The 144,179-nt window shown below is 36.4% G+C and overlaps 1 long non-coding RNA gene across 1 annotated transcript; it reads right to left on the reverse strand.

The window, feature by feature from the left end:
• Nucleotides 1-122,762: 122,762 nt before the first annotated feature.
• LOC119867627 lies at nt 122,763-124,965 on the reverse strand. Its single transcript, XR_005384184.1, has 2 exons — nt 124,614-124,965; nt 122,763-123,562 (listed from the first exon to the last, which is right to left on the reverse strand). It is a non-coding gene; the product is annotated as an uncharacterized LOC119867627 (long non-coding RNA).
• Between the last annotated feature and the right edge of the window lie 19,214 nt (nt 124,966-144,179).

Here is a 144,179-nt window from a genome sequence, read left to right on the forward strand (position 1 = left end):
GCCAGACCCCAGCAAGCTGGGGTCTCCAGAAGCTGGTTTATGGGGAACAACTGCCTCTTCTTATCAGCCTTAAGCTGTTGTTCCCTCCAGGGCGAGAACCCTATAGCAATCACTGACACCAGAGAGTGTGAGTCCATAGATCTGGAGCTCTGCTGGCCTGCAATCTCATCCCTTATTTCTCCCCAGAAACTGAGAGGCCGGCTTCATTTTACCTCAGCCTCATGGCCCTGGAAAATTAGCTTTGTCCAGGCTCATTTTAATAACTAGCACATGACCACGTCCAGCCATGTGTGTGCATTTAGGTCTGCGTGAGTTGGGACTCCTTATACATTAAAATACCAGGATTGTTTAGTAAATCTGGGAAGTCAGGAATGGAAAATAGTTCTAGAAGCCAAAACTGTGTAGTTAAGTGCTTACTGCCCAAATTTTTATTGACTAAGAACCTTATGCCTTATAGATCTACGATTATACTCAAATCTTCTCTTGGACCAAAAATTCTCTATCTATCTGGTTTTGTATCTCTTGCTACAAAAAAAAAAAAAAAAAAAAAGAAAGAAAACAGACAAAATACATATTTCCTCCTGAAGCCTTATAGAAAAATAAATCACGTAATCTTCCAACTTTTTCTAACATAAATAATAACATTCTTAATGTTCTTACTTACCTCATTTATGCACCATTTCCCTAGAAACGTTCCTCTATATTTTAAGTCTTACATATATTATACCCTTAACATTAATTGGAGACATTCTTACTGATCTTGGATCTTGCAAATCCCTAAACTAATTAATAACTTAATTGCAAATAATTTCTAATATAAATGCAGTAAAACAAGATTTTCATATTTTTAGGGGATAATTCTGTATTTGAGGAAAATTAACACCTCAGTGTAAGGAGATTATGTAACCCTACATTGGACATGCATTCAGAGAGTAACCCCCGTCCCCAGCCTGGGCTGAAATGATGCCAGAAGAGAGCTTTCTTGAAGGGTAAAGTCTCTGCACTTTTCAAGGATTAATGCCCAAGAGTCAGGCACCTACAATGGCCCAAACATAGAAAGTCCCTCTGACATAGCAATAGCAGATGGATGTAAGGTCACAGCAATTCAGGTGAATACGATTTCCCCACATACTTTAGTACCCAGACTCTTGTGCCTATTAGTAAAATGTTTTTCATCTTCAGTTTTTTTGAAGTTGAGAAAAGAGGAGCAAACACTTCCCAGTGTTCTGATTTTATTCATATACAATTTAACAACAACCTCTCCCTTCTTTTGATAATTGAATGTCAATCATTTCTGCTCAATCTTACTAACTGAGCCAGAAAGAAAAATCACAGAGCAACTGTGCCCTGAGACAGAATCATACAACCTGCAACTCTTGGACCTTCTCAGCAATCTTGCAGAGTATCTAAATTACAGGAGTGAGAGGAAGCTAGGGAAGACGCCACGTGTCAGACACCAAGGCAGGAAGGAACTCTCAGAAAATTAGATCCAGAAAAACAAGGTGTTTCAAAGTTAGATTGATCAGGAGAGACCTTGACGCAACGCCGTCATTATCAGTGAAGACACCAAAATGCAGAGAAAGACTCAGTCATGATGATAAAGCTTAGTTAGAAATAAAACTATAACCAAGTCGACTAGTTGGCATTCCTTCTCTCCTTCAACTGCAACATGAATTCTCAGATATGAGTAACAAGAGAAAATTCAGGGAGTTTTGAGTATTTTATTGGGTAAGAAATAAATTGGGAACAGAGGACTTCAAAACCAGCTCAGGAAGGTAAAGGTGGGTCTGAAGCTGAGAAGAGGAAGTTTCTAAAACTTAATTCTCATTGGCTAAGAGAGTACGTCAACCTAGACCACCCCTGGTTGGCTACAGTGTGTGGAGTCATATTAGGAAGGAAGGAAGACTCAAATGTCCTCTATAGTTTAAGTGGGTATTTCAGGGAAATAGGTGCTTGTGAGTTTTGCTGAGCTGGGTCTGGGCTCTTTGGCTCAGAGGCAAAAGGTGGCCCCAGGCTCCATTTTGATTTTTATTTGAGATGAGTGTGCACAAACATCATCAAGGGAAAGAAAATGAGTACAAGGCAGACACAGGCTCATACAAAATGCTCCCACCCAGCAATCTGTATTTTCACAGGACATGGATGGCCTGAGCATGCTACTTTAGGAAAAGCCTCATTCCTCCATGGAGTAGCTTGCCATTTATTTTTAGAGAAAGACTTCTGGAATCAAAACTGATTACTCAAGTGTCTAGCCAAGGAGTCACCAATGTTAACCAGCTGATACCAGTTATCCTCTTCCTGTTTCTCCACACTTAAGAGTATTCAGGCTGATTTCTCGGGAAGAGAGAATTTTGAGTATCCTCCACCATCAAAAAAAAAAAGCCTAAATGTCAACTCTGTTCAATTCTGACCTCTATATTATCCCACAGCCCCTTCCCAGTAAGAAGAGATATGGTCCAAACCTTCCTTTTCTTACTGGTCTCTCTCAAACCTTAAATGCTTCAAGAACAATGACAAGTACTCTCTTTCTACAAGGAGTTCTCATTTCTAAATTATTCCAAGCAGTTTGGTCAATATTTTTAGCAGAGAAAAATTCAAAGTTCCTCTTATCGGAGTCATAAAAGAGAACTGATATGAGCAGCGCCTGGGTAGTGCAGTTGGTTGAGCGTTCAATTTTGATTTCTGCTCAGGTCTTGATCTCAAGGTTATAAAATTGAACCCCACATGGGGCTCTTTGCTCAGCAAGGACTCTGCTTGAGATTCCCTCTCTGCCTCTCCCTTCATCCCTCCCACTTGTGTTCTTTCTCTCTCTCTCTCTCTCTCTCTAAAATAAATAAACAAATCTTAAAAAAAAAAAAAGATGTGGAAACATATAAATTGGATTCAGTTACAGGAATGGACTATAGGGAGTCATGATTCAAGATTTTGTTGATTCCACAGCTCTCCCCACCCCCGCAAGTTTTCTACAACATCATTATCTCCCACTTAAAGTACCAGAGATGGATGAACTAATTCTGATCATTAGCCGTTGGTGGACCTTCTCCCCCTAGAATCAAAATCCCACACATCAGGCGATAAACCTGCTTCTCTAGGTCCTTCTTCCACCTCTGGAGCTGCAGACCCCCAGGCAAGAGGAGTGAAAGTGAAATGGATGCATTTCTTTTTTCCTTCTGTCTCCCACTGGGAGCCCCAGGCTGCCAGCTTCTCTGATAACAGTTGGAGAAAAGGTATACCCATCCTACTTGCTTAGGACCGTCCCTATCACACGGTAGCCACAATTAGTCTCTGCCAGGCTTATTCAGGCCTTGGATTCTTTTCAGGAGTGAAAAAAAGGGAACACTTGAGGTCTATTGAATTGGAGCGTGGCATCTGCCGCACACCGAGGGGACAGGTCGGGGGTCAGTGCTTGATTTTGATAAAGCGTGCCAGATTAATTGTCTTCGGTAATCCTGTTTGTCATGGTAGATATGCAGAGGAGCCTTTGTGGCAAGGGCTGACATATGGGCCAGCCTGCTGCTTGCCGATTCAGCCCCCCCAGCACATGCCCTCCACAGTTGGATGGGTTCCCAGGGCCACGTTTGCCAGGGGAGCAGGGCCTCCAGCTCCTATTCAGCGGTACCCTCTTTCTACACACAGGCCTCCTCATCTTCAAGCCTGCTGGGGCTGCTGAAAGGAGCTGCATTATTCAGAAGGCCTGAAGAGAGAAGGGGGGATGGGGAGGAGAGCCAGGAAGGGATGGAGGGGGAAGGGGGAATTCAGGCACCAGGGACTGCAGTGAAAGACTCTGTAGACTGGGGAGGGGGTTGGGGGCAGAGAAATATAATTACAAAAAATAGCAGCCGTGTACTTCAGGCAGAGCACTTCAGGAGGCTGATTATAGGTCCTCTCCAAATCTGAATCTATCACCAAATTATACCCTGCCTCTTTTGTAAAATAAATGTTAATAAGAGGTAATTTGGGCCCTGCTGATTGTTAAGCTCAATGGAGATAGACAATTTTTTTCCTGCCTCTGTGTGTGTGTGTGTGTGTGTGTGTGTGTTTATTGTAATATCTGGAGGGCTTCCCCCCTCTTCCAACCAGAACTGATATTCAACCACAAAAGAAGAAACAAATGTTCAATGGCCTGACCCAAGTGCCAGAAAATCGAGAGCAGTTCGAGTTTTATGATAAAAGGTGAAGGTGAAGATTGGCAGCTGGTCCTCAGTGCACTGGGGGTGTACTTGGTGTGCGCTGGGGAGAATGTCCCCTAAGATTTAGCAGTGAGTGGGGCTCAGGGAGGAGGAGACAGCACTGTCTGCCTGGTGGAAAGAGGAGGGTCCTTGCTCTAAATAGCTTTGCCTTTCTTTGGTTTAAAAGCGGGACTTTTTTTTTTTTTTCATTTACATAATCATTATTTTGAGTTGCTGACAATTCTTTTGGGGGCTTTTATATTTAAAAGCACAAAAAAAATAGAGACAATCCTGTGACAGATCTTTTGAAAATGTTCTTATGATGTGTATTTATGAACAGATCCAGAAATGGAGCAATTAGAAACAATGAATAATAATGTTCTGATCAGACAAAAGCATAGAGATATTAAAATACAAATCCTTGATCGCCATCGCCCTGAAGCATCCTCTCCTGTCTCCTCTCTGCTCTGTCCCTTCACATCCACAGGGCGGAGATGGCCTTGGTCAACCAGCAGCGTAGCTGGCCTCAGACTGCTTCATCTCCAGTTGTGGTTTCTCACTTCAGAGCTTTGAAAACTGTGTATGTACCTTTGTGTGCGAGATAACTTAACAATGTCATTATTGATTTCAAGGGAAAAATAGATTTTTCAAAATTTAAGAAACTGAAGAAGACATCATTAAACTGTTTTTTTTTTTTTTTTTATTCTAGATATTCAAAGGAAAAGGTTTTGTGTGGGTTTTGTTTTTCTACCCTACCCAGATAGTTGACTGCTAGATGCTTATTTCTGTTTGGGGTATACATTTCAATATTTATTTGTTTTACTTTTTATAATAAAGCAGGTTAGGGACTCAAGAACTCAGCTTTGGCTAGGTAAGGCACAGAAACAAGGCTTCTGCATGCACAGAGCTTATGGGATGAGCGGATTTACTGGTGCTTCACCACTGCACAGCACCAGGCCAGGCCCAGCCAATGAACTCACTGAATTTTATTGATTAAAGAAATATTGAATACATAGCCAAAACAAAACAAAACAAAACAAAACAAAAAAACAAACAAAACATAAAAAAACAAAAACCACATTGACATTTCCAAGGGGGAAAACTTGCTTTAACTTATCTATTATATTATAAAGAAGGAGGGGGCATCTGGTGGCTTTGTTGGTTAAGCATCCAACTCTTGGTTTCAGCTCAGGTCATGATCTCAAGGTCGTGGGATTGGACCCCGTGTCAGGCTCTGTGCTTAGCATGGAGTCTGCTTGGGATTTTCTCTCTTCTTCCTCTGCCTATCCCCCTGCTCAAATTCTCTCATTCTTTCTCAAATAAATAAATAAATAAATAAATAAATAAATAAATAAATAGAATATTTTTTAGAGAATGATAAAGAATAGTAAGAGGAGAAGAAAACATAGTCTATGCTGGTATAAACATTATCCCATATAATCCCTAACAGAACCTATGCAATAGAAGGGCTTATACTCGCCTAGGGCACCAGGGTGCCTCCATACTAGTTAGATGATTAAAATCACCCAGTAACCCTGTAAGATGGGTTGTGGTTGATGCCCAAACATTATTGATAAGGATCTTTCCTGCTGAGGCACAGGCATTAGTATTTTGTAATGCTTCCCAGATGATTCTGACGAAAATGCAAGATTGAGAATCATTGATTTTAAGTCCTGTTTTTCAAACGTTGATGTGCATGGCAACTACCAGGGGGACTTGCTAAAATGAGGTTTTACACCAGGTTGATTTGTGGTGGGGCCTGACATCTTACAGCTCTAACAAGCCATCCAGTGATGCTTGTCTCTAGACCTTCTTTTGGGAAGCAAGTCTTTTTGAAGATTAAGCAGTTCGTATAATGGCTACACCATACTTCAAACCCCAGGTTTTCCACCTGAAGAACCTGAGTTCTTGAGCCCTGTCATATTCTACCTCCTATCAAATTAAATCCAGCATTTATGGCAGCATGGTGGGATGGGAAGAACACTCATCTACAAGTTTGGAGATCTGGGGCTTTGTTACAGGTTTTCCTCTGCATTTGGCTTTGGGTTTTGACTCCTTGGTCTTAGTTTTCTTCTCTGTAATTTGTAGGGATTCAAATGGGTTATAGTTGCTGTCCTTGGCTTCTCGACATCTCATCTGTTTAAAAGCCATCCATGAGATTAGACTTTCCTTGTAGGGCAAATGTCACTTTAGGAAGAGCTAAGGCCTTTCTTTTTCTTTCTTTCTTTCTTTCTTTCTTTCTTTCTTTCTTTCTTTCTTTCTTTCTTTCTTTCTTCTTTCTTTCTTTCTTCTTTCTTTCTTTCTTTCTTTCTTTCTTTCTTTCTTTCTTTTTCTTTCTCTTTCTTTCTTTCTTTCTTTTTCTTTCTTTCTTTCTTTCTCTTCTTTCTCTTTTTCTTTTTCTTCCCTCCTTCTCATTCTCTCATTCTTTCTCTCTCTCTCTTTCTTTTTAATGGCTATATGTGTTTCATTATTTGCTTTCTAGGATGAAAAGGAGACAAAGGAGTATTGGTATTATTAAGAGGGGCCACTGTGTCTGCAACATTCCCAGAACAACCCTACAAGATGTCCCATGTTTTTACCTCTCCCATTTTGTATACCACTACTTGGTCATTTGTTCAGTAAAAAGAAAAAAAAATTAAAATGGAAATCTGTGAGGAGATATTAATTATTTGTCTTAGCATGAGATGGTGCTTGCAGAATGCCCCAAGGAACTTGGATGCAGGCTGAAGAAAAAGAGCAGACCTGGTTGATGGACAAATGAGGACATCATGAAACAGAACTATGACACCTCTATGAGCCTTGCTGGCTGAGGCATAGATATAAAACAGATTCAGAAAGGGATAAATACCATACCTAACTTTTTTTTTTTTTTTTTGGCTGGATATCTGGAGAAATCTGTCTCAGGGTCTTCCAGCTTTGGCACTGGCAGATCCCCCTGAAGAGAATGGAAATTGACTAACACTTAACTAGCACCTCCCTCCCTCACGTTAGCATGATCTGAGCCAAACACTTTTGAACTTGCATGATTAGGCTCAGCGGGAGCCAATTGCCTTCGTCTGGAATGGAGGCAAACACTGCCCATCTTCCTCTCATGGTCTCTGTGCAATTATAACACAAATGTGTACCTCTGAATCCCTAAGGTCAGCTTCTATAGGTCTTGTGTCTGGGAGACCCAGGCCAGAGAATGAAGTGGAAACCAAGACTAACCACAGACTTTTGGGAAGGTCTACTGCATGAGCAGCACCACCATCTTCATTTTACTTCTTCACAATTTACTTTTATTCAACTTATTCTCATCGTAATTCCCCTACCGAGGTTGAGCCAGAAAGCTTCTTTGTAGATTTTCAAGTGAGTTTGACAAGTCAGCCCCGCAAAATGCTTGAGAAACAGTTGGGGAAAAGCAGCAGCCTTCCATCCTAAGAATGCCTGTCAAACAGACCATCTCTTAGAACCAGCTTTCACATATCACTTTATTTCTACTCCACAACAAGCCAGAGCCTTGCTCACAATGCTTTTGCCAAATTTTACAAGGTCAAGAATCCTGTGATGAGGGAAAAACAGCTCGAGGGAAACAGAGGGAGTAAAATCATGTTTTATTCAGAGAGTGGCTTTCTCTGAGTAAAGCATTATTTCTTTCAGGGCTGTCTCTTAATGTTGAAGTTTAAGGAGTCTTGAAGCTTAGAGTGAAAACTTTGCTCATCTGTTTAGCTCTCCCCAGTGGGTTAAGACTCTTATGCTGGTTTTAATGCTTCTTGCCAATTCAATAATACTCAGACTCCTAATGGCCACTCATGCTGCAGGTTGTCAGCTGGAACAGGTCAGGGTGACAGAGAACTATGTGATTCAGTCAGGTTACTTATATAAGATCCATCTCACTGGATTTCATTTCCTGAGATAATATTGATGAATAATTTTTGCCTCTATCAAACAATAGCACAAATAGAGACATTGCCTATTTTTGTTTGTTCATTTTTTAGTTTAGTTTTCTTTTTCTCCCATGATCTAAAACCAGGTTAGGGAAAGAAGTGCTTCTTCAATCTGTGCTCTGTATGCCTCTCTCAGGGAAGGAAAATGAATCATTTCTAACTCTTTTAAAATCTTCCAGTTGTTGGCCTGCCTATCCACTTCTCTAATGTGCTCTCACTGTGGTGTGACATCTTGGAAATGAAAGAACTCTGGAAACACTCAAAGGGATGGTTTGCTTCAGTCTGTTGCTAGAATTACTTGTTCAGGTCTGGAGGTTCAAGTATTCCTAAGTTATTTAATGCCAATATCAACTCTTTTTCTCTCATTTGTCTTCATTCATCACCCTTTTATCCCAAGTTTTCTTACATATTTACCATTAATAACAATAATAATAAGTGGTAGTAGTAACATTATGAGCCATTATTATCAGCTCAGTTGACTATTTTCTTGCATACTGACTCCCAAGTGTCTGTAACTTGCCCAAGGTCCCACAAGCTACCATATGGTTGTCAGACTCCAAGTCTATCCTTGGCCACAGAACAGCAGGGATACAAAGAATCAAATAAGCAACCACTTAGGGGATACTTGCAACATATAATGCAACATGTTAAATTGAAAAAATAAAAAAAATAAAAAAAGAAAAGAAAAAATATATATTTTCTATAATATAATATAATATAATATAATATAATATAATATATAATATATAATATATATAATATGTATAATTCCTATAATATATCCTATTCTCAAAATTCTGGCAGAGCCATTAGGCATTTTCCAAAACCTCACTTCTTTTTTTGTAGATATAAAAGAAAATATGTAGTCCTTGCCTGGAAAATGTTAGACTCGAGATAGAGTGATATACAAAATAAACCTCTACAATAATTAATTTTAAAATTGGAGAGGAGAAGAAAGATATCCCCCTCCCCCCCGCCTAAATACATGGTAGTTATGATGAAATGCCAATGGATAATATATCTAATATGCATGTTACCAATTAAGGAAAGTCACATAGCTTCTAAGAACAGAGGTAATAGGAGCAGTGGGGTTCCATTTTGTTGGGTTAAAGGGTTCACATTACTCTCGCTATTTTTTCTTATAAATATTTAAATATATTATGTCCTCTTTGAATTGATATGGGTATATGGATCTTCCTAAAACACCAGGAACTACGCTGCTAAAAGGACATTTTGCTAATTGAGTTTCCAATGATGTAGACATCTTGTAGTCTTGAGTAGTGACTGAGTGAAGAGCTGGGTTTGCAGTTTGTTTGTAGAAGCCTGAGACTTCTACAACTTTGGAACTGATAGTGAAAGATAGCTAACACTTAAGATTATGAAAAAGTAGTCATAAACAATGTAAAAAGTGATTCGTATTTATTGTGTGCAGGGCATAATTCTAAGGGTTTCATGTTTAAATTTATTTAAAATCTCAAGAATTCTGGAGATATAGAATTATGGCAGAGCTACTAGACATTTACCAAAACCTTGTTTCTTTCCTTGACTATTTTCATATGTTGCAGTGACCTATGGATTTATAATTGACTTCAGACCAGTGGAATGTGGACAGCTCAGACCTTTTCTCTTTCCGGTCTGGAACTATATATCCTTCCATGCACAGTGTTTCATGATCTTTTCTATTTCCAGTTCACTGGAACAGAAATGTGCCCATCCCCTTCTACACACACATATGGTAGTGTCTTTGGGATCTTCATACTAAAGACAATGAAACCACCAAATAAAAGGAACCCACTTGTGAAAGAACCATCCAACCTGGGACATAGAGTGTACTATACTCAAACAAGACATATAGTTTTAATTGGTTAAGCCATTACCATTTTTTCATCTTTAAACAACAGGAAAAAAATTTTTTTTCAGAGTTCTGGAGGCTGGAAATCCAAGATCAAGATGTCAGCAGGGTTGACTCCTGCAGGCCATGAAGGAAGGACATATTCTAGGCCTTTCTCCTTAACATATAGATGGTCATCTTCTTTCTTTCTCTTAACATCATCTTCCCCTTGTCCAAGTCTGTGTCCAAGTATCTTCTTCTTAAAGACACCAGTCATATTAAATTAGGGTCCATCTTAATGACTTCAATTTAATTACATCTTTAAAGATCTTATCATTAAATACAGTTCCATCTGAGGTAGTGGTGGTTAGGATTTCAACATATGATTTTGGCTGAGAGTCAGAGTGGTTACACAATTCAGCCAATGCATCCCAGTGCATATGAAAGTTATATTTACACTACTAAGTGTGCAATAGCATTATGTCTAAAACAACAACAACAAAAAGAAAAACCCCACATGTACATAATTTAATTAAAATTCTTAATGTGGAGGCAGTATGGTAGGAGCTGGCAGCTCTGGCAGTAATCATGGCATATGATGGCCTCACAATGCCTCTTATCATGATGAGTGTGTTCTGGAGCTTCGTAGGCTTCTTGGGTCCCTGGTTCATTCCTAAGAGTCCCAACCAGGAAGTTATCAGCACCATGTTGATGACATATACAGTTGCTTACTTCTATCTCTTTTGGTTGATTGTGATTCAAAGCAACTGACATTTTGATATTTACCCGTTATGGAATCAAGCCTTCCTTAAGATATACATTACTATTCTTCCCATTTCACAGATGAAAAACCAAGGCTCAGTTAGGTTAAGTAACTTGCCTAGGATGTCTGAGGGAACCAAGATTATAGATCAAGAGATCTGATTCCAGAGCCCCAAAAGGTGTCCACTATGCTAAGCTGGAACTTAACTCATTACTTTCCTCTTAGATGTGATGTTGGTTATACCTCTGGCTACAACTCAGTTAGCGTTGACACTGCAAATTATTCATTGTTATATTCTTGAACATAAACAAGCTCCTTGACCCAAGTAAAATTTCAAGCAGTAGGAAGCAGTGTTAAAAGGATGTTAATTTTCATCTGTCTCCCTTTGTCCATGGAAAGCATTGTGCTCAATGTTTTCTGTTTTATGATTGGGAGTTATTCCTAACATTCAATCTTCCCAACTAAAGATTGGATCTTCGGGTAAGAAAAGGTAAATGCAAAGATAATGTTCCCCAGAAAGAATCAAATCTGCTGTTGACAAGGCTGTCTACATTTTGTGAGTTAACAACAAAGAACCAACAACCCACCATCCAACAAAGAAGAGAAACAACAAGTATTTTTCAATGTAGCACTTATCCTTGCTGCAATGTTAGTATTCTTGATAGGAATACTATCCTATAAAAATAAATGTGTTAGATTAGGCTTCTAAATTTCTGTAATAAAATTAATGTAGATGGGATTGTGAGTCAAGAGTAGAGGGCCAGAGAGTGTGCTTGGGTTGAGATACTAAACTAGACATAATTTCAAACTTCCTGGTATTGACTGGGGCAGGTTATTTTGCATCAAACTCTCCATAAGCATAATGACATTCCCTTATACCTCCCCCTCATCTAGGCTACTTCTCAATCTCTGCTGTTTTATTTTTCCTACAATCGTATTTCCCTACTATATTCTTCAAGTTCCTTGAACACTGGGGAGACTGCTTTTATGCACATTTTACCCTTCATATTGTCTAGTGTAGTATTTGCTCAGAATAAGCTGTTTAGTAAACATCTCCTAAATCAATGAATACCTTAATGGTATCTAATGTGAAATGGTATTTAATTCAGTGCTTGAGTCCCTCACCATATATAGAACAGAGAGTTATAATATCTTAGGAATCTATTTTGGTAAGATAAATATTAGTCATTGCTTTCCAAATAGCTGATTCTATGTCTACATGTTCATTTTAAATCCATAAAGCATACTGATTATTCATGACATGGAACTGAAAACATAATTTTTAGCCATTAGGATTTCAAATTAGTACAGAGTAAAAGGAAAGGTTGGTGCACCATCTCTGAAAGTAAAAATTAACGTAAAAGAGATATCCACAGTTTGAGTGCAGGCAAAAACAGGGAGAATCTGAGTAACAGCTGGAGTCTGGTTAATTGTGCTGTGCCAGTCAATTTCCTGAGTTGATAATGCACGTTAGTTATGCATGTCACCATTGGGGCACCATTGTGCCTAGTGATGGGCACAAGGGACTTTTCTGAAAAATTTTTGCAACTTCTTGTGAGTCTATAACCATTTCAAAAAAAATGTTTTAAAAAGTAGTGCAAAACTATTTAGTGATCTTGTGGTAGAAAAGATAAAAGAAAATATGTGTACCCTTTTTACTCGTGATATTCGTGTTGTGGTTAATACAAGGATATTTAGGAAATTTTTGCCTTGGGAACCAATACTAAAGCCCCATATATTTCTGGCTAATTTAGCCTAATTGAGCCCTTCTGTCAAATGCAAGTATAGAGAGGCAGAAATTATAAGAAAATATATTTTGGTAATAACTATTTTTTTGTTTCTGGCTGCTGAGCATGGTATCTATGCAAGAATAACTCATATGCTCAGATTTTATGTAAACTACCTTAATTTTATAGCCTTCAAACACTTGATATTGAGTCATATGGTATTTCTCTTATTGTGCTGAGGGCAGATTTTACTGTTTTTTGTTTTAAATATGCCCTCACTGTTTAAACACTAGAGATTTCTCCCATCGCAATACTAATGTTATAATTTTATCTTTGCCATACTATTCATTGAAATTATATTTATTATACAAAAAGGCTAAATTGGCCATGTAAAATCCATCACACACACACACACACACACACACAGATACACACAAACACAATATTCCACGAACTTAGATGCATCCAATTAAGGAAAGCAATTTCTATTTAGGTCCAGAATTCTCAAATAAACTATTCCTTCATATTATATAATTCATTTTCCTTAGACTTACTTTTGCCATATTCTTTTAAAAACTTCAATGACATTCTCAGGACTATATTTAATAGAAAGGCCTTCAATAACTAGATTTTTAAGATGGAAGGGACTTCATAAATAATAAAACCTAACTGGTTCATTTTATAGACTAAGAACTGGAGGGTCAGCCATGCCACATGGTTTAGTGCCCAAGCCTACGTTAGAAAACAGTCTTCTGATTTTCAGAACACTGTTCATTTCACAGTCTGATGTTGCCTTGTGAGCCAGAATGTAGAAAATTTAAAACCATGGGTATTAAAAGTTCCATTTCAGACAATTTCTTCACATTACTTCCAGATATAGAAGTGGCCCAGTGCTGAAGATATTTATTAACCCTAAATATACATGAGTCCTTCTTCCCTCACTCTGATTAATCAGAATACAGGGGGAAAAAGGAAGGAGACTACCTAAGAATTACTTAGTTGGGAAGTGTAGTGAGAGGCAAAAAGGGTCTCAGAATTATGTCAAGTTCTTTCCCCTAGCACCATCGTTCTGTGGTGATGGGAAGCAACATGCTGCCAAAAAGAACCTCTATTTCCTTGTTAGGTCTGAAAAACTGCAGCAGGTATGTATTGGTAGTCTGTGATCAGGGAGCTACACAACAGTTTTGATGCTTCAAAGTTATTTGCCATCTTGTTTAATTACCTAATTAATCACCCTCTACTCCCCCTGCCCCCCCCCCCCGCCACTGTCTGGGTGCCATTTCATTAACTGGAGTCACTTTTGAAAAAGCAGAATTATCACCCTTTTAGTCTTAGTCTATAAGAATTTTCCATGTTATACTCATCTTTGCTCTATGAGATGTATACTGAGCTTCTGGTAGGAAAAGAGAGGAAGATGGATATATGGATTGGAGAAGATGGATACATCTAATGGAACTTAAAACCCTTTTCTTAGGGGTATCTGGGTGGTGTAGTTGGTTAAGTGTTTAACTCTTGGTTTCGGCTCAGATCCTGATGTCAGGGTCATGAGATTGAGCCCCACCTCAGGCTCTGCACTCATGAGGAGTCTGCTTAAGATTCTCTCTCTCTCTCTCTCTCTCCCCCATTTAAAATAAATAAATACCTCTTTTAAAAAATAAAACTTTTCCCTATCCTAACTTCTTCACCCATCCCACTGACACCGATGATATTCCCAATTTCATCTTTCCCCTTTTTACCTTTTCCTTACTCCTGTCTCCACGGATGTCCATCATGATCTTATGTAACCAATATGGACACCGTAAGGAGATGAGTAGCCATCCAGGACATCAGAAAAAAATTGTAAAAAATCTGAAATGTTTCTGGCTATCTTCAATAGAAAACTCTGTGTTGTGTACCTTTCATTGTCTTAAGCTATTTTCCAGATCTCTAAATAAATCACAGATAACCAACAACAATACAAATAATTATTTTTCACTTGCAAATGAATTCTGTTCAGTGCAGGGATAATTGACTTCCATTCTTATGGAAAAAGTTTTTCATTTCTTTGTAAAATTCACTTCAGCATTCCCGATAGATCTATATACGAGTCGTTCTTTGAATTCACTTTCAAAATGGTCGTAACATTTGACTTGTTGTCTCATTACTTAAATAATTAAATCCAAAACATTAGGCATACTGTATCCCTTTATGTGTACTCTCCTAGAAGTAGAGACTGTTGTTACACAAAAGGAGACTGTCTGCCTATTCAAGGTGTATGTTCTGTTGTGATTTATTATAATTTAAAATCACTACTATAATTACTGGTGGGATAGTTGGCAGGGTTGGGAGCAAGAGAAAGAGACTGAGAGGGATAGAGAAAGACAGATACAAAGACACAGACACACACAGATACACACAAACACACACACACAGAAAGAGAGAAAAAGAATTGGTTTCACATTAACTTTATAGGCTACCTGGTAGGGTCAATGCAAGTATAGGGCTTGGTCTCCAGTTTTATGAACTTGAGTACTTTATCGTCCCAATTTAAAATAAGGATTTTGGAAATAAGTTCATGTTTAATCACATTAATTCTAGATTGGATCAGGTAAACCATATTTTTTTAAATCTATCTTATCCTGGGAGCTAACTATGATAGAATAATCAATTCTGGTTATTTGAAGAACCCAAAATGTGCTATATAGTAAGCATAAAATTTGAGTGCTTTTAAGAAACTGTATGGATGAAGCTAATATTATTTGACAAATTATTGTCTTCAACTATATTTCAATCTAAATAAGGAATACACATCATTAGAACTAAAATAGCATTTCTGGACAGTTTTGAAAAGATGCTGAAAAGTTATGTGTACACAATCCTCTTTTTCTATCCTCCTTATCAGATGTAATTATCATCAATCGTAAAAATGTCCTGGTTTTGTACAACTTCCTATTTGTAGTTTTGTATAAACTATATTTTATATTGAAATGATCCATTCAAAGAGGCACCCTTGGCTCTTGCCAAGATTTAGGAAGCATGCCTTATCTACAATATATTTTCAAAACATCTATTACCTAATTGTGACTTGATAGCATTTACATCCATAGTTAATCTATTTTTATATGATGATGTTTTTGGACTGATTTTTGTTAGGGTAATTGTATCTATTCTTCTTCTTATATAGAGAAATTACATTTAATTTGAGTGCTTTGTACTTGCTAGCATTAGTCAAAGAAGGAATACTGTTTTTAATGAACTAAATTGGAAAAGGCGGGTTCAGTGGCTACTTTATCTTCTAGACACAAAGCTCCAGGCCAGAATTTCACAGAGATGATTTCCAAGTGAAAACTAAAGAGTCTATCTATGGGGCACACAATAAATCTATCATTGTGAGACCACACACCGCCAATAATAGTTTGATGAGTGTTATGGTCTCCTCCTTAATCCTGTCTATGGCAAATTCGTCATCTCTGCTACTTTTCATTCTCTAGTAGGAATACCTGAGCTTTTTCTCTATGCTTTCTTATAGGAGTTCTATGGTTTCAGGTCTTACACTTAAGTTAACTTTTAGTTAATCACTTTTAGTTAATTTTTATGATATAAGATAGATCCGATTTCATTTCATTTTTCTGCATGTGATTACCCAGTTTTCCCAGCACCATTTTTAAAAGAGATTATCCTTTTTTCACTGCACATTCTTGGCTCCTTTGTCAAATGTGTATGTGGGAGGTTATTTCTGGGCTCCCATTTGTGCTCCATTGTTCTTTGTGCCTATTTTTATGCCAATATCATACTGTTTTGATTCCTATAGCTTTGTAGTAGAGTTTGAAATCAGCAAATGTGATGCCTTTAGCTCTGTTCTTTCTCAAGATTTCTTTGTCTCTTTGCAATCTTTTGTGCTCTCATACAAATTGGAGGATTGCATTTTCTATTTCTGCAAAAAATGCCATTGGAGTCTTGATAGTAATGGCATTCGATCTATAGATATCTCTGGGTAGTATGGATATTTTAACAATATTTATTCTTCTGAACTACAAACATGATACATCCTTCCATTTGTTTGTGCCTTCAATTTCTTTCATCAGAGTCCCACAGTTTTCAGTGTGTGAATCTTTCACCTGCTTACTTAAATGTATTCCTATTTTATCGTTTTGATACTAATGTGAATTGATCTTTTATCTCTATTTCCTTTATAGATGTTTCATTTTTAGTGTGTAGAAGCACAACCGATTTCTGGATATTGATTTTTATATTCTGCAATTTTACCGAATTGAGTGGTTAGTTGTAACCATTTTATGATTTAATCTTAAGGGTTTTCTCTACATAATACCACATCATCTGCAAGTAAAGATTATTTTACCCCTTCCTTTTTTTATTTGAATGATTTTTATTTCTTTATCTTGCCTTATTGTTTCAGCTAAGACATCCAATACTACATTGAGTAAGAGTGAGCACCATTTTCTTGTTCCTGATCTTAAAGAAAAAGCTTTCACATTACCTGTCCCTGAGTATGATGTTAGCTGTGGGCTTCTCATCTATGATCTTTACTGTGTTGAGCCAATGTTCCTTTTATACCAAATCTACTGAGAGTTTTTATGAGGAAAGAATGTTGTATTTTTTTGAAAGCTTTTCCTGTCTTTATTGAGATAATCATATAATTTTTATCTTTCATTCTATTAATATGATGTATCACATTTATTGATCTGTGTATTGAATTACATTCCAGGGATAAATCTCATGTGAGCATGGTGTAACATCCTTTTAACATGCTGTTGAATTTAGTTTGCTAAGATTGTGTTGGGAATTTTGCATCTATATTCATGAGGGATATTGGTCTAGGTCTTGGTAACAGTTTTTAACATATGACACCAAAAACAACAAAGGCGCACATAAATATGTGGAACTGAATTAAACTAATACTTATGCACAGCAAAAGAAACAATCAACTCATTCAGAAAAAAAAAACTAAGGAATGGGAGAAAATATCTGAAAAAGAGTTAATATCTAAAATATAAAAAGAATTCATACATATTAATAATTTAGAAAAATGGTGTGATTTAAAAATGGGCTGAGGAACTGAATAGATGTTTTTCCAAAGAAAAGATGCAAATGACCAACAACTACATGAAAACATTGCTCATCATTACAGAAATGCAAATCAAAACCACAATGCAATATCACCTCAAACACTAGAATGGCTATCATTTAAAAGACAAGAGATGACAATTTCTGGCAAGGAAGTAGAGAAAAGGAAACCCTTATTCATTGTTGGTGGGAATGTAAACTAGATCAGCAATTCTGTTTTATAAAAACAGTATGGAAGGTTGTCAGAAAACTAAAAATATAACTACCATATAGTCCAGAAATTTCACTACTGGGTATATATTCAAAGGAAATTATAAAAAAGATACCAAAGAGATATCTGCATTCCTATGTTTATTGCAGCATTATTCACAATAGCCAAAATATGGAAACAATCTACATGTTAATGAATGCATGGTTAAAGAAGATGTGATATGTATACAGAAAATGGAATAGAATATTATTCAGCCATGAGAAAGAATAAAATCCTGCCATTTGCAACAACATGGATGCACATTTAGGGCATTATGCTAAGTGAAATTAGTCAGATAAAGACAAATACTATATGATAGCACTTATATGTAGAATTTGCAAAAATCTGAACTCACAGAAGCAAATAGTAGAAGAGTGCTTACCAGGGTGTGGAGGGTGAGAGAAGTGGTAATATGTTGGTCAAATAGAACAAATTTCTGGTTAGAAAATGACTAAGTTCTAGGTATCTAATGCACAAAATTGTGATGATAGATAACAATGCTGTACTGTACCCTTGAAAGTTGCTAAAAGAGTAGATCTTAAATACTCACCACAAAAAATAAAGGGTAGCCATATGGCATGATGGTGGTGTTAGCTTATACAACAGTGACAATCACATTGCAATACGTATATGTATCAAATCAACACACTGTACACCTTAAAGTCACACAATATTAAATGTCAATTATATCTCAATAAAGTTGAAAAAAATTTTAATAATTTTTTAGGAGTACTAGGTGACTCAGTCAGTAGGCCTCACTCTGATTTCAGCTCAGGTCATGATCTCAGAGTTGCGGGATCAGCCCCAAGTTAAGCGCCATGCTCAGTGGGGAGTCTGCTCTTCTTCCTCTCCTTCTCCCTCTACACAACCCCCCCTGCATGCAAATAAATAAATCTTTTTAAAATATATGTATATTAAAAAAAAACAGCTGATAATTTTTTTTCTTTCTCATACAAGTCATCACTTCATTTCTAGAATTCCCTTAGGTTTGTGTGGGTCTTGTTCTCTCTGATGGATTTTAAAGCCATGCTTATGTAACCTATTTGGCTTGTTTTAATCATAAGAATGGGAACAATGGTCTTTTGAGATATCAGCATGTGAATCAGAAGCACCTATAATTATTTTTAAGTCTTTTTAGCAACCTCTAGCTCCTAATATGCAATGTTGTAAAATTGGCACTCAATATATGTTTGCTGAATAAATATGAATAAGAAAGCAAATTTATTCTACATTGCATTAGAGTGCAGCAGAACTAGGAGCAAGGAATGAAGTTATAGGAAGATAAATTTGGGGTCAATATAAAAATGTACTGTTTAGGAAATACAGCTAACTAAAAGTCAAGCAGACTTACTTGTGAAGTAATAAATCCCAAGTTATTGAAAATGTTTATTTTTTAAGTAAAGAACTTAAGGTATAAATAAGGTTACATATACTGCCTGAATGCTTATTTTTATTTTATTTTATTTTATTTTATTTTGAATGCTTATTTTTAAATGGTTAGATAGGTCTTTATAACTTAATCATAGTATGTTACTGCAGGAGAGCAAGTTTTATATTTGTAAACTATGTAAAAGGGCTAAACATTTGCACAATGTTTTTGTACATTCGTATGAAAAAAATGTAGCTTCCAAATTTTTTCACCTTTTTGGCGGGGGGGTGGTATTTTACCCAGCTCCCATGCTTTAGAGTAGCTGAGACAAAAACAAGCAGTAAAATTGTTAATATCCTATCAATATTATCTTATGCCCAGAGGATTTAATAGTCTCTTGATTGACTTTCTCTCTCTTGTACAAGTGCTCTGACATCCAGACCCCCAAATGCCTGATCTTCTCCAAGAAATCTGGATGAGAGCATTCAGGTAGGTCTTTGTAACATCTCTCTCTGGTTCTTGTACCTGGGTCTCACCTGGAGTGATATGATTGGTTTTCTGTGGCATTTGGCCCTGAGATCAAGTGTCACATGCTCTACCAACTAAGCCAGCCAGGTGTCCCATATATTTATTATTTTAAAACATCCCTATTAATTTTATCATATTCATTTCTATTGTCAGAAACAAATAAATGATTAATTAATTAATTCAATTAATATTTATCATGAGTCTGACACTATACTTGAGCATGTAAAACGCAAGTGAACTAGACTGTTTTTTAACTCTTGTTTGTGACCTTTAAATAGTGCCAGTACTTACACAAATGTTTCTCAGTTACATAGATGATCCACTGAATTGAACTAATAACCTTAAACTTTCTAAATATCACAATCTGCTCTTAAAGGCATATTAGACATGATCTTGGTCTCAAGGAGCTTAAAAATATCATAGTTACTCTCATTCATCTATCCTGAAGAATATAATCAGACATTGCATAAATTATGCTTCATAAAAAAATCCTTATTTGAATTCTGAGTGGATTCTTAGGTTAGGCAGCATTGGTTGGGTAGGGATCTGGGATATCTATGTAAAGGAGAAAATTCCTAGATTTTTTAAATATACAAAATCTTAGCACAATGCATATCATACACTCATAAGTATATACTATAGATATAGATAGTCACCTTCTTAACTAACAAGTTCTCTTTTTTTCATTGTATGTGCAACTTTTGGGAAAAAGAGGCTGTGCCTAAGAAGTCAAATAATTTATGTGCAGTAAAATAAAATTTTAAAAAATGGCAAAAGAAAAGAAAGGAGGAAGGAAAGAGAGAAAACACATATCTGAGAACATGTGAAAACACATATCCTAGCCAGCTGGAATGCATGAAATACCATTTCCCACCATAGGAGAATTCTGATTACTTCATCAAGATGTAAGATTTCCATTACCTGCCACACGAGCAAATTTGGACAAATTCTGAGCCACTATTTCTAGGCTATAATGTTGACTCTCCTGCTTCTGGCTTTACTTGCTATCAGTCTTTTTCACATTAACCTATTTCATAAAACAAACAAACAAAACCCCCCACAATTGTCCACTTATAGGTTATTTCCATGAAGTAAAACCCCTTAATGATATATATTGTGTTATCTTAATATTTTCAAATAAGGAGTTTCAAACCACAACATTCTTCTTGCAGCCACATAGTTATCTTTTATAACCTTCATCAATACATCATTATTGGATGAAAACAGACCAATTGAATACTGTCTCTTTTTCACCATCCAATCTTTGGATCTTTTGGTTTTCTCAGCTTTCTCCTCAGTTCCCTGAAATTCTAAGTGCTTAAGGAGGTCTGTCATGCTTGCAACAGAAGATTTTATTGTGTGTTGGTGTGGATTTTTGTAGTGCTGCTACATTTACACAGCTATGGCATTAGAAGTCCATTCTGTGGCTTATTCTTGTTTAATGACCTTTAAACAGTGCCAGTACTTATACAGATGTTCTGTAGTTATGTCGACGATCCACTGACTTGAATTGAGGCCTTAAACTTTGCTAAATATCACAACCTGCTCTTAAAGGGGTAAAAGTAATAACCAAGTAACTCACAGACAGCTGTTGGGTTTGCATGAGAGTGGCCCATGTTGATGGGTAGAAAAGATAACTTGGCCTGACAAATTAGACACACTCAGAGCATATCAGTTCACCTCTAAAATGATAACTGTACACTTTCCCTAATAGTTTCTGGCTCGGCAGGCTTGCAAACCAACAGAGTTTGGAAGACAAAGTAATTTAGAAACCACGAAAAAATTCAGTGGCTGACCAGTTAAACCTAAGTTGAGTTTTAGGCAATTCTGCTTTCCCTGAGATAATATGTGGAAAGAATGCGGCATTCAATATTTATGCTCACTTTTGAAAATTACTGTGAAATGATATACAGTGCTACAGTAATCCCAAAGTAAGACGGGGAGCAATGGGACACAAAGTCTCCGTGCATGTAAATCCTATTTTAAGCTGGGGTACTGGGATTGCTTATATATGCCAATAAAATCTCCACATGTAAGCTGAAGAAGCTCTTGGCTGTTATAAAATGTAAATCCTCTCTTAAGAAAACAACTGACTTGAAGCGTATTTCTATCTGTGGATCATGCTGTCAGGATTTTAGTGTTCTAATAACCCAATTCTAATGAGTTCTTATGATTTATTCAGTAAGGACTAAAGGTCTTTTATATAATTGTTACCTTGATGGCTAATACAGTAGGATAAGTATCGCAGTGAGTTATATAATTCTACATAGGGATATTATTTAGTTCACATCTTTGAATAATCAAGAAAATTTTAATCATAATTTCTTATGAAATAAATCACCATTGTCAAAATTACTTTTATTTCTTAGTCTGGAAGTCGCTGCTTAAAATTTGCCAGAAAAAAAATCTGTGATGCATAATCTCTTTTTAGGTAGATAAAAGCCATTTTAATTAAAAAGGATGGTCAGGGGGATGAAGTAATAGTTATGGGTTCCATTTTGTCCAGGGAATTATATAAATGGATGAAGATAGGGAATTCAACAGTAAATCATTCAATATTAGTATCACCCCTTTTATTTTTTTTTCTGATTTTATTTTATTTTTATGTTTTTTTTAATTGTCAAAAGCAATTAAGTGGCCTGCTCTTTTTTTCTTAGCTCATTTTGTACATATCTATGAGAATAAATAAAAAATATTCATATTTCCAATTGGTTTCTCTGAAATGAGATGGTCACACACATCTATGTAGTCAGTGTAAGGCGGAACATTAGGCTAAGGGGATATTGAACTTAAAATTCATGTAACCGGGAGTGTAGGTACCTCCTTAAGAAGTTAAACTACTTGTGAAATTTTTGTGATTTAGAATAATGTATGTTGTACTGTTATCATTTTCTTCTACATTCTCCCCTTCCCAGGATCACACTCCTAGTACAGTACCTGAACTTTCTAAAATTTATTTACTCAGCCAGCATCTACATTATTTCACCATATCAATCGTTGAAGTTAGCATAAGAGATACAGGTGAGTATGTGAACTAGACTTACCGTGATGATCACTTCACAACATATACAAATATGGACTCATGATGCTGTATCCCTGAAACTGGTATGTTGCATGTCAATATACCACAATAAATAAAGCTCTGTAGAGATGTTTAGACATTAATAGGTGCTTGAAAGATTAGTAACTTCAGTAGCTTATAAGATATTGAAGCATTTTTGTTTGTTGATAATCAGTGGAAGAAAAGCTGTTTAGAGTTATGCTTAAGTATTTGGACACCCTGACATATGAAGGAAAGAAAGGGTCAGTCACGTGATTTTCTCTGGCTTTTGTGCTGTCTTAGGCTGTATATACCTCTACTGTTTTCTTAGGTGTTGTTTAAAATAGTTTTATTATTTGTTATATAGTTCACACAGAAAAGTGTGTATAGAATATATATAAGCTATGAAGCATATCAATAGTATCTATAATACCTTTAAATATACATAAAAATTTGCCACTGGATTTAAATTAGAATATTCACCATATAGAGAGCTGTTCCTAATACTACATTTTATTTCAGATTCCATGCAACCAATGTTTTATTATATAACATCCAAGTATTTAAAAATTCCTATTAAAAAAAAAAATAAAAATAAAAATAAAAATTCCTATTATTTCTTCTTTGATGAAACAGTTGAATTTTATGGTATGTAAGTTGTATCTTAATAAACTTTTTAAGAAAAAGGCATGAGAAACAAAGTTAAATCCAATGTCATTAATAATTTTGTTGAATTTTCCATATATTCATCAAGTTTTTATATGCAAGACCTGTGAATAACTGACAGAATAGTTTTGAAGCCTTCAACTATAATCTTTGGTTGTTTAACTTATCCCTATGTTCTATATTCTTGCTTTACATATTTTGAAGACATTTTCAGGTGCATATATTTTTCTGGTGTGTGGAATATTTTATCATATGGTGACAACATTCTCCACTGTAAAAACTATTTTGCTTTAAAGTCTATCTTTTCTGATACAAATACAGTTCTCCTGATTTTCTTTTGGCTGGAATTGTCCATCCATATTTTTTCCATGTTTTTCAATCATATAGTGGCATTATATTTTAAATGTGTTCCTTATAACTAACATAGAGCAGAGTTATTTTTTAATTTACTCTCTGTCCTGAAATATATATATTTATTATCAGTTTAAATATATTTAACATATTTGAATATTTAAGTATATTATACAAATATATAATTAATATATATTATTAATATATCAGATATTAAATATAAGCATACTCATATAACATATTTATAATATTGTATACTATTAAAATATTATATATTAATATTACTAGATATATACATCAGTAAATACTAAATATGATCAGATTAATCAGAAAATACTAAATATGATCAGATTAATCAATTTTCTTTATTTTCCTTCTATTCTGTTTTTTCTTTTTTTCTTTCCTCTTTCTTCTTTTGTTTAGATTCCCTTAATCTCTTACCTAGTTTGATTCCTTTTCCTCCTTCTACCCCACTAATATATCAGATAAACCATCTACTTCTAGTCATTTACTATTTATCTTGAAAATTTACTATACTTCTTTAGCTATACATACTTATCAGAGCCTATCATTAACCTCATCTTAAACCACCTCACTCCACCACTCCCACCATGAAAAAAAAATAGATTTTTGGTACTGAAGATCATCATCTGTCAATTCAAATTCCACTTTCATCTATTTAATTCTCTCATTCGTGGGAGGGAACCCACTGAACATTATGCTATCAGCAGTTCTTGTTTAATTTAACATACATTTCTACTATGTAGAAAAAGTATCCTCCCTTGTATTTTATTCTTCCTATCCGAGGTTAAGGTACTTTTTATTCCTCTTAAAGTGCTTCCTTTGAAATCAAGTTTTATAAAGGCATTTGGTAGTAACCTGTTCATTTCTGTTTCATCTTAAAATGGCCTTATTTTGTTATGTTGCTTGTGAGACAATCACAAAGTATTCCTATTTGTCAGCCTAAAGTCAATATTGAGTTTTTTCATCTGTTTTCCATTAATGAAATAGCTGTCGGATTTTGTTTTCACTATCTCCTCTGCCAGCTGCTTCTAACTTTGTATGGTAAACTTGTGTCCATTTTACATATTGGTGATTTCATAAAATTATTCCCCTGCTACAAAATACCTAATTTCAAGCACAAGGAGGTAATTTTGGAGATAAATTCTTATTTTTAAATATAATGAGTATTTTGACTAATAGGAATGTGTAGATAAAATGTCTTCTATCCTGGATTTCTGATATTATAATATTTATTATTTTATCATCTTATCAAAAGAAAATTAACTGACCAAATGATGTCCAACACAAGGGATGTAGCTCTTATAAAAAAAAAATTGGTACTAATTGTAGTCTTAACTATAAAACCATGAGATGGTTCCTCATCTTACACATACTTTCATTTATTTCATTTTCCATAGTATGCACAAAAGCTTTTTTTTTTTCACAAAAGCTTTTATAGTTCATTACAAAGCACATAAGGATTATTTTGAGACTGAAAGAGATAATCAATTACAAATGATAGAAGTGGGTATCTGCTAAGTGATCAGTGTGATAATTCTTCTTTTCTTGAGTTCAGAACCAATTTTTTTCTTCACAGAATATGTTTTTTATTATCAAGATTATTATTGGTAAATGAAATTTAAAAATTTCCCTATAGCTTTGTAGTCAAGATAATTTTTAAAAGTCTCCTTTCCAAGCTCAAAACCCCAGTCAGTCAAAACCAGGAAAATGTTGAGTTAAATAAGTAATCTCTGCCTTTTATGTTTTTTTCTGTGATAAAAATAATGGCCCATCATCCTACCACTTATTGTACAAGGTGTAAGGCTGGAAGGAATGTTAGAAATTATGCAGTCTAAACCCTTCATTCTTTGGGAAGGAGTAGCCCAGAATTAGTGATGCAAATGAGTGAGACAGGTAACAAAGTCCATAACTTGTGGTGGGTCATGAAGAGAACCCACTTTTTTTCTTGACACAAGCTTGCTTCTTTTCTTTCAGCAGCCACAAAACAACCAACAGTCTTAGCTTATTAACGGATGAAAAATAACTAATATTTACCATGTCACTGAATTCTCAGAATACTCCTATGAGATGTTTCCTATTGCCATCCTGGTTCAATAGGTAAGCACACTGAGGCGCAGAAGTGTTAATTAAGTAACTCACCCATAGCCACTCATCTGGTGGGTGGCAAGCCTGCAAACCCATTAGTCAGACTCAGGAAACAGCTCTCAACCAACACCCAATACTATTACTTTCTATATCATTTCGTCAAATGAAAAGCAAATTTTGAAGAAAAATTATTGGTTTTATATCAGGTAATATTTGCTTTGTGTTGAATTTTTCTTCTCCTGGTTGTTAATGAATGAGCATGAGTGATTTTTAAAAGTTACATGGACTGCTGAATTTGTATCAAAGAATGTGTTAAAGAATTTTGGTGATCCTGAGAGGTGATGAATCTTAAATCGATTTTAGCTGTAATTTGCTAAAGGCATACAGTAAAATGCACTACATTTTAATAAAGTACTCAAGAAAAAAGCACTGAATTGGGGGTAAAAACTAGTGAATTCTACCATTATTTCTGCCCACAAACACCACGGTAAGCAAATTATAGGAAAATACTCAAGGTATTTGGCTGGAGGAGTGGTCTCAAACTAGGGACCAAATCAAATCCACCCACAAGGGTGTTTAATTGGGGCAGCAACAGCTTTTGAAACATTAAGTGTGACTAGTCCTCAGGCAGACCTGGCATTTCAGTAGACTATGGGCACCAGCACTCCCAACTGGTTTGGACTTTCCGCCACATTCAGCCCCTGACGAGATGTGGATTTTCTGCCTCCTGTTTCATGTGAGATCTGTTCAAAAAGGACAATGATAAGGGTGCTGAAGCTCTGTGAAATTGCAGAAGAAATCCACTCTGAATCAAACACAACCACTATGATTAATGAGGTAGCTGAAATCATTGGCTCCAGGTCTCCTTCCCTCCCAGTAATTGTGCCCCTCTGCTGGGAAGTGTCTTGGTGACATCCTCTGTGAGTAGACACATGTCTCTGCCTCCTGTGTTTAAGTGTGGGCATAAGACTGGTCTTCCCAGATAGAGACAGTCATGAAGGTAAGCTAACTCTAAGCCTCAGCCTCACGAAGCCTTGTGGATTTTTGCTTACTCTCTTGTACCTGTATCATTACAGTGATAGCAATATGACTGGGCTAATCACTAGTCTTGGCAGGAGGTAGCACCCAAGTGAATATATATTATGAATGTGCATATCAAAAGTATTCACATGTTCAAATTCACTAGAAATCATCAAACAGTGCAAATTAAATCCCTGAAAGATCCCCTCATGTTGCATATCAAATTAGGAATTAAAGAATACTGTATACCCAGTATGCTTAGTTGTGGGAATGGCACCGTAAAGATACAGTGATCATATATGCTTTTGTAAGGTTGTAGATTACCTTTCCATTGTCTGGAAAACAATTTGGAATTCAGTATCAAAAGCATTAAAAATATTCATAAGATTTTTCTACTTAGTAATTCTACAGGGATTCCTATAATTCTTCAATTTTCCTAAAATAGAATTGTACAGACCCAAGTATAGAGATCTCCATCATGGTTTTGTTTATAATAGCAAATATTAAAATGTCAGTAAATGATTGACTTTATTTTTTTTAAGATTTTATTTATTTATTCATGAGACACAGAGAGAGAGAGAGAGAGAGAGAGAGAGAGGCAGAGACACAGGCAGAGGGAGAAGCAGGCTCCATGCAGGGAGCCGGACGTGGGACTCGATTCTGGGTCTCCAGGATCACACCCTGGGCTGAAGGCAACACTAAACCGCTGAGCCACCTGGGCTGCCCCAATGATTGAATTTAAATGATAAACATAATTGTTTTTTAAATTAAAAAAATATTTTATTTATTTTTCATGAGAGACACACAGAGAGAGAGGCAGAGACACAGGGCAGAAGGAGAAGTAGGCCCTCTGCGGGGAGTCCAATACAGGACTCAATCCCAGGACCCTGGGATCACGACCTGATCAGAAAGCAGATGCTCAACTGCTGAGCTACCCAGGCATCCCTAGAACATAATTGAATTCTATAAAGCCATTAGGAATATTGTGATAGGGGTACATATACTGACTTAAGAAGAAGTAGAGAAAGAATTAGTTAAATTGCAAGGGAAAGAATGTTACAGACCAATATCTAGAATATTATCTCTTTTGTGCAAAACTATTCAAATACATTTTATATAAAAGTTAAAAGTATATACCCACAAATGTGAAACAAGTAATATAAATCTTATCATTTAGGTCTATCTGTACTTTGTAGTTTTTTGTAAGTATGTATTAATTGTGTAATTAAAAATTAAATAACAAAGGCACAGCACCCCTTAATACAGCTGATTCGATGTTTTGGAGTATCTAAAGAACAGAACAAACCTCTGCGGCTATAAACTAAATCTTGAATTTTATTTCTACCTTCCTTCTTGTGGCCAGTCTCTCCTCCTTTGTGGCTGTTTCTACTCCTGGTCCTTGACAGGAGGATCAAGGGGCCATTAGGTTTTGGTTTTCTCTCCTGCTTCTACTCCTAAAATACAAAAAGGCGAAAAAGGTAATGTGGATTTTTAAAATTCACCATTATAATTACAAGTTTTCATTTCTTATTTTCTTTTTTTTCCAAAAAATTGTATTCCAACTTTTTCTACGTTATCTGCATCACCCTTATAATAATTTCATTGTCTACAAAGGAGAGCCTTAGAAAGATCACAAATTCAGCAATAAATATTTGGTAGTTTTAATCACCTTAGTACTACTCACACTTCAAAAAAAATGGCTATGTTGGTAGCTCCTAACATGGCAAAAATCTGCAAAATTAGGGGAAAAAAATGAATGTCGAACATTTAATGAGTATTTAACTCTCTTAATGACTTGTTAACATTAAGAAATGAAGGTATGTAGTCTGACTTTGCTAATGATCTTGAAAATATGGAAACTAATTTCACAGTTGTATTTGGATTTCTAAGAAGCGGCATTGAGACAAAGTTTTTAGCATCATGTAGCCCAACTGCTGGAAAGAATCTGAAGTTAGAAGACACAGGCAGATCTAACCTGAAGTCACAACTGTTGTGAAATGTAATCAATGTCTAATCTTCTGTAATAACTATAACGGTGTGCCAATTTCCTTAGTGCTTTACTAAATATAGAATTTCACTGATTTTGATTTGGGTTTTTTTTTTTTTTTTGGTAATAATCTTTATCAGTTTTACTTTTTTCTTTGAAAGTATTCATACTTACTTCCATTGTCCCATTGACAAAAGGATTTCTTTAAACAGAAATCCTTAGTCACTGAGTTCAAAAACAGTTTCTATTTTCATGAATCAAAGTACACATTGAATCTAGCATTTTTCTGATGGTTTGAGTTTGGTTTTATTTTTCTGTAGTTCTCAGGAGAAAATAAACTTTAAATGTTTAACTTAATAGAATAATTATAAAGAAATTAGAGCATAGTGATTTCTGAGTCTCTTTAAGAATATATCATTATTTCCAGGGCACCTGAGTGGCTCAGTTAGTTGAGAGCATCACAACTCCTGGTTTCAGCTTAAGTCATGATCTCAGAGTCTTGAGATCAAGCCCTACATCGACCTCTGCACAGAGTCAGCTTGAGATCCTTTCCCCCTCTGCTCAACCTCTCTCTCTCAAATAAATAAATAAATAAATAAATCTTTTTTTTTTTTTTAAAGAATATCGTTTCCCTTTTTTAAACCATCAAAATAAATAAATACATAGGAAAATATACATAGGAATAAAAACCATTTCAAGGAGCCAGACAGGTTTTTCTCTAATAGTAGTAATGGAGATGTAAGGATTTATCCTAAGGAATTCAAACTTCATTATTTCTTTATGGAAATCTAAGTTTAAGCTAAGAGTATACAAGTATTTAATATTTTTCCAAGAAGGTCTTGGGAAATATGAACCAGATAGTTTAAGAAAGCATCAGATTTAACTAGACTTTAATGCATTTTTCCACAGAAAGGGACTTCTTTCCCCTCTCAAAGTTGAATTGATATTATAAAATGAATTTTTGGGGATCCCTGGGTGGCTCAGCAGTTTAGTGCCTGCCATTGGCTCAGGGCGTGATCCTGGAGTCCTGGGATTGAGTCCTGCATTGGGCTCCCTGCATGGAGCCTGCTTCTTCCTCTGCCTGTGTCTCTGCTCCTCTCTCTCTCTCTCTCTCTCTCTGTCTCTCATGAATAAATAAATAAATAAATAAATAAATAAAATCTTTTTTTTTTATTGGTGTTCAATTTACTAACATACAGAATAACCCCCAGTGCCCGTCACCCATTCACTCCCACCCCCCGCCCTCCTCCCCTTCCAACACCCCTAGTTCGTTTCCCAGAGTTAGCAGTCTTTACGTTCTGTCTCCCTTTCTGATATTTCCCACACATTTCTTCCCCCTTCCCTTATATTCCCTTTCACTATTATTTATATTCCCCAAATGAATGAGAACATATAATGTTTGTCCTTCTCCGACTGGCTTACTTCACTCAGCATAATACCCTCCAGTTCCATCCACGTTGAAGCAAATGGTGGGTATTTGTCATTTCTAATGGCTGAGGAATATTCCATTGTATACATAAACCACATCTTCTTTATCCATTCATCTTTCGTTGGACACCGAGGTTCCTTCCACAGTTTGGCTATTGTGGACATTGCTGCTATAAACATCGGGGTGCAGGTGTCCCGGCGTTTCACTGCATCTGTATCTTTGGGGTAAATCTTTTAAAAAATTTAAAAAATAAATTGAATTTTTTTATTTTGCCATTGAAAAGTAATTATATACTCATTCTAGTTATAGGATGATCACCATTTAAATAGTTGTATGACTTTTTAGTCATTAACATCTGCAATTCCTCATGTCCAATCCATGAAAGGGGTTTAAATATAAGCTCAAATATTCTTTCACTCAGATATTCATTTATTCTGCCCTCATTCAACAGTCATTTTAGAGTGTGTGTTCATGACAGACCCTGGAGAGACAACAATAAACAGCAAAGGCATTGTGTCTTTCTCCTCAAGACTGACCTACTGATAGGAAAATCCAACCCTGAGGACAACTGCCAAAGGGTATAAATGGTAGAGGTAAAATATGGTGCTGCGGGAGCACTGAGGAGGAGTAACTGGCTCACTTTCCAAGGGTCCCAGAAATACCCGGGTTAAGGAGTAGTTATAACTAGTGCCAAAAAGGAGTAGTAGCTCTTATGAACTCTTCTGAAATAATCAGTCTTGTATGGACAAGCACAATCTAAGTGAAGAGGATCACATAGGATAACATCATGAACATCTGCACAGAATGGGTAACATCCATCTGAAGAGATCATAGGGGATGGGTGATATTTTTAAGATAAATCAGTTCCACCTTTTCTCCCCTTCAATCTGTATATGTTGGACTACTCTTGATTCTGGAAGTTCACATCTGAACTATTGGCAGTCTTCTAAAAGGCAAATTGTTGATATTCAAGTTGTTTACATATCTGATCCAGTATGTCCATTCTAGGAATTAATCCTCAACAAGCGCTTATACATATAAACAGAAATTTATGTTCGGTAACAGCAAATGTTGGGAGAAAACTCAACAGGGGGAGGAATAAAAATAAAGTATCAAGATATACAAAATTAAAAATGCTATGCTCAGAAAATTAGTGGGAGTTTTGCAAAAACAATTCAAAGTGGAATAAGACAAATCTTTTCTACAATGATTATGTATTATTTAAATAGTAAGAAAAATAATATAATTTGGGATTTTTCATTTTTTAGATGTCATTTGTAACAGATCATTCTGTATGTTTGGGAGCTACCTCCACCTCCCTAATATCCTAATTTATCAAAATACTTTAATATATACCATCTCATTGAGTCCACTTCACAAGCTTGAGGAAAAAATTGCTACACTGATAGCTCTTAAAATGGTAGAAACTGTAGAAATAGGGAAAAAGGGGAATGTTGAAGATGTACTCAGTAACTCAATCTCTGGAATATACAAAGCTCAGCAATCTACATCTATTATGTTGTTTAATCCCTTGCAACAATGGTGCCATGAACAAGGTGATATTTATCCTCTTTTTATATTGGACAGGCTGAGGTTCAGAGACTGACTCTCCCCTAAGGCAGCATGTCTGTGATGGGGCTGGCCTCTGACACCAGGATGCTCGAATCTGCAGCCTGAGCTATTACAAAGTATGCACAATGATGATACTCATCTTGATAATGCAGGAAGAGAGGTTCTCAATCATGAGGAAACAGAGTTACTGCATCCAACATGGAATGTCATACATCTATTAAAGCTGTTGCTGATTTGCAAACTCATGTGTTCTGACACTAAATCTCACATTTTTTGCCCACTAGGCTACAGCTATATGCTTGAGATACAAAGTCTTTTCAGTTGCCAGCAACAAATAGATTTTCAAAAATAAAGTGCAAAGGAAAGCCTGAGGGTAATAGTGTTCGTGGTGAATTCCCTATCAGCTTTCCTAATTCCGTAACTTTAACAAATAAACATGGCCTGTGGTTGGTTTGGCCTGAAGCTCTGAAAGCTCTATTTCATCCATTGAGACTTAGTGGGAGTCCTTGCCTGATTTCTTCTTGATACCCTTCTTCTGTGTCATCTCCAAGGCTACAAGGTGGTCCCATTATGGGCTCTGGGTCTTCCTCGCCTCCAGATTCTTGGGTCAAATGTCAGCAATTTAAAATACATATCTAGTCTGGTTTGATAACAAAAAAGTCAAAATATACTTTAAACAAATAAAAACTCAAATGGTATTCTGTGTAGTTAATTAGAAAGGAAGCAACAACAGACATTATCTGCCACTTTCTCAATTGTCTTCTTATTCACTGTATGTGGACAATAAAGCTTTCAGTAGGAAGGTAACAATAACATACTGTACCTGATAAATAAAAATAATGAGCTTCCTCTGCTTGTCGAAAGTGGGCCATCCGCAACTATATCATCACTGAGGTGGAAACCAATCATCACTCAGCCTACATTAATGTCATGATATTATAATTGTGATTCACTCAATGGTCTTCTGCAGACAGCAATTCGTATAAATAAGCCCCCTCATTCAGAATGCCACAGAATGTGCGTAGATGACTGGCAGGGGCAACATAAATATTGATCATCATCATAATTGTAATTTATATTGACATAATGTCCTCCTCACGAAGCATTTAAATGGCTAGGAATATTTTCCTCAAATTTGTCCTAATTCAAATACATATGTGACTGGTGTTTATCTCTGCCATGATAGGAAAAATAAATTAAAACTACAGTCACGACCTGTGTTTGTGGAGGAAGATGATTTCTAGCTTATTTAGAAAGCAAACTGATTTTAAAAAAGAAAAAAAAAATGATTTACAGGATTTTATAAAACCAGTTAGCAGGTGTTTATAATGTTGCAGTATGCATTGTACTAGTAACAAAGTATTTTCATTTCTTCATTCAAGTCCCCTTGGTTATTATTCTTTTGGAGTAACATTCTATTAGTCTAAGATTTAAACCTTAGTATTATTTATTTATAAATATTGTACAAATTAAAATTTTTCTTTCTGATACTCTTCCTTTTACTCATTGCAAATTTCAAAATAGTTAAACTTCAAAATAGTTTTTATTGACCTTACTTTATGTGTTTTAAAGAGCTTATTCTGTATTAACTTGTATACTGTCTTCTAAATGGAGTTTATTTTGTAACATATCACGATTTCTATATCTAGGCTCTGCTATGGGATCTGCTCATCTACTCACTAATTCCCCTTTTTCTGTTAGATCACATTCTCTATCACACCCACATGCTCCAGCATTTCCCATCGTAAATAAAACAAACCTTGACTCCAGAGTCCTCTTCCCAAGTGCCCATTCCTTATTCACAGAGAAATTCAGAATTCACTTCCTTACTTTCCACCTTCTCTTGCATTCTTACCACTCACTCGTCTTCCTCACTCTGCCAATGTTCTTCTCATAGCTGTCAAAGACCACTATGGTTAGAATTAAAGTATATATATTCATTATCCACGTTGGACACGGGCTCCCAACAGCCTCTGCCCAATGGGCTCATTCCTGTCTTAATACACTCTTCCTTGCTTTCTGTGAACTCTTTCCCAATTTCCCTCCATCCTCTCCAGCAGTCCCTTATCCATTTCCTTGGCTAACATCTTCTGTCAAAATATGTATTAAATACTTATATCTGTTTCATTAAGGCTTTTTTTCTGAGGTTTTATCTTATTCTTTCATTTGGAACATACTGCTCTGTGTCTTCATTTCCCTTTGACTGCTGTGGTTTCTCTGTATTAGATAAAACAGCCCTAGCCCCCAGTCTTGAAATAGTGGTTCTGTAGGGGAAAAAAATTATCATTCAACCTTGTCCTAGATCTTGGTTGTCTCTCAATCCTCTGTGGTTGTCCACACAGATTTCTTTTTTTCCTTTTTTAAAAAAATATTCTATTTATTTATTCATGAGAGACACTGAGAGGGGCAGAGACACAGGCAGAGGGAGAAGTAGGCTCCCTGCAGGAAGCCCAATGTGGGACTCGATCCCAGGACCCTGGGATCATGACCTGAGAAAAAGGCAGACACTCAACCATTGAGCCACCCAGGGGGCCTCCACACAGTTTCCTACTTATGTTCTTTCAGCTTATCTCTCAACTCAGGCAAAAGACCCTCTGATGGGAAACCAAATTACCCCTCTAAGCAATAAGGACCACCTTGAGCCCAAGATCCTGCCCATTACAGCGATCAACTAGACCTCCACTGTCTACCTGCATGTACCCCTGATCTTTGCCCCATATTTTCCTTATATAAATCAGGAAGTATTTTTGGCACTTTGGAGACAGTCTTTAGACATAATCCATCATTTTCTGTTGTTGGCCTCCCAAATAAATTCCTTCCTCATTTTACCACTGCCTGTTTCTCTGCCTTTGGATTTTGTCAGCAGGAAGTGGCTGAACCTTGTCTGTTTGGAAGCCCCCAGCCAGGTGCTGGTGCATCCCTGTGCCCTGGCTACAGTAGCCTTTTATGAGCTCTTAACTCTGTTTAGGTCCTGAGGAACCCATAAAAGTAAGGCCCATTAGCCACCAGAGCTGGACAACATGGGAGTGTGTGTGTGTGTGTGTGTGTGTGTGTGTGTGTGTGTGTGTGTATTGGCAATCTCAATCATTCAGGCTCCAGGGAGGTGTACAAGCTCTTTTCTGAGAGGTGGCTTTGAGCTGGAGGGAAGGTGTCAAGTTCAGGACCACCATGTTCCCAGAGATCATCTCCTAGATCCAGAGCTGTGCAGCAAACTAGAACCACCAGGCTCCAGAACAAGCCAACAGGCCTTCTTCCCAGAGAGCCTAGGGTGGGGGGTGAGCAGGAGGGCGGGGGTGGGGTGGGGTGGTAGAGTTTCCATCTGCAGTGTGTGCACTGCAGGATGCTAGTCTGCCCAGAACTGTCTCTCTGTCTCTCTCTGCCCAGAACTATCTCTCTGCCCTGGCCTCCAGAGCTCGGTGATCCAGGATGTCCCTGGTGACAGCCACAAAACTGAAATAGGAGATGCAGGTATAAGTTCACCTCAGGAGGGATCTGGCTCTGGGGGAGGTGGGGGGCAGGACAAGGTGGCAGAAGGGTTGAGATGGCTCCGGAGGGGAGGAAACAAAGAAAGAGATGGAGGTGAGGGCTAGAGCAAGAAGGAGGGAAATGCAGATGAGGGCTCCCCCCAAGCCAGCAGGCCACAGGTGGGTGCTAATGCAGATGCCTGCCTCTCAGGGTGATGTGTTCAGATTAGCAAAGAAGCCTCAATCGTAAAAAGTGGGGCACCTCTGAGCTGAGCCTTCGCAGGTCAGGACTCCCTCCCGAGCCCTTTTCCAGCCACCTCTCAGCTCCTTATAACCCCTTGGGTCTGGTAGAGGCCATGCCCCGTGGGTTTTCAAAGTTAGATGCTCAGGGGCTCTTCTCTCAGGTGCAGGTTTTAAAAGCCGCATGTGGGGTTCAAACCCTTGGCTCCTCAGGGAACAGCTTCAGGTTTGGAGTTCCCTCCTGACTTGGGTGGTGGACAGCACAGGGGACCAATTCATGTCGAGCTTGTGTCAGACTGAGCCTTTGTTACCTGCCTCCTTGTGGTTGTCCCCTCGTTTGCCTGATGTGTGGTGGGTGCTTGGCCAGTATTTATGTCTTTCTTTTCTTTTCTTTTTTCTTTTTTTTTTTTTTTTCAGAGGAAACTGTTCCATTTGTGGCATAGACTTGGTGTGTCCATGGGAAGAGGCGAGCCCAGGATCCTACAGTAGCATCATCTTGAACTGGAAGCCCTCACATATTCCTTAGTTGTTATGCCAGGGCTCTGGCATAGATCCCCTGTTTGTCTTCTATATTCCCTCCCACCTCATGGCCTTAAATACCATGTAAAGAGGTTTCTTACCCCTTAATCTGTGTTTTCACCTCTGACCTCTTTGAGGTTAAGACATAATTCCTCAATGGCTCTTGTGAAAATTCTACTTAGATGTCCAGTAAACATCACAGACCTGCTTCTTGTTTGTTTACAAGTGGAACTCTTGCATCTACAACCTCCCTAAATATTTTCTGCCTCATTTCAGTAAAGAACACCACTTATGGATTTTCTCAAGCCAAAATAATTCCCATGAATCTCTTTAGAAAGAGTGGAATTACTTTCCAAAATAAGTCCCAAAGTCTCAGGTTTTTCCACTCTTTCTGTTCCATTGCTACCACTTTGGTCCAAGTCAGACCACCCCTCCCCTAAGCTTTTACAAGTCTTGCAATTGGCCATCCATATCCAGTGATGACCTTCCGCCTAGCTGATTACTCATAACAACAACCACGTGAGCTTTTTAATTACAAAATTCAGAACCTCCTACTTTCTAACTTAAAACCCTTTGATGGTTTCCCATATTTTTAGAATAAAGTACAAAGTTTTGGCAAAGGCATGTCAAAATCTGCCTTTTCCCCTGCATTTACTGCTTCACTCACCATTTTTCCTACTATCTATTCACACAAACTTCCTTGTAAGTAACAGCAATACTTAAAATATCCTACCTGGAAATCTCCCCCATTCCTAATTATTCTCTATCACATCACCATGTTTATTTCCTTGCTATCACTCATCTACTGTGCTTCGTGATTACCTGGTGTGTGTTTAACTTACTTAAGGATCTTCTATTAGAAGGGGGCATTCATATTATGAATTTCACCAGGCCAGGGACTTTATCATCTTCTAACTGCTTTTTTCTCACCAACTAGAAAAGTATCTGTTATATTGTAAGTATCCACAAATATTCATTGAATAAACAATAAGACTGTCCTCATCAGGGAGCCTGGGTGGCTCAGCTGTTGAGCATCTGCCTTTGGCTCAGGTAGTGATCCCTGGGTCCTGGGATCCAGTCCTGCATCTGGCTCCCCACAAGGAGCCTGTTCCTGCCTCTGCCTATGTCTGCCTCTCTATGTGTGTGTTTCTCACGAATAAATAAATAAAATCTTTGAGGATCCCTGGATGGCTCAGTGGTTTAGTGCCTGCCTTCAGCCCAGCATGATCCTGGAGTCCTAGGATTCATTCCCGCATCAGGCTCCCTGCATGGAGCCTGCTTCTCCCTCTGCCTATGTCTCTGCCTCTCTCTCTCTCTCTCTCTCTCACTCACTCTCTCTCTCTTTCTCTCTCACAAATAAATATATAAAATCTTAAAAAAAAAAAAAGACTGTCCTCATCACATTTCATTTAACCTTAAATTTATCCATTCGTGAGCACTAAATGAAGACATCTATGCAATGTTTGGTGAGAAACTAGTTATTAGTCAGCTTCTAGAACAGAGGTCAGCATACTAGAGCCTGGAGGCCGAACTGTGCCTACTGTTCATCATTGTAAATAAAGTGTTTTTTGGAATGCAGCCATATCTATTCAGCTACCTATTCATTGTCTGTGGCTACTTTGTGCTAGAGGGTTGAGTAGTTGTAGCAGAGACTGTCTCTTGGCTTGGGGAGACTAAAACATTTCCCCCTGGTCCTTCATGGGAAAATTTTATTGACCTCTGCTCCAAAGAAGATCTCAAAGTGATAATTACCGCAGCAGAAAATCTTCTTTAGTTGGGTTTTCAAAACTAACCATCAAGCAAAGAATTTTAAAGACAGCCCAATGCATCCTGTACAAGATCAAGATCAGTGTTTATTCTCCTTCTTGATCTCCCCGTATTTATAGTCTTGAGTCTTTATTCAGAAGACTGGGCTTTAGCCGAGACGTATCCATGAATACTTGACAGTCATCCAGCCCTGAATGTTTTCCAGGTTGTCTCATCAACTGTGAGATGAGAAGAATGACATTTGCTTTGACTACCTGAATGCTTTTAAGGAGAGGGTGAAGTATCACACCCCCGTGGCTGAATTTTGGTCTTGACTTTATCTTTCTGATGACTCCTTAATAGTGCTCTCTTACATGGTCTCTGGTCTCTCCTTCACTTCTGGCAAAAGCTGTTTTGATTACAGATTATGATCATGAGTTGTGCAATTAGGCTGTCTGGATTTAAATTCCAACTCTCAAATCTAAGAGTGTAAAAAATTATTTTTATTAAGATAAAATTCACATATAACACTGGATAAGTTTCAGGTGTTGATTTCATACATTTATGTTGTGATATGATGGCCATTGTAGCATTAGCTGGTACTTCTTTCACATCACATAGTTATCATTTCTTTCAGTGGCAAGAATAATTAGGATCTCATCTCTTAGCAAGTTTAACATTTATAATACAATTTTATGGTCTATAATCATTGTACCATGTGCAAACCTCCTGAACTTATTTATTTACAAGTCACAGACTTCGGTAAGTTAGCTAACTTTTTCGGAGCACCTGGTTGGCTCAGTTGGTTAAGCTTCTGGCTTGAGCTCAGGTCATGATCTCAAGGTTCTGGGATAGAGCCCTGTGCCAGGCTCCCTGCTCAGCAGGGAGTCTGCTTCTCCCTCGCTCTCTACCTCCCCTCACTCCCGATCATGCTCTCTCTCTCTCTCTCAAATAAATAAATAAAATCTTAAAAAAAAAAAATGTTAACTGACTTTTTTCAAGTCTCAGATCTTCACTAAGAAAATGAAAAAATAAGAGGTAGTTCATATCGAGGTAACTGTGGGTCAGGTAGTGCTTTAAGACATTCAGGTATATTAATTTAATAATCTTAGCAACACAGTGAAATCAGAGTTATTATTATTGGTGTCCCATTTAATAGTTAATAAAATTAAGGCACCAAGGAATTAAGTTACTTGTCTAAGATTACTGACCTGGTAAATAGAAGAGCAGAGGTTTGAACCTGGTGCCTGGGTTTATCTTTTTTTTTTTTTTTTTTTTTTCAGATTTACTTATTTATTTGACAGAGAGAGCACAAGCAGGTAGAGGGAGAAGCAGGCTCCCCACTGAGCAGGGAGCTCCATGCATTGGCTCTTGATCCCAGGACCCCAGGGGATTATGACCTAAGCCTACAACAGATGCTAAGCTGGTTGAGCCACCCAGGTGCCCCTGGGTTTAGCTTCCTATCTTATCATAAAATTCTGACTGGGATTAAACAAAGGAAATGAAGAAAACTTGTTGACAGTTCCTGCATTAGAAAGCATGTCATAAATAGGAGTTATCATTTTATCCCATCTTCTGTAAGACACATATTCTGAGTAAAAAAATGTCCTGCTCTATTCTTCCAGAATGATACTAATTATTTCCGTATAAATTAAGTTGTAATTGAAATTTAGTTTATCCATTTGCATGACATCACCTAAATAGCAGCAAAACTCACTTTTAATTTTGTGTGTGTCTGATGCATGTGCTCTAGTAAAAGACCCTCACATCCAGGTAAGCTGAATTTTTTTTGTAGCCCCTCTCTTTTCAGACTGGATAACCAAGACAAAGTAAAAATTTCCTTCTAATTTTAACCTTAAGGCTTTTTGTCCCTGAGATGTCTACAACACATAATAAACCAGGAATTAAAATCTGGGAAGAATAAAGTGAGTATTCTAAAATTTGAATTTTTCAACTCAGTATTTATTTATTTTTAAGATTTTATTTATTTATTCATGAGAGACAGAGAGAGGCAGAAATACAGGCAGAGGGAGAAACGGGCTGCCTGTGGGGAGCCCAATGTGGGACTCGATCCCAGAACCCCAGGATCACAACCTGAGCCAAAGGAGATGCTCAACCACTGAGCCACAGGTGCCCTCAGTATTTTTTTAAAATGAGTAAATTTGTTTCCCAGTAACAAATGTACCATTATGGCAAGTCATGCCAGGTCTTCTTCCCCAAATCCCCGAGGAAGCCCCATGATACTTTGGGAACCAAAACATGAAAGTACCTAGCTTATGTAATGGTTCCTTGTTCCCCAAAATGGTACCTACTGAAAAATCGAAGATGCTGTCTTGTATGGTTTGTAGCACTCACATTTCCAAGGAGAATGCTTCTGCTCCTGAATTTCTCTGAAGAGAGCAGGTGACAACCCATATTATGGGATGGTAGTGAAAAAACTTTAAGTTGAAAGATACAGTATGAAATAGATGGTGAGAATATTGTACAGGCTCGGGGACACAGACCAGTATGAGCAATGTGTGCCCAAAAGAATTTGAGATTTGCTTCCAAAGGAAGAGGCTTAATGCCCAGGAATAGTGGCACATACTGTTGGATGAATAGATTGGGGCCCCAAAGCACAGAGCTTTGAATAGAGATCTAAGAATTTTGGCATTAAATGGGAACTGTTAAGTATCTTTCTCATAATATATTCTTATGGCAAAGATTGCAGCATTTTAAGACATTTGTCAGCACAATGTGTTATTCATTTTGTTCAAAGTTGTAGTTGCAACCTAAGAGAATAATGGATTTTTGCTTTTTCTTTGAGCCTATAGGGGACTCCAGTATCACCGTTTTATTAACTAAACCAATGGTGGTCACAATTTCAGTTTTGAGATTTTTTTAATACTTACCTTGGTTGGCTCAGGATTTCATAGGGAAATATCTGGGACTGAGTGGTTTCAACAACAACTTTTTATTTTTTTTCCCCCTGCACACTTCTGGAGACAGGAAGTTTGTGATCAGGGTACCGGCATGGTCAGGTGCTGGTGAGGGTTTTCTTTCCAGTTTGTAGATGGTTGTCTTGTCCTGGTATCCTTAGATAGCCTCTCCTTGTTCTGTGTATGTGTGTAGAGAGAGACGATAAACCTCTTCTTCTTATAAGGCCTTAATTACCTCCTAAAAACCTTTTCACCAAATACAATCACTTTGGGTCTCAGGCTCTACTATATGAATTTGGGGGCAACACAATTTAGTATATGGTGGTACTCTTCAATTATTGAGGATTCCAAAGAGCTCTTGTTTATTGGGTTATATTCATTGATATTTAGTATGTTAGAAATTTAAACTGAGAAATTTTTAAAACAGAATATATAATGCACATTAGCTATCTAAAAAACGATATACTTATGGGAAAATAGAATGGCAAAGGCAAATGGCTCTTTAATATTATTGTGAAAATAGATTTGCCCTCACAGACACTCTGAAAGGATCTTGAGGATTCACAAGGGTCCCAAACAAACTTTCGAGATTCACTCACATAGAAGAAAATTGAGCTGCCTACCTATTTTGTAAATATGCAATTCTTCCAAAAAGAAGCCATTATAGATAGATAGATGATAGATGATAGATAGATAGATAGATAGATAGATAGATAGATGATAGATAATGTATGTATGTATGTATGTATCTTCTATCTGTCCATCTATTATCTATCTATATTGCATGCATTGGCAATTATCTCAGAGTCTAAGGATCTCCTTTTTTGTTCCAAAGTTAGAATAACACAGAAATTTCCAAAGTTGGGCTAACACACAGAAATTACAAGGGTGTTTACACCCCTTTCCTCCTTCCTACCACCACCATTTTAATACCCAAACCCAAAGAAAGTTATATGCTTTCCTTCTTGTCTGTATGACAGCATACTCTTCTTTTAGAGCAAATCAACCTCAGGACTGTGCTCGGGGGCCAGACAAAAAGATAGGCAGATAGTGATTTTACCAGGAATGACAAACTGTTTATTTATGTCCTCATTTTCTTATTTTATATCAAACTCTTGTCATTCTTAAAGCACTCTGCACAGACACACACACACACAACACACACATGATTTTGATCTTCAAATGTAGCAAAGCATTCATTGAAACTATTTTAATAGGAAAAGACCACTGCAGCGTTGAATTCCAAATTCTTAAAAACACTGGTTTCTGTAATAGCTCATTTTATTTCTCACACTGTGATTTTTTTCTTATTAAATGTCATTGAGTATTTTGCCACCAAAGATTTGGCCTTTGCTCTTACAAATTTATATTGTCTCTGTATTTTTCCCAACATCACCAGTTGAAATGCATGGGACAGAACTTCATTCTAGAATCTTGTTCTCAGACATCGATGTTTTAAATAATTATAAAAACCACTGCAAAGTTAGTACCAAGCCAGTAAAAAACGTCTGTCAGCAATCTGACATGTGGGAAGGATATATATATATATATATATATATATATATATATAATCTCCATATATCCTCCTTTTACACATCAGAATTTCAATATTATGTTGACTTTCAAAGACCTAATAAAACATAAAGTTCACATTTTGACAATCTGAGTTACAGTTAATCCAAACAAAATGCCTGAAGTGAAGGTGATCTCCTAAGTAAATAGCAGGACCTGGGGTGGGGAAGATACTAATTCTCATATAAAAGAACCTCAAATATGTGATCATTAATATTTCTATTCTCCTTATTAAGCAGATGTTAAGATAAATGGTCTGGGTCCCCCGGTCTATTTTATGATCATGTCTTTAAGCTATAATTACTTTCATGCACTCAATATTTGAATAGCATCAAGAAGAATTTGCCACCTTCAGAACGGCATTGCAAATGGAAACTACAGATATTCCATACCAAGAAGACAAACCATTTCACTGAAGCTAGATTTTCCTACATATGTGGTATGTGCGTTTTATTTAAGAAGATAGGAGACATAGCTGCTGTAATCAAAGTAGCAGAGTTAGTAATTGTATAATCAAAATCACATATTTTTAAAGTTTGGACTACAGTTAATAGTATACGTGTTGATTTAAGTTATGCTTTGAAAAAGAGAAACACATGAAGAAAATGGGTAGCTTCACTGCAGTCTTTGTGGTTAGAGAATGTAAAATTAAGAATATAATTGGTATCAGATTTCTTTATTTCTTTCAGTCCAATTTTGCTTTTTTCTTCTGCTTAATTACCCTAGAAAGTATATCTAATTTTTATTTCTTCTAATGTCTACTCTGCCTGGCAGAGAATATAAAGACAGAAGAGTGAATGAATAGCTCGCTGGTTCTTCTGGCTCACTTTAGAATATTTAGAAAATTATTGAATCCTAAAAATCTAAATCACCCGATTCCTTCCACCTTAAGAGACCAATTAATTTATTGTGTCCTGTTATGTTCTATTGGGCAATGTTCTATACTCCTTCATGTCATTCTAAAGCATTATTTTTAATGACAGAATGAGGAAAATAAATAAACACAAAGTCATTTGCCCCTTGATTGCAAAAGGATATTGAGTTCAAAGAGATCTGATGTATCAATAGAAGAAGGCAGTTCTGAATGCTAAATCAAATTACACCTTTTCCTGTTGGGATTTTAACATCTGCCTCCGTGTAGATTGATTAGAATAAAGCAGCCGTCAGAGGCCCTTTGTCTGTGTTTGACTGGGCGAAACAACTGACGAGTGGCCATCAGATTACCCACAGAGGGGCAGCTGTGAGATGAGGTTTGACAGCTGACTTCATTATAATTCCTGCGCTGCAGACTGCAATGGATTTGTCCTTTAATTGAGCTGGGCCAGCAGACTGCCCAGAGAGGAAATGGGAGGGAAATGGTTGGGTACTGATAACACAACAGCAAAGGTAGCAGGTGAATCCCACTCTAGGACAGAACAGACAGTGTCAGGACAACCATGGAAAGAAATGCTTGGTATGCAGAACATTCCAATCACTTGAATTGAAATTGCCTTAACTTGGCTATTGGAACATCTTCTAAAGTTCTTTCAGTCATCAGGGAACTCTTTTTTTCTGCCTTAGCAGGTAGTTTCCAAATATTTGCCTATCATTTTCTTTGCCATATGCTTGTGAATACTGTATACCAAGAGAACTTTCTTCAAAAGCATATGAACAATCATGTATTAAAAAAAAGCAAAGATGGTTTGCTATGGTTATAGCACCATTCTGGAGGGGTTTCTTGCAATTTTTCTTTCTTTTGCAGATTGTCAAATTATATGATTTACCACGATTCAGTATGTATGGATATATTCAGGAACATACAAGAGTATATTCCTAAATGAAATCCTGCAATCTTAAAATATCAAAGGCCATTGGATTTAATGAAACAAAGAGGTCAAAATAATCCACTATTTCATATTAAAACAAAGACAATATAAGACTGCATACATGGTGAAAATGTTATAGATTTTCGCTTTGGGAAAATAGCTTGGTAATAGTCTTTGGCATTAAAATATATGTGTTTCTGTAATTTGTCTTCATTTGCTTCTGGTAGGTTTTTCTATGTTCACAATAAGGAGTCAGTGTGAAATGATTACTAAAAAATTCACACTGGCCGTAAATAAAATAATGCATATTGTTTAATGTCACTGTCAGGAATTATCTTTGTGAATATTTCCATTTACATTATTATCATTTTACTTTATATATTGAAACTTTTATTATTTGCAATTATAGAATTAATTGAATAAATCATCCAATATGATGTTACCTCCATATTTTTATTACTATGTTCAGCTCCCTTCCTGCAATATTTGTGTGAGTTCATTGCAAGAAAACTCTTTACACTTATTATCATGGTTCCATCTTCCTGCCTATGAATACAAAATCAGAATTACTGAATAAGCAATCAAAAGAAAATCTGGATAAGTGATACATTGACAATTGCTTTTACAATCATAGAATTTTAGGCACTCAAATATTTAATGATCATTTACTCAAATAACTCATTTCTTTCTGGTGGTAAAAATCAATGTGGAGATGAGGCAACTCCTCCCATGACTCACAACCTATTAACAGAGATTTTCTGAACAGAAGAATTTGAGGTCTGGTTTATTGAGACTACTAGTTGAATGTTACTGTCAGGCTCTTCACAGAATGTCAATACTTAGCTCAGGAAGGACATTTCCTCAATATATATAATGGTTAAGAATATAGGTTCTGAACTAAGCTGCCTAGGAGCAAATTTCAAATGTACTATCTAATTCCTCTTCATGTATTCTTGGGCAAGTCACTTTAAAAAAAAAATCTCTTGGTGCTTCAGTTTCCTCGTGTGTAAAGTTGGGAGGCTAATATATTACCTACCTTTTAATATTACAGATTTTCTGCATGTGTGTGATGATGAATACATGTAAAAATATTAGAAATACAAAGTGAGTCTAACATTAAAGGAAATGTTAACAATAACGCACCACTTTCTCCCTCAAGTAGCCTCATTTTATTTTTTGCATACTAGTGTATTAGAATACAGGTAAATGAATAATAAATAAATACTCTTTTATGAAAATAGCATCCAGTGATAAAACTTAACAAACTTATCAACATGTATTACTTGGGCAAATAATCATTCCAGAAATGAGCATTCCAAGTCATAAGAATAGTTTGTTTTTTTTTTTTTTAAGTTTTATTACTTTCTGAGAGAGAGAGAGAGAGAGCAAGTGAGCGCTCAGGAAGAGGAGCAGATTGAGAGGGAGAGAGAATCTTTTTTTTTAAGATTTATTTATTTATTTTGGGGAGCGAGAGCACTAGCAGGAGGGGCAGAAGGAGAGGGAGAGGGAATTCTGAGCGGGCTCCACACTGAGTGCTGAGCTCCACACAAGGCTTGATCCTACAACCCTGAGATCAGGACTTGAACCAAAATCAAGAGTCAGATGCCTAACCGGCTATGCCACCTGGTGCCCCAAATATCAGTTCTAAAAGTAACTTCTGATTTATTCTTCATAAGATTTTGCTTCATTGGTACACTCCCTCCTTGCAATGATTTCCACAGTGGCTGAGACATTGACCTCCAGAAGGACAAAGAAAGGAAAAATCAGTCAAGCTGATAAAGTTATATCTCCCATGTGACCATGGAACCCTATTGCCAGCAAAGAAGGTCTTGGATCTACTTTACACCCCCATTTGAATTTTGTCCATAGTGTTCAGATGCTATCTTGTTTTCTGCCACCTGAATGTGGCATTCCTAGATTTCTTTAATCAAATACTGACAACTTTTGGGACGCCTGGGTGGCTCAGCAGTTGAGCGTCTATCTTCAGCTCAGGGCATGATCTGGAGTCCCGGGATCACGTCCCACATGGGGCTCTCTGCAGAAAGCCTTCCTCTCCCTCTGCCTATGTCTCTCTGTCTCTCTCTCCTCTCTCTCTCTCTCTCTCTCTGTTTCTCTCATGAATAAATATATAAAATCTTAAAAAAAAATACCAAGGACTCTTAAACAATCCTTTTATTTTCTTTTTAACATTCTCACGATTCCTACACTAAGTACAAATTGGCAGTATGAGAGACAAAGGATGGACATCACTCTATAAAATAGTGATGAATAATAATTTTAATCCCAAGAAAGAATTCTCTAAATCTTTTTCTCTCTTTCCCTGACATGCACAGAGCAGTAATCTCCTAATAAAAGACCTCCCATAATAGGTAACGGAATAATAATATCTTATGTTCTCAACATCATTATTTACATGCAATAAAATTTAGCACATGCATAATAAGTTTAGATATGTTTTTCCATAAACTGTAAAGCAACAATAGGCATTTTTAGAAAGTAAATGTGTCCATTACACAATGGGTACTAAATTTGGGTATGCATATGCCATGTACTGTAATTCCTGAAATAATGTAAAGAGATAGCATTTATTGACCACCACTACTGCATTGTCTCAATTGTGCAGACAAATCTCTTATGGATAGAGAGTGCCACTTTAGATACTACATTATTTGTGTTTATATGGAGGAAAAGTAGAAATTAAAATCAGGATATGCCTGGGTGGCTCAGCGGTTGAGCATCTGCCTTCGGCGCAGGGGGTAATCCCTGTCCTGGGGATGGAGTCCCACAGTGGGCTCCCTGCGAGGAGCCTACTTCTCCCTCTGCCTATGTCTGCCCCTCTCTCTATTTTAAATAAATAAAATCTTTAAATAAAATAAAGATTTTCTATATTCTGGGCACCAACTCTGTCATCATTGTCTAAAATTCGCATTACTAAATAAAGTCAACTAATTATAAATGTCTTAAAACTTACAATGTAGAAAAACGCAGGTCTTAAATTTTTCATCTCTACGGGTTTGTCTACTTGGAACTCATGCTTCCTTTGTTAGGCCAAGGCTGGTTCTCCCAAGTGAGACATACACACTAGATACGAGAACCATACAGGTTCTCTTTCCCATCCTGAATCCAGGCATTCAAGTGAGCAGCTTACAATGTTATCTTCGGGAAACAATACTGAAGTGGTGCTTCAGTTTTAACTTCATTCAAAGGACATCTGTAAATCAGATACTCATGTTCACATTTGTTCGTTAAGGTGAGGTTTTGGCTTTGGAAAGTGATGAATACTTTGAAAGGAATGAAAGGATGAAAGGAATAGCATACCTTAGTCCTTCAAAGCAGTTACATTTTAATCTTCAGAAAAATCTATGGGACTGATACATCAACAGTACTGGTGAAGATACTAGAACAGGAAGACCACTGAATCTGATTGAGGATTAATTCAGTCTCCTTCATTTAGGAACCAACAGTGAAGGATCTGAGATCAGGAGACGAAGGAAGAAAAATAAAGAAATGAAAGAAGCAGGTACACTCAATCCAAAGTTATAATTAACTACATATGAAGACTTTCTTGGGTTGAGAGGAAAGAGACATTGAAAGTCTAAAAAGTCCAAATTTATAAAACTATCCTTTTTCCAAAAACATTGGGTAACCTGTTTTAGCCTTAGGGGATTTAAAATTTATCTCATTCTGTTGGATTTCTCCTTTATCTCTGATACAGAGTGGTCATTATTTCATCTCTAGTAGAAGTATTTAAGGCAGTAATTTCCCTCAGCACTGATTAATCTGTATCTGACAAATTTTGATATGTTGAATCATTATTAATATTCAGTTTGAAATACTGTTTAATTTCATTTGTGATTTCTCTTTGACCCTTGGGTTTTTAAAAAGTGTCTCGTTTAATTTGAAAATATTTGTGGTTCTCCTAGATATCTTACGGTTTTTGATATATAATTACCTCCCCCTTGCAACCAGAGAACAGACTCTGCATGATATAATTATTTTACATTTATTTATTTATTTATTTTTTTTTTTTAATTTTTTTTTTTATTTATTTACGATAGTCACACAGAGAGAGAGAGAGGCAGAGACACAGGCAGAGGGAGGAGCAGGCTCCATGCACCGGGGCTTGCTATATAGCTCCACAGAATGTCTGTCTTGCTAAACGTAACATATGCTCCTGAAAAGAATATGTTTTCTCCAGTTGTTGGGTACAGTATCTTAAAATATCAACGGGTCAAAGTGGTTGACATTGTTATTGAAACAATATGTCTATTGATTCTTTTTGTTTAGATGTTCTGTTAACTGCTGAGAAAGTGGTGCTCAATCTCCAACTATAAGTGTGAAATCATTTCTTTTTAATTCTGTCAAATTTTGCTTGATATATTTTAAGGTTATTAGTTGTATGTACATGTATAATTATGTATTCCTTAAAAATTGAACATTTTATATTTGTGAAATATCCCTGTTTCCCTCTGGAAGTTCTTTTCTCGTAATGACTGGTTTGCCTTATATTAACATAGCCATTCTGGTCTTCTTAGATGTACTGTAAGTATGGTATATCTTTTTCCCATCCATTTGCTTTCAATTTATTTATGTCTTATGTTTAAAGGGAAACTCTTTTAGAAACTGTCAGATAGTGATTTTTTAATCCATTCTAATAATCACTAACTTTTAATGGAATGCTTCATCCATTAATATTTAATGCAGTTGTTGGCATAGTTATGATTTAGGTCTATTATTTTGCTATCTGTTTTGTTTGTTACTTCTGTTTTTTTTTTAATTGTTTTTTTTTTGTATTCTTTTGGATTATTTAAGTATCATTAGAATTCCATTTTAATGTATCTACTGGCTTTTTTTAGCTTGCCCTTTTGTGGTTGCTCTAAGGATTGCATAATGCATACTTTATTTTTCAATCTACTTAGTATTGATACACCATTTCACATAAAATGTAGGAAATTTGAGCCATCTTTTATGCTTTAACTGTCATATGTATTACATATACACAAAACTACAAGCCCCACAGAGCAACTAAGGTTTGCTTTAAACCACTCTAAAGAATTTCCTTTAACATTTTTTATAGTGCTGGTCTGCTGGAAATTAATTATCTAAGTTTTTCTTCTATATTGGAAAATGATTTTATTTCACATTTATTCTTAAAGGATAACTTTTCTGAATTTAGCATTCAGTTTTTTTTTCTTTAATTGCTTCAAGATGTTGGTTCACAGCTTTCTCATCTATAGATTTTCTGATGAGAAATCCATGTTAATTCAATTGCTGTTTCTCTGTGTAATGTGCTGGTTTCCTCTGTCTGTGTTTGAGATTTTTTTCTTCTTTAGCATTCAGTGTTTTGACTATGATGTGCCGTAGGATTGGTTTTCTTCATATTTATCATACTTGATGTTTGCAAAACTTCATGGATCTTTACATTTACATATTTCATTACGGAAGGATGTTGGACACTATTTCTTCAAATAAATTGTCTGCCTGATTTTCTCTTTTTCTGTGACTCCTATTACATGTATGTTAAATTCTTTTATGTGCTTCCACAAATTCTTGAGCTTTCTTCTTTTTTTTTTGTTTTTTTCTCTCTGTTCAAGTTCATTGACTTTCACTTGTATTATGTAGAAATTTTTTAAAGTCCAGATTTTGTGTATCCTGTTCGCTTCTTTTCAAAATTTTTATTTATTTTCAATTTCCTATCTATTCATTATGAGCATACTTTCCCTCATATCCTTAAATAGTGTTATAATTCCTATTAAGAATACTTGTCTGCTAATTGTAACATGTGAGTTTTCTTAGGATTGTCTTTTCTATTCAAAATGGGTCAAATCTTTCAGGTTCTTCATGTGTATAATTTTGGATTGTATTTTGAATGTTCTTCGACTGTGGAAGCTGAGAACTCTGTTTTATTCATTTGAAAACATTTAAAATTTTGTTTTTATTTTGGTTTGTTTTTATAGGCATTAACTTGTAAAAATTAAATTCCTAATTCTGTGCCCCAAATTCCAGTGTAGCTTAGTCTATTTATCTTTTGCTGATGGCTATTGGGAGCCTGTGTGGTTCAGCAGAAAAACCGATTTGGGCAGAATTTATACACAAAATTCTGGGATTTCTTTCTCTAGTTCTCACCTTCACTGGATACTCAGTCTTAAACAGTTATTAGTTACCTCAAAATCTGTTCACTAATTCTTCAAGACACAAAGATCTTAGGTTTTCTATAAAAAATTTAGCTGCCATATATACAGATAATTTAGACTGAAAGACCTGGAAATAGAAAATCATCCAAAAGTATCTTTTCTATTCTATAATTTATCCATTTGTGAGTTGTTGGACATTTGGGCTCTTTCCATAATTTGACTATTGCTGATAATGCTGCTATAAACATCAGGGTGCATGTATCACTTTGAATTAGTATTTTTGTATTCTTTGGGTAAATACCTAGTAGTGTAGTTATTGGATTGTAGGATAGTTCTATTTTTAACTTTTTGAGGAACCCTCCTTTCTGTTTTCCAGAATGGCTGCATCCGTTTGCATTCCCATTAACAGTGTGAGAGGGGTCTCTTTTCTATGCATCCTCGCCAACACTTGGTGTTTTTGTGTTACTGATTTTAGCCATTCTGACTGCTGTGAGGTGGTATCTCACTGTAGTTTTGATTTGTGTTTCCCTGATGATAAGTGATATTGAACATCCTTTCATGTGTCTCTTGGCCATCTGTATGTCTTCTTTGGTGGTTCCATACACATTTCAAAATAGAAAATGTTAGTGGTATTTTGATAGAGATTGCATTAGATGTGTAGATTGCTTTGGGTAGCATGGACATAACAGTTTTTGTTCTTCCAATCCATAAGCATGGAATGTTTTTTCCATTTCTTTGTATCTTCCTCAATTTCTTTCATAAGTGTTCTATAATTTTCAATGTACATATCTTTTACCTCTTTGAACAGGTTTATTCCTAGGTATCTTATGGTTTTTAGTGCAATTGTAAATGAGATTGATCCCTTGATTTCTCTTTCTGTTGCTTCATGTTTGGTGTATAGAAATGCAACAGATTTCTGTACATTGATTTTGTATCCTTTGACTGTACTGAATTCCCGTATCAGTTGTAGCAATTTTTTTGGTGGAGTCTTTGAGTTTTTCTATATAGAGTATCCTATCATCTGCAAATTGTGAAAGTTTGACTTATTCCTTGACAATTTGGATTCCTTTTATTTCTTTTTGTTGTCTGATTGCTGTGGGTAAGACTTCCAGTACTATATTAAATAATAGTTGTGAAAGTGGACATCCCTGTCTTGTTCCTGATCATAGCTGAAAAGCTCTTGGTTTTTGCCCATTGAGGATGATATTAGCTATGGGTGTTTCATATATGGCCTTTATATTAAGGTACATTTTTCTAACCCTACTTTGTTGAGGGTTTTCACCATGAATGGATGTTGTACTTTGTTAAATGTCTTTTCTGCATCTATTGAAAGGATCATATGTTTCTTATCTTTTATTTTATTAATGTGGTGTATCACATTGATTGATTTGTGAATATTGAACCACCCTTACAGCAGAGGAATAAATCCCACTTGATTGTTAGTGAATGATTTTTTTTAATGTACTGTTGGATTCAGTTTGCTAGTATTTTTTTTTTTTTTTTTTTTTTTTTTTTTTTTTTTTTAGTTTGCTAGTATTTTATAGAGAATTTTGCATCCATGTGCATCAAGGATATTGGCCTGTAGTTCTCTTTTATAGTGGAGTCTTTATCTGGTTTTGATATAGGGTAATGCTGGCCTCATAAAATGAATTTGGAAGTTTTCCTTCTATTTCTATATTTTGGAATAGTTTGAAAAGAATAGGTGTTAAATTTTCTTTATTTTTTTTATTTTTTAAACTATTTTTTATATGAGAGAGAGAGAGAGAGAGAGAACATAAGCAAGGGGAAGAGCAGAGAAAGAGGAAGAGAAGCTCCCTGCTAAGCATGGAGTCTGATGCAGGGCTCTATCCCACAACCTTGAGATCATGATCTGAACTGAAATCAAAAGTTGGCCACTTAACCAACTGAGCCACCCAGGCACTCCAATATTATTGACTCTTTTTTAAATGTTTAGTAGAATTTATCTGTGAAGCCATTTGTTCCTGATCTTTTGTTTGTTGGGAGATATTTTTTTTATTACTGATTCATTTTTTTGTTTATTATTGGTCTGTCCAAGTTTCCTATTTATTCCTGTTTCAGTTTTCATAGTTTATATAGTCTTAGGAATTTATCCATTTCTTCCAGGTTGTCCAATTTGTTGGCATATAGTTTTTCATAATATTCTCCTATAATTCTTTGTATTTCTGTGGGTTGGTTGTGATCTCTCCACTCTCATTTCTGGTTTTATTTATTTGATTTCTTTCTTTTTTCTTTTTGAGAAGTCTGGTTAGGGGATAATCAATTTTCTTTTTCTTTTTGATAAGTCTGGTTAGAGGATTATCAATTTTATTTATTCTTTCAAAGAACCTGCTCCTGGTTTCATTGACATGTTGTTGTTGTTGTTGTTGTTGTTGTTGTTGTTGTTCTTCTTCTTCTTCTTCTTCTTCTTCTTCTTCTTCTTCTTTTGGTTTTAGGCTTCATTTGTTATCCTTTTCCTAGCTCCTTTAAGTGTAGGGTGAGGTTGTATATTTAGATTTTTCTTGCTTCTTAAAAGGTAGGCCTATATTGCTAGATATTTTTCTCTTAGGACCACTTTTGCTGGATTCCAAAGTTTTGGACCATTGTTTTCTCATTTTCATTTGTTTTCATGTTCATGCATTTTTAAATTTCTTCTTTGATTTTCTGGTTGACCCATTCATTGTGTAGTAGCATATAGTTTAACCTCCCCGTGTATTTGTGGTCTTTCCAAGTATTTTCTTGTGATTGACTTCAAGTTTCATGGAGTTGTGGTCAGAAAATATGAATGATATGGTCTCAATATTTTTGTACTTGTTGAGACCTGACTTGTGACCTAGAATGTGACCTATTCTTCATATCTTGTTACAGTGTTGGTTTAAAGTCTATTTGTACAATATAAGTATTCCTACTTTCTTTTGGCATCCATGTGCATGATGTTTTTCTATCCCTTCACTCTCAATCTGCAGGTGTCTTTAGGTCTAAAATGAGTCTTGTAGGCAGCATGTAGATTGTTATTTTTTTATCCATTCTGACACCTTATATAGTTTGATTGGAATGTTTAGTCCATTTACATTCAGAATAATTGTTGATAGATATGTATTTAGCGCCATTTTATTACTTGTTTTTGTCGTTGTTTCTGGAGATTTTTCCCACACAAAGAATCCCCTTTTAACATTTCTTGCAGGGTTGGTTTAGGGGTTACAAACTCTTAGTTTTTGTTTGTCCAGGAAACTCTTTATCTCTCCTTCTATTCTGAAGCATAGCCATGTTGGATAGAGTATTCTTAGCTGTAGAATTGGCTTCTCATTCAGCATGTTGAATGCATCATGCCACTCTCTGAGGCCTGTCAAGTTTCTGTGGAAGGATCTGCCCCTGGGGTGCTTGCCTGCCTTCTCCCTACAAGTAGGATAGGCAGCATCCTCAGGACTTTAGCCCAGCCAAGACCACTGACCTTTAGGACACAAGTCTTTAAGCCCTGCTGGTGGCAAGAACTTGCAAAAATCATCTCCTCTCATTTTTCCAGCCAATGGCTTTGGGGAAATGCTCTTGTACTTCCCCCATGTGCTACTCTCTCATATTTCTCTGTAACCTCAGCTCCCTCCTGTCCTCAGCACCTGTGATTACAATCTGTTTCTTCCCCAAACCACTTCTCCATACTTCCTGCCTTCCTTCAGGTGGCCTCTTTTCTTCCTGTAGTTGTGGGGTTGTCGTGTCAGTTTTCAGGTTAATTTCTGGAGTATTTAGAATGATTTGATAGTTATCTAGTTGTGTTTGTGGGACAAGATGAGGCCTAGGGTCCTCCTGCTCCTCCACCATCTTCTCTCCTTTCTCTTAGTTAATTTTTTAAATTTATCAAGAATTTATAATCTTATCTTCAGTATGATTATGTACTTTGGAAATTAGTTGCTTATACCAGAAGCAGGACTGTGATCATCGTTTCTTGAAACAGAAGAAACCCCAACTACCCAAGATTATTTGAACTTTTGTGGGGATTGGTTACCTGGTTCTCTAAATGGCTACGTGTTGCCTAGTTATCTTTTTCCCCAAATGTCTGTCAAAAAAATGGAGCCTGAGGAAGAAAGTCATTCTGGGGAAGTAGGAATGCTACAGCCATGTATAAATATGTAAGGAATCCAAGAAGGTGCAATGTATAGCCTTGCTTTGATTCCAATAATAAAGAACCCTTTAGAAATAAGAGCAATGAAGTGGGAAAATTTACATGCTTAAGGGTATTTCTGAATTAAACTTCTATTCCCTGTCATCTAAATTGCTAGTTATTGCTAGTTCCTGTATCATAGAAGGTATGGTATGGTCTTTCTTATACGAAGATTGGACTATCAGTAGGAATATAATTAGAGCAACATTTTCAGATAGTAGTGATGCTTCTGAGCCAACCATCCATAGCATCTTCCTTAGCAATCTCACTGATAATACAATTTACAGACTAGATTAGTGAAACTAGAAGCTAAACATATAGCCACAGGAAAATAAAAAGAGTAAAGGAGACAAAATGAATTAATTTCAAAACTAAGATTATATTAGACACAAAGAAAAAATGAATGTTTATAGAATAGAAATATGGAAGCCATCTTGCTATAAAATGCTAATCAAGTATATAAGCTATCCAAAACTTAGGGCTGGACTAATGAATGATGGAGATGTTTTCTCATATGAAAGATAACACAACTTAGGCAATACTGGAGATAGCATTTGGAGCTTTGGGAAAGTGTGTGTGTGTGTGTGTGTGTGTGTGTCCACATGCACACACACTTGTGTACATGTGCACAGATTTTCCGTTTAATATTTTTAATTTTGTTTTAAATTTTATTTAAATTCAATTTCATTGAATATTTGTAAAGCAAGACTTCTAGTAGAGAGGGAATCCGACTAATGTCATTCTCTTTTGTGGCTTCTTTCCTATTCATGTCATTCTAATTTATCAATCCTGCTGAGAAGCTTAAAGACTAAGGTTTAGTTTCTTACTGAATATCATTTTCATTTTTATTGTTTAATCCAATATGAATTTTTATTAGACTTGCTGGATTTTAACACCAGTTTTTCTGCAATATCCTAATGAGTTTTTGTCACTGTGGGGCACTTTATATTGCTATCAGATTAGTAGGTAGAGCACATGTTAGTTATTAGACTTCCTATAAATAATGTATATTCACTTATGCAGTACCAGTCAATACTGAGAATTATTTCTTAAGGAAAGTAGAAGTTATCAAGTTAAAGGGTAAGAAAAATCAAGTTGACAAAGAAAGAAAGATACCGAATATTTGAGACTAGACTAAGAATGTCTGCTAAATGTTAAAATACTCTGGGTAAATATTTCTATTACACTTTGACATATAAATACTGAGCTTTATATTCAAAAGCTGGAGAGGTTTTTATGAAAGCTGTAGTAGAAAAACTCAGGGCTGAGTTACCCAACAACTTAATTCTCTGGGTTTTATTTTATATAAACCAAATAAATGTGACAAAAATGACAAAGCTCAATGCTGATTAGAGTTGAAGATTTTTCATTCTCCATCAAGAAAATATAAATTATAACTTTTTTGGTGGGAAAGTAGGCAATTTAAAGGTTACATCATAAACATTCTAAAATACATTAAATATAGTAATTCTGCCTCTAGAAACAAGCATTTCCTTGCTTAACTCAAGGAAATAATTAAATACATGATGAGGCATTAGATACAAAGATGACTGTCAATTATGGCAAAAGGCCAGTTGTAACTGTTCCATTAAGAATCTTATATTGTGACTTTTGTAGAGATCAAAGCACTCCACCTTGAGGAAGGCCATCTAGATACACATGGTGTGGGGAAGGAGTAGGTAGGGTTGGAGTGCATTAAAAAACTTTCGTGCCCCCTTTCATAGCTGTTTGTTAAACTGGGGTTTTTATTTTGTTTTTGTCTCTGGAAAACACAGGATAAAGCACTTGCTATCTGTATGAAGAGGTCACAACAGTGACAAATACAAAATGGAGGTTTATCTCCATGATTTCTCTTTGCAGGATTTTGAATATATTCAGGATTATGACTAATAACTTATTTGTATGTGCTCAAAATTATTAGGAAATCATTTTACCAAATCATTTTACTAAAAATGTCAAATATAAAGAGTCATAAAATCAGGAAACTTATATAATGTTCTCTTGAATAACTAATGGTTTCATTCCTAAAGAAAATTTCGGAATGAACAGAAAAGATTATGCACTGATATCTGACATATATGCTGCTTTTTCTAGCCATTGAGAGCTGAATGGTTGTACAACTCAAGATCATCTTTCTGATTGTATTCTATGTAAATTTTTTGTCTTGGAGTTGTGCAATGAGGAAAACCTCCCACCAACATCTATTTTGAAGAATCTGTAACTATTAGTTTATTTCATTATCTTTCTAGCAAAAACTCAGCATTTCAGAACTATTAGAGTCACGGCTTTAAATACATTACCAAACCATGATTTAAGGTCTGTTAGAAGACCATATATTAGAAGGGGTATAAAGCCAATGGGGAAATAACTGGCTCAGGTCCTCCAGTTGAGATCATGGCTAGAGGTGTGATACTTGCCAGAAACTTCGGAAAAAACATCACATATTCACACATCGCTCCACCCTTCACCACAAGAAAAAAATAAGGCAATATGAGGTTAACATCTTTCCACCTTTCCCAAAAGTGAGGGCATTAGCAGCCACTCTGTGCAGACTAGATCGTTAAGTTTCATGTCTGAATGCACAGAAAAATGGCATAGGTCATAGGTGAGATACGGCATCCTGCAACCCACTTTAAAAAGCGATTTTTCATGTGGCATTCTCCTTGTACTAGAGTTGACCGTTATTAAACACAAAAATATCCTGAAGTATAACTGCCAAAATACTTAAAAGTATATCCTTGAGAAAACGAGTACATTATTTCTCTCTAGGTCAAAACTTGAAATAGAATTAAATATAGTCTCCAACTCCAAGATAATTTAGTTTGCTGCTATAATTTACTGTGATAGTTTAACATTTGAATAGACTTTAGAAAATATTCTTGTTATTATTATTATTACTTTTTTTGGAAGACAGACATAGAGGATCAGATTAAACATGACAACCATTGCTTTAAAGCACATTCTAATAATATAAAAAGTACCTAGGAACACACCTTCCAACGCAACAGCCAGGTGACTTATTTATTTATTTATTTTTAGTTTTTTAGAAGCTATGATCTTAAAAATAAAATACAGCTAACCACAGATCCCTCACATTGTATAATTCATACTCTTTTTACTGGGGTAAATAAATATCATCCCAAATACATATTTGTCTTTTCCTTGCCTCCTCTTTTTGAAATATAAGTGATATAAAATAAGCCGTACATTTTTCAGCTTTACTGAGATGTTATTGACGCACATTATATAAATTTAATGTGTACAACACAATGATTTCATAAATGTATATATTGTTAAACACACAGTATAACACAATAAGTTTAGTTAACATCCATCACTTCTGATAGTTATACTTTTTTTTCTCATGATGAGAACTTTTAGAATCTACTATCTTAGCAATTTCAAATAAACGGAGTGGTATCATCAACTACAGTCACTATGGCACACATTACATCCTGGGACTTTTACATCTTCTAACTGGATGGTTGTACCTTTTGGGCCAGGTGTTACTCATTTTGGCCTCTCCCTAACCTCCTCCTCTGGCAACCACCAAATCTGCTTAGCTTTTCTTTTTGGTTCTTTCTTTAGAGTTTCATCTCTCTGATTACACCGCACATCAATTATTTCATGTTGCCTACTTTATCATTACAACCCTTAGCATATTAATCACAGTTGTTTTAAATCCCTGGTCTGATAATTCCCACATTCTTAGCATGTCTGGTTATGATGATTCCTCTCTTTTCAAAATTTTTTTAAAATATTTTATTTATTTATTTGGAAGAGAGAGAGAGAATGCATGAGCAGTGAGAGGGACAGACGGAGAAGCAGGCTCCCCACTGAGCAGGGATGCTAATACAGAGCTTGATCCCAGAACCCTGGGATCATGATGTGACCCAAAGTCAGATACATAACCGACTGAGCCACCCAGGCTCTGTCTCTTAAAATCATGTGTTTTGCCTTATGGTGTGGTTCCTACGGTGGTTGTGGGAACCTATGTGACTCCATTTACTTATAGATCTGTCTCTCCAACCTGGGGAGCAGCCATTTGCCCAAGATCTTCTAATCTCTTGTTAGAAGAGTTGTTGATTATTCAATATGTTTACCCTTTTGGGGTGCCTGCCTGGCTGGTTCAATTGGTAGAGTATGCAGCTCTTGATCTTGGGCATAAAGCCTACTTAAAAAAATAAGTTTACCCTCTTACTTGTTAAGACAAGATGGTTACTTTCAAGTTCCTTACCTATAGAACCAGAACCCCAAATTCTCCTTTTATTGTAGGTTTAATTTACTTTTTTCCCAATATAATGAAGTTGAGCATTGTTTCGTGTGGCATATTTGCCATATACATATCTTCTTTGGTAAAATACCAGTTTAAGTCATTGCTCATTAAGTTGTATTTTAAAAACTTTCGCATACAAAGTCACATATTTTCTTCCTTCTTTTCTAAAAGTTTGTAGGTTTTGAATTTACACATAGATCTATGATTAATATTGATTTACCTTTTTTTATGGTCTGAGGCACAGACCAAAATTCATTATTAAATTAGAAATCCAGCGTACCTGGGTGGCTCAGTTGGTTAAATTGGATACCTAGTTATTCCAGCACTATTTAAAGAAATCTATCTTTTCTCCCCTGAATTAAATTTGAAATTTTGTCAAAAATCAACTCATTGTATAAATTTGGATTCATTTCTGGAACTTTCCACGTATTCCCTTGATTTATTTGTCTATTTCAATGACAGTACTACACTTTAATGATTATTCTAATTTTATAGTGAAACTTGAAATCAAACAGTGTTGATCTTTCAATTTTATAGTTTTTTTGAAGCTGTTTTGACCCTATTAGACTCTGCATTTCCACATGAAAAATATAATCAGCCTGTTATTTCCAAAAATTACCTGCCAATATTTTGAATTGGATTTCCTTAATCTATAGAGACCTATTCAGAAGAATTTACAATTTAATAATATTGAATTTTCCTGCCCATGAACACAGTGCTCCATTAATTTAACTCTAAACTTTCTTTTTTTTAAAAAAAAATATATTGAAGTATAATTAACATACAATATTATATTAGTTTCAGGTGCACAACATAGTGATTTGACAATTCTGTGTTATAGTAATCACCATGACAAGTATAGTCACCATCTGTTACCGCACAATGTTATTACATTACTAACTTTATTCCTTATGCTGTACTTTTCATCTTCATAATTTACTTACTTATTTTATAACTGGAAGTTTGTACCTCTTAATCCCCTTCACCTATTTTGCCATCCCCCCCAACCTCCTTATCTTTTGTCAACCACCAGTTGGCTTTCTGTATTTACGTGTCTGTTTCTGTGTTTTTTTGTTTTGTTTTGTCTTGTTTTTCGGATTCCACATAAGAGTGATATCATACGGTGTTGGTCTTTTTCTATCTGGTTTATTTCACTTAAGACACACTCTCCTCCAGAATCATCCATGTTGCCACAAATGACAAGATCTCATTCTATTTTATTGGCAAGTAATATTCCATTGAGTATGTGTGTGTATGTGTATTCTTTATCAATTCATCTATTGAGGGACACTTAAGTGTCCCTCAATAGATGGGACACTTGACTATTGTACATGATGTTGACACTTGACTATTGTACATGATGTTGCAATGAACATAGGGGTGCATACATCTTTTAGAATTCGTGTTTTTGTTTCCTTTGAGTAAATACCCAATAGTGGAATTACCAGGTTGTATGGTATTTTTATAATTGTTGAGGATTAGCTCTAATTTTCTTAAAAATGTTTTGTAACTTTCACACTTTTTTTCCAGTCTTCTTCCTAAGTATCTAATATTTTTGTTGCTATTTTAAATAATGTGGGGTTTTTTTCAGCTTCTAATATTTTGTTACTGATGTTCCTAATCTTAGGGAGAAAGCATTTAATATTTCTCCATCAAGTATGATGTTAGCTGCAGGTTTTTCATAGATATACTTTATCAGAATGGAGAAGTTCCCTTATAGTTCTAGTTTTCTGAGAGCTTTTATCAGGGATATTAGATTTTATGAGATGGTGGTTTTTGAATTGGTTATAATGATCAGATGGAGTGTTAATATAGTGAATTATATTGATTGATTATCAAATGTTAAATCAACTCCACATTCCTAATAAACATCACTTAATGTTACTGTATTATCCTCTTTTTTTCTCTAATTCCATTTGCAAAAATTTTGTCAAGAACAGATAGTGTAGTTTTCTCATTCTCATTTTGCTAATATTTCTTCTTTAAATACTTGGTAAAACACAATGTTGGATTGATTTGGGCTTGGAATTTACTGTGGGAAGATTTAGCTACATATAAAATTTATCTAATAGATACAAGGCTATTTAGATTATATTTCATGTTGAATGTGCCTTGGTTGTTTGCATATTTCAAGATGAGTGCATTTCCTCCAAATTTTCATGTTTATTTACATTAAATTTTTCATGTTACTTCCTTATTAGTACCTAGGAATTAATATTATATTACTTCTTAATATTTCTGGAATTAATAGTAACATCACTTTTCTCATTCCTGACATTGGTAATTCTTATCTTTTTTCCCTGGCCGATCTGACTAGAAATTTATCACTTTCTTCAATCGACTATTGAAAAAAAAATTGAAATTTCTGATAATATTGCCAGATTGGTATATTTCTTTTTGACTTCCTATCAGCTTTTGCTTTATATATATTTTGAAGGTCTATTATTAGCTTTATAAGTATTTAAAATTTTTGTATCTTCTTGATGAACTGACTGATCATTATTAAGTGGGCTTCTTTAACTCTGATAATATTTTTGGTTGTTTTCTTAAGATTTTATTTACTTACTCATGAGAGACAGAGAGAGAGAGAGAGAGAGAAAGAGAGAGAGGCAGAGACATAGACAGAGGGAGAAGCAGGCTCCATGCAGGGAGCCTGACGTGGGACTCGATTTTGGATCTCCAGGATCAGGCACTGGGCCAAAGTTGACACTAGACCACTGAGCCACCCAGGCTGCCCAATATTTTTGGTTCTGAAATTCACTTTGTTTGATATTATTATAGCTTTTGCAGCTTTTTTTGATTAAAATTAGGAGTACATGTATTTTTTCATTTTTAAATATTAGTTCACTTGTCTCTTTATTTTAAATTGGGTTTCTTATAGGCACCCTTTGTTGGGGTCACTACATTATCTAATCTGACAATATCTTCCTTCGAATTGGGATAATTATACCACTTGCTTTTTATTTAATTTGAATACAATTGTTTTAAATTAAACCTTTTATTTTGTTATAGAGTTACATTCACTTATAAGAAATACTAGGGGGAAGGCACCTAGGTGGCTTAGTCAGCTAAGCATCTGCCTTCAGCTCAGGTCATGATCTCAGGGAACTGGGATTGGGCCCCTGGTTGGGCTCCCAGCTCAACAGGTTATCTGCTTCTCCCTCTGCCTTCCCTCACTCACTCTCTCTCAAATAAATAAAATCTTTAAAAAAAATAATAGAGGGAAATATGGCATAGCCTTTACCAAATTTCCTCCAGCAGAATCATCTTGCAAATTATAATACAGTGTCATAACCAAGATATGATACTCAAGTACTTAAGATACAGAACATTTCCATCAGCACAAAGAAGCTTCATGTTGTCCTTTACAGCCCCAGTGCCTTCTCTCCTGCCTCTTCCTTGACCACTGTCAACTACTTATCTATCTATTCTTTTTTTCTGTCATTTCAATATTGTTGTATAAATCAAACAATATGTTACCTTTTGGGACTGGGTTTTTTTATGCAAAATAATTATTCTGAAATTCATCTATGCCATTGTCTCAAACAATAGTCCATTCCTTATTACTGTTTAATGATATTCCATATCAGAGTTGTAGCACGGTTTAACTATTCACTCACCAACGACATTTGGTTTATTTCTAGGTACCAATAAAATGTGGCTGCCAGCCAGCAATGTATGAGTGATCCAGTTCCTATGCCTCTTTGTTAGCATTAGGTTTCTAACTATGTTTTATTTTAGCAAATATAACAGATGTATAGGGATATCTTCTTACAGTTTTAATTAGCATTTCTCTAATGAGTAATGACATTGAACATTTTAGAGTATATATTTGTCACCTGTATGTCTTTCTCTTGGTGAAGTGGTGTCTTTTCAAATCTTTTCACAAGTTTATTTGACACTTGTTTTGCCTATGGTGAAATGTCTGTTGATATCTTTTGCCAAATTTCTAACTGGATTATTTTATTTTATAGTTGAGTTTGGGGAGATTTTTTTTTGGTAAAGATTTTATTTATTTATGAGAGAGAGAAAGAGAGAAACAGCCCCCATGCAGGGATCCCAACGTGGGATTCGATCTCCGGTCTCCAGGATCACACCCTGGGCTGAAGGCAGCACTAAACCAGCTGAGCCACTTGGGCTGCCTGAGTTTGGGGAGATTTTATATATTGTAGATAGTAGTCCAACATAGATATTGTTTAAAAATATTTTTCTTCACTCTGTATCATTCATTTTTATCTTCTTTACAATCTCTTTTGCAAAGCAAAAGTTTTTAAATTTTGATGTGTTCCTATTTATCATTTTTTTCCCTTGTATGAATCATATTTTTTGTGTCAAGTCTAAGAATTCCTTGCCTAACCCAATATCTTAAAGACTATCTCTTGCATTTTTCTAAAAGTTTTATAGCTTACATATTATATTTACTTATTTATCCATTTTGAGTTAATCTTCATAAGGTGTCATTTTTTAACTGTGAATGTACAACTACTCTTGCACCATTTATTAAAAAGGCTCTATATCCTCCAGTGAATTACTTTTGCGTCTTTGTCAAAAATCAGCTGGATATATTTGTGTGAATTTGGTGGGTATTTTATCCAGTTCCATTTATCAATGTGGATATGCTGCTTGCCAATACTATGCCATCTTTATGATGCCATTGTCTGATATGTATGTAACAAGTCATAAAAATGGTTGACTAATGCCTATCATTTGTTCTTAAGTTTTTTTTTTAAGGTTTTATTTATTTATTCATGAGATACATGAGAGAGAGAGGCAGAGAAATAGGCAGAGAGAGAAACAGGCTCCCTGCAGGGAGCCTGATGTGGAACTCCATCCCAGGACCCCAGGATCAACACCTGAGCAAAAGGCAGACACTCAACCACTGAGCCACCCAGGCATCCCAGCAGTTTACAGTGTTTTAACTATTCTAATTCTTTTGCCTTTTCATATAAATTTTAGAATAACATCATTTATATGTATAAGATATCATATTTTTATTTCATAAAAATTATGTTAAATCTGTATATTAACTTGAGAAAAATGAATGTCTTTACTGTGTTGAGACTTTTAAGCCATGAATATAGTATATCTCTGTCTCTATTTACATCTTCTTTGAACTCTTTCATAAATGTTTGTAATTTTTAACATGTAGGTCCTACATATATTTTATTAGATGTGTACCTAATTATCTCATTTTTGAGTGATTATATAAGGTATTGAATTATTAACTTTGGTACCCATGTAGTTATTCTTAGTGTTCTTGATAGACAATTGATCTGTGTATAGAAATCCAATATATGGTCTATCTTAGTACATTTTCCATGGACACTTAAAAATAAACTGTATCCTGCAACTGTTTGGTGAAGTGTCTATAAATGACAGTTAGATAATGGTGGTTGATAGTATTATTTATTTCTTTTATATCCTTGCAGAATTTCTGTCTGGATGTGCTAGAGGGAGAGGTGTTGAATTATATTATATTTACAGATTTGGCTATTTCTTCTTTTATTTCAATCAGTTTGGGTTTACATATTTTGTAACTATGGGTGCATGCACATTAAGGATTGCTATGTGCTTCTTAGTGGTTTCTTTATTATAGTATAATGTCCCCCTGTTTTTAGGGAACTTCTGTACTCTGAACTCTATCTGATATTAATATGATTAGTCCTACTTTCTTTTGATTGATGTTTGCTTGATATATCTTTTTCTATCCTTTAATTTTCAAACCACTTTTGTCATTATATTTTAGGTGAGCCTTTTGTAAACAGCATACATTTGGCTCATGTTCTTTATTCCACTCTGCCAATATGGGTCTTTTTATTGATATATCTAGATTATTTACATGTACTATAATTATTGATATGTTCGGGTTTAATTTTGCCATTTTATTTTTTATTTTTCTTTTCTCTTTGTTCTCTATTTTTCTGCTTCTATGTTTTTTTCTTGCCTTTTTGTTATATACTTGAACATTTTTTAGTTTTACTTTGATTTATTTATAATGTTTTTCTTATATGTCTATATACATCTATGTTTAGTGTTTGATAGGGTATTAAGTTCATTTGCATAACCTATCATAATCTACTGGTAGTTACTTTACTGATTTGAGTGAATGTAGTAACCTTTTTTTCCTTTATGTCCCTTTATCATTTTCTTAATTATTTTCACTACATATGCTTAAAACTATATCAGACGGTGTTATATTTGCTTCAATTGAAAAATGTAGTTTTGCTGTTTTTGAGAATGAAAACATACTGTATTAACCTACATATTTTTATTCTTTTTGTTGTCTTTTGTTCTTTCTCATTGTTACAAGATTCCTTTTTAATCATTTGTCTGTTTAGAGAGCTTTCGTTAGCCATTATTTTCAAGGTAGAGATGCTGGTGACAAATTCTCTTACTTTCTTCATCTGAGAATGTTTTAATTTCTGCCTCATTCTTAAAGGATATTTGTATTGGATAAAAGAATTTTGGTTGATAGCTTTTTCTTTTAGCGATTCAAAAACATTGTGTCACTTCCTTTTGGCCTCCATTGTTTTCTGAGGAATAATCTTACTGAATTCCAATTGTCAACTGGTTAAGTTCTTTCCACTTTCAATAATATTTTCTTTGTCTTTAGTTTTCAGAGGTTTAATTATGATGTGTTTTGACACGCAATTCTTTAGATTTATCTTTGGGATTCTTCAAACTTCTTGAATTCTAAGCTTATGTATTTTGCCACATTTGAGACATTTTCGACCATTATTACTTCGAGTATTTTTTAATCCTCCCACCCCCTTCCTCTAACCACCCAGCTTTTTCCCCTCCTTGGGACTCTCATGATACACATGTGAATTTTTTTTTGTCATGATATTCCCACAAGTCTTGAGACTCTGCTTTTTTGTTTGTTTGTTTCTTGGTCAGAAAAAAAAATCTCCGTTTTTTTTCAAGGATTTTTAAAATTTATTCATGAGAGACACAGAGAGAAAGAGGCAGAGACATAGGCAGAGGCATAAGCAGGCTCCTTGTGGGGAGTCTGCTGTGGATTCAATCCTAGGACCCCAGGGATCACAACCAGAGCCAAAGGCAGATGCTCAACCACGGAAGCACCCAGGTGCCCCTCTCCCTGTTGTTTAGATGGGTTAATTTTATTATTCTACTTTTGATTCCTTCCTCTCTGCTCTCTATTCTGTTAGTGAGATTATCTATTGAATTTTTAATTTTGATTTTTGCATTTTTCTGTTCTAAAATTTCCATTTGGTTCTTTTTTATATCTTAATTTCTGTGCTAAGATTTTTTTTTTTTTTTGCATTTGTTTTAGGACTGTAATTGCTCCCTTAAATACATTTCTGGGGCTACTTAAAAACATCAGATAATTCAAAAAATCTTTTGTTTATTGATTGTTTCTTTTCATTCCACTTGAGATCTTCCTGGTTCTTAGTATGGCAAGTGGTTTTCAACTGAAACCTGGATATTAAGGTATAATGTTATGGAACCCTGAATATCTGAATGTTATTTAAACCTACTGCTGTCACTGGTTTCCTCTAATACTGTTCCAGCAGGGAATTGGAGGTCATCATCTTGTTATTGCCCTTTGAGGATAGAATTCCAGGTTCTCAACTCAGCTGCTATGGACATCTGAGAAATGGAAGATCCTCCTCAATGTTGAGTGAGGTGGGGAGTTACAGCTCCCCACTAGACTCCATTGATGCTATGCTGGCTGGGAGGAGTGACAGTGCCTGGTTATTACTCCTACTTTCATGTGGTCTCTACTGATACCCACAGGAATTAGCCTTTTTACTGCTGGGATGTTGGGCAAATCTTGACAGACTCCTAGGCCTCCCCTAGGACAGAAACCCAGTAGGCAGGATGACGCACTTTCAGGTAGGGGTGGAAGTTCAAGCTCTCATGTGTTCTCTACTATCACCTGAAGGAAGGGGCCTTTTATTATCTAATGGATACTTACTAGAAATTCTCTAACACTTCTCTGGCAGCAATGTTGGAATATGCCATCACAGCCGAGTGAAGATGGAAGTCTAGGCTCCCCAGGCAACTTTGCTCATGTGGGTAGGGATGGGGTCATATTTTTCTGTGGAGTTTGATTGGATTAGAGCAGTTATCGTCAAAGTTTTCTCTCTTACTCAACTGCCCATTTTTGGTATTTAGTGAGACATTATGAGCTTTTGAAGGAGGTTTATATTTCTGCATGCATTAGCATTTCCAGATTACCAAAACAAAAATATAAAACTAAAACTAAAAAAACAAACAAACAAACAAACAAAAAACAGGAAACCCACACCATGTCATTCTTCATGTCTTGAGGACTCCAACTGTTTTACTTTCTCTCTACCATACAGAGTCCTCTTTATTTATTTATTTATTTGTTCTAAATACAATGTCCAGAGTTTTTAGATATAGTTAGAGAGAGGACTAAGAAAAACAACCCAAATCCATTTTCCAGGAAGCAAGGGTGCTAGACCCATTTATTTTTAAAGTTATTATTCATATAGTTGGGTTAAACTACCATCTTAATTTTTGTCCTATCCCATCTGTCCTTTGTTGCTTTTTCTGTCATCATCTGCCTCCTTTTGAATTAACTGTGTATGTTTTACGATTCCAGTTAACTTCATTTTTTAAGTCTTAGTAATTATAATTTCTTCTTATGTCATTTTAGAGCATACCTTAGAGTACCCATCACTGTCTAGCTTCAAGTGCTATTGTACTATATTAAATATAATTTAAGAACCTCACAATAATATACTTTCATTTCTCTGTTTATAATTTTTGTGTTATTGTTTTCACATAATTTACTATTCTGTATGTTATAAATCCAAGAATATGTTTCATTATGTTTTCTTTAAACAGTTGCTTCCTTTTTTTTTTTTCAGTTGCTTCCTTTTTAATGAACTTTATACATCTTTGTATTTACTTGTGTAAACTGCTGTTCCTAGTGTTCTTCATTTCTTTGTGTAACTCAATGTTTCCTTCTGATGTCATTGTCTGAAGAGACCTTCCCTGAACATTTCTTGTCACTCACATCTGGAGCTGATGATTCAATTCTTTCATATCTGAAAATATGAAAACCAAACTGTTGGTTCTCATTTTTGAGTGTTTTTTTTTTGTTAGACAAAAAATGTTATTTTTATAGTTTTTTCCTTCAATACTTTAAATATGTTGCTTCAATGTCTTCTAACTTGTTTTATATCCAGCAATCTATCTGCAGTCATTTTCATTGTATTTCTGCATTTATTGTCATTTATCATTGAATGGTTTTTAAAGTTTTGCTTTATCTGTGGTTTTAAGCAAGCTGATTATAGTAAACCTTGATAGAATTTGCATCATGGTTTTTAAAGTGTGTGTGTGTAGTGTATGTGTGTGTGCATGCACTACTGCTTAGATAAGCAAATTTTTGGATCTTTGGGTTTCATCAAGTTTGGAATATTGTTAATTTTATTTCTTCAAATACCACCTCTTCCCATTTAGGATTTCTATTTTACATCCATTTGACTGCATGAAATTTCCCACAGATTAGTGACACTATGCTCATTTTTTTTTGTCTTCTTTAATATGTTTCATTTGGAATATTTTCTTTTGTTACATGTTCAAGCCCTTTTTTTCTTCAATATTTTTGCTGCATTAGTTTTATCCAATGAGCTTTTTATCACAGATATCCGAATTTTCATTTCTTGAATTTTAATGTGTGCTTTTTAAAAAATATCTTATGTATTTCTTAGTATGTTTAGTGTTTCTTTATTTTCTTTAGATTCTTGAGGATGTGAAATTCAATCATAATATTTGCTTTCGTGTCCTGGTCTACTAATTCGGCCATCAGTGTCATTTCTGTGTCAATTTCAACTGATTGATTTTTTTTTTTTTGTATTATCCTGTATCTTTATATGTCTGATTATTTTTAATTGGATGTCAGGTATTTTGGATTTTATGTTATCGGGTGCAATATAGATTTGTGTTTTACAAATATTGTTGACTTTTGTTTAGGGACATGTTGCAGTTGTTTGTAAATAGTTTGATCCTTTTGGGTCTTGTTTTTAAGTGTTGCTAACTGCTCACAAAGCTGCATTTCCTGATGTTGATTTTTCTCCATTAGTGAGGCAAGAGCCTTCAGGGTATTAGAGCCAATGACCTCTGAGTTAAGAATTTCTGTTCTGGCAGGCTTGGCACTATTCCCCCTAATCCTTCCAGGTGAGTCTTTTCCTGGACTTGGATAGTTTTCTTGCATGCATATTATGATCAGTTCTCAACTGAATACTCAAAAAAGATCCCTGCATTTCTCTCTGTGGACACCCCTCTTCTCTCCTGTGTTCTGATCTATAACATCTAGACTTCTTGGCTTCAGTAGACTCCCAGATCCACTTGCTCAACTTGGGGAAATGCCCAGGGAGTGTCTGAGTTTTTCCTTTATACATCACAGTTTAGAAATTTAGAGGGCTTTTAGGACAATTGTAGTGCTCACTACTAATTGTAGCACTATTACACTTGTTTTCTGTCTCTGATATTCAACATTTTAATTGCTATTATAACACTTTTAATGCCTTATGTGTATTTGTTATGTTATTTTTGCACAGAAGGCAAAACCATTATCTGTTTCTCCATCTTGACTTAAAATTTCTTGTCTTCCTTTTATACATTTTGTTTTTAAAAACATGGTCACAGGGGCACATGGCTGGCTCAGTTGGTAGAGCATGTGACTCTTGATTTAGGAGTTGTGAGTTCAAGTCCCACATTGGGCATAGAGCCTACTTACAAAAAGATGTGCTCCCTTTCACCCAAAGAGTATACATTATCATGTTAGAAGTTTATTTTTAATTTTATAAAAAGTACCCTGTTGTAAGTAATATTTAAACAATTTTATTTTTCACTTAATTTCATGTTGCTAAAATTAATTCATGTCATTGAATTTTATTTGACTGTGGCATAATATTCCATTGTTTTAATATTTTTAGTTGATTCATATACATTTCTTTTAATTGACATTTGGTATTTATATTTTGAGAATTATTATTATGCGATGTTTATAAATATTTCCTATTATACATATGCAATATGTTCCCTTATATATATGCTTAAAGATTAAAATTGTTTATAGGGTGCATGAATCTTAAGGTATGGGAGATAATATCCACTGCTTTCAAAGTGGGTGCAAAACTTTACAATTCCACTAGCAAATGTAAGAGGTCTCATGGGCACACATCTCCAACATTTTATATGGTCACATTTTTTAAATTTTTAGCAAATGAATTGGTGCAAAATGCCACTGTATTTTGGTTTTGATTTACATTTCACTGACTTGCAGAAGAACCAACTGAATAAACATATTGTCCTATTCTTAAGCATAATTTCTCTCTCTAATTATTTGTGTTTTTATATATCTCATTATATTTTATTATTTCATTTATAGAAGTGCTTCATAACTCTTGTTAGATTCCTGATATTTGTTATCCCTGAATCCTATTGTAAAAATATCTTTTTAAAAATTTCATTTCTCATTTGTTTGTTCCTGGTTCGTTGGCCTCTTAATGCTCAACTATTTGCTAAAAAGTGATAAAGAATAACTTCTATGGTGATATTGCTGTTAATGGCTGCTAATCCTTCAAAATATTTGTGTTTTGTGGTCCTAAATAGAACATAGTGGTATTCATGCATCTTAAATATAAGAGTAATTTTAGATGCATTTTGCAAACCTGCCATGTCTGATAATTCAGTTCTTTTCTGAGCATTTATACATTGGTGTTGAATACTATTAGTTCAGCCTAGAAAGCTGAACATAATGAAGAAAAATAATGAAGTCATTGAGTATTGATTAAGTCACTAATAACTAGTGAATTAAAGAAGTAGATCTGGGGCATGAAAAGGGACACTTATGTCATCATGCATTTATTTATTAATCCATATACTGGTTCTATCCCATAAAGATTAATTGGGTCCCTCCTTTTGTGCCTGGAAGTGTGCCAGGGTGTGATGTATATGAAAGATACACAAGTCTTGCTTTCTCTCCAGTACCTACCAAGATTATTTCTCCTAGCAGATTCAACAGAAATTGCTGTTTTTATAATCAGTGAAAGGTATATTTAACATATGAATTCAAAATTAATTTATTTTAAGAATAATATGTATTATGAGTGTGGCAGTAATACAGATTTTTGAAACTAAAGGTAATTTTGAGATTTTTCTCGTCCAACTTTTTCATTCTAGTGCCTGTATGACTTGCTAAGATTCAGATAGCCTGAGAAAAATATGCTCTACAATTAGGTTGCTAAGGCATAATCTCAGGCTGTATCATTCATTTTCTGTATTTCCTTAGACAATGGATCTCATTGTAAATTATGTCTTTAAGTCTCAATGTCCTTATCTATAAAACAGAGATATCATTTTAGTAGTACAGAGTAAGTGGGATACATTTGCACAGTGTCCTATACATAGTAAACAAACATCACTTAGTAACAATAAGCAATAACATCGTGATGTGAACCCACTTCTTTGATTCATCCTCAAGGGAAGAAACTGACTTTAAATCCCCTTGTATCCATGAGAAAATAATCATAGTCATAACTTTCCATGTTGTGCCAGATTTTATTACTGTTCCCCATTACTTGCTTTCCCTTCTTGTGAGAGAGTTAGTCCCCCCTGAGATATGGAAGTCAGATATGGCCATATTACATGCTTTGGGTTATGAAATGTATCTGAACTGGGCATATACCATTCTCTACCAGAAGGCTTAAGAGTAATCATGTAGGTTCTTTTTTTCCCTTTTTCTTCCTCCATGAGGCCAGCATGATCTGGTAGAGGCTGAGCCTTATGGGTCCAGAACAAGGAATCGGTGGAGCAGAACCTCAGCTAACCCATGATGGATATGTATTGTGGTCAAAGAATGAACTACTGCTGTTATAAACTACTGAATTTTCATGGTCTTTATTACCACAGAAATAACCTTTGTTACTACAGAATAACCCAGTAAAAACTGTTCAATACAGTGATCTACATATGTTCTCTGTGCATTGTCATGCTATTTACTTCCATGGCAGGCATGTCTACAAAACCTGCCAAATGTATAGTTGAATAAGCATTTTGTTTGGCAATTTTATTTGTAAAGTGCTAATCTTCTTTCTGGATTTGAGGGAAAAATATGAATGAGTATTTTTTTTTTAAGTTTTCATTCCAGATGTTTGGCAACAAACAGACAGAATAGAATGTTAATGGTTTGGAAATGAAATTAAGCCAAAATGTTAGTTTCATCAGGGAAAACTCTATTTTAATGTGGAAGGAATAGGAATCATCTTTCTGAGGGTAGCCCCTTATTCATTTATTCAGAAGCTTCTTATTTGTCATCTGGCCTGAGGACAGGTTCATTCAGTTCAACTCAATCAAAGTCAATGAGATGGATTAAAAAAAAATATTAGTCAGATAACCAGAGCCAATAAAAATATGTGTTTTTTGAGGCTTTTATAACACTAAGTATTATTAAACTCAGAAAAGCATGATGAGTAGATTATTGTGAAAATTCCTTAAAAATAAGAACATTATTAAATAATTTAATAGAAAAGAGTGATCATCAGTATCCAAGAAATTCCTTACAATTGTCCAGTAGAAGCTTTTATAAAGTAATATTGTTAGGCTTTCTGTTTCATTTCTTTGATAATGCATCTGAAGGGACTAATGGACAGAAACAATAGAGACTTCATTCTTTTTTATTTTTCATTTTTTTAAAAGAGAAAGAGAGCAAGAGAGCGCACACATGAGCAAGTGGGAGAGGAGCAGAGGAAGAGAGAGAATCTTAAGTAGACTTCATAACCAGCACAGAGCCTGATGCAAGGCTCGATCTCACAACCCTGAGATCATGACTTGAGCTGAAATCAAGAGTCAAATGCTTAACGGACTGAGCCACCCAGGTGCCCCAGCACTGGGGACTTCAAATGCTATGGCAAAATCATGTTTCTTCAATTCTGTGTTGTGTTGAGTATTTACCTATTAAATCTCGCTTATACATAGTTTTATCTCTTCAGTATTTAACATTTTAAAGATAACTCCAGTAGTTGAAAAATGGAAAATATCTGTTTGATTTTTGACATGTGAATTGTGAGTGACAATGTAGCAGATCTGCTTCAGAGAAGTGATGAGAGAGGGAGACAGTTGGGAAAAGTTCAGGAAGTGATAAAATGAAGACATGGTGCATTAATAACTTTCACAAGAAAGGAGATACAGTAGTAAATGGAAGAGGATGTGGATTAGAAAAAAGTGGTTATTTGACACACGTGGATTAACACATGTTTAAAAGTCAGTGGGAAGGATCAGTTGAGAGTACAAGGATACTAGAAAGAGGAAGGATACACAATAGTGAAAGGTACTTGAAAAGAAGGGAAGGGTGCCTGAGTGGCTCAGTCAGTTAAGTGTCTGCCTTCAGCTCAGGTTGTGATCCCAGGGTCCTGGGATCAAGCCCTCCATCATGCTCCCTGCTCTGCAGGGAGCCTACCTCTCCCCGCCCCCCTCTCTGTATCTCATGAATAAATAAATAAAATCTCAAAAAAAAAAAAAAAGAAAAGAATGGAAGAGTAGAATCCATACTGCACACAGAAGAAGTAGTCTTGAATTAGAAAAATATACAGCTCTGTCATTGTAACAGGAAGTAAGAAGAAAAGTATGTGAATTTTTTCCAGAAAGAGATACCTGTTTTCCAGGAGAGATACCTGTTTTCTGAATCAAGGAAATGGTAAAGACAGTGGAAAGCAGGGAGGGGAATCAAAACAAATTTGGTAAATATTAATACGACTTTATTATTGCTTAATTTTTATTTTTATTTTTGGCAAGGAGGAAGTGTGTATAGATAGAGGAAGAATACAGGGATAGCTAGACTTCTGGCTTGAGTAGGCAGATGGATTATAATGAGATCCATTGTATTATTATTTATTATATATTATATATTTTACTGATGGATTATAATTGAGATCAAGGAAGATGGTAGATTAGAAGCCAATCTCAACTGAGCATCAAAGCTGCATCAAAATTTCTTTCAGAAACACAGATCAGAACAACCACATCATGGGTACTACATAGTGAGTACAATAGAATAGTAAAAATAAACAAGCAAACAACAGGAGTCAGGTGATCTGGCTTATTTTCTCCTGATTGCACCATTACATAACATTGATCTGAACACATATTTGGTGAACTCATTGTCTTTACTAAACCATATCAATTTTTGGTCCTTCATAATATTTTAATGAGCTCTACTGAGAAACTACATTTAAGAACATCTTTAAAAATCCATTTCAAGATTTTTCTTCAAGAAGTCTATGGTGTCTTTTGGTTTGAACCTGGTTAGCATGAGAATGGCAAGAAAAAAATCAAACAATTGTTTTTGGAGCACAGCTTTTATTTATTTATTTATTTATTTTTTTAAAAGTTCACTTATTCTTTCTTTCTTTATTTATGATAGTCATACAGAGAGAGAGAGAGAGAGAGAGGCAGAGGCAGAGGGAGAAGCAGGCTCCATGCACAGGGAGCCCGATGTGGGATTCGATCCCGGGTCTCCAGGATCGCGCCCTGGGCCAAAGGTAGGCGCCAAACCGCTGCGCCACCCAGGTATCCCTGGAGCACAGCTTTTAGATTTACATAATGTCAGTATTCATTTCATCATCCAATAAAAATACATTGAGCGTGGGCTCTGTGCAAAGCACAGTTTTAAAAACTTAGCACAAGTGAAGTCCCTCCTGCCCTAAAAAAAAAAAAAAAAAAGAATCTGTGCCTTCTGGAGAGAGGAAAAAGGTAATGAAGAGTAAACATAATACATACGTGATAAATAAAAGAAGGTGGTATGTTTCAAGAGGACAAGTACCATGAAAAGATAAAGGCAGCAATGAAAGAGGGATCAGGCTCAATTAGCGGTTATATTATAATTAAAATAGGATTATCAGCATGGACCACATTGAGAAGGTAACAACTGAGCAAAGAATGAGGGGTTTGACCACTCAGATATTTGACAGAGAAGGGAATGCTGAAAATGCTGGAGAGTACATGGCATAGAGCAGGGAAGGCCAGGGTGGCCAGATCAGAGAGACCCAGGGGAGCGTGGTAGATGATGAGGTCAAGGAAGTTTCTTGACTTCTGAGTGAAATGCCTGGGGGGTGGGGGTGGAGTGAGGGTAGAGGGTGTCACTAGGTTAATTTAAGCAAAGCAGAGACATGATCTATCAGGCTTCATAAAGTCACTCCAGCCAGCTCTTCTGTTGGAAGAGTTACTCTAGCTGAGGGTGAGAGAGGAAGGCAAGGAGTCCTAGGAGAAAGCTATTAGAGTTAAAGTAAGACGTGATGATGGGTGAGCCAAGGTGGCAGTGTGTTCTATTTGGAAGGTGAAACAGGTTGCCGACACCCTAAGTATGTATGTGGAGGAAAAAGCAAAGTCAAGAGTAACTCCAAGGTTTTTGACCTGAGCAGCTGAAAGGATGGAACTGCCAACTGAGATGGGTAGACTGTGGAGTGGGGTGGGGAGGTAGGTCTTGGGGAGTGTAGATCAAGAAGTCAGCTCTAAATAATTTAAGTTTGAGATGTCAAGTAGACATTCCAGAGAGTTGGCAGCATGGCTCCTATTGGCAATCTCCTACCTGACATAACACTTTATCTGGTTAGTATATGAATAAATGGCACAGGACAGTGTATTTGTGCAGTACATGCTCCATATTTCATGACTGGTTAATATTAAAATTCTAGATATTTAATCAAAGTTGTTTTTATGTGTTTGAATGCTTTATTAGGGAATGGAAATATCCAAAAAGCTAACTTAATGCATTGGAAATAGGTTAGAATACCCAAAAACTGATTTAGTAAATGCTTTCAAAATGTTCCAAGTGCTTGACTCTGTGAGAAAAACCTGTCCATGGTTTTTAAAATATGATTCAGCTTTTAAATTGGTCTGAAATCTCTAGCATCATTTTCTTTGCCAAATTTCCTTGCTCTCTGTATTGCAAATTTCTAAAATAATTATTCTGCCATTTTGCAGTCAAGAAGAGCATTTCATTATATCATAATATAACCATAAACCAGCGGAAGTCAAAGCGTATCCCATGGTTCTCTTATTCTGTAAGTAGGCTTAGGTTATTCCTGATGAGGAGATTAATTCCACATAGTCAAGTCGGTAATGACTGCCAGACAGGTTTATGGGATAAAAATGTTCATAGACCATTCAGGGACCTTGATTGCAGAGTGGTATGAAATATATTTGCAATATTTTCTCTTAGTTATTTTTATCTGCTAGGCTTACAGACTTGTAAATAAAAGTGGCAGATTTCCCAAAAGAATTAAATTTCAGCTTATGAGTTTATTTTATGGAGCCTCTATTCTACCTGTACAAGTACTTCAAGTGGTAACACAGGCAAATATAAAGCAACATCCTATTCTATTTTATTAGTGTATTTTACAACAATTCTGCAGATACACAAGCTTCAGAGATCATAAACACCCAAGGTCTTGAAGACTTTACCTTCCTATAAAGTGCTTTTTGAAAAGTGGTGCTGCCTTCCAACCTATAAATACACGGCTACCCTTGAGGGAGCAAAGATTTATCTCTTCTCAATTTACAAGTAAATCCATTGTTAACCCACCTCACCTCTTCACCAATAAAGGGCTGATTTATGATCAATGGTCAATGAGTCCATCTGAAGCAGTTTCTACTGCAGCTAAAAAAAAAAAAAAAAAAAAAAAACACGTATAAGAAAACCTAGTAAATTGTGCACCATTTAATGTAGATAAAATGAAGTGAGCTGTATTATACTGCACAACATCAATCCTAAGGAATCACCTGACTGCTCCTTGTTAAACTTACATGATGGGTATGATGATGCCAGCCAGTAATTATTCCTCTAGTGGAACATTGTTCGTGATGCTTGGGAATTGTGGGCATAGTTGTCTCTCAGATAATCCTGATGAATTCTTATTTACAAAAAATTGTCACGTGCCCATTGTGTCCTGAATTTACTGTCAAGTAATTTTGGAGTTCATTTCATTATATCATGAATATTCTATTTCATGCTAAAGAGCAACAACAACAACAAAAAAACCAAATAGCTCATCATTTATAAATAAGAAATGTTAAAACTGATAGATGGAAATAGGGATCGTTCTTGTGGCTAACAGAAGAGAACGGAAGAGTAGTGTATGGAGTTAAGGGTTTCATCTCAAATCCATCACTAACTATGTATTATAACACACTTTCCTGGGGTGCCTAAGTGGCTCAGGGGGTTGAGTGTCCAACTCTTGATTTCAGCTCAGGTCATGTTCTTGGGGTCCTGAGATTGAGCCCAGCCTTGGATTCTGAGCTCAGTGGGGAGTCTGCTTGAAGTTTCTCTCTCTCCATCTCCCTCTGCCCCTCCCAATGCTCACACTCTCACTCTCTTTCTCTCTCTCTCTATCTATCTCAATTAAATAAATCTTTTTAAAAATGCAATTTCCCTGGGATGTATAACATACTTGTGTTTTCTTAAAACATCTTTCCTGAGGTGCAACCTCCTAAAAGATCCTTCATTATTCCTCTTTCTTAAAGGATGAGTAGCCAAAAATCTGTGAAGAGGATCTCTGTGTGCACATCATCTGTGTACACATCTCTGTGTACACATCTCTGTGTACTACATCATGGTCAAAGGATCTCAAAATTTGGAACCCAGGATAGCACCCAGTGATCAGTAACCTCTTTTCAGTGTTGTGTGATAAGATAACACTTGAAGAACACTGTGTGCTGAATGCTTTTCTTGTAAGTTTGTAAGTCACATCAATATTAAAGTGCTCTGAACAGTTCTGCGATACAGAATTACATTGCATGGGGGACTCTTCCTCAGGTATTTTTCATCATAGATTTTTGCTGTTGTCAATTCAAAATAAAATTCACTCACACATTGGTAATGTTAACCAAATCCCACTACACTCAAAATGAGAAAGCCCTTGTGAAAGGATCGAGCTGTGTATAAGAATCAGGGAAACGCATGGGGGAACATGAAAATGTTTTGGATCAGTATTTTAAGAAACCAATATTTTATTTCTTTTCACTGTTAATATTTAACTCTTTTAAATATATTACCTCATTTCCTACCTTCATCAGACAATAAGGTGTTATACTTTGAATTACCCAGAAACACGAGTCCTTCTTCTTTAAACTTGGAAAAATTAAGTTGTATATTCCTATATGAGTTGGCTTCAGCTGCCATAACAAAATATCACAGGTAGGGTGGCTTAAAAAACAGAAATTTAATTTTTGGAAGTTTTGGAGGCTGGAAGTCTAGGATCAATGCATTGGCAGGGATGGTTTCTGGTAAAATCTCTCTTCCTAGCTGGTGTATGGCTGCCTTCTGGCTGTGTCCTCACATGGTTTTTCCTCTGTGCTTATCACTCCTGGTATTTCTTCCTCTTCTTACAGGGACTCAAATCCTATTGGATTAGGGCCTCACTCTTTCATATTTAGTCCTAATGACCTTTTTAAAGGTCTTCTTCCAAATATAGTCACTCTGGGGATTAGGGTTTCAAAAATGTGAATTTTGAGAGGACCCAATCCAGACTAACGCATGTCTTTCCATATTTTTTTAAAGATAGATTTATTTTTTATTTATTTATTTATTTATTTATTTATTTATTTATTTATAAGAGAGAAAAAAGGGAGAGAGAGAGAGAGAGCATGCAGAGTGAGAGGGAGAGGGGGGAGAGAGAAAATCTCAAGGAAACTCCCTACTGAGCATGGAGCTTGAAGTGGGGGTCGATTTCATGACCCTGTGTGAGATCATGACCTGAACTGAAATCATGAGTTGGACACTCAATTGACTGAGTTACCCACATGCCCTCATTTCCAACCACATTTTTACATTTTCTACTTTCGTTGTTCTTCCAGAAAGCATCCCTATTTTATCCCTCTTCTCTCATGTTACCCTGGATAGCCCTTTCTTTCTTGTCTCTAAACTAAACTCTAAACACACCTCATAATTGCAGACCTCTAAAGTTATGGGACAAAGCCCAAGAGCGGTCTTGTTTTCATTACCTTCAAACTTCCAAGCCCTTATTTTCCTGCCAACACTGATCTCTCTCTAGGTTCTCAGCTTTTGAGTCCTGTACTTCACCAGTGAGCCCCCTATACAACCTGCCCATGCTTTTTCCACAATATTCAGGTCAACAATTGTTGTTTTATAGAGTGGGCTCCTGGCAACATCCCACCTGAGAGATAAAGTTTTTTATTTGCATCAGCACATGAGGAGTATCAATCTGTTTGATCTTTCTTTAAAACAGTCTTATACTGCATTAAGGAAGAATGGCTGCATCGTCATTACTTCTAACATTCTGCTAGTTCATACAGAGCTACCAGCATAGTCTGTTCAGGGAGCACTGGTTCTGTTTCTCAATCACTGTGGCAAAAGAAAAAAGATATGAAATAAACAGACTAACCAAGAAGTCAATTGTATTTGATTATTTTCATAACAACCTTTATATTGGGCATTATTACTATGTAATTAAAATAACTAAGATCTCTATATTGTTTTCAGTTGTGCCTTTTTTATTGCCCCTTATAACATTGTTGCAAAGTGCGAAGCAGACATAGGTAGTTATATAACTTGGCTGTGATCACACAGCTATTAAGTGGTTGAACCAAACTTAAACTTAATTGACTTACACTAAAATTCAATAATTAATTCATGCAGGATTGACTGTGTGCCAGACCTCAGTAGTAGATGGTGAGCAAAAAAGAGGCTCCAACTCTGCCTTTGAAAAGAATCAGGTAATAGAGACATACAGGTATTAATACAACAATTGAAAATAGACTATAAAATTGCAGCCCTAAGAAGTGCTGTTTGGAAGGGCAGACATCGTAATGAGAACAAGTGAGAGGGGCTCCAACCTGCAAGAGGGGTTGCAGATATCAACATTCTATATGTTTTGAATAAATCAAGTTACCTCCTATATGGAATTGTCACTAGCCATTTGGTCCCCCTGTTTGTAGTGCCATATAATCAGTCAACCTAATTAATATACCAGGATTGCCTTCCTTTTCAATTACCTCAAGGTTAGATTAAAAAAAATATATATATATATACAAAAACAAGATGATAGAGCTCTAGTCTTTACCATAAAACTTCTATTTCAGATAGAGCTTAGAAACAGACAAAATGTATATTCACCCCTGCCCACCTATCCCGCCCCCAGCAGAAAGACACACAGTTCATGTGACCAGTAGGGCTCTGGTTGACTACAGAATTCAGGAACGGGTGTAGAATCAAGGTTCCACAGAAGACCAAAATAGTAGGAGAAGAGCATTGTATTCACTGAGGAGGACCAGAGAGTAGGGCATGAGGTTAGAGGGGTAGTAGGTGGGTAGGTAAGAAGGTAGGTAGGTAGTTAGTAGGTAGGTAGATGGATAAAGTATTCATTTGAGACAGATAAACAGAGACAAAACAAGATATACCCATGACTGAAGACTACTGGAAATACTTTTCTTCCCCTAGAGGAAATGCCATTACGATGATAGTTAACCACAACATCCACCTAAAATCCAAAAAACTATGGTTTGAAACATATTTTGATTTTTTATTCAGCACAATTCTGTTGTCTCAGTCTAAGAACCTAAGGAATATTTCACTAAGTCCAGTGAATTTCAACAGCCAGATTTTGAAGTCTGTTATTAAAATTATGGAATGTGTGTGAGAGTGTGTATGATGTGCCATCAGCCTTAAGGAGTGTGAGACACACCATGAACTTTGCCTTAGTAACTCATTGTCAAAAGCTAGATCTAAACATTACACTCACCTTGAATATATTTGAATTCAATATATTGAATATATTCAGTAAACTTTGGGCTACTGAATTCATCATTCTAATATTGTACTACTTTTGTTTATTTCTTTCATAAATGTTTTCTTAAAACATCGAGATACCTCATTCCCATGCAGTTTTAACATTTGAAATCTAAATATGTTTATTGTTTCTATGTCATTCATATTTATAGAAATGTCAGCAATATCAGCTTTTATCTTAACAAGAAAAGTCTTGGTTTATTTGATTTTCTTAAAATTTACTCAGGGACATATCTATTATTTTCTTTCAGATACAGTTCTATGTTCAATAATTTTTTATAATTATTTTGTAGAAGAATCATCAGCATATTTCTTTATAATTACTTTATACTTAGTTTTTAATTACTTTAAACTTACCTTTTTAAACCATCCTTTCAATACAATATTAAATACTTGCTATATGCCATCTATTAATCAAGTAATCCCGCAACATGGTGACTTTTTTCTCTCTTTTAAAGAAGATGTATTTTGTCTTGCCATAGAAGAATCCAGAAAGATTAAAAGCCCATGCATGTAAGCAAGTGGTTACCAGAAAAGCTTTTTATGATACATGATTGTAACATGCCAGAAGAAAATTGCATTGAAAATGATGTAGTCTAACTAATAAGAAATACATTTGAAATTGAAAATTAAATATACTTTTGCATATCCTGATATGCTACTTCACTTGCCTCATTTGCATGCAAATAAGGATTCAATAACTATTTTAATTGCTATATTCTCCCAAAAGCAAGGAAAGAAGATTCAAAATATATGTATTATTTTGTATGGGAAAGAATGTTAATATTCACCAAATAATTACCTAATTTACATAGTGATTAGACTCATCTGCAATAAAGTATTTTTATAAATATACAGAGGGAACATTAGACGTTGTGAAATTTGACAAGTGAAATCACAAGCAAATCTAATAAGGAAAATTGTATGCAGGTGAAAGACTTCTAGTACATTATTTTTAATATAACTTTATTACTAATGTCAGAATAATAAGTCAAATCCTTAAGCATTTGGTGCATCATATTTGGTAGGTGAGAGGGAAAAAAGCAAATATAATATAGTTAAAAAAATATTGAACATGATCAAACACATCTGAAAGAGATAAATTCCTCAGGGAAGAATTTCCACCTACATAATTTCAAGTGGAGTAATCTATTTTCTAATTAGCAAGGAAAAAATCCCCTGTATATGACCTTGAATTCTAAAATATTAGCTCAGAGGGAATATTTACAATCCAAAGGCTCAGATGCATAATGAAAATACGGACATGACTTTTACTGTTGTTAAGGTTCTTTTTAAATCATTCTTAGGCATAATCAGCCTATGTTGACTGACATTTATAGTATGGAAATTGGCTGGAATACAAATGCAATGGCGTTTGAAATTAGAAAGCACATTACTGCAGAGACAGGTTAAATATTTGTGGTGTTCAAAGCCATTTTTCTTGGTAGAACCAATACCTTTGTTCATTTTGATCAAGCTTATATTCTAAATGAGTTTTGCATATTGAAATTATTTTAGCTCTCTAATGCTACTTCTTTTGTCATTTACTACATCGTGCTGTTACTTGTTTCAGAAAAATGTATTTTTCAGCCTCCAACATTTTAAGGATGTTGAGGGAGAGAGGACTTTAGGATTTAAACAAGGCGAATTTGTCAGATGAAATTGTGTGTTAAGTGAACAACTGGCTACTTGAATGAATGAATAAGCAAACTGATCATCATAATTATAAATAATCTATTACCTTATGTGATCTGGAAACATTAATTATAAGGTGAACAGTGAGTCTGGGAAAAGGATATCAAGAATGAATAGATCTGATGAAAAATTTTAGTTCACAAACTTCTTCCCAAAAATGTGGGACAAGATAGAGATTTCTGGATTTCTGGGAGAACAGTGAGATGCTGTGTACTCTGAGTTGGGAACTAAAATTATAAGGGATAGGATGCCACTGGAAAATGTATCGAAATTCTGGAGTTAGCCAACAATGCCTGAATCCTTCATTCATTCATTATGTGACCCTATAAAATTACCACTTAGACATTCAGGTTCATGAAAAATGAGAATAAAAATTCTTTCAGGGTTATTGTGAAGATTCACTAAGATTATTAATAAACATAAAGTCTGGAGAACATGGCCAGTTTAATAAATAACGGCAAGTTATGTGTGTTAGAGAAGATCCAGGAACATAGATCCCTGGGATATTTCTTCCTTTGGCCACTGACTTCCCTTATCCTTTAAGATACAAGGATTCTGCATCTGTGATGGTTTCTATGGTGTGTTTAAAAGAGCTGACATTTAACATCTGCCAGGGCTCCGTTCAATCATGCATGTATTTTGAAATAGCAAATTAATGTGATCATGGGAAATACAATTCTCTATGATTATAATTTTTTACACATACTAAACAATCTATATTAATCTAAATGTTCAATCATAGGTAGTCATTGTCCATGAACTTATTGCTCCTGGTATAAAGTTTTATTGTACCTGACACATAATAGCGCCTGGAATTTATACATAATGCTATGAGACTTTCATAACCTTGATATCCAAACTAAAATAGTATATTGCAAGCCAAACAAAATACTGGCAAGATGAAATCTAGCAACATTTATATTGTGATCAAGTTGAGTTTTTTCCAAAGAATGCAAGGGGGCAGGTGAGCATTAGAAAATATATAAAAATGACTCTCCATATTAAAAAATTAAAGGACAAAACACGCAGATGATAAAAAGTGTCTGATATTATTTAACAGTCATTTGCAATTCAGATTCTTTGCACACTAACATTAAAATGAAATTTTCTTAACTGAGTAACTTGTGTCTATAAAAACCTCAGTAAAGAAGGAACCATTGAAAATAGAGTGTTAGGAAAAGTTAGGACTTCTCTGGAAAAGTACATTTTGAAAGGCCTGTTTTTATTCTTTATGTTGTATTTATCATGAAACTCAGAGCAAATGTCATAAATTATGTGTGCTACAGAATCATAATCTCTGTAAAGGGGCTGCTGCCCGACCCCTGTCTAGCTTAATGAGATGAATTCAATTAAAGGAGAAAGAAGCTAATCTATCCCTGTGCTAGTCGTCAATGTAAAAAAAACAAAAAGGAGTGTTGTTTCATGCACTTATGATGATACCCCTTCTGTGATCTTGCACCTCAATTATTCTTCCTGTCAAGGTGGATGATATTGCTTTAGCCCTTGGTCCTCTGGATGCTGCAGGAGAAGCGGTATCACCAGCATCACGCGGGAGCTTATTAAATATGGAGAAGCTCAAGCAGACTCCACCCCAGACCCACAGAATCTGAGTCTGCATTTTAACAAGGTCCCGGGGCATTTATCTGTACATTGTAAAGCATGAGAATACTTTCTAGGCTACCTATCCTCCTGCCTGCAGAAAACTATGAGGATCAGTGGCACCCAACCCCAAGAAGAATTTTACTTTTGGCCTAGAGTGTATGATACTTGCAAATTTTTGTTTGTTTTATCTGAAGGTGTGGGAATTTGTTGGTAACTTTCTCCATAGTGGTGACAATAATGGATAACAATTATTAAACTGTCCACCGCACTGTCCTAGGTATGGACATGGCATACCATACAAATGTCCAGGGCATTTGTTCATTTCATTTCTCCAACTATGTCTGAGAGTTGCACTACTCCGTTGTAGAGAAGAGGAAGCACACACACTTATGTAACCTGCCCAGGGTGAAAGCAGTTAAGATCAGGTCAGTTTGGGAGCCAGGGAGTCCGAGTCCCTGGTCTGCCCTGTTCAACTCTCCCAGGCTATTTCTCTGATAAAATAAATATCTTCTTAAATTTTGATCACATTATTAAATCTGTTCAGGTTGTTCCCCACATTTATCAAATATTGATGATATTGAACAAAGTTTCATAGGGAGCATGTGTCACATTTTTTTAAGTATTTACTAGGCACTCTTTTAAGCACTCAGGTTCATGTACTCAGAGTAGTTTGCACAACTGGGTGAATTTCATTGTTTCCGTTTACAGGTGAAGAGTTTTTTTTTATTCCTTTTAGAGATGGAAAACACTGAGCCCCAGACACATATGACTTGCCCAGCATCAGCCAACAAATATTGAAGACTAAAAACTAAAAATAAAATATTCTAGCAGATATGGTCCTTGTGGAGGTAAATTCAGTGTGATGTTTCTGTTCTAGAATTTTCTACTTGGCATTCTCTTGAGCAACTACATGAAATGACATTTCCTAATACTGAGGTCAGGGGTAACAACTTCTCCAAAGTAATTGTAATTTAAAAATTCTTGCCTGTCCACTTCCCTGTGTCTTGTCTCATTCGCTGCAGAAACTGCCCTGAGGTAAAAGCTACTTTAACAAAGAATGCCAAAATGCTGGAGATGGTACAGGATAGAGGTGAAAGGTCAGCAGAAGCCATCATCATATTCTATAACAGTGCTGTCCACTGGAAATACGATGCAAGACACCTAAGTAATTGTAAATTTTCTGGTAGCTGGATTGGAAAAAGAAATAAGAAACAGGTGAAATTCATATCAATCGTATATTTTATTTCTTTACTTGAGAGAGAGAGAGAGAGAGAGAGGAGAGAGAGAGAAACCATAAAACCTGAGGCAGACGCTTAAACTGACTGAGCCACTGAGGTGCCCCTAAACACACATATTTTTAATGGGCTCCGTAATATGACCAAATTGCTTTCCAGAAAGAGAGTATCAATGGTAATCATCAAAAGTACTCCTTTTCCACTCTGACTAACACTCCTAAAATTTAGGAAATATTTTTGCCACTTTAAGAGTTGGTTTATTGATTTTTTTTTTCCTTCTGATTAGTGTTTCTTTAACTGCAGGTTAGGAAAATTTACGTGTGTTCACATGCACATATGTGTTTATAGGCCATTTATATTTCTTCTCATGCATTTCTTGTTTTTGACCATAGACTATTTCTTTACATATTAAGGTAATTAATTATTTTTTAATCAAGGGTGCCTGCGTGGCTTATTCAGTTAAGTGACCGACTTGATTTTGGCTCAGGTCATGACCTCAGGTTTGTGAGACTGAGCCCCACAGCAGTATCCCCACTCAGAGTGGAGTCCGCTTGAGACTCTCTCTCCCTCTCCCTCTGCCCCTCCCTCCAGCTTGTACATGCTCTCTGTGTCTCTCTTACAAAAATTTATTTTTAAATCAAATATGTTGCTAGAATTTCCTAGCTTGAAGAAAGATATTGAAATGATCTTTGGCATTTACAATTACACAGTTATAGCTACCAATGTTTCCAACTGGTGTGCCCCTTCACTTTTATTTTTGCATAGGATATTTTCCTTCTCAAATTAAATACTAATCTACATTTTCTCCCTGCTGTTTTTCTGTTTTCCCCCTATATTTAATGTCTCAACCCTTATGAAATCTATTTTTTAGAAAGGATGCAAATGAAGTATAACTAATTTTTTAAAAATATCAGCTGATTCCATCAAGTATCATAATAGTTGTTAATTGCAGAAGCTTTTAGGTGCATAGAATTAGGTATTCAGTCAACCTAAAAAGTAACTTCTATTTTCTTCTAAAGTTTTGAGGTCTTGCATAAACCAGTGAAAGTCTTTTTCCAAATCAATCCTAAATGATGTGAGACACATGAAGTTTAGAATTAACACGGTATTTCCTGTACTTGGTCAGTGATCCAACAAGTGGAGCAGCAGGAGTGGAGGGGGAAAGCCTAATGCAAGGTAAATGCTGTAATGGTGCTTCCTTGTGCTGAAACATTTCTATGTACTTGGCACAGTGCCTTTTTAAAAAAACTTCCTGGCATGTCTTCCTTCATGCACAGCCAGCCCTGGTAAAAATCACCGTTTGCCTGATATGAAGAGCCACATTAGGTGTAAACATGTGATAAGCGCCTGCATAGCCTCCAGGCTCAATCTAGAACCAGAATCGCTTTCTAGTATCCTGTGTGGGACCCGGATGTTCTCATGCAGAACTCTGCTTTTCCCATGTCCCCAAACCACATGCTTGCCTTAACATCACACACACAGACACACACACATCTCATGCTCTCAGAAAGATCAGCAGCATTCTGCCAATAGCTTTTTCCTTTTGCTTCCCTGGTACACACAGCTCCTCCCCATGACAAGAGCCACAGCCCAGTCCTCAAGTCAACTCTATCTTGAATAAAGTGGATCCAGCAGAAAGGCCTTAAAGTTTCGTGTTTGGATTTTTTTCTTCTTTCATTTCAAAAGTTGTTTTCTTTCTATTTTTATAGTCAATTGGTGTATATATTTGGTAATCTGAAAGTAAGCAAGGTAAATGCCTGTTACATAGTTATCATATTGTTAACTGTATCACTGACATACTAACCATATTGTTAATGCATAACTATTTCACATTTGCTTATGCTAAATGCATGCGTGTCAGAAAACAGTGCAGACTGTATCCCAAACATAAATCCATCATTGTGTTCACAGGTGTTCTTTCAATAGCATTGGAAGGGCTGATACATTTGAGTATTATTTCACTAGCTGTCAGCAATAACTTCAGTATGGAAGAGAATAGTGTAAATATATGGAATATCTTGCTTGCATACACGGAAGACACAGACTTCCTTTGCCAGTGGCTGTGAGCTTTGCACATATTTTCAGCAAAGCAATATAAACCCCCATTTAAAAAATTGGTTGATGGAATACTATCTGATTTTACTGAGACCATAATGATGAAAAAAATTCCTTTTGGCGCCATCCCTGGGGTTACTCTGCACACCTCTCTCCCAATAATTGTGTATGGTGATAACAAGCCAGAGGCTGTATGGGATAATTGGCTCCCCCTCACTGCATTTATGGGTAGTCAATCTGAGAATTACTGAGATCGAACGAAAGCCACAGTGTCTACAAGACTGAGACCCATATTGATCCAGTAAGAATAGGATGGATCTGTCAGGTCTGGGCAGACTACATCACGCTCCTGGTGGGAGAGTTCTTTCCACAGAAGGGAAATAATTATTCTAAAGAAACACTTGAGACCAAAATACACTCTCACAAAGTGGTCTAATAGAAGGCAGAACATAGATAGAAAGAAATAGATTCCTGTCCTCTTTTTTCTCCTTCCTTCCTTCCTTCCTTCCTTCCTTCCTTCCTTCCTTCCTTCCTTCCTTCCTTCTTTCTTTTGGTAGTTTCTGCCTGGGAACACATTACACTGAGGTTTCCTTTGTCTTTCTGAATTTCCTTCAGTCTATCTGGGCGTTTTTATATTTGAATCAGTGGATTCACATTTCAGTTGAAACAGAAAAAGGCAGATTCATTTGGTGTATATGAAGTAGGCAGTAATTGCATTGGAAAACCCCAAAACACACAAACCAGAACCAGCTGTAACCAAACATGTGTGGAAAGCAGTGCACAGAATTTTCCATGGCCTGGAGGAACGATGTTATACAAATAGTCCCTGAGGTGTCTCAGCAGCTCCATACACAGTGGAAAGAAATTAGATAATGCTAAAGACTTACCAGATGGATATTCAATCAGTTGTGTGTAAAATTCTCCCCGTAAATTGAATATTGAGGACATAGCTACACTGAACTTATAAAATTAGCATCTTTGTTTTCTAGCACGCTTCCCTAATGTGAATGAGCTGCAGGAAGAATGCTAAAGACAAAGTCAGTGTTTACAGAACACATGAAAATAAGCAGCAGAGATAACCCAAAAACAATCGATAGAAAGCAAATAGAGAGTAGTTTATGAGAGAATGCACAGAAAAATAATTTTTAGTGTCCTTGATTCAAGATTGGAGATAACAAATTGCCCTTTTAATAAGAAAGAGACTTCTTGTGTAAATCACTGTCTTCTTGCAGAATGCTGTAACTTTCTTAGAGCACAGTCATGATGTTGCTCTCCATGTAAAAAACTCCAAACTATGTGCTCCTTGTTGCACTAAATCCTGACCTTTCTGTTTTGTTGTTAAGTCGCTTTCTAATCAAACTTCACCATAACCTGGGTAAACATAAATCCTCTTGCTCACTAATATAGAACATACTCCAATTAACCTATTCTCCAGTGAATACAATGCACTGTTATCAGTACACGAGACATTGTTTCCCTAGGAATGTCTTCTCTTTTCCTTTAGCATGTCCAAATTCTGCCCAGCCTTAGAGGCCCAATCTCTTCCATAGCTGCTGCAAAACTCCATGATCTCCTGTCAAATTTCCCCCACTACAGGAACAATATTGGCTTTCATTAGGCAGTGAGTGTATCTGTATTCGCAAGCAACTCAGAAGGACTATCATTCATGAATGTGCATACTGGGAGAGACAATAGGTGTTAGATCCAAACTCCTTTCCAGATTGAAAAGGAGTGCTGAATCAAAATCACTACATTGTAGGACAAGATTTCTTCACTAATTACAGCAAATAATCAGGACAACCATGCATCCCCACTTACTCTAGGTAATTCCAGTTTATACCTGTTGTTTCCGTGTGTTATCAATAGTATCCTTTGCTCTCAAAAGTTGTTTCTACCTGGATGTATAAATAGTATGGCCACTTTACTAATCGTGGAGTATTTGCTACATGACTGGTAATATTCTGAGTGCTCTGTGAATTACCTTCTTTGAACTACACAATGGCCTCATGTTTGGTAAAATTATTTTTATTTTTCAAATGATGAAATATAGAACCCCAAGGGTTATCTTTCAAAAGATCACAAAATTATGGAGGTTAAGGCATCTGTAAAGGGAACCAGTTGGAGAATTAAGATAGGTTTTGCTAAATTCTAACAAAAATTTTCAAGAGTAGAGTTAAAATTAACCTTAAATATTTATGAAGAGGGTTAACAAGTCCTTGGAGACTTTTCCCCAATCTTAAATCTAAATATTTAAATAAGTGACACTCACTGTTTTCTAAACAAAGACATCTGTGATACTCTCACAGGAAGACCACAAACACTGGCTGAGGGAGAAGGGGATTAGGAGCTGAAGCAGAAGAAGATTCAACTATGAATAAGATGGCTTCAAGAGCCCATCAACACAACTGGCACTGCTTGATAACATACTAGAGAGTATCATATAGATTTTCAATATCCTACAGGTACTTAGATTTTTGGAAGTGTTCAGAAAAGGATAGAAGTGGAAACTTAAAATGTAATTGCTTTGTAGTAACTTGTCTTATTAAAGAAACATTAATATCCATATACTTCTGGGTGGCTTGTGAACCTAAATGAAGCTCTCTGTAGATATTAGCAGTGATGGTACTCCTGCAGGATGTTGTAATTGGCCCACTGAGTCTGCTCATGGGATGTGTGCTCATGGGTGCTCAATAAATTCTTTTTTTTTTTCAATAAATTCTTTATGGATGATTTTTGCAGTGAATTTACATATGCTCATATCTATGAATAATATTGCCATACCAAATACATCTTAGAAAACTATAAAAAATCAGTTCAATTTTAATGAGTTAGTACATTGAGAATGCATCGATTTGTTAAAATAACAACTTTATTTGAATATTTGATCCTTTGGGATCCCTAGACCATAACTATCTATTGAACTTTCTTCTTGTCCTTTAGGTCTATAATTTTCCAGATCATAATCCTCACTCTATTTACGGAAGTTCTTAATCTTTGATATTTAGTATATTCAAAGTTTATGCATCGTCATTGCATTTCTCAGGAAGTTTTGTTTTTCTTCTAGAATGGTCTGTAAATTGTTGGCTGCCTGCTTTGCATAGTGCCTTAGGGATTATTTCATGTCTCTTCCCTTGATGCTGCAAATCTTAATCTCTCTTACCTGATGTCCTATGTCTACCATTTGTTCTTTGACCTGATAAATCTGTGTTCCACTTCTGGAGTTAAAGTGGGAGTAGACTTCACAGTTTTTTTGAATAGACTAATTTCTTGAAGAGCACAAAAACTAAAAAATTGATTCCTCTAGAGGATAGAACATAAATGTCATTGTATTTTCTCTGCAATAACATAAACCTTTCACATGTGTATAAGAATTCAGGAACACCTACAAAAATGCCATCTTAATTACAATTTTCTTTTCTACTGTGATGCACAGTGTTTGTAAATGGGCATTTACATATGTCACCTAAAGCATCCATTTAGTAGCACTTAACATTTTGTTAAGTACCACTATACTTATTTTCTAACACATAAATAAACAATAATGTCCTTGCTTCCTCATCTCTAAAATCAGTAGCACACTTCCTACTTCTTCACCTCTTAATGTGAAGATACACACAAACTACAGTACTCCATACCGGACATGAATCTTAAGTCAACATCCAGTACCACCATGCTTCTGCAACTGTCCCTTCTCTTTCATGCAGTATATAAGCTTTAGGGAAAGTGGGTCCACTCTCCGCCCCAGAGGTGTGTCCTAATCAGTCCAACAGTTGCGGACAATCTAATATCCCTGGCCAACACAGTAGATTCAGCTTGATGGCATCAACAGAACCATTGGGAATTCTCTTTGATGCTGAGGCAGGAGTTACTTTTGAGATAATTTAAGACACTCTAACAGATACAGTTTTCTTGTCCTTATTTTACCAACTACTTACAAATAATTTATATAAATTTAATTAAATTTCTATAAAATTAAATAAATTTGCAATTTATAATTCACATTTATTTTAAATTTACAACTTATATAAATTAATTAAATGTTAAATATAAAATATATGTAATGATATATCTATATATATATGTGTGTGTGTGTGTGACTGTCTATACATCTGTATACCTACACATATACCCCAAACTGATAGTAAGATTTGTCCATAAAACCTACTGCTATAGGAACGAAAACTCAAAATACTTTCAGAGAGTTTTAAACCTTATAGTAGTTACTACAGCTGCTACAGCCATTCAGTCTTTCTCCTAGAGGACAATTAACTAATACAGGACTTTCTGCTCTGGGAGCTTTGTAAACCATGGCACAGGCAGAAATCAGAAGTCTTAGATAACTAACTCCACTCAGGCTAAGCAGGCAGAAATCTGAGACCAGGACTGTGGAGGTCCATAGAATTTGTGGGACATGGTACCAGGAAAAAAATGGACAATGTCTCTGTGGAGGTACCCTTTGGGTCTTTGGCTGAGACCTAAATTAGTTTGCAAAGTCTAACAGAAATCAGAGGCTGTGCACCTGGAATTGAAGTGAAATGCCTAGAATTGAAGTGAAGTGAAAAGTGAAATGGTGCTAGGATTCCTTAGTATATTTCCACCTAGTCAGAGTGGAAATGCCATGTGGAACACATTGGGTATTGAGGTAAGCTCCCAGAATGGTAAACTTTATAACTAGATGCTCCCTAGAGTAGGATTTATACTACAGGACTAGAGAAGATAAAGATAGACATGACCAGAGGAGGGATAAAACCCACCCTGACTGATTCAAGAAAATCCACTAGTAATTTAACTGTTTATCAAAGGAAAAACCAATCCCTAGAAATGAAGACAACATATTCTGGATTCCTTATAATTTAAGGTCTACAAGATCTAGTGCAAAGGACAAAAAATACTTGAAATGTAGAGAAGCTGGAAAAAAATGATCACTAATCAAGACAAAAAGCAGTTAATAAAAACAGACCCCAAGATGACCCAGAATTTGAAATTAATGGAAAGATACTACAAAACAGCTATTATGAATATATGGAGGACTTAAAGGAAAAGGTGAACATAAGTGAACAAATGATGAAACTCAGTATAAAACTGGAAACTATTAAAAAATCAAACAGAAATTCTAGAACTGAAAAATATACATCTGACATGAAAAATTCACGGAATAGGTTTAATACAAATTTAGAAATAGCAAAAGAAAAAGGTATTAGCTTGAAAAAATTAAAATTATTCAACCTGAAGAAAAAAATACAAAACGTGAATGGAGCCTCAGTGATATATAGAACTATTTCAGCAGTATAATATATATGTATCTGAAGTCCCCCAGAATAAGAAGAATGATGCACACTGTGTGTATGGGTGTGGGTGTGTGTAAACATCAAGCTACAAATCCAAGGATCTCAGAAAACCCAAGAAGAAAAAGGTACAGATAGATTTAAAGGTAAAGGAAGAAAGAAGAAATACAATAAAGATACTGAGCATGGTCAGCCTGAAGTGGTTATATTATTTTCAGACAAAGTAAACATCAAGAAAAAGTATATAATCAGGAATCAAGGGAAACAATTCATAATGATAAAGGGACCAATTTATTAAAAAGGTGTAACAACCAGAAATGGGGATGCAACCAGCCATAGAGTTTCAATATATGAAGAAAAGCAGAGATAAAGGGCAAACTAAACAAATCTAAAATCATTGGTGGAGATTTTAAGACCTCAGTAATATATAGGAAAAGTAATTTATAGGTAAAAACATATGCAGTTTTAAATGATTCAAACAATATTATAAACTAAATTGACCTAATTTAAATGTATAGAACATTTTACCCAATAACAGCTAAATCTACATTTGTTTCCTTATGGAATGTTTACCATGATGAACTCTATGTTGGGTCATAAAACAGTTTCCAGTCATTTTCAAAATATTTCAATCTTACAAAATATGTTCTGTTACCTTTACAGAATTACAATAGAAATCAATGGAAATAAGTTTTCTGGAAGAAAATCCAACACTGGGAAGTTAGACAATACAATTCTAAATAACTCATGGGTGAAAGGAGAAATCACACAGGACATTATACAGGACTTCACACTGAATTATAAAGAAAATGCTCTCATGTCAAAAAAAATTAAGATTTTATTTATTTATTCATGAGAGACACAGAGAGAGAGGCAAAGACATAGGCAGAGGGAGAAACAGACTCCCTATGGAGAGCCTGATGTGGGCCTCAATCCCAGGACCCTGGGATCACGACCTGAACCAAAGGCAGACACTCAACCACTGCTTAAGTGCCCCACTCTAATGTTAAAATTAGTGGAATGACCTTCCTTATAGTAGTGCTTACAGAGAAATTTATAGGTTTAAATATTTGTATTTAAAAAAGGAGAAAATGTTATAAAACTGTGATATTTTTTTTATCTTAGAAAGCTAGATAAAGGAAAGCAAGCTTAACCCAAAATAGGTGCATGAAAAAAAAAATAACAAAGAGCAGAAACCAATGAGAGAGAAGCCAGAAAGATAATAGAGAAATATTAATAAAGCCGAAGTTTTTCAATCCAGAAATCTGTGTCCACATTTTCTGATATGCAAAAGCTGAAGGACCTTATCACCTCTAAGATGACAATAAAGAAAAACTACAGGTAGTCTTTTAAAAGTCTTTTCAAAAAAGACTAGTGAAATGGATAGCCCCAAGGAATACGGTTTTTTAAAGTTTTTATTGAAATTCCAGTTAGTTAACAAACAGTGTAATATTAGTTTCAGGTGTACAATTTAGTGATTCAACGCTGACATACAACAGCTGGTGCTCACCACAAATGCCCTACTCAATCCCCATCACCTATTTCACCTGTCCCCCATGGTGACCCTCAGTTTGTTCTCTACAGTTAAGAGACTCTTTCTTGGATTGCCTCTCTCTTTTTCTCCCTTATGATCATTTGTTTTCTTTCTCAAATTCCACATATGAGTGAGATCAAGTGATATTTGTCTTTCTCTGACTGACATATTTCACTTAGCATAATACATTCTAACTCCATTGACATTGTTGCAAATGGCAAGATTTTTTATGGCCGAGTAATGTTTCATTTTTTATATATATACACACCACATCATCTTTATTATTTTTATTATATTTTTAATATAAATATATATGCCACATCCTCTTTATTAGTTCATCAGTCAATGGACATTTTGGCTCTTTCTCTAAATTGGCTATTGTTGATAATGCTGCTAGAAATAGCAAACAATAGTTTTTACAAAAAAAAAAGGCATGAAAAAGCAAATTGCTAATCCTAAGATTAAAAGAGAGGATATTTTTCTTCTGATTTTATAGCTGTTACAGAATAATACAGGACTATTAGGAACACCCATTTAAAACTAAATATGACAATTTAATTAGAATGAGGAAATATCTTGAAAATGCAACTTGATGAAATTGATACTATAAGAAATAGAAAGTCCAAATAACCCTATATCTATTAAGGAAATTGAATTAAAATTATCAAAAAAGATTCCCGGGTAGCTTGATTGGTTAAGTGCCCGAATCCTGGTTTTGGCTCAGGGTCTTGAGATTGAGCCCTGTCTCAGGCTCCAAGCTTTGTGGACAGTCTGCTTGAGGATTCTTCCTCTCCTTTTTTTCTGCCCCTCCACACCCATTCATGCCTTCTCTCTCTCTCTCTCTCTCTCTCTCTCTCTCTCCCTCCCTCCCTCCTTTCCTCTCTTAAAATAAATAAATAAATCTTTAAAAAAAAAAGTTTCCCAGAAAGAAAATTCCAAAGTTGGTTTTGTGGATGACTCTCAAAATAAGGGAAGAAATAAGAAAGAAATAAGAAATAAGACCAAACTTACCCAAAGAGTTGCATAAAACAGAGGAGAAAAGAAAACCCAAACATTTCCAAATCATTTCATGAGGTCAGCATATCCATATACCAAAACCTGATCAGGACATTATAAGAAAAAGAAAAAATACAAACAAGTTGTCTCTATTAATATATTTTAAGAGGTTACCTTGAAAACTCATCTTGCGTATTTAAAGGCTAAAGTCATCAATATATTTACTACCCTTGCGAGGACCATAGGACTCTTTCTGAATTTGAGGTTGCCCAAGGAAAGTTCAGGTTTGGTGCTTGGTGAAAATTGACATCTGACAAATGAATTTTATAGAAGTTGGTATTCACTATGATATTAGACTGTAACAGAGACATCTGGCTGGGAATGTTTCATGAGCATGGCTTTGTGAATTGTCTTAGTTCCTCATGTAGGTGACAATGGTTTTTGTCGGTTGGGGATACCATGCCAGATGGCATTCACTACACACAGGTACCACTGGTTTGCTTTCTGCAGTATACATCAAACTCTTTCAGAACAGGTTTAATTCACTCCACCCTAACATTTTTGAACTAACAATCCACTCAACTGGGATGTTCTACTCTTATAGTTTCATGTGACTTGTTCCCCATTGTTATTCAGTCAAAGAATGCTCTGAACATCATCATCACTGAATAAATACTCTTCTCACCCTCAGCCTGAAACCATGGCTTCTCATCCCAGCACAGCCTTTCTTTCAAGTTGCTTTTTTTTATTATTATAGAACTTTGGAATGTTTTATTTCTTTTATAGAATGTTACCTCCACTAAGAGACCTCCAAGGTGACATACCACGAGCAGTCTCCAGTCACTCTAAGATCTACTTTAAATTTTATAGAACCTACCAATACTAGAAGAGATTTATGTAGTTCTTATTTTTTTGTTGTTGTTGTTTCTCTTGTTCTTACAATGTAAGGTCTTTGAGGGAGATACTCAGGGCTTTTTTTCTTTTTAATTAATGTATACTCAGTGGAGTGAATAGTGTCGAATATTCTGTAGATTCAAAATTAATACCTCTTGAATGAGTAAATATATGGAAGTGAGGCACGTTACAAAGTATAAGAAATATAGAGTTGAGAGAGAAAATTAGGAATCTGGCTAGGTAGTATAATATATATTTCTTTTAAAAAGCCTTCACTCAAGGATGCCTGGGTGGCTCAGCTGTTGAGTGTCTGCCTTTGGCTCAAGGCCTGATCTCGGATTCCTGGGATGGAGTCCCGTATCAGGCTCCTTTCATGGAGCCGGCTGCTCCTCCCTCTGCTTGTGTCTCTGCCTCTCTTTCTGTGTCTCTCATGAATAAATAAATAAAATCGTTAATAAATATATAAATAAATAAATAAATAGCCTTCACTCAAAAAATATTTATTATTTATCATCATCCCCAAGGCAGAGTCCTTTAAGGATAATAACAGTTTTTATTTTTTAAAAGACCTCTGTAAAAGTCAAAGTCCTCAGGACTGGAACATCTTTAGTAGAGAATAATTTAATGTGAATTAACACAAACGGAAAACTTGGTAAGCAGCTAAAAGATCCCAGCAGAGGGGAAAATAGCCAAAATGGAAAGACAGGAAAATACCTAAGGAAAAAAGCTTTATACATTTTTTCCCAGGGCTAATCATGAAAGAATATGATTAAATCTCATGGCATTAGAATTTTATTGAAACAACCAAACCCTTTTTTCTCCTCAATCCTTAAAACTACTGTATTTATGCAATGACAGTTTCTTAAAATGAAAAAAGATCAATCCCACAAATTTTTTAAAAAATCAATTATCCAATGGGAAAGAGATGGATTACCATTGATTGCATCCTGCCTGTGGTAGAGATGATGGATGACCGCAGTCATGGCATTGATCTTTGGGAACAGGCTTACACCGGTCTTGCATGGCTTATTATGGGGCCACCCACTCAGAGGATGCATAGATATACAACAAACACCATATTTTGCATTCTATCAGGTTTTTCAGCTCTTCTTTTGTTCATATAACTTTGATACTGTGCTCCTAAATTCAAGCATTGTTACTTGCCTTGAACAATTTGTTCAGACACAATGACTATAAAGAACTTCTGGACAGACCAGTGCAGTAACAGAATGAGAGAGCAGCCATATAAATGATCTTCTGACAGTCACTGTGGTTTGTTCCTAAGTGAAGCACCTGAGAGTTTATCTTGCAACTCATACAAATCCTTCACATTTTCAAATAACCAGGGAACATGTGAAATATTATAAGTTTATTCTAACCAGCAGCATTTTGAGATTATAAATATTTCCAGTTCAGTCTCAATTTATATACTCTCTGAAATATATATATATATATTTATCAATAGTGACTTGTTAGTCAAGTGGAATATATTGTGACTCCAAGAAGACTATTTTATTTAAATTTATTTAAATGGTACATTTTTTGTTGAAAGGCATCTCAACTTTAGCCTCATGCACTGTTCCAAGAATCACATGAACTCAGAACTGGTAACAAGAGCCATTTCAGATTCTACAATGCATTTACTGTTCCTCTGGTTGTCTACTGAATGTAGCAGTTAAAACTACACTTGCCACATCCTTTAATCACTGGTTGCTGAGCAAAACTGCCAAGTGCACATTTATAGGGACAGTTATTGGAACCACGTTAACCATTGTGGTACCAATTAAACTGGGCAGGTATTAACTTGTCTTCATCATCCTAATATTTGTGTTGCTCTTTATGCAAAATTCACAGGGGAAAAGGTTGATGAGTAAGCATAATAAAAGAAGTAGGGAATATATCTTTGTTTGTGTCTCACATTAGCCCAATCAGACCGTTTGACCGTTCAACCAAGATCAGTTTTTTATTATATAATATATATATATATATATTTATTTATTTATTTATTTATTTATTTATTTATTTATTTTGGTAGAAGTTGGTAAACCCCAGTGTTAAAAGAAGGGAGAAAATACATCATTTTTAAAAAGGAGCTCTCATTACAAATTTTACCAAATGCAGTAACATTTATTGGTAAACAGGTACAGAATAGTCATTCAAACCAGTCTGTGCTTTGGGCAAGCCTTTGCTCTGGGTGCATGGAATTACAGCTAGAAGAATAGCCATTCTTCAGACATAACACAAACAATGAAAGTAACTAATAACCAACTGACATAGATTAGCATTAACTATCACATCTATTGAACAATTATATTTGATCTATTTTGATAGTGACATATTTGATTCTCAAGTATCTTAACAAAAATTACCAGGTAAACAAAATAAACGTTCAACCTGAAAATTTTCATTTGAGGGCATAACAACCTAGCCAGAGGTGACCACTTAGATTGTGAGAAGTATTCTCAAATAAAAAGAAGCAGAAGTGAACTTCCTCAAGACTGTGAATGTCTTCACATTTTCTCTGTATGAAAGTGGGAATACATCTTACCATCCCACCTTTTGAGGCTTAACAAAATTATCCCTGAATGACAACATGCAGAAATAGAATATAGAGTAAGATTCTAGAGTCAGGCATTATTTAGAAGTGGAGCCTGAAATTAGATGCATTAGATATTATTGCTATTAATGTGATTGTTTATATCTAAATCAGTCATGGCTGGCCCCGTATTGTACAGAAAGTTCTAGAAAATTGAGAAAATACTTGCTGAGTTATCACATCAGTATTAACTGACAGGCCAGAGTTTTGGCAATTACAGTGCAGGTTAATAGATCATTTATCATTTATGTTAAACACTTTTTTTTTAGTTTCAAGTTTTTATTTAAATTCCAGTTAGTTAACATATAGTGTAATATTAGTTTTCTATTTTTGTAGAAAAGTAGTTGTAATAAACTAACCACCCAAGCAAGCAGATCTGTACTAAGGGAAGGAGGTTCATTGAATGTTCAGGCACAGCAGTAGCTGTGATCACATCACCCCCTCTCCTTTATTACTTTGTGAGGATATTATCATCATGTTCATGGATGATGATTCATCATGACTCTTGCTGGATAGAGCTACTTGTAAGTATTGAACAGTCGTACCACGAAACTAAATTCAAACGTTTGATATTGAGGTGTGAAATGTCTGGATTTCTCCCTTAAAATAGAAGTTTTTATTGACTTTATATCATATAAATGCAGTTGTTTCCTAATTCTGAAATATGTAATATTGTCAAATTGCCAGTTTCTTCCTAGAAAGTTTGCTGTACCTTTTTTCTTTCTTTCTTTCTTTCCTGGGTACTATCTGGTCATTTTTGTCATGTTTACATTAGTTTTGTCTCCTTAAAGACTGTAAAAATGTTTTTGTGAAAATGACTATTACCTTTTCTTTGACTCAAGATGGCTGAGGATAATTTTACCATCAGAGTTATGTGGAAATCTCTTGTCCATCTGGGCGCTGAGTACCTGATAGAATTCATAAAGCCTATGCTTGCCTTCAAGGAACTTATCTTTGCCTGGAAATGAAGCCAAACTTTTTTCTCGGTGAGCAGCAGTTGAGCTACATAATGTAGCCTTAGAATTGGTGACTTTCATCTTAGAAGGCTTCTTTTTTTGCTCTTTACTCCGAAGACCACCTGGAAGCCAAAAGAGTTTATACATAAGTTCTATTCTAATTGACACTTGCCACCATAAGCTTGCTAATAGAGCAGAAGGTTGGTGAGTGCTGGTGTTTACCAACAAGCAGCATCCTTTGTAATGGGCTTGTGGGGAGAAATAAAGATTGGCAACCTCACTGCTCTGACCTGCTCCTCCCTTTTAAAATATTGATACTTGTTCTGAAGTCACTTATAACCCTCTGTTGTGGCTAATTGGAGGCACTTAGTTCCACTGCTAGCTTCTTGCTGTGATAAATATTTAATCACAGAGGGGAAAGAGCCTTTTTGAGAACATACATTGGTCTGTGGCTCTTGAAAACAGAATAAAGGGCACTGTTACCTGGAAGGAGCCTTCATTCTCTAGTCCAGGGTTGAGAAAGGTCCACCTAATTACCTCTGCTGAGAAACAGCAGTCTCCTCACTGCCTGTCTGACATTTAGACATTTCCTCCCCTCACCTCTTCCCGTTGGTGTGAAAAGGAACTGAATACAAAACGAAAGTCCACTTTGCCAGCAAATTTTTTACCCATCACAAAGTTAGGCCATGGATATGTGGTATGTCACTCTAACTGTGTCATTTTTCTCTCCAATTAAAAATAATGGATGCTATTGGCCTGTCAGGCTGCACAATATTCCTGTAGGGAGAAAATTAGTTGGTATCTCCACAGAGCCATTGTCCACTAATTTGAAGTTCAAGGTCTGACTGCAATCCATCTCTATGTCTCTCCACATATCTGAGTGTCACTGAGAATCCGTGCTTCCCGTGGGAAGGACTCTGACAGGCACTATTACAGCTGAACCCATTTTTCCTGGAACAGTTTTCACGCAAACTGGGAGTGAGAAAAGATTATCACATCTTTCAATTACTCAACTATATTTCCTGGAAGGAAGTCTTCTGAATTTGTCAGTGGTAGCTGCTTCATCACCAGGATGTTAATATAGCGTATGGGCCAATTTTCTGTGACAAATCCACTTTGAGAACAAAAAACAAGAAGCTCTTGATATGTCAGGTATTAGAAGACAATAAAGGATACAGAGTCACCATCGGTCAAAGGAAGCAACACATTCTGCTTGTGTATATGTGTGTCCTCTTTATATTTTTATTTCTCCAATGCAGAGAAGAATAAACAAGTTGTCTGTCCTCCTTAGGCCAGTTGGGCTGCCGATTGTTAGAATGAACACTGACGATCTGAATGTTGGATACAAATAATTGAAGAGGTGCAAAAACATTTAATTAAGTCCTGTGAGCCAGCAGTAAATTTTAATGGTTAAAAACATCTTATTCCTCTTCAATTACACCTACTCAGCCTTCACAGTCTTCTCTTTGAAAGAGAGTGCTGTTGCTTTTAGGGCCAACTCTCCTTGAAGGGAATTACATTCTCTGGGTTATAACTATAGCCAATATTAACTCCTGTTTGAAAACCACCCCTCTAAACCCATCTGTAAAGACTGCAAAATATATGCAAGAGGAAAAAAACATTATGAACAAAAACATTAAAGGAATAGAACTTAAATGATTTCAAGACACAATCATTAACCACAAACTTAGCAGTATTCTAATAACTAGAATTCCAAAGGGGATGCAGCTATCTATGCCTGGGCTTTCTCGAGTTCATGTCATATAATATTTTCCCATTATGGCTCTTCAGAAATTTGTTGAGGTGTCTTCAGGATACGAGCTACAATAATTTCATATATATAGCATGAATAAAGACATTTTTTTCTTATTCCTAAGGGTTCTTCATGATTATTTTAAGGAGTACCTGGCCTAGCATTTCACCTTGTGTGAAAATAAGTTAATTTTCATTTTTTTCATAACTGATTGTGCATGTGTGTTACCTATCTTCTTGAGCAACTTATGGAATTTCAGGTAAATATCCTTGTATAAGAGCTAACATTTAAAATTTAACTGTAAGTTATAGGAACCATAACCTTAGAAATTAGAGGCTTCCTATCTCAACTGCCACCCCTAAGAAAATATTGGAAAATCCTTAGATAAGAGTTGAGGAAATAATTGCGTTTTGGATTCATCTACTATTATGCCAGGTTTAACAGACTAGAGAAATTTTCTGTGTGAGAAAAAATCAAGTAGCTCTTCACAGCAAGGAGTGGGATATTTTTGTTCATGAGTTCCATAAATGTACATCAATTAACCTAAAATATCTAAAGGGTAGGAGCTGGAGGAAGATAGTACAATAAATCGATGTGGTTCACATTGTTTAATTTTACAGAATAAACTGAGGCCCAGTTAAGAGAAGGGTCTTGCATAGAATTTGTTTCCTTATTCCCAGTCCCAGAATCTTGGACTATAACTGTATTTCTCCTTTAATGAGAAAAGAAAATGAACTACAGAACTTCTGGGTAGAAATAAACTTGGAGGGGATCCCTGGGTGTCTTAGTGGTATAGCTCCTGCCTTCGGCCCAGGGCATAATCCTGGAGTCCCTGGATCAAGTCCCACGTCAGGTTCCCAGCATGAGCCTGCTCCTCCTTCTGCCTGTGTCTCTGCCTCTGTGTGTGTGTGTGTGTTTCTCATGAGTAAATTAAAAAAAAAAAAAAAAAAAAAACAAGTCTTAAGAAAAAAAAAGAAATAAACTGTGAGTTAATTGTGATTAAAAAACCAAGCTATGGAGGCCATGAATTAAAGATGAGTCTTTAATGTAGTAATAATGTAAGAAGTTTGACAATGATACAGATAACATCAACTGAAGTGCCTTAATATCATTCAATCCCTAATGATCACAACTGAATTAGGATTTAGTACTTTGTTTGGGTTCTACATTGACCTATGGAGTGCCCCCAAGAGAGACGAATGAATGTGATTAATTGCTGAATTTTTTCTCATATTTCAGGAAAACACTTTAGACTCCATTAAGCCTGGAGAGGACAAAACTATCACTGGGGGATAGTGATTACTTAGGAAAAGTTCAAATATAAAGAGGAAGATGATTCAGAGGAGGAAGAATTGTGACATATTACTTAGACCATAGCAGAAACTGGGTTTGAATGGATCAGAAGGGACTTAAATTAGACAGAACAAAGCACAGTGTTATGGATTAAAACACAACTTCTCGTTGCTATAAAAATATCTTCCCAGGAGAATTGGAAAATACAAAAGGGGGAAAAAAGGTGATATCTGCCTGGACCACTAATGTAGTGGTCCTAAAGAGAAGTGAGTGAATTCAGAATTCTCTTCTAATCCCAGAATCCAAATTACCAATGATTAAAACTTCAGAATCTCCAGGCTGAACACCTCTCTGTTGAGACTTTACATATTTAAACCAGGAACAATAAATCATCTGTAGAATCCTATACAAAATCATTTAACTCGAAAATAGAAACCGGATGATCTCCACTCTTTTATAACTTGGTTCACACAAAAACAGAAAGGATTTTTTTTAATTTTTTATTTATTTATGATAGTCACATAGAGAGAGAGAGAGAGAGAGAGAGAGGCAGAGACACAGGCAGAGGGAGAAGCAGGCTCCATGCACCGGGAGCCCGACGTGGGATTTGATCCTGGGACTCCAGGATCGCACCCTGGGCCTAAGGCAGGCGCTAAACCACTGCGCCACCCCAGGGATCCCAACAGAAAGGAATTTATGCGAGAGATAGTTACAAGGAAAATTACTTACGACAAATAAATGCAGATGCCTATGAGACACACACGTACACATATTCTGTAGATGGATTTGTAACAAAGGAAGAGTTTAGGATGGCATTCTGTCTTATTTTAGTTAAATGGGATACTGAGGTACATTTTTCTATTTTGCAAAAGGAAAAGCTTATTGAAATAAGACCTTTGGAATGTGGTGACTCTAAATTTTTTAGATTAAATAAAATTAGATCATTTTTTACAGGCTATCAATCTGTTGCCATAGTTAACATTACAAAAGGGCATAGAAGTGGAAAAATTTCAAGGAGACAATTCTTAGAAGACATGGAGGTTTTCTTTTTCTTCTTTTTCTTTTTTTTTTTTTAAGATTTTATTTATTTATTCATGAGAAGCAGGGAGAAAGAGACACAGGCAGAGGGAGAAGCAGGCTCCCTACAGGGAGCCTGATGCAGGACTCATTCTCAGGACCTCGGGATTATGACCTGAGCCAAAGGTGGATGCTCAACCACTGAGCCACCCAGGTACCCCAACATGAAGTTTTCTAAGCTAAGTTAGTATTATAAGGGAAGGAAGGGAAAATGAGTGGGAAAAATTAGAGAGGGTGACAATATATGAGAGACTCCTAACTCTGGGAAATGAATAAAGAGCAGTGGAAGGGGAGGTGGGCGAGGGGGGATGGGGTGACTGGGTGACGGGCACTGAGGAGGAAACCCCATGGGATGAGCATTGGGTGTTATATTATATCTTGGCAAATCAAACTTCAATAATTTTTTTTTAAATGATGGTTTTATTGCCCTATAGATTTGGAAGTCAGAAGTCCCAAGGCAGTCTCATGGGTTAAAATCAAGATGCCATCAAGTGTGCATTCTTTTTGGAGGGCTCTGGAGAAGAATTATCTCCAGGATTTTTCCACCTTCAAGAGGCTGCCCATATACCTTGACTTGCAGCCTCTTCCCAAATCAGCCACAGTGGGCTGGGTTCTTCTCAAGTCCTCTTTCTCTGATCTTTTTTTCTGCTTCCCTCTTTCACTGCTTATCACTGGATCAACCTTGTAATTATATTCAGTCCACCTGGATAAATCCAGGATAATCTACCATCTCCAGGTTGGTGATTAGAAATCTTAATTCCATTTGAAATCCTAAGAGCACCCTGTAGTATAGCCTCACAAATTCTCAGGTTCTGGGGAATAGGACATCTTTGGTTGGGGGAAATAGCTGTATTCTGCTTACCACAGACAAAATGGCAAATGTGCGCACATATACACACCCAGGTGGGAAATTGTATCACAGTACCTACAGACCTACAGATAAATGTGGAGATTCCCCTTTGCCTCAGTTGTAGATAAAAGACATCTCTTCTGTAAAACTTTGTATCAAAACTAGGGCTGCTGACTTGCATTTTAGCCAGATCCCTCACCTGGAGGTCATTCTCTAAATGACATACCCGAAGTAAAAGAAAAGAGGGAATTTACATACATCCTGAAGATTGACCCCTTTGTGAACACTCGTTCTTCCTTTTGTTTCCTGACTTTAAAATTCACTAGAAAGATGATATGGTAGACATGGAGGGTATGAAAGAAATCCCCAACACCTAATCCTGTTGTAAAATGGAAAAACTTCGATGTTATTCAGCATATTATGAATTTTTTATATATGAAGGGTTTTTTTAAGATTTTATTTATTTATTTATTTATTTATTTATTTATTTATTTATTTATTTATTTATGAGAGTCATAGGGAGAACAGCAGAGACATAGGCAGAGGGAGAAGCAGGCTCCATGCCGGGAGCCTGATGAGAGACTCAATCCCAGGACCCTGGGATCACAACCCAAGCTGAAGGCAGATGCTCAACCACTGAGCCACCAGGAGTCCCATTATATGTGAACTTAAAGGAGCAAGAGTCTCATTGAATTATTTTACAGGACATGCTTAGCAATGCAAAGAAGCAAGAAGAAAGGCATCTGCATTCAATTAAAGTGCTAGGCAGTGTCACTAAAGAGGTAGTCTTTGTATGAGCAAATGACCAAGAACCTGATACATGTGAAGAGAGCTATAATTAAAAAAATATTTTTGGTGGAGGTAAAAAAGCTGATCTACTTGATCTATTGTAGTTTTCTTGTTTTTCACTAGTGATTCTGCAGGATTCCCATCCAGACCACATGAAAATTAAAGGAAATGCTTTTTTTAAGTGTCTTTGAAAAGGCTTCAGTACCTTTGTCTGTGCATTTTGGTTGACTAGCATGTCATGTCACATCCAATGATGTGAAATTTGTACCTTTTGTGATTGAGAGTCATTCATCACATCTAATTCCAGAGGATATGAAAAAGATACACTAGATGTTCCTGATTTGCTAGACAGAGAGGATTTGACCAAATGTTAAGATAATGATAGTTTCTTCAGTAATTTATTAAAACTTGCTTTAATGGGTAAAATGGAATGTCACGGTGAGTGATAAGTAATCTCTCTATCATGTACATCAGAACAGCCTAGAAAGTATCACTTTTTGGAATCCTGCCCCAGACCTGTTCCAGCATTCTTAAATCCAAATGCAGACCCATTGTCAGTTTCCTTTCAAAATTTGATAGCAACCAAGAAAATTTTGAATCCTCTATAAAACCAAATATATTCATGATCAGAGCTTTCTTTCCACATCCAAGGAAGATACGATTATACCAAATGACTTAGAATATACTATCCTTTATAGCCTCGGGAGGAGCTGATATTTCTAAAACTGTCCACAGACATGGAAAAATGTACATTTCCCACATTCTGTCCACCCTGTTGTTGAAATATATTCAGCATGTATGTAAGATGCAAATTACTTTTTAATGTATCTCTTTATGAGGGGCATCGAAAATCAATGTTTAAAGTGATTTTGATATACAATCTAAGAAACATTGACAATTACAAAAGTCACATATTCGCACTGTGAATAGTAATTTTTGTACAAGGTTTATTTTTCTATGTATAAAGATTAAATCCTAGAACAAACAGTAAAAATCTGGTGAACAGTATATTTTCATTAACCTTACAGACTCATCCAATAACATGCTCTCAAGTAATGGATATATCAGTGCTTTTTTTCATGTGGAAAATATTTGGGTGGCACAGACAATTAGGAACATAGCAAAACACAGCAAACTTGTGTTCATATAATTCCATTGTGTTTTCTTTAACATATAATAAAACTATCTTGGCTTTTACATCTAAGACAGATTGGTAAGATTATTAAGATTGCCCTAAAGCAGTTACTCAAGATTTAGCATCTGCTTAAGCTTCAGAGTGAAGTCTGTACTGAGAAGTTTCCTGCTTTTCCTGAGTACAACCCACCATCTAAACAAAACACCCACCTTGTCTTCAGAAAAGATTGTGGAACAGTAGTGAAGATTAGTAAAAGGCTAAGACAAATTTCTAAGTCGCCGTGGGTCTTCTTCTTCTTCTTCTTCTTCTTCTTCTTCCTTCCTCCTTCTTCTTCTTCCTTCTTCTCTTCTTCTTCTTTTCTTCTTCTTCTTCTTCTTCTTCTTCTTCTTCTTTCTCCTTCTCTTCTTCTTCTTCTTTCTTCTTCTTCTTCTTCTCTTCTCTTCTCTCTTCTTCTTCTTCTTCTTCTTCTTCTTCTTCTTCTTCTTCTTCTTCTTCTTCTTCTTCTTCTTCTTTTAAATTGCAAATTACTTGTTACTTCCCTCGCCTTGCAGTAAATTCAGGATACAGTTGAAGAGACTCCATGGGCTTTGGTCTTACCTGCCTTACTTACTGTTTTGTGCTGGGTACAGTACATTGTCTACTGTTTATTACATAAGTGAGGCTGGCCAATTAGAGTGGGTCCTTCCAAACTAAAAAGGCCCAAACCTTGGAGGAAGCTGTGCCATTTCACTGGAGGGAAAAAGAAATGGTGAGAAGCAAATGCAGCATTTGAGTATCTGTGTATGTGTGTGTATGTGTGGCAGTAAGACTCATAGTTCAGGGTTTTTTTTTTTTTTTTTTTTTAGTTCAGGTTTCAAAAGTCACTTTGGTCGGTAAATTCCACCTTCTGAATTTAAGCTGTCCTCCTGCTGCTCAGATGTGTTTGCTGGATCCCTTGGAGGAGTAATAGGGACAGCATTGCCGTGTTCTAGTTGTGAGATACTGGGGAGCAGGGAAGGTGAAAGAAATAAAGGGAACTTGAGATGGAGAAAAAAACGCTGACTCAATATCATTTTTTGATGTATTTTAAAGGATGGCTCAGGTGGTTAAGTGTCCTTCTGCCTTTGGCTCTGGTCATGATCTTAAGGGTCCTGGGATCAAGTCCCACATCAGACTCCTTGCTCATCAGCCTCCTTGCTTCTCCCTCTCCCTCTGCCTGCCATTCTCCCTACTTGTGCTCTTTCTCTCTCTGTCAAATAAATAAATAAAATCTTGTAAAAAATCAAGTGTAAAGAATGAATATTGCTAATTTGGCCACTTAGACAACCTGAGTGGATGCCACTGACTTATGACATTCAGTCAGTCTCTACTAAAGTCATCAGAAAAAAACATGACCTGAGGAGCTAACATCACAGATGCCTGAACCCAGTGAATCATGCTTTGCACTGGGCATCTTTGCCCATTAACCCTCCAACATCTGAACAAAGTTACCACTAGCTAAAGATTACTTTTTCATTGATATACAGAAGTGGCTTCCTTTAACACCTTGTATCTTTCTTGAAATGTGTTTTCCTGGAAGGAAGGATATCTTAGATACACCAACTTGGGTTTAAAAGCTAGATAAGGGGATCCCTGGGTGGCTCAGCAGTTTAGCACCTGCCTTTGGCCCAGGGCACGATCCTGGAGTCCCGGGTCCACGTCAGGCTCCCAGCATGGAGCTTGCTTCTCCCTCCTCCAGTGTCTCTGCTTCTCTCTCTCTCTCTCTCTCTCTCTGTCTATCATAAATAATAAATATTTTTAAAAAATTAAAAAATAAAAGCTAGATAAATTGAGATGGATATTGTGAGTATACGTTAGTGATACTCTTAAAGTGTGTGCATAAGTTACTGTTGAATTTCCAAATTGAATTAAATATTTTAAATTTAATTTTAAATATAACAAAATTTAACAATTTTAAGTTAACAAAAATGCTATATATACCCATTGGATTCTGGTCCTTTTCTTAGTCATATGTCTATCATCTATTGCACTCTATTTCAGGACTCTGACACTCATTTGCTACCAGAGTGTAAGTTTCTGTGCTTCTACTAGAGATTTATTTATAAATTAATATCCCAAGTCATGATTGAGTTTTCTGACAATCTTACAAGATCGTTATTTCCTGATTCAAGGAAACTGAGTCTGAAAGAAGACCAATAACTCTCTGAGGGTCACTTAGGTAATAAGCCCCATGTTTCAAAAGCTCATGCCAAGGCATGGTGAAAGCAGTCTGCCTTCAGCAAGGGAAAGCTTTTCCTGAGCCAAAGAAACAGAAAGGTAACTCTTTTTATCAATTTACCTATACATCAGTTCTCTCACGGCAAGTTGACTTTTCATCTCAATTAATCCAGATTAACTTTCTTGTAAAATCAAAATTCCTGGGAGAGTTGCCAACTAATTCCTATTTGCGTGCTGGTAAGACAATCGGGCCGAAGAGACTTATGAAATAAAAGTACTATGCTGTTAAAATACATTTATTAAACAGTTTTTTCCCTCCTTCACCTCCTCCAAGTGGAGAAAAATGATGCACCATCAGTATCGATGTGTTCTTACTATACTATTACTCCTAGACCACCTTGAAGGGAGGATACAATAAAGGTTCATTTGTTATGTGCCTACAACAATAGATAGATTTAAATGGCTTTTTTCTATTACAGCATCCACAGCAGCTTTCTTTCTGTGTAACATAACATGATATACGCAAGCAAGGAGCAAAATTCCCAATGTGGCTTATCTTTTTTCGGAAACAGTGACGTGAAGGAGCATTATGTTTTACTACTTGTCTTGGTTTCTTGTTTTGATCCACTTCATTGTAAATGGTGAGCCATTGTTCATTCTCTGCTTGCTTTTAATCTCAAAAAAAAAAAAAGGTAGTGGCCATCTGTACACTTTATCAATAATTGAGCCAACTCAATTGGATTTTTCGGACATTTGCTTAATTCCATATTATGTATTATATTAGTTTGTTTTTCTGAATATTATATATAGGTTAACTCCAAGAAAATAAATCCTCTAGAAACAAATCATTTCCAAAAGAATCAATTAGGAAATCTTTATGAGTATTTCACTTAAATTATTACTGTTCTGGGGAGCCTGGGTGGCTCAGTTGGTTAAGCATCTGCCTTCGGCTCAGGTCATGATCCCAGCATCCTAGGATTGAGTCCTGCATCAGACTCCTTTCTCAGCAGAGAGTCTGTTTCTCCCTCTCCCTCTGCCCCTCCCACACTCATTTTCCCTACCTCTCTTGTTCTCAAATAAATATATAAAATCTTAAAAAATAAGAAAATAAAAATATAAAATAAAATAAAATTATTACTATTCTTGAAGCCAAACAACATAAGTGATAAAGTAGTATACCTCAGCACAATCATTTTCTCATACTAACCTCTGATTGCCAATTTTCTTTTAAGAACTTCTGATTGGTATTATTAAACTCCCATTTAGTTTAAATCAGAACGAAGTCAAGTAGAGCTTGACAAACATTTAAATGAAATTGATTAATAAAGCAATTTTTCATATAACTTAGGCAAAAGTCTTTTGTTTTTAAGGATACGTCTTGAGCTTCAATTATTATCTTAACCTTTTACTCAGTTTTGATTGCATAGAGAAGGCAGGAATAATTGTATTAACAAAATAGCAGACTATCTACTGCTGCAATCTTCTGACAGCAGGCATGCTTATATAAATAAGTCCAGACATGCTAGGCTCAGGGGGATCACCGCCCATAAGTGATCAGTCTTCAAGTGGGAAGAGCTGACAAAAATGCCAACCTCTCTCCCCCTTTGTTAAATCAATATTCTTGAGTAGAACGTTAAAACTCCACTGATCTGCCTAGGAAAAAAACCTCTGCAGCAAAAGCTTAACAGTTGAAAATGATGAAGTATGGATTTGCCACATCCACACACCCATGCATTTTTCATTTTCAAGGAATCATAAAATGCAGTTTGTGATTTTCAGCAACTGGCATTGGGAATTTATTCAAGTGTACTGCATACATTGATATATAGGAAGCAAAAAGTAGTTTGAAAAAGACCTGGTGGAAACAGAATGTTGCAATACTTCTTTTACCCCAAACTAAATGTCTTCAAACATCACTTGGGCTTCAAAGAAGGATAAGACCAAAGCTATTCACATTAGCATAAGAATGAGAATATATTTGCTTTATTGGGGTCTCTCTGGTCAAACAGATTACTTAGCTTAGTGTGCCAGGCACCTGAAGGGAGACTAATCAACATCTGTGTTTTGGATCAGTTCATGGAGTAGGGCAGGGGGGCTAAAAACTATTACAGTCTGAGGAAAAGTGGTCAAAAGTGAATTAAAGATATAACAGACAGGAAATCAAGAACAATTATCAAGGAGCCAAAACAAAGAGATCTCCAGTCCAGAAAGTAGACAATGAAACAGAGACCAGAGGTCAAGTCCAGGCCTCAACAAAGGGGAGTTCCTGGAATCTACTGCACAAGAGAGAGAGCCATTCACATTGTAGACACAGAGTGATTTGTGTAGCAGTGAGTGTAGAATATGGAGATTCTGAGCCTCCCAACCAAGTCCTAAAGTGGAAGGAGAGAAACTCCTCTTGCATAAACCCACACTGACACTCACGGTCACACACATACATGTTCACATACCAGAGGATACTCACACACACTAACCAGTGCTTGCAGGGGCATGGCTGTGCCCTGTCTGGTCACACACTCTCACTGTTCTCTGCTGTCATCTGTCTGCCACTGCCCAAGGCCAGTCTCCACTGGGCAAAGGCATAGTAGGACTGGAAGCATCCTACTATTCATGGCTTGTCCACCCTGATCTCAAGGGTTGATGAACAGGTAAGACCACATATGAGATTATGAGAACCTAAGGTAGCTGTCTCCAGGGTTGAACGTGACCCCAGTACAGAGCTATTGATGGTAATCCATAATATACTAACTTGAAAATATTCTATTTGAGGAAGGAGTGAGCTAGCAGAGACTTGGGTCAAGTTCATGGTCTCTGTATTCAAGAAGAAGCCAGAGACCCAAGTGTGAATAGAAAAGATGGTAATGGAGAATTCGGCATTCATTGCAAGGAGCAAGCTGAGATGTGAAAATCCTTTCCTTAAGAGCTTCCTGTCTCAGCTCTACATGTTGCACAACTCTGGTTGTTTGTTTTAACTTTTGTTTTATTTTCTGTTCTTTAGATGTGCTCCCTCCTATCCCCAGGGCTTTTACACAGAGCCTTCCTTCTACTTGAGAAGTTCTCTCGTCAACCCCAATCTTTTATTTCTCCACAGAGATCCTTTCCTTCTTACTAAACACTTACAAATCCATTAGCTTCAGATCAAGCACCATGTTCTTGGAGCAACCCTCTCTGACAGGTCCAGGGGATGTCTGGGTCCCTTCTTAGGAGAATATAGAGTTCTGTTCTTTCTTTCACATCAGTTTGTAGCCATATGTGCATTGAGTGGGATGCTAATGACTGATGTTATAGAGGGGTTGCAATTATTGATAATAAAAAAGTCAAGGTAATATCATGAGATTGAGTGGGTGGGGCGAATGAAAGACAAAAAATATTTAGAGGTCAAAGAATAAAAGAGCAGCCTACAGGAAAAGCCATCTCTATGGGTATTTGAATCACTGAGGAGTATGATGATGGTAATAGTTGGAACAGAGAGATAAAGAGTTGGGAGCTCAAGGAATTAAGTGCAGTTACTTGAGGAGGGGAGGTATGTGTCTACAAAATAAGGAAGTGGCTGCTATTGTCTGATGTAAGAAGGGTCTAAGGTGGATGAATTCATGGAAGAGAAAGGAAAGATTGTCTAGAGGTTACAACAAGCAGCAGTGAAGGTACTTGTGTCACCAACAGGCCCCAGATGGATGAGGATTTGGAGAGACAAAACCATGAGAAGCTTTGAGAAGTTTATAGGGAAAGCAGTTTCATGAAGAGAGAGTCAGATTTCACTTACAGCAGGAAGACTAAGGGAATGCTCAGAGAAGAGGCAAAAGATATGGTGGATTTTACTAATGACTGTCGTAGGTTTCCAGAAGCCTAGAGAATTAGTTTCACAGGTTGGGACATTGTGGGAGAAGGGGTCAGAAAAGTTTGGAATGCTATAAGAATTAGCGGTCAAAAGATAAGCAATGGTCTACAGTCCAGAGCTTCTTTGGGTGACCACCAAGAGCAGGATAAGGTGTAATAAAATTAATCCTGGATATCCTCACAATCCCAAGGCTATAAACTCAAGGGTAGGGAGGACTGTAGGACATTCCCCAGAGAAGGAAGAGTTCTCATGTGTCCACTTGGTTCCTGCTAATGGAAGTGAGGGTTTCTGAAGTGATCATACTTTGAATATGGGGACAGTCTCAATCCCTGGCAGTAATGGTCTACAGAGATGCCAATGCAGATATGTGAGTGACAGACAGAGTCAGTAAGAGGACTTATTTGGAGACATAGATTCCTTAGCTCTTGCTGATGGCAGCTTTCAGAAAGGTGACCATGAATAACAGAATCATTTCTACTTTGTTCTATATTTTGATGGCTTCATGGGTGACTTCATTGTTTCAAGGCCCTTATTCTGTCCTTGGTGCTAAGGCTTGGATTGAATTCGCCAAACACTATCCCAGAGTAAGAAGCTCAATTTCCTTTCAACAACAGAAAGTCTTCCTTGGTCTGGCAGCTTATACACTGCTCTATTTTTCACCTGCCACTCATCATCAAACCTGTCCTGCCTTTGGGAGACTGTTCTTACACCATGAGTAGCTTCCATGTAAACTGCGTATTTAATTCTCTTTTATTTTTCAAATCTTTGACTTGCTTTCCAATTAAACAATGCTGACAGAGAAGCTGGACCCCCAACTGGTTATTATTTCCTTCCAATTGATTATTGCCATATTTGATCCATCATGGATCAAATTCTATTCATGCTCTCAATATTCCACTGAGCATAAAGTGTAACAGACCCTATATTCCCTGTTTTACTGAAGTCACCCTTGCCATGCCCAGCTGTGATGAATTTTTTTTTACCTGAACCGTCATAAACTCTCTTCTAAACATAGCAGACATTACTACTTGGAGCAACACAGTCTGCTGTTTTTGTGATTAAAGTTTACTAAAAGCAAGCAAATGAATGACAACCATACCTGTGGGGTTATTTTTGTTGGAATCTGTATTTTCAGTATACTTTTTTGTTGTTGTTGTTTTTTACTGATGGCTCTTTTGTCAGTAGAATTCGCTAACTCATTAAATTCTGTTGAACTTAGGTAAGAAATAAAATATTCCTAATTTCTAATCTTCATGTTTGAAAACATCTTTAACTGTTCACATTACTTCCTATGACTTTATTCTATGTGCTATGTTACAAGATTTTGCCAAACATGGCTACCAACAATTTGCCATAACCTGTATAATTTATAAATTTTATTAATCAATTTAGATAATATTTACTAAATCTGGAATTAGAGGCAAATATTAAGTGTTTTTTGGTTGTTTGTTTGTTTTTAATTCTTAGCCATAATCTTCTGGCGTCATCAAGCCCATGGTAAATGGATCACTAAAGAAATTTAAGGGCACTGCTGTTAATTTTCCCTAATGTTCCCAAATGGCTTAATTGTGCATCTAATACCAGAAACACTAAAATATAAAGAAGAAAGAAAAAGAAAGAAAGAAAACTTATTTTGTGGGTGTTGTAAATAAATCAAGAAGTGATATAAACTGCCTTCACTGTTACTATTCAACCCAGTCTGGTCCTGGAATTTTATTTTCCGAAGACCAGGAATGCTTCTCCTTCAGATGGAAATGGTTGATAAAGAATGTGGCATTAATGACTCTATCTAAGTTACAACTAAGTTCTGTTTCCCCCTACTATTTTCTGCTTGGGATGGAAAAGAAGAGATGACTAGATTTCAATAATTCACCTGAAAAATGGAAGTAATAATTAAATTCAACTGTTTTCCTCCTTTATCAGGACCTATTCATTTATTCAACAAATATTTATTGAACACTATTCATCCATTTGACATACATTTATTCAGTGCCAACTATGTACCAAGAGCTCCTCTGCATGTTAGGAATACAATAATACCTGGAGACAAACATGATCCTTCCTTATAAGTAGCTTTGCTTTTTCCCCCAGAAAGAAAGAGTGAGGGAGGAGGGCAGGGAGGGCAGAAGGACAGGGAGAGAGAATCTTAAGCAGGTTCCATGCTTATCCTAGAGAGAAGGCAGGACTCAATCCCAGGACTTTGGAATCATGACCTGAGCCAAAACCAAGAATCTAACACTCAACTGACTTAGCCACCCAGGTGTCCCTCCCTGTTAGTGTCTTGAAGTTTGGCAGAGAACACCACAGTGAAAAGAAAAATAAATGAACAGTTATGTCATGTAGTAAATGTTATAAAGGCAAGTTAAATAGTTGCTTACCTGAAGAAGTGATGTTAGAACAGAGATCTAAAGGTGAATAAAAATTAACCAGAAGAAAAAAACATGCAAATGATCAGAACAAAAGCCCTGAGGTAGAAGGAAGCATGGCATAATGAAGGAAAGGAGAACATTAGAATGGAAAAGAAAGTCAAATAAATAGTGTTCGTAGTGACCACACCATGCAGTGCCTTGCAGGTTATTATTCATTCAAGGAGGAGGGAAAAGCCACGTAGGCTCTTGGTCAGGAGTCAGTGGTGGGAGGTGGGTGACATGATGAGATTTGACTTTGAAAAGATTCCTTTGGTGGTAGGATGGAAGGGGGGGCCTCTCAGTGAGGAGGCCACTCTGTAATTTAGAAGAGGGATGATGCTGGCTTGGAGGAGGAAGTAAAGATTCATGAAGAGATTAGAGACATTGTAAGAAATAAGCAAACGTGTTGATGGGTTGGATTATAAGTGTAATAAATGGCAGTGGGAAGACGCTTTCATCCCCACCTAGATGGTGGTGGCATTTACTAGGGTAAGGTACCCTGGGGGAAGAACACACTGGGTGGATATGGGAGGACAAGGTAGCAACTTTAGTGTAGACTGCTAATTTGAAGCACCCATAGAGAGATACTGAGTGTGTAGTGAAATTATATTCAGATTTCAGAAAGTAGGTCTGGCCTGACAATAAACATTTGTGACTCATTGTCAGATAAGTGATGATTGATTGAATCCATGGATGTGAATAAAATTGTTTAGGGAAACATAAAATGAGCTGTGAAGGGGGCCCAGGATGGAGCCTTGGGCAACTCCTAAATGTGAAATTCTTTCAATTATTTTCTCCCTTCACTCCATCCTTGCCTTTCTGCGCGTGGGCATGCACACACGCACACACGTGGATGCATTCACATGCAGACACACCCCCGTGCACACACACATGCATGCACATATACACACACATGCACGCATACACACACATGCACACACATGCATAAACTTATGCACACATCTACACTCACACACCTAACCTCAGAAGAAGGGCTCAGCACCATTTCCATCATTCCCCAAATTTTTCCATCTGAGGTGGGGCTATTGCTTGTCAATATATTTTTAAGGCCAAATCATTCTAACTAGAGCAAAATTAATTCTAACCCATTTTAATCAAATATACATTTGTTATAATACTGTTCTCCTTTCTCTAATGTGATATAATTTATGATCACATTTAGGGGTAAATTTCCCTTAGAAAATTGTTAAGATCTGTAACCTATTTTCCCATGGTGATGAAGGAACACCTGGAGAGTACAGTAAATGGGACTTATCACTTCTTTGAGGATGATAGTCATCATTTGTCTCTTTGCTCTTAACAGAAAAAAAATTAATTAATAATGCCCATGTTGAGTTCAATTCAAAAGATTTCGATCAACTGTGAAATGGAGTGTTAACAACACTGACCACTAAACTCTTTTCATGTCCTCACCCCACTGCCTTCTCTCCAGCTTCCTTCTTCTTCTTTCTTTGCTGAGCCCAAATGCAAGGTTTAAACTTTATCAATTTCAAATGAATTTTAACAGCCAGGCTTCGCCATGGATGTGTGTCTTCCGGCCCTGCTTGCACAAGTCCTGCTACTTGGAATGCCCCTCCCTTGCTTATTAGCCTGGAAAAGTAGTAGCCACGCTGCCCTGCCTCAGGTCTTAGCTTGGGTGTATACTTCTGTGAAAACCCCTCACCCCCAGGGTGGTCCCCGAGATGCTCCTGCCCCACTATGTACTTGTTACATCTTTTATAGCCTGTCATGCTCATCCTCATTGCCTTATGGTTAAATCAGTGTGTTTTCTTTCAGTTTCTCTGTAAAACTGTGGTAACCCAAAGGCAGGAATAAGGGCTTCCTTATTTTTTGTATCTCTAGGACCTACTGTTTTTGTTTGCATATCATGTGACTCCAAAAATATTTTAAATAATCAGATAGCATAAGAAACCATAGAGTTGTATAGAATATTTGGTCCAGTCTCTGCCTTAAAGGTGAAAAATATTCAAAGTTTTGAGCGGTTAAAATGATTATTTTTTCCTAAGGGAGGGAAAGCAAAATGCTCACTCTCACCTTGTTTAGGAGTTTTAAAAATAAAAATCCAGGGATGCCTAGGTGGCTCGGTGATTGAACCTCTGCCTTTGGCTCAGGTCATGATCCTGGGGTCCTGGGATCGAGTCCCACATCAGGCTTCCCGCAGGGAGTCTGCTTCTTTCCCCTGCCTGTGACTCTGCCTCTCTCTGTGCCTCTCATGAATAAATAAATAAATAAAATATTTTAAGAAAATCAAGACAATCATTTGTTCACCTATTGAACAAATGTATGTTGTCTGCTATGTATCAGCCATTGTTATAGGCTCTGAAAAATATCATTTAAAAAAATGAAGACAGAGAGAAAAAAACATGGTTTTTATGACTTTCATGAGGTACAGTGAAGAAGACATAAGCATATGAAAAAATTATGCAAATAAATGTTAAATTAAAACTATGGCAAGAACTATATAAGATAGTTGATGGAAAATTACTGGGTGCTATGGAAATATTTACTAGTAGTTCTGAGGCTGTTATTTGAGGGTGGCAGGGAAATGTCCGTGGGGAAGTGGTAATTCAATGAGTTTTGACAGAAAGGTAAGAGCTAACCAGGGTGAAGGAATGGGAAGAGGAACGTGGGGAGGACCATAGAGAGGAAAAGAAGGTTGCCTTTGTGTAGTAGTCAGTGTTTGGCTCTTCATCCTAAGTGCAATGACAAGCTTTTAAAGCCACATCTTCTTAAGTGGCACTCTGAGATACTTAAAAATGTGATCACAAGAGTTAAAATTTATACACAGTAAGATCTACTTAGTATAAGTTGAGATGATAAAAACCTTTCTGGATGCTTGATTGTCTACCAAATGGGTGTAGGAAATGTCTACGATCAAACTGCTCCCCTGAGGTGACAGTGGCCTACCTCCACGAGAAAACATTGAGGAGTAGAGGTCTGTGGGGGATCTCTTGCGATTTTAAAAGGCATATAAACCACGTTTTGAAAAAATAAAATATGAGCTTTCCTTCCTAAGCTGTAGAACTTTTTAAACTCTGTTCGCCTCATACCTTCAGGCAGGAAGGAGGAAATGCAATATTGGCAAAAAAATTCACTAGAGTTGGCCGGGAATGATGTGTTTCTGGCACTCTGAGATACTTAACACCTTTCAGAATAGAGGAAAAAAGTGCTTTGAAAATGTTTCAGCAAAGCACACATGGAGAATATTCTTGATCAAGACAGGCTGTCAGCACCATGTTTTACCACTGCTGTGCCCCCACCCAATTCCATCACTAAATATATTGTGTTATTCTCTCTGATGGGGTCAAAAGTCTAAGAATTGACTATGGTTTCTGCCCTGTCTCAAGTAAATTTATTTGCAAAAGCTGTAGGAAGGGATTTTCTTTCAAAAGCAAACCAACATGTAGGTATGTATGGTATTTAATTAGACAGTAAAGATGGTACTACATCAGCAATCTTCCAGAACATACACATGAGTTTAGAAAAATAGGTTCAGATGAAATAAAGTGTTTTTCTTACCTGGGTCAGGCTCACAATCCCTCTCTATCTTACAGAACTATTCTGAAACACTTCACTATAGTAATAGTTTGATCTCTTGATTACATCGGGATTTATTATCCACCAGTGTACATCTTTACAATAAGAGAGCTGAAATCTAGTGTGTTGGAATTCATTGATCAAACTGGTCACATTTGCTAAAATTGTCCAGAGAGTGCTAGACAGCACTTCAAATCTGATCTGATAGTTGTAGCCCAATCTTCAATGGCAAACGTTTGGAAAATGATAAACAGATGGGAGTAATCAAATAAGAATGGACACAACTTGCATCTGTTTTGAGGAGCAGTTGTGATTTAAGTGAAAAGAATGTTGGACACGGAATCAGCACATCTGGATGTGAATTTGAAGTCTGGTTTACTTATTAGATGCTTAATTTGAACCAACTCACTTAACCTCTCTAAACTCCAATACTCCCTATTGTAAAATGGTGTAGCAGTGCCTATCTCGGAGTGGTTTTGTAAAGACTAAATTGCTTTAGCATATTAATGTGCCCAGCAAGAGCCTGGGGTACAGTAAGCTTTCAATGACTGGTGGTTGAATCAAAATGGCATGAGTTCAACCTGAACATTGGGAAGCATGAATTTTTCTGGATGAAACTAAGATATTGCTTTGTAAAAGGTGAAGGGCAATGGCTGAAGTGGGTGGCCAGCCTGTGCCAAATGATGTTTTGGGGTCTTGATAGAGTGTTTGCAGAACACCTATTCTCTCTGGGTAAGATGAGCCTTTCCAACCTCACACCTCATGTTCTCAGTGTCATACTGGGCCACTCAGAGCCCAAAAAACCTCCCTAAACTCGTGAAATTATTTGTTCCAGTGACCATGGATGAGTTTCCCTGGAAAAGAGAAAAATTGCTATTCCAAGGATTAATCAAAGGTAATCCAATCTCAGTAACAGTGACTGTACATATTGCTGTATAGTGCAAAGCATGAAGTACATGCTGAAACAGAACCATAAATAAAGTTTTATTTGCTCATTGAGGTAAGGAATTTAAGAGAAAGGTGGGGTTTTCAATACATGGTATTGTATTTGAAGAGCAGAGTTTCACATATATGGAGATGTCCAAAAGCATCTAGAACTGAGCGTTAGAACAAGTTAGCAGAGTCACAATATTAGAGCAAAGAGCTTGTGCAAAAAAAGAAAAAAATAGAAAAGAAAAGAAAAGAGCTTGTCCAAAGCAGAGATTTCCAATGCATTTTTAGTGCTTTCTTTCTTTTTTAAGTTATTTATTATTTATTTATTTATTTATTTATTTATTTAGAGTGGGGGAGAGGGCTGGCTGGAGGGAGATGGAGAGTCTCCAGCAGATTCTCCACTGAGCATGGAGCTTGATGTGGGGTTTGATCCCAGGACCCTGAGATCATGACCTGAGCTGGAATCAAGAGTCAGATGTTTAACCAGTTGAGCCACCCAGGTGCCCCAAGTGGTGTCTTTGGTACTTTCAGTTTCCACTTTTCCCCTCCATTTTATCCATTTTTCTCTTTTCACCTAGAAATCCTAGACAGCTAACACCTGCATTTGTAACCTGTGCTCTGGTTCCTCTAATCAGAAAGGAAACCTCCTCCATAAATTCAATTAGATTAGTGTTACACCCCTCCCCCCAACAGGAGATTTTGTACTCCAGAAGAGGAAGCACTAGAATAGAAAATGAAACAAACCATACTCCATACAGTTTCAGTGTCCATAATGAAGGACATGTGTGGGAATCGGGTAAAGATGGCAGGGAGGGATAGAATGCTTTCCACCATGGCCCTGTTGGTGACTGGCTACTTGTCCAGGAGTAAACTGGCCATGTGCCTTTGCATAGTGATGTCTGATAAGGGGGGGGGGGTGAATGTAAAGGGGCAAATGAAGCCACCAAATGCTCCAAAAAATGTGCTTCTACTATTTTTTTTAAAGATTCCAGGTTGATTTGGCAGCCGACGTTAGGAATAGGGTTTTGGAAGAGGGTAGGAATGTAGCTGGTGTCCATGACCTATTAGGTGCAATGGAAAGCCGTGTTTGAGGAGTTGAGGGGGGCAGATAGGATGCAGAGCGAGAACCCCTTCTGAATGTGAATCCCACATTCCAAATTTGTTCCCAGAACACCTGACAGAAAAAAAATTCTTACATTTCTATGATAACAGGTTGAGATTCAAACGAACTTTATTTCCTTGCCCTTCATTGCTAGTATCCATGCACTTCATTAAACCACTGTCATTTTTTTTTCCTCCAGAGATGACTGCTTTTCAGTTCCAGGTGAAGTGACAGCTAAATATAATGGAGCATAAATCAATCTGCAAACATCTGCTCCAGGGGCCTTTGGAAGGGAAGGTGAGGAAGTATACATACATATGTAGACTCTCTGTAGCAAGACTGGATTTATTGAGATGCTCCCCACATCCTTTCAAGAGTCCAGGATTCAAAAAAGTGTCTACAATGAAACAGGGGGAAAACCTGCGTATTCAGTATCAGACTTTCAAATCTTTGCAGCAGGAAGCCTGGCATTAAAGTTGCTCATGAAGCTTTCTAGTGGAAGAGGTGATCTTGTGTGTTTGAGTGAAAGAACATAACCTAAAGCATGTGTAAAGAGTAATATTTAACATAAGAATACATTATTAAAAATATGTTAAAAAAACATGGTTCTCCTAAGGAAAAATATTACAGGAAAATGTATGACTAGAGCTCAAGTTTAAAACTCAAATATCAACATTCACGTTTTCTTTCTTCCTTTTTTCCCTCTCTCCCTCTAAAAAGAAGACAATGCACAAGGTTTCAAAACTGCAATTCTCACAAAAAGTTTATGATTATTTTTCAGTGATACCACTAAAAATGATGTGCATTTAATTTTTATTTCTTTGCATCAGCACGCTAAAAATTCAATCTGTAAGCATTAAAAACTTTCTGAGTTATTGAAAATAAATGCTAATACAATGGAAAATTGCAAGCATGATACAATGTAAAGGTAATACATTTTAACACGTGTTATTCTGGTGTGCTGAATCATAGAAGTTGGGCTCATACACTGCAGGTATAAAAGCCCTCAAAATGTTTGCTACCAAATATGGAAGGCAACTCAGGAGGGTGCTTTGCTACAGAGTATGTATTTTATGTTTGTCTTCCTAAATCTTGCCAATAGTTATTAGTTATAAACCTCAAGACAAATTTGCAATAGAATTTTCTGTCTTTGCTAGAAAATCCAATTGGCAAAAATCTTGGCTGGTAGACAGGGCTTGGGGGTTACCCAATCTTTGGGTTTGAAATGAGTTTGGAGTACATACCTATGATTACTTATTTTTAAATCAAGAGTATACTAGTACTATAAAAAAGAGAAAGTAAGTACCCTGCAGGATACATATCATAAACCAAGAGCAAAGACATGTTTCTTACCCCTGGATTGAGTGAGGCCTGCCTATTTTACCATTATAACTGCCTCAACTCTCATGATCATCGTGTGTACGAAAACTGACGGTGAGGGGCACACCTGGGTTCTAATCCAATGTTGTCAGATCCTGGGGAAGTCATTTATTCTGATTCCTCAAGTATAAAACTTAACAGCATGATTTTTGTTATTGTCAACTGTGATACAATATGTGATGCCCTGATCCGATGTGGACCATTAGTAGCTATTAGCTCTTATCCCTTGATTAGGTAATTATGTGAGGTGATGGCTGTATTAACTAACCTTACTGTGGTAATCATTTCACAGTGTATGCATGTATCAAATTATCACGTTGTATATGCCTTAAATATACATAATGTTGTATGTCAAATATATCTCAACAAACCCTGAGAAAAAGACAAATAAATAAATAAAAGCACTGATTTCACATTTTAAAAAAATTGGTCATACTTGCTCTCAAGACACACAAAAAAAGAAACTGTTCAGCAAGTAAGTATTCAGTACCTGTGGTGTGTTAGAAAATGTGCTGGGTACCAGGGATATATTTGTAAAGAAGAAGAGAAAGAAATAACATTTATTTAAGAGTTGCAGATACTGATCTAGATATTCTACATTAAATCCTTGCCCTCCAGGAACTTACATTTGGGTGGCATACAGATGAGAACATTGGCTGATGCAGTACAGTGCAGTGAGGGCCAAGAGAAGGTTTTCTCAATGGCAAAGGGATCATATTCCCTTGGGCAGTTAATCAGAACTTGGGAGGAGCAAGATTTCTGAGACAAGATGGTATCAATGTGAACTGCTTATGGGAAAGAGAAGTCCTCACCCTCTGAACTTCTGAATGCTGGGATAAAAGCCGTAGCATGAGAAGCAGATTGCACACTTGCCACCCTTGCAATGCTTTCTCTGCCCAGGGGCTTCGGTCTTGACCATGACTTGCTTTGGTCAATGGAGTGTGAACAGTTTTTCTGGGAACACAGGCTGTAAATATGCCTGTGTGGTTTCACTCGGCTTTACTACTCCTGCTATGTATCATGATACAAATGTGCCCAAGGATGCTCACAGTGACTACATGTGGAAAAGTCCACAACCTGATCTGAAGTAGAGCTCTCCTGTTCAACTCATAGACCAGTCCACAGAGAACATAAATAAACAAACAAAAACATGTTGCTCGTTAGAAACCATGAGATTTGGAGATTTGTTTATTATGTAATTTTTTTTACAGGAAAGAACACGGACTCATAAAAAATCTTGTCCTGAACAGATATTCTTTATTCTTTCCATTTCTTTAAGGGTGAGGCTAGGTGTCATGTCAGAGAACAGCAAAAGTTAGTTCTATCGAAGGCTGTGGCACAGCTTAGGTATTCCACTCAATCAGAAGTTCAGGATTCTCCTGGACTACACTCCTTAGTAGCAGTTCAGTTATCAGATGATATTAACACCATGTTTAAAAGTATAAGTTTTGAATCGGTCTTCCTTGAAAGGAACCTTAATTCTGCTACTTCCTAGTCAAGTAAATGTGGGCAAGATACTTGTCTTGATTTGCCTTTCTGTTTGAATTTGCATATAGCAAGAGAAGTTTCTTTCTAATAAGGATTATGATAATGAAGATATACTGTTCGGTACAGTTTTGTCAAATAGTAAATTGTCTAAAAACTGGGCATCACCACACGATCATGACTTTTCTACTCCCACCTCCAGTAAGATTTTCAGGATGTTTCATCCAACTTTCTTCTTCCGTCCATTATATTTCTGTGATATTTTTGTGCCACTGTGGCTTTTTAGTATTCCTGGGATGGTGGTACCCTAAGGAGTGCCTGGATTCCTACTCTTGAATTTTGGCTGACCTGCAGAGACCTAAACATCCTTAACAACTTGAACTTATTTTTTAATAGACAATGCTAATACCAGGTAAAAGCTGGGTAGACTCTTGAGAAGACCATACTCTCTGAGATTAACTTCAGCTTCTTGTTGCTTTAGAAACCTCTGCAAAGAAGAAAAGAAGTGGTTGTAGCTTTCTCTAATGGAAATTTTTTCCCTGGCAAATACACTCTTTGATTGCATAGCAGCATTTAATTCACAAAATGTCAGGGAGAAATACTGCTAGCTCATTTGGCCCTCCACAAGGAACTGTTTTGTCTAAGATCGGGTATCTTAGTCATCAAGGCTTTTTATTAATGTATATTTCTAGGCAGCCGCATGTAGCAACCACGTGGCAAGGTTATGTTTCAGAAACATGGCTGTCTTATAATAAAGATGTTTCCTTCATGAGGTAATGTTCCTGAATTATATGCTGGGTAATCCATGATCCACTAAATCCATGAGGTAATGGGTCTAAAATATGTGCCATAAACCACAGAATTTTTTTTGATGGGAAAACTGGACATGGATTATTCTATTTCCCCGAATATCAGAGTGGTCAGGATGACTAAAACTGACTCCCCCTCCCCACTTTTCCTCTTTTCTTTCACAAAGATAGACAAAGTAAAAACTCCCCATTATCTCAGAAGGAAAAGTGATTTATTAAAAAATCTTCCTGCAAAGAAAGAAGGAACCACAATCTGACAGTTTGAGATGTAGGAAAGTATGTTGTGACAAATCCCCCTCCCCAACCGGCACACATTTAAGCCATTAATATGAGTTTTTATCTGTTAATTAAGTTACAGAAATGAGGATAAATCTTCACTTTGAAAGAAAAGGCATTAGTATAAAATCAGGACCAATGATTTCAAAATGAACGTATCTTTCCTTAGAAAGAGTCACCATACCCCTTGCCAGTGACTCTCCCTTCTGGAGGCACAAAACTGAAGCTACTTTAAACGCAAATATATAAACATGTATGCACATATACTTCAAGAATCTTAGTAACCAACTGGCTTAAACCCTTCATTTTGTAGATAATGAGACAAAGAGCTAACATTTTTAAATGCCATCTGTGGTGGTTTTAAAATACATCCATAATTTTTTTATAAGCTCCCCTCAAAAGATAGAATCTAATTATTCTGTCCTTGAGAGTAAGACAGACTTAGAGACTTACCTCTAAAGAAGAGGCTGCAGCCAAAATAACAGCACATGACTTGAAGACGAGGTCATAAGCGACATTGCAGCTTCCTCCTAGCTTGCTCTTGGATTGCTTACTCTGGAGGAAGCCAACTGCCATGTGTCCATGTCTGTGGAAAGTCAGTGAAGTGCGGCAGGCAGGATTCTGTGGTCCTCAAGCTTCCCACACCCTGGTTTACGCATCCTGTATAATCCCCTCCCCTTGAATATGGACAGGACATAGGAATGGGATTTTAGATTACTCTCAGGACCATTATGGTTCTACAGAAAAGATGATAGATATTCATTCCCATGATTATGTTATTTAAGACTGCCATAGCAGACTGGAGAGATTTTTTTGAGGAAGTAAGTTGTCATGCTCTGGCAGGGGGGGTAGGGTGAGGGTGGGGTGGTGGTGGCATGTGACTTTGAGGAAATAAGCTGCTATGTTATGAGAGGGCCATGTGTGTAGGACCTGAGGATAGCCCTCAGGAGCTGGGAGAGATGGCTGGCCAACAAGACGGCTTGGCCAGCAAGAAGATACCGACCTCATTCTTATAGCCACAAGGAGCTGGATTTATGTGAGCATGGAATGGGACTCTGAGCTTGAGATACAGCCTAGCCAACATGTCAATTTCAGCCTCAGGAAGGAACCCAAAAAGAAGACCCCATTTAACTTGTACCCTGCCTTTTTACTCATGGAAACTGTGAAATAGTAAATTTGTGTTGGTTTAAGCCATTACATTGGAAGCAATTTGTTACAAAGTGGTAGAAAATTTATACAGAAGTAAACTGAGGTCTCCTGCCAGTAACTGGCACCGTGTGAACCAACCATCCTGGAAGAGCATCCTCTAACACTCTCAAGCACTCAGAAGACTGCAGTTCTGGCTGACATCTTAACTGGAACTGCATGAGAGGCCCAAAGCTAGGGCCACCCAGCTAAACCGTTTATGGATCATGTTTTTATTAATGTTTTTTAAAGATATTTTAGGATGTTTTGAAGTCTCCCTAGCCTGATGGGGAGAGGCTATCTCTCAGGGCTAGCTAATTCCCACGGATAACAAACAACTCATCTGCCATCACAAACACGTTGCACCTGCAACTGACCAATCCTGAATCCACACTACTTACTACCTCCTTTGTGTAATTCTCACACACCAAACCAATATTTCTCCTGCCTTGAATCAACCTAGGGCCAGGTACCAGACAACTAAAGACCACCCCTACAGCTCACAGCCCACTGATATTCTACTGGCCTATCCTAAGCTTTATCCCTTGTCCTGCTTTGTTTTTCCTGCAGAAAACACAGTAAAGGCTCTAGTTTCTCCTTCCCCTTCTTTCTGCCTCCTGCCTGAATCTGTGCTTCTTCTCCATGCAGCCCTGCATGGTGCGGCAAGACCGCTTTCTCTTGGCATTAGCGTCTTCCTGTTGTCACTCCATCATCTCCATAAATTAAAATCCCCTGAGTATTTTTTCACGCTGCTGCTCCTTAATTTCTAATCCACAAAAACCATGTGAGATAATCAACATTTTCTTCTATTTTAATCTTCTGAGAATTAGGATAATTTGTTATGCAGCAATATATGACTAATACACCATCTTTGCCCCAGTTCATTCATTGGCAGGGCCAGAGAAATGAGCCCAGGTTCCTGATCCTCCTGGATGCAGGGTGAAGTAGCAGAATGGCACAGGCTCTGAATTCAGATTTCAGTTTAAATAAAAACTGCTGCCTGCTGTCTTCTTGAGTGTGGTCATGTTCCCTTAATATCACTGGAGCACTATTTCCCCATTAAAAAAAAAAAGATTTAATAACTTATTTTAGAGAAGGCGGAGGGGCAGGGGGATAGAGAGTCCTAAGCCAACTCCTCACTGAGCTCAGAGCCCATGGGGATGATTGTGGTGGGGGTCTTGATCCCACCAGCCTGAGATTTTGACCTGAGTCAAAACCAAGAGTTGGATGGTTAATGGACTGTATCACCCAGGCACCCCTACTTGTTTTTAAAACTGGAATCATACCTAACTCATCAGTATTTTATGAGATTTTTGAGAACTGAGCAAGATAAAGCTTATAAAAGGGCTTTGCATAGCACTGAAGTTCAGTAAATATTAGTTCTTTTTTCTCTTCTAATCTCTCCATTGCCATTGAAATACCTACAGTTAATAATCAGTTGCTAATACAAAGAAATTTTGTCAGTCCTAAGATCCCTGCACAAATCTCCTTGTATAAGCAACTAACATTTGAAGATAATGGTGAAGGACTACAGCTGGAATAAGAGGAAGAAAAATAACAAGACATCAACCTGCATGTGAACAAAAAGACAAATCATCATCACCATCCTGAGAAGTTTTAGTATCCCGTTGAGTGTATTTCATAATCTTGGATTGCTGAAGTGAAAGGGGCCACATTGTTCAGATGGAGTTGGAACATTGTGCCAGATCATCACTGTTCTGAAAAAGAGGTGGAGAGAGAGGAGAAACATTGTGATTTTTATTGCCTGTGCCTCCCCTGTCTATTGCTAAAACCCCCATCCCTGTCTTCCCATCTTTTCGGTGACCTACTTCTTCCTGAGAGATATCATGTAATAAAAAAAAAAAAACAGATCAATGCCAGTTAGCTTACTTATGTATCACCTTAGCTACTACATCATGTCAGCAAGATGTATCAAAGATGACTCACAAGGAGTTTACATCTAGTTGAGATAAAAGTTATAATATTTTTTAAAGATTTTATTTATTTATTCATGAGAGACACACAGAGAGAGGCAGAGACACAGGCAGAGGGAGAAGCAGGCTCCATGCAGGAAGCCCCATGTGGGACTTGATCCCAGGACCTCAGGATCACGCCCTGGGTTGAAGGCAGGCACTCAACCACTGAGCCCCAGGCATCCCAAAAGCTATAATATATAAAAGTAAAAATAAAAACCATGTGATAGACAACTAGATCTCAACAATGATCATAAAGTCCTAAATGGGTATTCTAGGTTGGTTATTTTGAAAGGAGATCATCTCCAAAATCATAATCAATTTTGATATTTATCTTTTCAATACTGTAAACAAAACTCCCTATACTCTAACCAAAATAAATTTTTCTCTCTTATGGTTTGTGCTATAAAAGAAATTTTTGTATAACCAAATACTGTGTGTGTGTGTGTGTGTGTGTGTGTGCTTTTTCTGTGTTTTCTAGAAGTTTCGTAGTTTTGAATTTGATGTTTAGGCCTATGATCCATTTTGACTAAGTTTTTAAAATTTGGTATAAAGTAAGTATGGCTATCCAATTGTTCTAAAGGTATCCATCCCTTCCCTATTGATTTTACTTGAGAAACATTGCCAAAAATCAAATGGTCACGTATGCATTTATTTTGAACTTACCTATGCTGTTTCAGTGACCTATATGTCAATACCAGATAGCCTTGCTTACAGTGGCTTTATCATTAGTTCTGAAATCAAGTAGTGCAAGTCATCAAATTTTGCTCTTCTTATTAAAAATTATCTTGGTTTTTCTATGTCCTTTATATGATTATGTAAGTGTAAGAAATGTCAATTAATTGATACAAAAGTTGTGTCAATGTTGATTGAATTTAAATATATATATATATTATATTATATATGTGTGTATATATATCACTGTGGGGAGAACTGATATATTAATAGCATAGAAACTTCCAATCCTTAAGTACAGTCTATGTCTTAATGATTTAAGTCTTTAATTTATCCCAGTAATATTTTATAATTATAAAACACAGATATTGCACATGGCTTTTTAAAGCTATTCTTATATTTTCGCAGTATAATGCTATTATAAATGTTCTTTTAAAATTTAATCTCCAAGTTTTCATTGCTAGTCTGTAGAATTGCATTTGAATTTTATAGATAGAACTTGTATCCTGTGACATAAACTTACTTATTGGATCTAGCAGATTATTTTAGTAAATGATAATGTTCTTTGATCAAAAAAATTTAGCTTAGTTTCTTCTTTAAAATCTGTATGCCTTTTATTTCATCTTCTCCTCTCTTGACACTTTCCAAGTCTTTGAGGTAAAACATACAGTTTATCAATTTTGAGAGTAATGTTAGCTATATAGATTTTTCATAGATACCCTTTGTCAGGTTAAGAAAACTCCTAGTATGGGTGTGGAATTTCATCAAAGGCTTTTTGCATATTTATTGAAATAACCATATGATTTTTACTTTTAGTCTCTTGGTATGGTGAAGTACTTGGTTGATTTTTCCAGTATTGAACAAACTTTTACTACAGAGATGAACTCCACTGGAAAACTTTATATAACCATTTTGTTTCTCTGATTATATTTCATTAAAAATCTTTTTCTTTTTTCCTGAGAGATATCTGTATATTTATTATAATATCCTTGTCTGATTTTATCAGAATAATGGCTTATTACATAATTTGAGAAGTGTCCTCTCTTCTCTTTCTCCTCATCCTCCATCTTCTTCCTCTTCTCCCTTTTCTTCAATATTTTATTTGGAAGTAATGTTTCTCCTTAAGTTTCTTGGTAGGAATTACCAATGAAGTCAACTGCACCTGGAATTTTTTTTTAATTGTATGAAGTATTTGTTTGTTTGGATTATCAATTACATTTCTTTAGTAGCTATAGAACTACTAAGGTTGTTTCTTTTTGGATTTAATTTAGTAGTCTGAGGGCACCTGAATGCCTCAGTGATTGAGCATCTGTCTTTGGCTCAGGTTGTGATCCTGGGGTCCTGGGATCAAGTTCTGCATCGGGTTCCCATAGCGAGCTTTGTTTCTCCCTCTGCCTATGTCTCTGCCTCTCTCTGTATCTCTGATGAATAAACAAATAAAATCTTAAAAAAATTAATAATCTGTTTATTTTAAGGAATTTGCCCATTTTGTCTGAGTTACTGAATTTATTGTCATAAATTTGCTCATGATATCCCCTTATGATCCCTTTAATGTCCATAGAATGTATAGTGATATCTTTCATTTATTTCTGATATTGGTGATATCTATCTTCTCTTTCTCCTGATCTATCTGACCAGAAGTTTGTCAGTTACATTGATCTTCAGAGAATTAATTTGCTTTCATTGATTTTTTTTTTCTGTTTTGGTTCAGAAAACAGAAGTTTTCTATTTGATTAATTTCTCATTTTATCTTAATTATTTGCTCCCTCCTGCTTGTTTGAGTTCAATTTGTTCATTTATTTCTAGCTTTAAGGTAGAATCTTAGATAATTAGCTTTAGACCATTATTTTCTATTCTATGGAAACATTTGATGAAATAAATTTCTCTCAAAATATTGCATTAACTTTATCCCATAAATGTCTATATGCTCTGTTTTTATCTTCATTTGGTCTAAATTCTTTCTTAATTACCTTTCTTTGACCATTGGATTACTTAAAGTGAATTATGTGATTGCCAAATATTGGATGATTTTCTACGTATGTTTTTCTATTGTTGATTTCTAATATAATTCCATTGTGATTAAAAAAACATATGTTTTGTGTTTGCATAACTTTCATCTTTTTAAATATACTTAAATTCATTTTATGGCCAAATATATGCTCTATCTTAGAGAATATTCCATATGCACTCGAAATGTATGCTCCCTTTTAATGAGTGTTAGTGTTTGAGTTTAGTTTTTGAGACAGCCACTCTTTCCCATCCTTATGCTGATTCAAACATTAAAAAGAAATAGATTGAAATGGGATATTTACGGGAAAAAAGGATCCTATGAGTTTAAAATGAGGGCCAATGTATAATTTGTTGGAAAGACATTGTAAATTGTCATTGATAACATATAAATTTAGTTTTATTAGACACCATAATAGTTTTTGGTACCATAGTTAGTTATGATACATTTGGTTTAAAACACTGCAAATGTATTGTCTTACGGTTCTGTAGGTTAAAAGTCTAACCTGGGTCTTGACTGGGTGAAAATAAAAGTGTTAGCAGGGTTATGTTACTTTCTGGGGAATACTTTTCCTTACCAGCCATCAAGAAACCACTACATTCTTTGGTTTGTGGCTCTCTGTCTCCATCTTTAAGGCCAATAACATTGCATGTCTTTGACCATTTTTCCATAGTCACATGTAATTTTGACCACAGCTGGGAAAGAGTCTCTACTTTTACAGACCCATATGATTATACCAGGGCTATTTGGATAATTCAGGATAATCTCTCCACCTCAAGATTCTTAATTTCATCTGCAAGGTCTCCTTGCCAACATATTCACAGGTTCTATGGATTAGGAAGGAAACGTCTTTGGAGGAGCCATTCTTCTATCTATCACATCCTTTCTATGTACTTTTTTTTCACAATATATAGTATTTCTAAATGGTGCTTCTGCACTTGGTTCGTTGTCAAATCTGTACCTCTGTGCAGGAATGCAAAAGACAGTAAGGCAAACGACTTTCTTTGGATTGTAAATGTGATGCCAAAGCATGGAGTGTGACACCTTGGAATCAATCCTAGGTGCTTATGACATAAGGCTCTGTGTGGCCTGTGATCCAGAAGAGCAGTTCTGTCACAGACACACTGGGGAAATGCAGCTGGGTTACTGCAAAGCCTGCCCACACTTAGGCAACTAGAAGCTCCATCCTAATCAGCTCTGTTTGAGCCCCATCCCTGTAGCTGTCCTTACTTTGGACCCTCCTCTCACACAGGGTTCTGCAGTAAGGGAGGAAAATGACAAGTGACATGTCTGGAGAGTCACAGAGAAGGGAACTGGCACACTCTACGCTTCTAATCCTTCACAATGTACTTGTTCTGCTTTGGAATGCTTTCTCAATGTAGGAAGACTGGTTGAAAATCTGCTACAACTTTTTATTCTTTACACACCTCCATAATCTGCCAAGATTCACTAATTCATTTCCATGTGGGCCAAAACATTGTTTCCTAACTGAGATTTCATATTTTTCTTCTGAAGATGGAGTCGGTACAATGTTGTAATTCATGGAAAATACATTAATAGACTCCTAAATGAGCATTTTCGTGCAACCCAAATGGAGATCTTAGGCAACTAATTTATTCCCCATAGTTTCATCATATCATTTATGTATTTGGACTCACCTCCTTTCCTTATATTAAAATAATTAGAAGTGTTCATGAAAACTAGAAAGTGTCTGTTACAACAGAATCTGTTGTTTGCTGTGTACTAGAGCAAAGTATGTTTGCTGGGATATGCATAGCTTGGGAAATCTGTTCTTACTCCTAAGGGCAATTCTGGCTATGTGCAAATAGAAATACGAACCAATGGCTCACTGCCTCCTGTGGTCCTGTGTGTCCAAGGAATACCACTCCGACTGCCATCTGGCTTCTCAATTACAGCTCAACAGGACAACTGGTTTTCTGCCATTCTCTGATAAGGTAATTGGTTACATGCTTCTATCCATCAAAACTTGATTTGAGGGAGGTATAGTATTGCTGTTATTGCTGTTTTAATACATACGAGCCATTGTGTCTATAATTTTTGTTTCTCATGCCCACCTCATATCCCCTAACACATGTTTATAGACAAGTTTCTGAATTATCAAAAGCTTGTGCCCTTAATAAACACAGTTGTCTTCAGAATCAGATTGTGAAAGAAAACCAGATGGTCTAATAATCACAGTGTTGAAAGGACATTATCAGAATATAATATAAGTTGAATTCCTGTGGTTGATACCATAGATAATTAGAAGCTACATTTTTAAAAAGCTAACTAACTAGTTGCCAATGGACCTTATTTTGTAAGCTTGTTCAAACACACACTGAGAAAGAAACAAGTTTGAGAACTATTTGCAAAAATTCAAACCTGTTATAATTAACACTAATGGAGAACCAACGTTTGAGTTTCTATGCTCTTTACTAGAGTTTTAAGTATAAGCAATAGATGGGATATAATATAATTTTATCTCCTTTTCTACCCTCATGTTTTTTGGGGGACATTGCCATCAGGTGAGAATAGAGGGAGGAAGATAAGTTGACAAATGTTCAGTCTATTTTAAACCAATCCATACAAATAAGATGATATGTATTTAAACATGTCTTTTCCTCTTTTCCCCCGTCTTTTTCTTAGAGAAAAAGAAAAGATCTCTAATCTATCTATCTCTCCTTCTATCTCTAGATCTATACCTAGATATAGATCTAATTTTATACTACCTAGGTATAGAGGGATAGATTAGGAATATATAGATAATCAGAGGTGATAGATAGATAGACAGATAGATAGATAGATGGATGATGGAATAAACACATGCACAAAAGCCCTACTTTTTCTTATAGAATTAATTCCTCTACATATGGGACATGTCTAGGTTAGAGTCATGTATGTATGCTTGTGTGTGTTGGGTGTGTGTGTGTAGGGAAAAAAACAAAATTATATTTCTGTAGTTAAAAATATTTCTGAGTAACAAAATGAATTAGACACCTCAATCATAGAAAGAGAAGCAATTCCCTCATTATGGCTACTCACTGAAATTTGATGGGAGTCGATCAAACACAGAAATGTTTGCCATGATTTTAATTAATTTCAATGGCTAAGTAGTGTCTCTGCCTTGACAAAATACCATCAGAACTCAGGAGTCCAAAAGCACTGGTGTTTGTAAAATAGTTTTGAAAGATGGATCACATTGCTGAATATAGAAGCATACCTAAAAACAATTGCATGTGGCTGTGAATCAATAAGAAACAAGGACAAAATATGAACAATAAATTGGGGTGGATAAACTGCTGAGAGCCATCTCCAGAGGGCAATACAAATAAAACGGCAGAAAAGTTCCCTGAAAATTATGACAGAATCAGGGCAAAATGCAGATTTTATAAGATTCTTTGGTTAAAATAATTTAATGGAATGCATATGCACACACATAGGTAGAATGTGTCTGTAAGGCAATGAGACCTATTTAACTAATTTCATATACAAATGTGGTTCCATTCAGATGTTATAAATTGAAAACTGTCAATTTTCCTGTGGAAAGTTATGGCACCTATCTATAAACAGGCACTTTTTATATTGACTTGGCTATAAAGGATGTTGACTGGCTCTACTTCCTGGTTTCAAATGGAACAATTATGTATTTTCCAGTCAAGCTTAAAATAGGTCACACTGAAACTTTAATGAGATTTCTTCTCATGAGGAACTTCTTCCTAAAGACTTCAAGGCCACTTTTATGAGCAAAGAACAGGAACTATTCTTTAAACTCAAACATTCAGATTCATTTTCTTAATAAATCCAATTATCCAGATGTTCTTCGCCATGTGAGGCCAAATATCTGGATGCTACTATCTTTTTTTTTTTTTTTTAATGCTTCACATAAAATAAGTAAACCTTTTCAGATGGTAGTGTGTGGATATACATCATAAGCCTTATATGGTTTTCTTCCCTCAAGTGAAGCTTTAGCACTTTTGAAGTTCAGTTCTTTTGCATGTTAGGACAGCCTTGGAAAGTTGACTTTTCCCTGAAGAGAATAGCATGACCTAGAGTTTGAGTGATTTGTTTCTGGTTAATGACAAGGACCCTTAGCAAATCGAACACAGGAAAGCCATGGTCAATCACCTATGATTATATTTAGGATGTCTAGAATTGAAGCAGTTTGAAAACTAGTGTCTGCAAGCAAAGAATCAGATAATTTGGCAAATGAACAATATCCTCTAAATCATCTTCTAAAATAATCATGGTGTTTATCATATTTTAAATTTTCAGAAAAGTTTTTCCCATATTTTCTCTTTTTTAAAAAATATTTTTAAAATTTATTTTAGGGAGAGAGAGAGTGTGCATGTGCATGTACACGAGGGAGAGTGTAGGGTGGGGCAAAGAGTGGGAGAGAGAGAGAGAGAGAAATTCTAAGCAGACTCTGCACTGAGCGTGGAGCCAGATGCAGGGCTCAATCTCACAACCCTGAAATCAGGACATGAGCTGAAACGAAGAATGGGACCCTCCACCAACTGCTTTACCCCACATGCCACTCCACATTTGCTTTTTGATATCCACCCTCAAGTCAAAGTTCACCCTGAACTAAGCAGAAACTCCTCATAGTCTACTTTTTATTTTTAACTTTGTGGTGCAAAGGTAGGTGCCAAACTTTTAAGATTCCAGTCATTATTGTATATTTTTTACCTTTATTGATTTTATTGCTACAAGCCTTTCTGCCTATTTCTTAAGTAAAGGCAAAGAAATTGTATGTAAAAGCTGTTGCATGATAGAATCATGAGGATTTATTTCAGCAAGGAGTCTTCACTGAATACCACTGGTCATCATTGTGGTATTTGCTTTTATTCAGTTTGGCCATTTTTTATTTATCCTTGCTCTGGATAAATATTGCATGTTTTAGAAGCAGGATGCAGTTATTATCGACAAGTTGATAACATTCCAACTCAGGGAGTTTTAGTAACCTAACAAAGGTTGGACCTCTCCATCGATACAGGAATCCTCATGAAAGGATACATAGCAATCTGCAGATACATCTGTGAAGGGAGACAGAGAATTCTTTCATTTTTAAGTAGGAAATTGGTTAACAATTAAAAGTGCTAGCAAGTTTGGCCAAAGCTTTCAATCACATCAGTCATATATGGTCTGGAAATTAGTTCAAGTCTATGGACTATTTCCTGATACACTTAAGATCCCATTAGTAACCCCAAGCATCAGTGCAATTAGACCAGAATCAATATTGCTGTAAAGCATGGGGAATACACATTATTGCTCGCTTCATGGTTTAAATCCATCATTTATTCACTGTGTGGCCTTTTTCAAGCTAATACCCCTCACTGCGATTTAGTTTCCTCATCTGTAAAATGGGTAACATAATGCATATTTTACTAAAAGGGCTATCTTCAGTGCTTTAGTCATTAGGATCCTACAGGCTGTTTTTAACATGGCAAGGACATAGCAGCTATAAAAACTGAAGTTATCTCATCTAATACCATTCAAGATTTTTCAATGACTCCCTATTACTTTTGGAGTGAAAGCTAAAGTCCTTAAGATGGCCCAAAAGACTATATAATCTGTCCTCATTCCTGGTCTCTTATCTCTTTATCTTCATTTTCTACAGCCTCTCATGGCTCCAGCTATTCAAGACACATGGTTCTCTTTGACTCTTCATAAACATAGTTATGCTTCTATCTCAGGACTTTTGCACTGTCTCCTCCCCTGCACAGACTAATCTTCCTCTAAACAACCACATAGTTCACTTCTTCAACTCTTGGCTCTGCTGTCACCTGCCCAGTGTGGCTCCATTTAAAATTACAAACTCACTGTTAACCTTTTTGTTTCTCTTTATCCTTTTCTGTTTGTGTCTGTGATACCTGATACTCTCTTTACCATGCTACATAATTAATTTGTAGTGTTCAGAATTTGCTTCATTTCCCCCCGCTAGAATGTTGAATCATGGACGTAGATTTTGTTGTTGTTGTTGGCTTTGTTCATTAATTCATCCCTCACGCCTAAAACAGTGGTTGGCATAAAGAAGGTACTCAAAAAATATTTGACTAATGAATAAATGGTAGTGAGTTTTTGTGTTATGATTTGGCCTAATTTACCTTCTTATGACTTGGTTCACTGCCACCTCCTCTATCATTCTATTCCAGGCTGTAGCATATGGCAGGTTAATCATTCTTCCCAAGGAGGTACAGCCTGGTCAAGAGCACAGGCAGCCTCCAGCTACCTTGGAACACGATAATTCCCCATTTCTCTGCATTTGCAAAATAGCTGCACAGCAGTATGCCTTGAGTGAGCATCCAAGAGGCTCCATAGAACACTGCTTTCTTTGTCTTGCTTTGGGGAAAAAGAAATTCTCAACCAAACTCAATCCTGCCAAGTGCCACAATTCCCCTCCTTTTCATGCCCTGCAATATAAAGTCAGCTCAGGATCTACTTGTCAGCCATAGCTGACAGCACCTTGGTCCTCATGTCTTCACTGGACACTGTGACAACCAGCTGTGGATAAAGCCTCTGATGGAGTAAGTCCAACTTGACTGTTGTTGTTAAGAAGAGCTGTATGCAGTGACACAGAATGCTCCTAAATCGTTTGGACACGTGAATGGTATCAAAGAATGGCAGAAATAGTGAAGACTTTAAAGATGACTTTCTTTTAAGTGAAATTCTTCAGTTTACCTCTCTTCTCCTCCTTCATTTTTCTATAAATACAAAGAGTATAAATTAGGTTGAGGGAGATGACAGATGGTCTCAGAGAGAAAATGTGAACAAGAGTTGCTTTGTTTTCATTTGGGCAAACAAGATGAGGGAAGCTCCTACCCCAGCATGTGAGGGACAGGTATGGCTGCTGAAGAATGATTTACAATACTCTAATAAACTTTTTTTGGATTTAAAAATAAATGTCTGCTCATGAAATCAATATTGCTCTACTCTGCAGTAACATTGAAGAATAAATAAAAACACCTCCCCCAGAAACTGGGTTGGGGAGGAGACTTCCCTGAGCTAATACTTAGCAAGTTTAAAATCACAAGAGAACACAACTGTGTATGAATTACACCACATAAAATTATTCCATGTGGATAATTTCTGCAAGTAGGTGGAATGACAAGTAAGCATAATGTAGGTATGGCTCAGTGATTGGCATGCCAACTCTGTGACTCATTCGTGATAGCAGTTTTTTCATTAGCTTACTCAATGGGTCCTAGTGTGCTAAACTTTGGGGGAAAGATAGAGAAAACAACTCTCTCCTTCAAGGAAGTCACGGTCGAATATGGGAGAAAAACACAAAATGTGATTTGCCTACTAACGTGGTTACTGTCAAAGATATGGTAAGGAGACATAGAGAGACACCGAGGGTGCCTATCTCAAGTGGGAAGGCAAGCATGGCACACATTTCCAAGAGGTTGTCACAGGTCAGCAGAATGTTGAGAAATGCCAAAATTGGGAGAGGATATGACTAGCAAAAGGAGAAGCTTGAGTTTAGGATGAGGGCAAGAAAGGGCATGCCAGAAGGTACACAGGGCAACAGGTAGGGGATAGGTTGTGCTTTTTCTGCTATCCCAAGGCATTTGAACTTTGTATGGAGAACTATGAAGAGGTTGTGTGCAAAGGACAGACATGACTAACTTTTTTCAAAAACTAATAACACTGGCAATACAGGGAACATATCAAAATTCAAGCCAGTGGTTAGATGATGGTTTAATTCATTGAGACCAAGATCTAAAAAGTGAGTATTTCTGAGGGAGTGGCAGGTCAAAGTGAATTGCTGCTGAATTCAGGTTGGGATTCCTGAGCTTAAATACTCCAGGAAATGTTTAGAATAGTTGGGGAGAGTGGGTTTGGACTTAGGAGAGATCAAAACTTGAGAAGGACAGTTGAGATCAGGAAGCTCTTCATGATGGCATGTATGGCCTCTGGACATGTTCACTATTTCCTATCTTCTCTTATTAGAAATAAACTCCACGAAGGCAAGGACTTTGCGTGCTTATTTCTGGATCTCCAGCACCGAGATCTATGCCAGGATCACAGTGGGCACATAGGAAATATTTTCTCCAGTGACTTATTTAGAATCATAGTCGGAGGAGCTGTGTTTGGATAAGATCACTTCTTATTTGGAGCGGAAATGAGAAAGGGTGTAGAGTGGAATTCTAAGCCAAACACTGAGTGAATGATACCATTCAATGCTGAGAAGGAAAGTCCAGGGAATTAAGAGATGGTGGTGTTGCCCAAGACAGTGGAAGAGACTGTGGAAAACAGTGTGAGATGTCACAGAGCACTAGGAAAGAATTTATGAATGACCGACCTCACGGAAAGATCTAGAGTGGGTCCAGTGCATAGGTGGAAAGCCAAAGTGCCGAGAACTAGGCGTTAAATGAACAAGAATATCATTACTCTTTTTAGACACTTGAGATGGAAAAGGAGCACACAACGGCTGCCAAGACATATTGGAAGGGAGAATTTTCTGTCTGTGTAGTTATTAGGGGCTGTTCAGGAATGGGGGACTGGGAGTGGAGTCTGATCACAGAGGAGAGAGAGAACTGGAAGGAGAAGACCTACAGAGGGTACAAGACCAGGTTGTCTCATTACAAGCTGTATCCTGAGTTTCCTGCAAGCACTGACTACAGAGAAAACATCCCACAAATCCTTATTAAGCAAATGAATATATTGTCACATGAGATAATGATAAAATAAATGAATATGCAGGGTCCAGATGAGGAAACAGGTAGCTTTGAATGGGAAGTGGGGTGGTTGGTGTCTCTGCCTTATTTCTCCCAGGTGATTATGGCTTGACTTCCACATACATTTATTTTTTTTTCCAGATATTAAGGGGCTAAAGGTTTTCTGGGCCCTTATTGCCTTTTCTTCTCCTAAACTCGTACTTTGGTGTTCTGTCCTTACAGAAAATGAGGCGTGCCCTGAACACATACCTGTGTCACTTACCCTCCTCCAGCTAAGCTCTTTAGTCCCCCCTGGTTCTTCAAGCCTCGTGTCACTCATTACCTCCTACTTAGGTGTGTACATCCTCAGCTCTAGAGAGACAAACCACCCTGGTGGCAAACCACCCCCACACCCTGCTTGGCGTCACTATCCCACTTCTGAGCATTGTATGGATTATTTGAGATTCCTAGGGAAACTTTTCTGTTGTTTTGCAATTAAACCTGTTCCCTGCCTCTTGTAAAATGTAAGTGAAAACCTTGCCTCCTCTATGAAATTATCAGACTCCTCACAAAATATTAGCTGAATGGTGTAACTCATCTTCTGTTTTTATGAATTGACTTCCAATCATTTTCTATGGAAACAAGCATGTCCTAGAACATTTACTAGCATAGTACTCTTCAAGGGCACACCTGGGGATGCCGATCATTTTCCTGAACACGTGCTGGAACTTCTTTTTCTCCTACTCATAGGGATGCAAATAAGAATTATGCTCAATTATCCCTAATAAATTTCATAAACCCCAACATAGTTAGTAGTAACAATTTTTAAAAAGATTTTATTTATTTATTCGAGAGAGAAAGCACATGCAGAGGAAGGGGCAGAGGGAGAGGGAGAAGCAGGTCCCCCACTGAGCAGGGAGTCTGATGTGGGGCTCGATCTCAGAACCCTGAGATCATGACCTGAGCTGAAAGCAGATGCTTAACCAACTGAGCCACCCAGGCACCCCCAAAATATATTTTTAAAAATCACACCAATTTTTCAGACTCTATGGATAGATGAGAGCACAATTAAGTCAGATTTTATTCTAAAGGATAGAAAACTTTACTCTGTATGGCTGAAGACTGAACCCTAAATTCAGACTAGCTATCTTATCAATCTGAATTTCTAACAACACGTGTAATTAGACAATTAGTCCCCTCACTAAATTAATCACCAAACCCAGAATAGCAATTCAAATGTTATGCCTTGTTCTCCACTGAAGAGCAATGTAGATAACGTTAGTTTACCTTAAGAAGTTGTATTAATTATCTCTTATTGCATGACAAATTACCTTAAGACACAGACATTTAAAGGACATTGTTTTGGAAATTGTCTCGCATAGACTGCATGGACCAGGAGGCTGGGAGCAGTTTAGCTGGGTGATTTTGTCTCAGGATCTCCATCTCCTGTCAAGATGTCAGCTCAAGAGTCTTTTGTATTTGGCCCGAGATCACACGAAATCATATTTGCACTATTTTATTACTTATTCAAGTAAGTGGGAGGGGCTCCACAAAGCATCAATACCAGGACTCAAGAGAGTCGCTGGGAGTCCTGTTAGCCCAAAGTCCAAAATTTTGTAGAACTAATGTAAGAAAGAACTACACGTATGCATACAGAGGTATATCATGTATTCAAACATTTTTAGAGTATGTGTTCATATATCTGGTGTTCCTAATAGGATTCCTCTTATAATAAAGATGCCTTGTTTACTTCCAAGTATTTACACTCTCATAATACTTAGTGCCTCCACTATAATTAGTGCTCAACAAAGATTTACTGTTCATAAAAAGGAGATGTTAAGATATCTATATCTATATCTATATCTATATATAGATTTAGATTTGCTTTTAAACATTTCAGAGAGAGCTAGAAGTCCAGATTGGTTTTCACTTTGGCCAAGTTAGTCGGCTGTATTTATTCCAAATGCCCGTGCATGATTTCAAGGGCATAATGGATACTACAGAGGCCTTTAGCCTTCCTCCAAGAAAGCTGGAACCCCTGTTGGGATGTGGATAGCAGATGTGTAGTCCTGACGCTGGGGATTGTACTCTATTTCTGGATTAGATGTTCATTAAGGGAAAGTGGTGTTGATGAGCTTTATACTCAGGATTTACCACTAATGCTTTCCAGACCCACAGGAACTTTATTCGTTTTTCTCCGCTAACCTGATGGTACTTAAACACAGCCCCGGGAAGTCTGAGAAGTGTCATCTCTATGTAGATTTTGTCACCTAATCTTCCAACTTGAGGCAAAAGAATGACCTAACCAAACCTAGTTCATGCCCCATGTATTCATTTGCCCTGATCGGATATGTAATGCAGAACACCGGTGCGGGCACACTGACACGGGTCAGCATCACTCCAACCCCCCTGTACATTGTGCTGTAATGAGCTGGTTAGGACTCTAGTCCCAGAGGCAAATTATTTCTGGCTCCCAAATCTCTGTTGCCTCCTCACCTTGTAAAAATAAAGAGATGATGGCTGACACATCTACAGGACTCTCGTGAAAAATGGCTAATAAAAATCCAGCAAAAGCCCTCTATAAATACAAAACAGTACTAGATGGAGCATGCTCTGACATGATGATAAGTTCTAACAGACATAAATGCTTTCAGGATAATTCCCTGACACTAAGGCCTAAGTAAGTGCATTTTCAAGAAATTCATTCTGTGGTGGACACTCCCAGGAAATCAGTATGTACCTTATGGCTTTTTTGTGTGGCAAGACCAGTGATCTTTGTGTATGTGGGGTCAGTGTATGTGGGGCCAATGCCAGTGACACATGGAGCATCAGGTAACAGAAAGGACTGATGGAAATAGATTTGTCACTGATTGACTTTGGTCCTGGTACCTTCAGCTCTGCCCAGTTGGCTCCCTTTGAATTCTGCCTGTGAATAATGATACTCTGGGTTTGTCAAGTGAAGATTACTGGCTTTCAACCAGATATTTTCCAGACTGTTCTGTTTAAAAGGAACCCTCGCACACTGCTGGTAGGAATGTAAATTGGCACAGCCACTGTGGAAAACAGTATGAAGGTTTCTCCAAAAAATTAAAAATAAAACTACCATATGATCCATTAATTCAACTATTGGGTATTTATGCAGGGAAAACAAAAACACTAATTCATAAAGATACATCCATTTCTATGTTTACTGCAGCACTATTTACAATAGCTAAATTATGGAAACAGCCTAAGTGTCCATCAGTAGATGGAAGGACAGGGAAAATGTGGTATATGTACACAGTGGAATATCACACAGCCATAAAGAGACAAGCTCTTACCATTTGAGACAACGTGGATGGACCCAGAATGAAATAAGTCAGATGAGAAAGACAAATGCCGTATGATTCTGCTCATAAATAGAATCATAAAAAATAAATAAACTAATAAAAAGCAGGATCAGAACTATAAATACAAAGAACAAACTGGTGATTGCCAAAGGGGAGGGATTGGGGGTCGCCAGTGGGAGAAGAGGAGAGGGAGATACAAGTCTTCACTTGTGGAATGAGTAAGTTAGGGAAATAAAGCAGAGTGTAACAGTCGATATTGTCATAGCCGATGCACTGGAAGAGATGGTGGCTACACTTGCGATGAACATAGCATGATGTATGAACTTGTCAAATCACCAATTGTATACCTGAAACTAAAGTAACATTGTGTGCCGATTATATTCAAATCAAACACACACACACACACACACACACACACACACACACACAAACTGAAACATAAAGATAAATGAAAGGCAACTCTTGGGTCACCTACTTATTATGTACCTGCACCCTCCCCCCATCCTTAAACAAGGGCAGATTCATGGAGTGAAGATGTCAAGATAGCTTCTATTGAGGAAGCAGGATGGAGGTAGGAAGATGTAATCATATTTGATTTTGTAGTATCCTACCCTTCTTTATAAATATGCTTCTTGACAGCACATTCTTAGTGGATTGAAATTTATTTTCTTCTGAAGGGCTGGAAGAAGGTTAGGAAAGTTGGAAAGAATTATGTTAAATCTCCAATAATAAAGAGAAAATTCCTGGAAACTAGCCCAGAAATAAGGAAGGACATCAGAATTAGAATCCCAGGTTTGTCAACTATTAACTGTGCAAAATTGACAAGTGGTTTCTTACCATAACTTCATAGAGAAGAAAAATGAGACATAAATATTAATTCCTACCTGTGTATGAGGATTAAGTGAGATAAATGTGGGTCTCTATTTTGAGGATTTTGAGGTCAGCCATGGATTAGGGCTTTTTAAAAACTTAAATGGGCCTATCCAAATGTGTGATTAAAATTTTGGGAGGGATATTGTGTGATATTTACATCAAGTTAAGAATGTATTTAAAATTGATTCTTAATCATATTTTCATTCTTTTAAACTTGTTCTGCCTCATTTTCTCTGTGATAATAACTATAATTATATCCATTCCTCATTATAAAGCTACTCCTTTTTCTTCCTTGACATTCTGCCTTCATTGACTAATGAGGGTGAAGCTAGGCTTGAGATTATTTATAAAATTCAAGAGATTGCAAAGGAAGGTTATATGCAGTCTGCATTATATGCTATTCCAGTTTTATTACCTATAAAACAAATTTGCCAAAATTTGCATTTGTGACAAAAGCAAGAACCTATTTCTACATGTGTGAGCTGCTAAGAATCAGGTCAAAGCTCTCCTGTCTAATTTTGGCCAGTGCCTCACCATTGTCTTATCTTGAGATCAATTTTACTATTCTTCTCTTTTCCAATCCCTCAAGCTTTTCAGTTATTACTGGAGTATCTTTTTTCCCTTTGTTTTCATCTTATGTCTGGAGTCCTCAATAGAGATTTGGGATGGGTAACATTCCACTTACAGTCTAACTTTTCATGGTTAAAATTAATATTTCATAAAGGGAGAAGTCTAGACTATTATTCAGACTTTTAAGGCTTTGGAGAGCAAGACTTGTGGGGAAAATGACTTCACACATTTGCTTGTAGATATATAACTGTGTGTCTATAACTAATAGATCATCTACAGGTAGTTCATTTTCCACTTATGTATTGCCTGCTAAAAATGACCTTGTGTTTCCTGACACATTTTCAGGTGAAATGCTTTTAATAAGGCTATTCCTATATTGCTACATTGCTTCATCAAGTAACATGTCAATTTGGCATTTTCTACCTGTCTTCTAATCCTCCCTTTTATTTGATGTGATTATCTGGTTAGATATAAAACTATTTATTTGGTTACTTAATTATTTCAAAGGGAAAGCAATTTTAGTGTGCCATGATTTTTTATATATTACTTACAGACAGACTCAAAATGCTCTCCACCCTTATCCCCTTCCCTATCTCATTTCAATTCCCACTCCCATTCCATGGCCCCCTAGCTTATTGAATACACTTACATTATAGCATTCCCTTTTAGCCTGTATTGTAATTGTGTGTTTTTCTAGTCTGTTGTCCATAATCACAGTGAATTTCTTGAAGGCATGGACCCCATTTCCA

This window comes from Canis lupus, chromosome 35 (assembly GCF_011100685.1).
Source record: "Canis lupus familiaris isolate Mischka breed German Shepherd chromosome 35, alternate assembly UU_Cfam_GSD_1.0, whole genome shotgun sequence".
Classification (NCBI taxonomy): Eukaryota; Metazoa; Chordata; class Mammalia; order Carnivora; family Canidae; genus Canis; species Canis lupus.